The following is a 144,179-nucleotide window of genomic DNA, read 5'->3' on the forward strand; positions in this document are numbered from 1 at the left end:
ATTGTAGCTATTAAATAGAAATTCATAACAAAAAGATTTTCAAAGCTTTGTAAGTTGACACTATTTCTGCGATTTTTCAGATATGTGGTGTACTCTTTTGAACTTTCGCCCAACAATATGTACATACATACTCAATCAATTAAACACGGCCAACTGAATTATGAGAATTTTAATGAATTTTTAATAAAGTATTGATTGAACTTACATATTTGTTGGCGAGATGATTATGGATATTGGGATTTAATAGCTTTCACTGTGCAACAAATAATAAATTGATGACAATATGTGCTATGAGTGATTACACAAAGATTTTTTTTATCGCAACATGGGACGCAGTTAATTTATCAAAAATTCGGAAAAAATTGGCTTGAAAAAATTGTGAACATTGTGATGGTGCAACAAAAGTAAGAAGGGGCTTGTATTTACCTTACCAGGATCTCATAACCTTACGAGAAAATAGTGATGTTTTTGAAATTTGGTGTGATATCATAGCATGTCATGTGATGTGATATTATGTGGTAAATCTATACAGAACACAAAGTGGCACTGATAGGGTTTGAAACCTGGTCTTATCACATAGCATGTCATTTTATGTGATATTTTGTGGTAAATTGTGATACTATTCGATAAAATGCAATATGATATGATGTTAAATGATGTGAAGTAGAGTATTGTGATGTGATTGGACATAACTGTGCAGACCTTACTCGAGATTTTTTGGCTGCTCAGGCCAATTATAAAAATGGCACCACTGCGCGGTATTTTCATTGTAGCACATGATTATTTACATAATTTTGTGGGGATCTTTTTGATGGCTAGACGTATAAGAAAAACAACATGAAAAGCCGTGTATTTTTAGTGTAACACAGAAATTTTTCAAAATTTTCCTGATGTTTTGTCGTGTTTGAAATGTGGTGTGACACGTTGTGATATCATACCATATCATACGACATGATGCCTAGTATCATGTAATATGATTATTACTGTGATTGATTATTAATGCAAAGCCTTTATTCAAGGTTTGATTGCATCTAGACCAATAATAGAAATACCATCAATGTAGGTTTAGTATAACACAGTAATATTTTTAAATTTGGCTCATGTATTGTCCGGTTTGAAATTTGGCGTGATACGGTGTCACATCATAGCATCTCATGTGATGTGATGTTATGTGGTGATATTTAATACTATTGGAAATGATGTAAGTGATGTGATGTGATTGAATATAAATATGCCGCGATTACTCGAAATTTTATATCTAGACAAATAAGAACAATAGCATCAATGGTCGGATGTTTTCAGTGTAGCACAAGATTGTTTTGAAATTTGGCTTGTTGTTGTTGGTATTGTTGTTGTTGTAGCGTATGTATTGTGGTGTTTGAAATTTGGTGTGACGCGTTCTTATATTATATCATATCATATGATGTGATATATATATCATTTAATATGATACGACGTAGAGCGAACTGATGCAGAGTGTTGTGATTGGGCATAACTGTAAAGCCCTAACTGGAGTTTGTTTGATATCTAGATCAATAAGAAGTGTAGCATAAGAATTTCCAAATGATGATCTTTGGGTTAGCTATAAAGACCTTTCTCGAGTTTTCTCTTATATTTCGATCAAAAAGAAAAACAGCATAAATGCACGGGTATTTTTAAGTGCATAATTTGGCTTATATATTGTGTTTGAAATTTGGGGTGATGCGGTGTGAAATCCTACAGTGTCATATGATGTGATGTAAAACTGCACGGGTGACGTGATATATAGTAATTTCATATGATGTTATATGATTGTATATAACTGTAGGCAAGTTCATTTGATATCAGTCTAATTTACTATTGAAAATTTTTTGAACAGATTATCTATATGAAGGTTCGATACCATCCAGCTACCAGTATCACCTTTCTTGCGGATGTACAGAGAATATATTTTAGTAATTTCTGATTTCAATTATTCATAGACTCTTTCGGACCAACAAGAAAAATTGTTACAATGACCCGATATTCTTTAGTGTCCTGCAGTATCTACTATTCACAAATTTGTGTGTTGTATCTTAATGTTAGGTGTGATACGATGTGTATCATATGATATTATTCTATGTGGAGTTATTTTCCAGCAGTATAAAGAGCTTAATATAAGTTTACTATGATTTAGTAACAAGTAAGGCAAATAAAATATTGTGCATTAGTAGTTAATTAATTTTTATTATTTGTTTAAAAATTTTATGGTGATGGCCAAAGAGGTCATAGATATTTTTGCATGCATGACATTACAACCAAAATATATGAGCGTTTCTATGACAACTTTGTTTTTATTTGCTTAGTTCGGGATCGCCGGAAATCCTTGTAGCTACCCTATTTTTGACAAACGATAGCTTTCTAGATATTGTTTATATTATGTGAAATGATGTGATGTACTGTAATATGAATATATCGTATGTTATCATACCCAGTCTTATATGTCCAAAGGTTGCAGTTTTTTTATAACATAAGTCCTAGTTTTTGACAGAATTTTGCAGCTTGAACATTAAGCAAAATTATATTAATACTCTGGTCTCATTCCGCCTATGTGAGATTTGACGGCCAGCTCAACCTAACCCAACCTAACCTTCAAACGCAATGATGCGATGTGATATTACACAGTTTGATATGCTGAATCGGATATAACAATTGATGCAGTGAGTTTTCTTGATTTGATTCAAAGATATCAGTTAAATTTATTAAAATTCTAAGCCTCAGTAATATCAACTATAGAGTTAAAGTTTTCAAATTCCAAATATTTTTTTTTTTTTATTATACAATAAATTCGAGAACCTGAAAACAAACTCCATAAGCGCAAAGTTATTTTTCGCCTTTTAAGTACTTTTCTTTACAAAATACAATATTTTCGTCTACCTCCTACATTGGTTTTTTTTGCTTGTTTACCACTTTTATTAAATTTAATTCAATACGTTTGTTCTCCTGCCAAAAGTGAAAATGTAATGTTTCCCCAAAGCAAACAATTTGAGTAAATAGAAATTAAGTTCACATAAAAAAAGACAAAAAATTACTTAAATAAAACTTGTAAAATTAAATTTGTTTTTGAACGGAAGTGGCAAAGCAACCGGAAGTAACCACCAGCATACAATTTTAGCAGCCACAAAGACTTTACAATGTTTGCAAGAGAAAATCAAATAGATAACAAAGTGTAGTGAGAGTAAAAATCATGGAGGTGATGCTCTCAACCTTCTAAATATACTCGTATTTAACTACAAGTGAGGGTCATAAATGCTTATGCCTTTCATGAACATGAGCATGAAGAACAGATGGCCACATCAATGAGTGCAGATGAGTTGCGTCGACTTGTCTGTTTAAAGGTGAATAAGTGTTTTAGTTTTTGAGATATCTTTCTAAAATCTGGAGCAAGTTATGTAACAAATATATTTATATAACTTATAGTTCATGTCACCAAAAAATTAGTTAATCATGATAAAATTACAGTTCTTTACTTCTTTGCGATAAAAGCAAGCTTTTACATTGATTCTCCTCGGAGATAAGCCGATATAAAATATTTTTATTATGATAACAACATCAACTATCAATACTTTTAAATTAGTTAACAGATGATCAGAAACTTGGTACTAAAATCTTCCGTTGAAAAAATTAAGGAAATGATTTAAAATATTTTATGTACAACTTTCCTAAATCATTTAAAGCATGGCATACACCCTGCAGCATAAAAAATAATAACTTTGCACTACTTTCTTTTTACGAACAACTTGTATTTTTTTTATAAAATTTTACTCACTATCCAAATTAGTTTTAATTTTTATTTCTATTCTATTTTTTTTCCGTTTTGAACATAAGAGGACGTGGGAAGTTATAAAGGAAATAAAATGGGCAGATTAAAGGTGAATGCACAGCAACAAACAAGAGGTGCAACTCAAAATTGTACAAAAAAATTCTTTTACATTCAAAATACAAAAGATGATGTGTCTGGAAAAAGGAATAATATGTAAGGTTTATTAAATTTTAATTAAATAGGAATAGCTAATTTAAAGTAAATAGGATTAATACATAATTTATGCTATTCTAATAATGAAAAACACATAATCCGAAAGGCTTCACTTGCCTTCTACTACCACCGAAGGACATTAGGCAAACGCTGTGGTCTTTCACCAACTTAGTCCAAAGTACCACTTATTGGCAAGATTCTTCGCTGGATTTCAAGGCTGATGTTGTTGTATGTGTTGATGCTGGTTTCCAAATAAACGAAGTCTTTTACTATTTCGAAATTATGGCTGCCAACAATGTTCTGCCTGCTAAGGTGCAAATGCGCTGACTCCTTTCTTGATGACAGCAAGTAGTTCGTTTTGTCCTCATTCACTATCAAATCCCTCTTTTCCACTTCTTTTTCTAGTTCCATAGCGGTTAAGGTCTGCAGCTATTATAATTTTTTACAGCATCAAATTGTAGAAATCGCACGATAGAGGGTCACTATGTCTGAAACGTCGTTTAGTTTCGAACGGCTCAGAGTGGTTCTTCCCAATTCATCGTCATTTAGCTGCACAATCGCGGGGAAACCTAATTCTCATTTTTGTGCTGCCGAACGCGGCTTTAAAATTGGCGAAGAGCTGATGTGTGTCAATTCTTTTTACGAGGGCTTTTAAAAGATTTGGCTCATAATGAAAATCTGGTCGACGGTACGTTTTCCAAGTCTGAAGGCGCACTCATTAGGTCAAGTGAGCTGACTCATGGTGGGCTTCAATTTTTCACACAATACGCTTGACAGGCTCTTATACATATGTGATACTTCAGCGTTCTGGTTCCTCGTTAGTTGGTGCAGTTTGCAGGATCTCTTGTTTTATGAAGTGGATAAAGAGCATTTGTATTCCCACGGTCAGGCCTACTCTCATCCGACCACATTTTGCAAAGAAGCTGATGCATACGCCTTAGGTTACCGACGAGTTTTCGGTACTTACCTACATTATCAAAACTGAGACAGTTGTTTGAGTAAAAAAATCAGACATCACACGGCGGAAATTGCCTAAGCTGTGCAAAAAGTTTTATTTATTAAATTATTTAATAATTGCTTTAAACATGTTTCCATTCATTAAGCATTTTACTTAAATTCAAAAAATGGAAAGCGTAAATTAAAGCAACCTTGTAGCAACAACGCTAATTTCAATGATTTTTAAATTTTGTACAATTTGTAAACACTCATCATTTATTTATTTATACTAAGTTGAAAAATTTGTTGTATTATTATCATTTATTGTTGTTGTTGTTTTTATCAACATGCAATCAATAAATGACAAATTACCAGTTGGAGACACGCCTCCAATTCACTATTATAACAACAAAAAGTGCAAACTGTCAGAGTATGCTTCACTTGTTTTCGTATGACTCTTCTGGTACAGTTGTGTTATATAAACCTTTGCTTGTAATTGTACTCATTATTTATATCAATGACAATTTATTACATAATGACATATTATTGCTTTGTCAGCGATATTATAGCATAATAGGCAGCCACAAACACAACTATAGAAGGCACTTATGACCCTGTGAGAAAAACTTAGAGGGTTAAAAAGTTACCCATATAGAGTTGAAAGTAGCTACACACACTCGGGTAGCTTAAAGAGCACTTTTCGTGCGTTAAATTAAGTACTCTGCAGGGAAAGAAACTAAAACAATGAGTTTTTTCTGAGAAATTAATATTTTTATAAGTTTTGCGTTGTTTAATTTGAAAACGTGTTATGAAATCATACAACCTTCCGTTGTCTACTATACTTTATCTGTTTATTAATAATGGGCAAAATTTGTACTAGTGTTAGGTATTTTCTTTTTCCGGATGGAAACAACAATTACATTTATATCTGTAGGAACCTCTTTCTATTTCATTATTTAAGGCTTATTAGAATGAAATGATCGGCGATGATTTTCTGCACCCAATTCTGCACTCACTATGACTTCTTTAACTTATAACAATGAAAGTTCTATATGACAAAGATATATATGGATAATATAAGCTATTTCGACAACTCACTATGATGCTCGTAAATAAATGCTTCACAACAACAACAATGTTAGCAGATGAAAGAGCAAACAGCTACACACACATGTACACAGTAAGAAAGAAGCCTGCAAAAAATCTTCTAATATATTCCTAAAGAGAGCGGTCTGCGATTGATCTCTTTTGTACACAATGGGGTATAATTGATCCCCTATAGTCCCTTTTGGGTATATTTGGCATCAGTCAGCTTAAAATTTATGTGGCCAATTGAAAAAGAAAACCATAAAAAAGAAACAGTAACGAAATTAATAAAATAAAAAGATTAAATGTTATTGAATAACATTATTTAAAAAAAAATGCGGAGCTCTATACCGAACCTAAAATACTAGGACGATATGTTCCATTATCGTAATATTTGTTTTGTTTTTATTATTCTACAACACCAATACGAAAAACAATTACGAATAATGTATTATATTGTGAGTTTAAAAAATTTTAAATCCGTAAGAAATTCCGTACGAGTAGAAAGAGGACTTGTCCGACAATACCCATAGGCGAACAAAATAGACTTGTGTGACTCTGGGTGTAGGGGCACGAAGAAAATTTGTCCGACACTGCTCATATAACTACAAAAAGGACTTGTCTGACATTTCCCATAGGGATTCAACACTTCCGAACAGTAAAGATCTGTCCGACAGTATCCGTAGGGTTAAAAAGAAGTCGTGTCGAACATTACCCAAAGGGCTAAAAAGAGCAACTGTCGAAAATTACAAAAAGGATCTGTCCGACAATACTCGTAGGGGTATTAAGAGTACCAGTCCGATACTACCCATTCAGGCATAAACGGATACAATTGGTTTCTCCATAGGACATGCTCAAACAAAAGGGGCCACCCCGAACCTTATAAAGAGAACAGAACTGGCTATAATAACATACTCCTTTGCGACTCATCCTGGATTCATCCTCGAATAGTCGCATTTTTTGCAGGGGATATTACGCTCACATGTATGATGAGCACACATATACATTTACAAAATGCGAATGTGATGAAAGCTTTGTTAAACCCGAAAAACTTTAAAATACTTAATACCAAAAAGTTTTGGTTTTTGACATAAAGACTTTAGCTATAGACGAACACCATAGCATTCAAAAAAGTATCTTGTTATACATTTGTGATAAGTATTACTGTTTTGCATTTAAATAAAATAATGCATCTTAAAATTTTAGACTAAATACGTAAGTTGGTGACAAAAACACCGCTACGCTCACAGATACACAACTACTTAACGATTTAACCAGCAGCAACCATCCTTCTGGCACACTGAACGTCGAGTAAAATATTTTTCGAGGAAGCAAAATTTACTTTGGTGAAAACGAGCTTTTATAATGTCTGTGTGAGGCTGAAAGTGAAATAGCTCAATAGAGTTTTAACACGCGTGTAATGGTTTGCTTATATCCGCATTTGGTAAACTATACACGTAAGGCCTAATTACATTCACAATGGCAGCAAAAAAAACTTTTTTTAATGATGTTCTTGTGAAGGCGACATAGCAGCACGCAATCAATCACCAAAGCCGCTGTCACCACATTTAACCTAATTTTATCTTTGGCAAGCCAATTACGTCCTTTTGATTTTGTCAAAGTTAACTAAAATACAAGTAAAGAACAGTTAATAACAGCTGATTTATTTTGTATTTTTTTAAATAATTAATATTCCTTTAAAATTTGTTTCGCTACTGTTTGATATAACTTATATTTGTGGCTGCCGCGTTCAAGGTTACTAAGTAGCTTCAGTAAGTAGTTCTTGGCTACGATTGTCGTCAGTCTATGATTTTTTTTTATGATTCTGGTATGTAGCGATCTTGTTCAATAAAAAACGTGCCTATATGCATAAAATACAGCATAGAGTGTGGGATATAAAGAGATGGAAGAAGTAAGTAAACAACTAATCGAGAAGGCCGTTAACGAAATGTTTATACCATGTGAAAAATAGGCGTTATAAATTAAGTACGCGAATTCATTTAATTCTGAACTTTTACCAACATAGTAGTGCTGTAAATAAGGAACATTTTTCATACGTAAGATTGAGTTTATTTATTCGACAGTTGATTGACTTGAGAGATAACAAAAGGCAAATATATATATTGAGAATCTTTAAAATTCGTTGCAATATTTTTGTTCATCTTCATTCATTTCCTCTCATTGAGTTCAAGACATTTTATCGCAGCCTACGAAAAATTCATTTCAATATCCTTAGCATAGCCATTTAAATTTCCGGCGTGGCTCTTAATGCAAGCATCATTTGCCATTTTGTGTGTCTGTGTGTTTGTTTGTTGACGTAAATTCGCCAATGTCTGTGGGTGCATTAGCATAAAATTGTAATAACTCATGTATCAATTTTACACACAAATACGTGTATGTATTAGGGTAAAGTGGCCGCATTTGATGGATTTAAAAAAATGTCAAAACGTATGGGGAATTTTAACAAGTAAGACCACTAATTCTGATAATTTTCGTTTCACTGAAGGTATTGAAAATGAGCATATAATTGTGCCAAAACCCGAGAAAAACTGAGCGTGCATGATAAAGTTGTAAATCCTTTATTCGTTACTAGTTTTTTCAATTCCTTTAGTTAAATAAAAAATTTCCTTTATCCTACCAAAATTAATTTTCTTAGTGAAGATGAAAGTCACCAAAGTTTAATTGAAACCTTCAAATATCACCCAAAATTAATCACAAAGTTGCTTGAAATTTAAAGCCACAAAATACCTCAATTTTCTGTAGAAAGGGGAAAATTGCAAACGCTTTCAAAACCCCTTTATGTTTCCATAAATTGTATTACTTCTCCTGGATTGATATACAAAAGTCAAACGTAGAACGTGCCTCAGAAATTAAATGTACCCCAGTTCACCCTAAACACATATATGAATGTAATATATGTATTCCCATAAAATCATACAGACTACATATACATGCTATATCTGTGAATAGTATTTGTGTGAGTGCACATAAAGGCAAAAGTGAAGTAGATCAGATTAAGTTGACATAGCTGGTGACAAATTATATGCCCCAACTCAATGATAGCTCCGTTCCACAGGACAGTGACTTAAAAGGAAAAGCGATATTTTTTTCTATTATATATTATTTATTTATTTTATTGTTGGCTAATGGAATAGAGGTGGTAAAGATTTGGCTTGCTTAAATATTTCTCGCGTGAGTAAGTTGTCAAGAAGAACAGCATTGAAGCAGTTGTTGAAAATGGCCAAAAATTCTCGTGCGATAAAACCGGCTGCAGCGCGCTCGTTTGCAAAACCAAGGGTCTTAGGTTCAACCAAGTAGTTTTGAAAAGCTTTTCCCTCAGTTTTTTTTTTTTATTTCGACGTACCATGCGAATACTAGCACTATGCAAATCACCTCTGGCTGACGAAAACTGGAAAATTCACTCGTTTTCCTACTGTCAAAATCTAGCAGTTTATTTATTTATTTTTTTCATGGTTGTTAACAGAAGAATTGTTAAAGAACTTTGGGTAATTGTAAAGAATTTTGATCTTACGTCACGCTAGTTGTTTTGTTTCGCAATAACTGACACCAATTAGTATCACCGAAGGAAATCAAATCTTACTCCACCTATCGCTACCACCCCATTGGGATGGGCAATCGGTTTTAACCATTCACAAACCATGACTTAGCTAACGAAGCATTTGGACTTTTATTAATTGTACTATCACATCTGCTTAAATCCTAGTATTAAACCTACTTATTTAAACGCAATTTAACGATTCCAGATTAATTACCGACTCAAATTTTGGCCGATACCATCGAAATTAGTTGTAGATATAGACACATCTATAATCTTTATCCTCATAAGCAGCTGCCGTTTAATGCTCATATTTTCAAGAAGCAGCCAACTACATTTTGACTAATATCATCCAAACAGGGTAGCTATCGTGGTAAAATCTTCTCTACATTAAAACTCTCTTTAACACCTTTTGTTGGTTTTCCTTACCGGAAAAACACATCACAGGGCCATCCCTACAGCCGTAAAACTTTTGAAATTAGTCTTATAACGTTCTTGTATTTTGTTGTCCCACGGCCATTTAAAGTAGAAACACTAAGGACTCGAGATTTTTCGAAGAGCATTACACCTAGTTGAACTCATTCCTGCCCTATCAATGCACAAGAACATCAAACCCGGATGGTTAGATTTGAATACGTTATTTTCGGAACGCTTTATTACGAACGCAAGGCTTATTTTAACTCACATGATGAATATCCTCGGAAAATGCGAAATTTATTTACAATAATATATAGGATCTATATCATTATCGAATCCCCTGTAAATAACAAGAAAATCAGTTTGAGTGTTAGTTTTCGTCACCCATAGGACAAAAGTGTTAACTTTCTTCAGATACAAAGGGAAATTGCTAGCTTTTGCCAGGCACTAAATTTCCAGTGCTAGCTTTCGTATGAAAAGTCAATTTATGTTTCATTAAAAAAAAAGTTCTTAAAAAGCGTTTAAAAAATACAAATATCTAACACTTGCTCATAGATAACACCCCTCCTATGACCTCCTTGCAAAAAAATCGTGCGATTAATCCCTAAACGGAGTGGTCTGCGATTGATCTCTTTTGTCTACATTGGGGTAGTCCCTTTTGAGTACAGTTGAGATAAGACAGTTTGAAATTTACGCAGCCAATTTTAACAAAAATTAAAAAAAAAAAACGCTAATGAAATATGTACGATGAAACAATTTTATTAAAGGAATTATTTAAGAAAAATGCGGAGTCCTAAACCTAAAATAATAGGACTATATTTACCTATGGCGGCCACCGTGTTGTGATGGTAGCGTGCTCCGCCCACCACACCGAATTTTCTGGGTTCGCACCCTGGGCAAAGCAACATCAATATTTTAGAAATAAGGTTTTTCAATTAGAAGTGAAATCAGTGAAAACTCATCTGCCTCGTAGAGGCCGTTCGGAGGCGGCGTAAATCAAGTAGGTACCATCAGGCCAATTTGTAGGAAAAATTTAAAAGGAGCACGACGATAATTGGAAGAGAAGCTCGCCTAAAATCTCTTCGGAGGTTATCGCGCCTTACATTTATTTTTTTTTTTTATTTATATTTACCATTACAAAAAAAAGTTCAGTCTTGTAATCGAGTTAAAAAATAAGCTTGTCTCACGGTACTCATGAGCGAACAAAGAAGACTTGTCCGATAGTGCGAAGTTCAGTGTTCGACATTATCCGTAGCGATACAGAGAGGACCTGCTCGACACTTCCCGTTAAGGTTCAAACAGGTAAAATTGGTCCCCTCATATGACATCATTCCAACCCACATAAAGGTGTTAAAACAAGAAATAGTGCATATTACTTTGCGACACATCCCGGATTCCACTTAGACTAAGCAGATTTTTTAGGGTTGTTATATTTATAGCACGAACCTACAATGCATAAGAGCATGTACATACACATACATACGTATGCACTCATCACAGTCAACGTCAATTCTCTTTACGATGCCTGTAAATCCATTCTCATGCTCCGTTAATTTATTTGATGGAGTACAGCGTAACCGTTTCTGATTTTATTAGCGCGCTCAAATGCCTGTTTTTTACGGGAATTCACTCTTCGGTTAAAAATTTAAAAAAGACTAACACACATTTGAGCGTGGCGATAAAAGAGTGCATAATATTTACTAGAATACTTGTTTATTCGGCCGCCGTGGTGTGATGGTAGTGTGCTCTGCCATCCACACCGCAGATCCTGGGTTCACGCCGCGGGAACATCAAAATTTTAGAAACAAGTTTTTTTAATTAGAAGAAAATTTTTCTAAGCGGGGTCGCCCCTCGGCAGTGTTTGGCAGGCACTCCGAGTGTATTTCTGCCATGAAAAGCTCCCAGTGAAAACTCATCTGCCTTGCAGGTGCCGTTCGGAGTCGGCATAAAACTATTAGGTCCTGTCCCGCCAATTTGTAGGAAAAATTAAAAAGGAGCACGACGCAAATTGGAAGAGAAGCTCGGCCTAAAATCTCTTCAGAGGTTATCGCGCCTTACATTTATTATTTTTACTTGTTTATTAGATCCACGAAATGTTACACAGGTTTACTGCCAAAATGACTCAGAGACGTCATTATGAAATTCCTTTGTAGAATCACCCCCTGATTCCGAAAATCAAGGTTATTTTTAATTCTATGATAACGTTTTTGAGATATTTACGAATAACCGTTTTTCAAAAAAAAAAAAAAAAAAATTGGGTCCACTTATACATATATATATCAAGAACGAATTGAGCAACTCCAAACCGGTTTAAAGCTTTTGAAAGGTAATAAAATTTTTTATAAACTGTGCATACAACACTTTTTCCTAGGCGCAGCAGATTCAGAGATAACGAACAATCGTTACGGATTTTTACAATTTTTTTTTGTAAAAATATAAAAAAAATTGTACTTTGCGAGGAAAGATCTCGAAAACTTTTTATTTTTTTTGCAGATTTTTTTTCTCTGTAAGTTCTGTTTTATTACAAAAAAAAGAAGCTTTCATTTAACAAAATCGATGAACTAATACAAAAGTTATAAGCATTCAAATAAATATATCCATATAGTAAAACTTAAGTACCCTACTCTACGATCTTATTTTATAATTGAAAAAGTTATGTGTCTTGTTTTGACGCTTATTTAGATTAGGATCGGTTTCTCTTATGAGAAACCAACAGTAGTGACCCATTATAGCGACTTCCCAGAATCCTTGATACCGACTTTCAATCATTTTCATTTGCTGGTGAAACCTTTCGCCATGCTCGTCATTTTCGTCGCAAAGATTTTGCGGGATAAAATTTAAACGGGAGTGAAGAAAATGAATTTTTAAAGACATATGTATTTACTCCTGAAAGAAAATAAAAAAGGATATTAGATAAATAATTTTCTTAGGCTGGATTTATCTTTCAATTCAGAACAAATTTTTTTTTTACGTTTTTCTCGTTCTTGTTTGTTCGAAACTGGACGATGAATTCAGATTTAGGGCTAATATTCTCGTGTAAATTTAAAAATTTTCAAACACATTTTTTGTTTATCGGGCAGATAAAACTAATCGAGATAGATATAGACTTCTATATATCAAAATGATCTGGGCGAAAAAATAAATTTATTTAGCTATGTCCGTCCGCCCGTAAACACGATAACTTGAGTAAATTTTGAGGTATATTCATGAAATTTGGTGTTTATGTTTCTGAGCACTCATCTCAGATCGCTATTTAAAATGAACGAAATCGGACTATACCACGCCTACTTTTTCGATATCGAAAATTTCGAAAAACAGAAATAGTGCGATAATTCATTACCAAAGACGGATAAAGCGATGTAACTTGGTAGGTGGGTTGCCCTTATGACGTAGAACAGAAAATTGGTAAAATTTTGGGCAATAGTCGTGGCACCACCAACTTTTGAAAGAAGGTAATTTGACAGTTTTGCAAACATTAATTTGGCAGTCGTTGAAGATATTATGATGAAATTTGGCAATAGCGTTACTCCTATTCCTATATGTGTGGTAAATAAAAATTAGCAAAATCGGATGACGAACACACCCACCTTTAAAAATTTTTTTTTTAAGTCAAAATATAAAAAAAAATAGAATATATCTACAGTATATAAGTAAGTTATGTCAACATTCAACTTCAACAAAATACGCAGCAAAATACAAAAAAAAAAAGAAAACTTCAAAATGGGCGTGGCTCCGCACTTTTTCATATAATTTGCCTAGAATACTTTTAATGCCATAAATCGAACAGAAATTAACCAATCGGTAGGAGTATAGATTCTGTGACGATAACCGTTTTCTGTGAAAATGGACGAAATCGGTTGAAGCCACGCCCAGTTTTATACACAGTCGACCGTCTGTCCTTCCGCTCGGCCATTAACACGATAACTTGAGAAAAAATCGATATATCTTTACTAAACTTAGTTCACGCACTTACCTGAACTCACTTTATATTGGTTTAAAAATGGCCGAAATCCGACAATGACCACACCCAGTTTTTCGATATTGAAAATTACGAAAAATGGAAGAAGGGTTGAAACATTTTAATTGGGTTGGTTTATTGACGCAAGATATAACTTTAGAAAAAACTTTGTAAAATGGATGTGGCACCTACCATATTAAGTAGAAGAAAATGAAAAAGTTCTGCAGGACGAAATCAAAAGCCCTTGGAATTTTATCAGGAATACTGTACGTTGTATAACATATATAAATAAATTAGCGGTACCGGACAAATAATGTTCTGGGCACCCTATTTCACATTTTGATCATTTTGACCATCATTTGATACCCATATCGTACAAACACATTCTAGAGTCACCCCTGGTCCACCTTTATGGCGATATCCCGAAAAGGCATCCACCTATAGAACTATGGCCCACTCCGTTTTAAAATACTCCTTTCTACCATCCATTTGATACCCATGTCATACAAACACATTCCAGGGTTACCCTAGATTCATTTTCCTACATGGTGATTTTCCTTTATTTTGTCTCCAAAGCTCTCAGTTGAGTATGTAATGTTTGGTTACACCCGAACTTAGCCTTCCTTACTTTTTGTTATTGATATTAGACTAAAATTATAAGATTTTCAGACTTCTAGTAAGCAGTCTGTAGCTACTACTTAAGATATTCAAGGTAATTTGTTAGTTGTAATATTGAACACGGAGGGTGCTAATTTACTCTGTCATATGGAAGTGGTGACATAAGGTCAACGCTCATAACACCAATTGACCTTATAACCACTTCAAATGGCCACAAAGTTAATTGCAGTTAAACCTACAACGTAAAAGTGTTGACACAATGGCAAATTTCAAATGGTAACAACTTCAACCAAATTATTTATCCTGCTTTTCCGAAACGATCATGGAATCAACTTTTTTTTTCTCAAGTGGCCATAAGGTCAATTAGTGAGTTTCGCACCTCCATTCCTTAGAACGTTAGCAGCTGCTGAATAAAAGTTACGTTTTGTTACTTTCGTCATATTTGTGTTCAAACGAATGAAAAGAGAAATTTCGTTACTAAAATTTTTTCGGCTATGGCGCTCCTTCTCCTAACTCTGGATTATTACAGTGCAAAAGTAGATGACAAGCTGGACTGGTAAGAATTCTATTCATTTAAACGCTCAAGCTACAATGCGGAAGTATGGTTGCTTTTTTGCTGTCCCTAAATTGCTGTATATGATAAAAGTATTTTTCCCGAAAAGGTCATACAATCAAGCGGAAATTTTTTTAATGGCCTTAAAGTCAAATTATAAACTTGATTTTCCTTATGACCATTTGAAGTGGTCAAAATGTGAACTGATGGCCATAATGGCCATTTGAAGTGGTCAAAACATAGAATGATCTTTTGGCCGTTGACTTTATGTTGCCCCAACATCAACATTGCGCTTTTGTATTTCATTCACCGTTCGTCTTGCAGGAGCAATTCAGAAAATGCTTATTTAAGAGCACACATTTTTTTGTGGTCAATGAAATAAATAAGCAAATGGAAAGCATGACAACCTCCAAAGAGATTTAAGCAGAGTTTCTCTTCCAATTTGCGTCGTGCTACTTTTAATTTTTCCTACTAATTGGCCTATCGTACATATGTAGGTCTTATGTTTTTGTTTCTAATTGAGAAAACTTCTTTTTTAATTTTTGATGTTGCTTTGTCCGGGGCTTGAACCCACGATCTTCCGTGTGGTAGGCGGAGCACGGTATCACCACACCACGGTTTATATTTTCCTTCGTTTCTTTGCGTTTATTTACTTGTGTGTGTCGAGCAATTAAGGAAATAACCAAAACCCTACCCTACCTAAAACCTTTTTTGTAACTCGACGAAGCTCCTCATGTAATTGAAGGCTGAATTACGAGTAGATCACATGTGAGGGGTTCCATGTAGATATCATGCATACAATCATTTGAGTATAAATAGCGTAATGTGAGAATTTACTCAGACCCTTTTACCGTCTCCAATCGAGACCAAAATGTTTATGATATTTCTTTGACCGGTATTCCCTTTTAAAAACCTGCGACAGATAAATTTCGTTTATTTTATTTTAGGTATCATCCTAATGTACATATTTACTTATTTATATATCTCATCTGCAATCATATGCCATACCCGCCTAAGTAGCTTGTTAAAGTATATGACTTAGGTTGTTATTGCTTGTGCGCGTGTTGGTATAAGAGCCATACTAACTCTTATTCAGGAGTTGAATAGCCTAACTGATTGCATCTAACAACCTTTCGGTGTTGAATATTCATAATATATATATTGGCACTTTTATTACAAGATCTATTTAGTGTTTATCGCGTTCATACAACGATTGACTTTTAATATGTTAACATTTTTACGACTGCGACGTAAGCATTTATACAAATATGAATGTAGGCACACACATACCTCAGAGGGCCTAGCATATTTAAGCGATAGAATACTTAACATATGAAAAGTTTAGTGCTAAAGATCACTTTTATAATGCACTCACAACTTTAGCCGTAATACTAGATGGGCGTTGAATCAATAACAACACATCCAAGGCCCAGGCAGATTAAATAATAAAATTTTTTTTAATTCATATGATATATACATGTAACTATATTTTTAACAGTTTCAACTTAAATCTCAATTTTGAATATCATATACATACATATGTTATGTGTGCAGATTTAATTCAAAATAAGCTGCAATTTTATAGGACACAGCTCCAGTCCACAATGAATCTTAGTTATTGTGAGTCAGGCGAAATTTCAGAGCAACGAATAATAAATTACTCTAGACAAAAACCTGCTATTCAGATTGAGTGAACAATTGAAACTAAAGTCATCTCTCGACGAATAAAAAATCACGCTCTATAAATCTTTTATTAAACCTGTCCTAATGTAATCATGACCTTTGGCGTGAGAGAATAGGATGGCCAGGGGGTAAATTTCTCCGGATGATATGTGGGACTGTCAGTAATGCCTCCCCTGTGGATTTGGGGTTAGAATATGCCAGTAGGTTATAGCGGTTGTAAAAGTGCCTATAATGTTATCGCTCATCCAATCCACCAGTGATGTGCTATAGGAAAGAAAGTAATGTGGACGCGGCGTTTCATACGTGTGACCCTATCACGGTCTTTATTAAAAACTGAATTCGCGGGGAACATGAAAAGCAGTTATGACCTGGATACACTGAATCATATACGTATGTATGTAGGTCTCACCTTCTGGCCTTGGGCTCGGTTCCCATGTGGATGTGCGAGACTTTGATTTAACATTACATGCGAAGGAGTTGGCAATAAAATATACTCAATGAAGCTATGTAGCCTCTTCTCTGCTGAAGTTGAAAGTAAAGCATTCTCTTCGAAGTATTTGGCGGCCACTGTGGTGTGATGGTAGCGTGCTCCGCCCACTACACCTAAGATCCTCTGTTCACGCCTCGGGCAAAGCAACATTAATTAGAAGAACATTTTTCCAAGCGTAGTCGACCCTCGGCGGTGTTTAGCAAGCACTCCGAATGTATTTCAGCAATGAAAAACTCTCAGCGAAATCTCATCTGCCATGCAGAAAGTTGGCAATAAAATTTGTTCTTTGAGGCTCTGTCGCCAAAGTTCTGAACGGACTTTTAACTTATCCCAAACTTAACAAAACATTTTCCATTGGTTCTTTTGCGGAAGGTTAAAGAAAACGCTGAACAATTTCTTACGGCAGATGCCTATCGCTAAAACGATAAAGAATACTGTTGCGAATGTTGGTATCACTATACTGTTAGTAAATAATCACAAAAACAAAAACAGCAAGCAGCCATGTGCAGGGCAAAAGAGAATATTCCACACAAATAAACAGCAGCTCGAAGAGATATCTCACATACACACATGTAGTCATCAGCTAAGAGCAGAAGTTGATACACACTCATGTAGCTTAATAACCAAGTATGCCAGATAACTGTTCCATGTTCGAAAAAAGGTCTAGACCTTAGGAGAAATACGCGAACAAAAAAAAAAGACAGTAAAAAGCAGCGTAAGCTGAGGAATAACGAATCAGTTTGATTTCAACACGCTATTAGTGAAGTATAATTGCGAAGTACTACACCCAAAGTAGTCTAATAAAGACCGTTTTGTAATACTAAATATTGTAGTTATATATACGACAGTTCAGCAATTTGAACGTTAGCAGAAGGTATATAATTATCAGGAATTTCCCAGAATTTGTTACAATACCTTTGCTGGACGAAATCGTTTGGAGGCGAATCGTTCGTCTGAGCTATCATTCGTAATACAGAATAAAGCCCTAAATGTTCATTAGTTTTGAAAACTTTTCGTCAACTAACATCGATACATTTCCTCCGCACAAAAAAAAAAACGTATAACTTTTCACAAAAATTCCCTTATCTACAATTGTCAACCAGAAATTCAGAGCAAATTGTATTCAAATTTGGGCTATAGATTATGTCTTTTGTTTTTATATATATTTGTATGTAAATAATATAAAAAGCCGCATAAAAATACTGTTTTCGAATTAAAACATTTTCGTAAATATGTATAGTATAAATAGACAATTTTATTTGATCGCTTTCCATATTTGAATACAATTTGTTCTTAGCAAATATATAAATACGTACGTATGTTTATGGGGTATTCCATCCCATTTCGACCAATTTTGAACCCAACCCCTTTAGAATTGGCTGAAAGTTTTTTCTTTTTCTAGCTTACGAAAGATGTTTTTCATAAGTTTTTAAAATTTTTTCATCCAACTCAAAAAAAGTTATGAATTTTTAAAAAAACACCGTTTTTGTTTTCAAAATGCAATAACTTTTTCAAAAATTAACCGTTTGAGATCTTTTTTTTTTTAAATTTGTTTTTAAATGTACTTTTCGGAAAAAATTCAAAAAAATTTTTAAAGTTTTTTTTTGTAATTTTACAGTTTTTCGAGTTATTTCGAATTTCGCCCTTTTTTTTCATCCCCACTAATCCCGGAGTGGGGCGAGAATTTTTTTGTTTTGTATTTAATTGAAAAAAAAACTTTCAAATTTTTTTTGTATTTTTTCCGAAAAGTACATTTAAAAATATATTAAAAAAAAAATTATCCGAAACGGTCAATTTTTGAAAAAGTTATAGAATTTTGAAAACAAAAACGGTGTTTTTTTAAAAATTCATAACTTTTTTTGAGTTGGATGAAAAAATTTGAAAAAACTTCTGAAAAACATCTTGGTAAGCTAGAAAAAGAAGAAAAACTTTCAGCCAATTCTAAAGGGATCGGGTTCAAAATTGGTCGAAATGGCGTAAGCTAGAAAAAGAAGAAAAACTTTCAGCCAAATCTAAAGGGATCGGGTTCAAAATTGGTCGAAATGGGATGGAATACCCCATATAGAGTGAGATTTTTTGAAGTGAAATAACAAATATCTATATATGATAGTAAATTTAAATACAAACAAACTAATAAATAATGGTGTTATGGGTGGTTGTTATCTATAATATTTGTTATTTATACAAAAGCTGTGTCTTGGCGTATTTCAATATATGTACAATTTACGAACTTAATACTTATAAGTATCTGAATTTAAATACATACTTGAACTTTTAAGCTTTTCACTTAATATCAGCATAGCAATATATATTTATGATTAGTAAACATATTTGCTTTGGCGGCCGCCGTGGTGTCGTGATGGCTTGCCCCACCTACCACATCAAGATCCTGAATTTACTCGCTGGGCAAAGCAACATCAAAAACTTAGAAACAAATTTTTTCAGTAAGAAAAAAGTTTTTCTAAGCGGGGTCGCCCCTCGGCAGTGATTTGGCAAGCACTCCGGGTATTTATCTGTCATGAAAATCTTCTCAATAAAAAGTCATCTGCCTTGCAGACGCCGTTCGAAGTCGGCATACAATATGTAGGTCCCGTCATGCCAATTTTTGGGAAAAATTGAAAAGAGCACGATACCTATTGGAAGAGAAGCTCGGCCATAAACGTCTTCGGAGGCTTTCGCGCCTGCCATTTGTTTTTGTTTTGAAATCGATATTCACAATTGTAATGTTCATTGGTGTGATGTGAGTTTATCGTCGAAATAAAATTGGAAAATAAACGTGTTGCCGCTGGCGCGCTGTAAAAAACTAAAATCAGGTAAGCTTATGTAAATGTACACAATTGATAATGAGACTCAAAAACCATTTCTGAAAAAGAGTTTATAAATTTTTCTGGGAGGAGTGACATAAGGTCAACGGTCATAACCTCAATTGTGCTTATGAACACTTCAAATGTGCGCTAATATAAAAGGGTCATAACGTCAAATTTCAAATAGTTACATTATAAATTATGACTCTAATCTCTTTTCTTCTTAAGTGGCCATAAGGTCAGTTATTTTGTTTCGTACCTCCTCGTATTAAAATGTTAACAAATGGTGCTGCCCTTTTTTGCTACGTAAAAAAATAAATGGGAAATATTTCTATTGCGAAGTGTAAATTATTTAGTTTCACTTAACCTTGTGAAGTTGGATAGTTATTCCTAAGGTTTCGGTTAACCTCTACGTGTTTTCCCCATTCTACCATTTCTAATGTAGTTAAGGGGAGCTGATATTTAAAAGGAGATTTAATAGCAATTTGAATGAAATTAAATTCCATTATTTCTAAACATTTTGGAAGTTTGTAAAGATTTCAGTTTATGAAAACTTCTTTAAAGTTAGATAAGAAAAAAATTTGAAAAAAATGAAAAGTTTCTGTGAGGTACATGTGACATTTTTGAAATAGGAAGATTTGACTTCAATAAGAAATGCTACTTAAGATTTAGTAAACAATTGAGAAGCAAAGTCATCGCACTAGATCGAGATCTTATATATACCTCATCGCTGGAGCTGTGATCGAAATCAATTTGTAAATCTCAATAGCTATTAAAGGGCGAAGTATATAAAGCAAATATGTGAAATAGTGGCTTTGAGTTCTCATTAGTTCCATTGAAAACTATGCAAAACTTATAAAATTAAGAAAACGTGTGACAAGTGCTCCTTCAAAAGCTTAGAATGCTCCTTCGAGGCGTACTTGTAACAAAATGGGGTTTCCACAATAATGTCCTGCGAACTCGTGTGAACAAATTTTCGGAGAAATTTTAATCGCCTAGAGCAAAACAAAATTGCTTTTTTAGATACTTCAGTTAGGTTTCGAGAAATATTTCCTCAAAATAAAAAAGGGTATCAAATGTACCCCACTTTTCGCTCCGTTTTATTTTATTTTATTTTTCTCTAAATTTTTATTCAAACGAATAAAAACAGAAACTATTAAATTAAAAAGTTTCGGATAGGCGCTTTTTTTTGTATATTGAAATTTAAAAAAAAATTTCTCTCAAATATAATTATTGAAAATGTTTACACAATACTCAGATTGAAACTATCCATAATTGCTTCAAATAAATATTTTCATACATTTAAAGCAATACGGACAATCCCCGCTTAACTCATACAAATAGACAACATTGGTCAATTCGTTGCAGTTCTATGAATAGAACAAAAACAGCAACAATACCAAGTTTCTTTGAAATCCGCCTTACCAACAAGCATAACTTTAACATATAATTACATACGATGCATGTAGTGTGTAGAAGAATAAAATATGCAAAAGAAGGCAATTGGGAAAAATTTTACAACAACTAAGGCATCAAGGCGGAATGCGTTTGTAACACTTCAACCATCGTAGGAGCGCGGGTTCAAATCTCACTCCCGGAGAAAAGGCTTTGAAGAGATTTACATATATAATCGAAACAGGCGGCCACCGTGGTGTGACGGTAGCGTGCTCCGCCTACCACACCGAATACCCTGGATTCACACCCCGGGCAAAGCACATCAAAATTGTAGAAATAAGTTTTTCAATTAGAGGAAAATTTTTCAAAGCGGGGTCGCCCCTCGAGTGTATTTCTGCCATGAAAAGTTCTCAATGAAAACGCATCTGCCTTGCAGATGCCGTTCGGAGTCGGTAATAAAACATGTAGGTCCCGTCCGGCCAATTTGTAGGAAACATCAAGGAGCACGACGCAAATTGGAAGAAAAGCTCGTCCTAAAATCTCTTCGGAGGTTATCGAGCCTTACATTTATTTATTTATTTAATCGAAACAGCTTTCGCCTTGTCCGTCCTGATGTCACGTTGTTTAAAAATTTTTCCCAAATTAATAAATAAATAGTTTTTTTTTTTTGTTTTCCTCATATTAGGCTATTATTTATTTTTTTTTTTTTCTTCTGAGTATATAATATATGCCATATTATGGTACAGTTTTAAAAAACAAAAGTTATTACTATTATTATTATTAGGTCTCGATGAAATGCTACCTTTATTTAGATCTATTATGTTTAACCTTTCATCCTATTACTGTATGTAGTGCCTTTTTATGTATTTATATATCTCTTCAGGCTTTTTACTCCATATCACGAGGGGATTGAGCTCCACGCTACATAAATGGAATTGTCTTTCCCTGCCAGAGCGGCACATTAGCAAAGAATGTGAACCTGTATTTTATCCTCTTTCCCACAAAAGCGACAGATTTGTGTATCTGCCATATTGAACTCACTCAGGTGATGTCGTAGACTACAGTGTCCATATGGCACCCAGCGACTGTTTGTAGGCACTGCTACAACAACAACAACAACTTTTTGTAGGTCTTCTCAGCTTATATTTATAGTTTGGCTGATACTGTCGTTGCTGGGTGTATAAAAAACTTGGCGTGTCAGTAACTATTACTTTCTCTAATTTGTGCGTTTGTGAGTTCATAGATGGGCTATGAACAATAGAATGCTGCTCTGGCACCTTGCTGGGCTAGGTAATGTGCCTGTTCATTACATTCATGTCCCTTATGACCAGGAAATAATCCTAAAAAACTTTGTTTTTAGCTCGCAACCTATTTAGGAGTGCTTAGTCGTACATAAGCCTATCCGTATGCATTATCTACCGCGAGCTTCTATTACATGAATTTCGGCCAGTTCCCATTTTTCCGTCATTAAATTTTGATCCTGTTTCACAAAGAGATCTGTTCACAATGGACACTTAAAAATTCAAATGCCTTAGCATGTCTCCGCTCTTTTGCTCAGCGATATTTTGATGTCGTGGTGCAGCATTTTTATACTCAGTTTAGCTGACAGAGTATATTAACTTTGATTGGATAACGGTTGGCTGTACAGGTATAAAGGAATCGAGATAGATATAGACTATATCAAAATCATCAGTACCGAAAAAAAATTTGGTTGAGTCATGTCCGTCCGTCCGTCCGTCCGTCCGTTAACACGATAAATTGAGTAAATTTCGAGGTATCTTGATGAAATTTGGTATGTAGGTTCCTGGGTACTCATCTCAGATCGCTAATTAAAATTAACGATATCGGACTATAACCACGCCCACTTTTTCGACATCGAAAATTACGAAAAACACAAAAAGTGCGATAATTCATTACCAAAGCCGGATAAAGTGATGAAACATGGTAGGTGAGTTGAACTTATGACGCAGAATAGAAAATTAGTAAAATTTCGGACAATGGGCGTGGCACCGCCCGCTTTTAAAAGAAGGTAATTTAAAAGTTTTGCAAGCTGTAATTTGGCAGTCGTTGAAGATATCATGATGAAATTTGGCAGGAACGTTACTCCTATTACTATATGTATGCTTAATAAAAATTTGCAAAATCGGAGAACGATCACGCCCACTTTAAAAAAAAAAAATTTTTTAAGTCATATTTTAATCCTTACAGTATATAAGTAAATTATGTCAACATTCAACTCAAGTAATAAATGGTGCAACAAAATGCAAAAATAAAAGAAAATTTCAAAATGGGCGTGGCTCCGCCCTTTTTCAATTAATTTGTCTAGGATACTTTTAATGCCATAAGTCGAAATTTGGTAGGGGCTTTGATTCTAGGATGCTAACTGTTTTCTGTGAAAAAGGGCGAAATCGGTTGAAGCCACGTCCAGTTTTTATACACAGTCGTCCGTCTGTCCTTCCGCTCGGCCGACGATAACTTGAGCAAAAATCGATATGTCTTTACTAAACTCAGTTCACGTACTTATCTGAACTCACTTTGTATTGGTGTAAAAAATGTCCGAAATCTGACTATGACCACGGTCAATTTTTCGATTTCGAAAATTACGAAAAATTAAAAAAATGCCATAATTCTATACCAAATACGAAAAAAGGGATGAAACATGGTAATTGGATTGGTTTATTGACGCAAAATATAACTTTAGCAAAAAACTTTGTAAAATGGGTGTGACACCTACCATATTAAGAAGAAGAAAATGAAAAAGTTCTGCAGGGCGAAATCAAAAGCCCTTGGAATCATGGCAGGAATACTGTTCGTGGTATTACATATATAAAAAATTTAGCGGTACCCGAAAGATGATGTGCTGGGTCACCCTGGTCCACATTTTGGTTGATATCTCGAAAACGCCTTCTCATATACACCTACCACCACTCCCTTTTAAAACCCTCATTAATACCTTTAATTTGATACCCACATCGTAAAAACACATTTTAGAGTCACCCCTGGTCCACCTTTATGACGATGTCTGGAAAAGGCGTCCACCTATAAAACTAAGGCCCACTCCCTTTTAAAATACTCATTAACACCTTTCATTTGATACCCAATTGTACAAACGCATTCTAGAGTCAACCCTGGTCCACCTTTATAACGACATCTCGAAAAGGCGTCTACCTATAGAACTAAGGCCCACTCCCTTTTAAAATACTCATTAACACCTTTCATTTGATACCCAATTGTACAAGTGCATTCTAAAGTCAACCCTGGTCCACCTTTATAACGATATCTGGAAAAGGCGTCCACCTATAGAAATAAGGCCCACTCCCTTTTCAAATACTCATTAACACCTTTCGTTTGATACCCATATCGTACAAACAAATTCTAGCGTCACCCCTGGTCCACCTTTATGGCGATATCTCGAAAAGGCGTCCACCTATAGAACTAGAGCCCACTCCCTTTTAAAACACTCATTAACACCTTTCATGTGATACCCATATCGTACAAACAAATTCTAGAGTCAGCCCTGGTGCAAGTTTATGGCGATATCCCTAAATGGCGTCCACCTATAGAACTATGGCCCACTCAATCTTAAAATACTCTTTAATACCTTTCATTTGATACACATATCATACAAACACATTCCAGGGTTACCCTAGGTTCATTTTGCTACATGGTGATTTTCCCTTATTTTGTCTCCATAGCTCTCAGCTGAGTATGTAATGTTCGGTTACACCTGAACTTAGCCGTCCATACTTGCTTTTTTCTCTTTCTCTATTGGAATAAGGAAGTTAGGTATTCAAACTAAGTGAATCAGCAGGTTCCATTCTCGTCGCACTCGTTATGTTATTACAAACTAGTCGACGCAGTTTGCATAAAATTGTTATTGTTGTTCATTGCGCTAATTTTTCCACCAACCTGTGAAAGCACAGGTGACAATTGGCTTCGCAAGAGTATTAAATGTCCAGTATACCATTCTGGGAGATAGTACCCATATTTTGCGATAAAGTCGAGTGCAGGCGCAGTAAGATTTTGTTGCTTTGTTTAAGGTAGCATCCAGACGAGCATTCCACGTGAAAGTTGCGTCCATTGTAAGCCCTAGGTATTTTGTTTCCATTGAAAATCTGGTTTGGTGTCACCTAGGGATGGTTCTCGCATATATACATAAGTTTATAAGTATCACTAGGTGCCACGTATGTATTACAATTATATGTTGTGAGCTATAAATATGAGTATGATAATTTCTTTCCCTCAAACGCTCCCTCCCAAATCCAAAAAGCCATCCAGTAAATTCAGCTATTAACTACTTTATGGCAATTTTCACTACCACAGCAATATCATTTCCAAAATCTGAGTAACGACTTTATTACCATTCTGCTTCAGATGTTGTTCGCAAATAGAAGAATACTGGTGCCCATAATTGCAAACATACATATTAAGGTACAAAATATTGACTAAAAGTGTTCGTATCTAAGCTTTAAGACTCTTGTAAATAACGTAAGATGATTATCAAAACAAACAATCTCGGTCACTCGTCATTTGATTTGGCTATAATCGCTTTACTAAAATCTACCCACACATCGGTCAATTTTGCGCATTTGGCTTATAATGGCATACTGTGTGTATGTGTGTGTGGTATGATACACAATGAAATAACACGATCATAAATCCGCCTACGACTCCATTTCCGATTTGATTTGACCAACTCAGCTAAAGTCAATTCAAAATCCTAACATTCTTTTGTAGCATTTCTTTTGAACAATTTGTCTCCTACTTTTTTGTGTTTACGTTTTGAAAGCGTATGTGATAGGAACATGGATATATCTTCTCTTACAGGCCAGTTGAGTTAAATCAATATAGGTTGTTGTTTGCTTGAGTGCTGCACTCTTTAACTGGATTTGTTGCAGGTTGTTGAAATGTTAGCTTTCTTACTGGCTTAGTTGCATCTTGCTGATTTGTCGTTTTGTTTGACATGAAAATTATCTGCCAAATATGAGCACACGTTTGCATACTCATCCAATTGAATTCCTGGTATATATACGAAAGAAGGAATTGATAAAAGTTCGCGTTAAAGACCAATTTAAGTAAAAAAACTAACTTTTTTTCTTCTTTAGAAAATCAATTTTCATGTGCTTTCCCCAATCTTTACAACAACAGCAAAGCAAGCAAATGAAATAAAGACAGCCACAAATGTATGTAAACATCAGACTAGAGTAACATAGTGTATCGATTTCTGGGTAATTCCGCTTATTTGAAACCTTCTGCTAACGTTCGTATCGCTGAACTGTTGAATAAACAACTCCAATATTCAGTATTGCAATAAGGTCTTTATTTAGTCTACTTTGGGAGTAGTACAATTATACTTCAATAGCACGTAATTCACAAAATCGTGTTTAAATCAAACTGGTTAATTATTACTCAGCTTGCGCTTTTTCTATACTATCTGTCCGCATATTTCTCCAAAGGTCTAGACGTTTCACCTCCTAGAAATGTTGTATATCCTGCTTTGTTAATTTAGTTATATGCGTGTGTATGTGTGAGTAAGAACTTCGGCTGATGACTACATGTGTGTGTGTGAGATATCTCTTCACTTCGAGCTGCTGGTTATGTGTGTGCATGACCTTCTCGTCGCCTTCCATGTATGTGTGTAAATGATGATTGATGTGTTCATGTACACAAGTGTGGCTTCCATTGATGTTTTTGTGTTGTGATTATTTACTAACAGCATTAATGCACAATAGTAAAAAAGAGCGCGGATAACATTTCACATACATGTACACATCAATAAAGGGCGCATATCACCTTACGTGAACTAAAGATATACATGTATTTATCCAAAGCCAATATGAGATACAGAAAAGAAAAATAAATAAGCAGCTATGAGATTCACAAACGTTAAATTAATAAGAAAGTATTCTAGAAGGCTGTTCGCGAAATGTGTACACGCTGAGATAATTTGGCGAACGAAACAAACTGAGAGTATAAAAGCGGCGAAGTCCAAGTGATAGAATCAGTTTGATTTTACCACGCTTTAAGGGAAGTACGCGAATACGTTAAATTATGGAGATCTACTACTATGGTAGTGCTCTTAATAAAGAGCGTTTTATTTACAGCACATTTACGCTTATTTATTTTAGAGTGCAGTGACTACTTTCCTTGAATTCGCTACACTATGTATATATTTACACAAAGCTTATGTAGTAATTTTATTTAATCAGTTTTGTTGAGCTGAGCTGGCAACTTGCATATGTCGCTAAAATCGTAGCGAAATGAAATTAAAATGCCTATAGACTTACATAAAAGCATTAATGTATGCTAGCGAATTCTGGCCATTTGATCTAATTAAAATTTAATATAATGTGATGGAGGGGTCTGGTATGATATGTTGAAAATTAAAATGGCGAAACTAAAAATTGCGAAAACAAAAATTTCGAAAACCAAAAATGTTGAAAATTAAAATATCGAAAAATAAAATGCCGAAAAAAATGTCGAAACAATGTAATGAATGATGTGTAAAATTCATTGTTTCGACATGTTTTCTATATATGTACTGTTTCATAGGAAGTATTTTTCTATTTGCTTTGCACAAGGTTATTCATGTAAGTGCTCCAACTAAATTTATGCGGGCTAACGGTAAACCTAAATATGCACAACAAATCATCAGCTTTTCTCAATAAAATCAGCTTAATTAGTACTGAGGATGCAATAAACCTTAAAAAAGTATATCAAAAGAGAAATGAACGCATTCGATATATTCTTTTTAAAAAGACAGAGTATACCAAAATTGAAGTTTTGAGAAATTTGGCATATTCCACTTCGCTATGATAACGCATCCGTAATATATTTGTAACTTTAGATACTTCCATATATTTATGGTTGTTTAAAATGTAACTTTGAAATAAATTTAGTTTGTTTAGTATATCCGAAATTATGTTACGTAATCTGTGTTTTTAATTTGAAAATAATGAAAGCAATTTTCTGTTATAACCACAAAATTCAACGTGCATGTATGTATGAATATACCGTGTAAAGTGAACCAAATATTTATAATAAGCTATAACTTTTGGCAAACAATTTCCGAAGTTTGATAAATTTTTGTGAGTTAAATATAACTCTTTAATCTTTCCTTTGTATTTTTTATTATCTATGTATATACCAGGCATGCTTAACCAACGAAACGATATCATTTCGTTACGATAATCAACGTTAATAAACGAAACGAAGTCATTTCGTTTCGTTTATTAACGTTAAGATCGTCAAATTAACGAAATGATTTCGTTTCGTTTTCTGCCATATCAAAACGAAATCAAATCGTTTATGTTGATTATTAATTTCAAACTATGCTGGCAAAGCTGATTGATGGCGGAGTCATTGAAGGTGAAAGCATTAGCCAAGCTGATTGCAACTTTTCTCATGAATTTTGACAGTACGAACATTTCTCAAAGTATTTTTGACATTACCACCAACGAATTACACAAACAAATTACATAGAGTTTGTGTGTGTATGTGCGCTCGTTGTTGCCACCTTACGGCTTCACCATTGCTATAGCATTGCCAGCACAATTCAAACATAAAGTATCACGTTTTTGTTAACGTTTTTAACGTTAACGAAAGCTTTTCGTTTCGGTTAAAATCGAGATACAATTTATCTTGATAATTTCTTTATCGATAATATTTCGAAGTGTTTCAACGGAAACGGTGGAAATTTTTTGATAAACGATTAGCTTAACGTTAAGGTGCATCCCTGGTATATACTATATATGAATACTATATATTTCCAAAAATTACGTTACTGTGATTAGGAAAAATTTTTTTGTATTGGTGCCGTCTTAACACACACCACTCATTGTACAAGTATAGTTTTTTTCATGCTATCATAATTTACAACCATAGTAATAAAACACTGCCTTAAAATTTTATTTTTGGAGATTTGCTCTGAATATATCAGTTTCGACTTTTTCGGCCATTTTCGGTTATTTTTCTTTTTTCGAAATTTTTTAATTCGATAAAAAAAATTTTCTGTATAAAGAGGTTTTTAACGATTCGGCACTTTGTGTTTCGACAATTTCTTTTTCGAAATATCGTACGGATCCCTAATGGCCAACAAACGCACGAATTGAATTTTTCAATATTTTTTAATGAAATATTCTCGTCATGCTAAAAAGAAATCTACATTTTCAATTTTTTTTTTTTTTTGATGCTGCACAAATTAAAAAAAATTCAGCTGCAAATAAGAAATATTTGAATCGATTGATTCGTTTTTGAGTTATTACCACTTAAACAACTTTTCATGACTTTTTCAAAAAAGTCCATCTCAAATAGGAGTTTCCTGTGCGGAGTAATTACTTTAAAAACGTATTAGCGACTTTGTTTTGTGGGATGCATAGAATTTTCAGATTCCATATCTTTTTTAGTCTAGTATTCGTCCCACGTATTTTATCGGTTACGGTGATACTCCTATATTCTTACAAACAGGTGACTTCCGGCAATGGATATCATCGAGTACAGTTAAATGTTGATGTGACGGAGCCATTAGCCTAAGGAATCAGTTGCAGGAAGTCAACGACCAAATCTACAATTAACGTTATGACGTACTTCAAATGACCAAATGATCCATTGGCCTTACAAGGTCACAAGATCATAAGCCGCAGGATATCTCACAATTTTTTATTTCAAATATTCTCATAACTTTAAGTTGAATAAGCTCTTATCTCAGAGAGGAACCCGGTCAGCCAATTTATATACGGTTTGTCATTAGAATGGGACCAAATTATGGTAAAAGGAATGACGTATCCAAAAACTTGAAAAAAAAAACAATTATTTTTATTCCACTGAACAAAAATATAGGGAAACCAATAAAAGGTAAGTGGTTAATAAAATTGACCTTGTGGGCACTTGAGAAAAAATAGTTGACTTTATGGTCATTGCCATTGTTGTTGATGTAGCGACAAGGACACTACGCGAAGGTTTTGGGGAGTGTTATCGATGTTGATGGTCCTTTGCCGGATATAGATCCGGTACGATCCCGTAACAACCCCCATTAATGTGCAAGCCCGACCATCTTGGGAACGATTTAATATGACCACATTGAACCTTCTAGGCCATTACGCCCAACATCCCCTAGCTCCATGAAGGACTTGGGGCCGCCAGAGCCTCGAATATCAAAGAAACAGGATTCGCCACGGTTTTGCTGACCAAAGCTTAAAATAATCGGCCAGAAGAATTTTTAAGTCAAACAGAAAGCTAGTTTGAAACACGCCAGGCATTGTCCGGTAAGCTCTGTTATTAAAGGTAAATAATCTTAACTCGCTGTTAAGGAAAGCAACCTTCCCAGAGAGACGCGGGTCACTCTGGCTCAACTTCGTTCTGTATACTGCAATAGGTCAAACTCTTACTTATCCGGAATCAACCCCGACATATCCAATGTATGTCGGGCTTTTATTATTTCCCCATATGGAGCCAACCTTTTTTTCAATTGTAATGTGGAACCAACGCCTCTAACACCCTTCTCTCTCTGTTGCAACCCTGTTGAAACTGCAAGTTACTTCGGACTTCCGTTAGAAGACATTGATGACAATTAATGAGTGGTCGCACCTATTGGATAGGGCAAAAAACTGCTACAGCAACAAAAATACCAACAACGGATTTTAATTAGAATTAAAAAAAATTACATTTTTCAAATCTTTATATTTAGAAAAAAGGCTTAATCAGCAATTGTTTGTAAATTTGTGCATGTATGAGCATTTCAAACGTGACAGTTGCAAACATAATATCAAGCAAACAATCGAAACCACAAAAAATTTTACTTATACTAGTTTAACGTTGCATGCAACTTAAACTAACTGCAAATAAGCAGCGGTCAAGAACCACGTACTCAGCAAGAAAGCGCTGGAAGCAGTCACAAGTTGGCCAATGCAAAAATGATGCATAACGATTGAGAAGACTTGCAACAACAATAAATTAGTGAACAAATAAGAAGAAGAAAAACAGTCACAAAAGCTGGTGCCAAAAATGCCAGGAATCGATCTTAAATAGAAAAGGCGAGGGAAGTATCATAGAAAAACTTTCGCCCAGACACAAAGTTAAATTCTAGTCAAAAAGGCTAGCCGACAGTTATGAGTAGAAAGATGAGAATGTGTGAGCGAGAAAGAAGAGTTTGAGCACAGATGAAATTGTGGAACTAAGGATACAAGTCATGTAAGTTGACCCAGGCAGCTTCATTTGCGTACTTATCCTTAGAATGTCAAATGCCAAATATGTTGCACAGCTTAAATGAATAGTAAGCAAAAACGAGTGTCAGATTTGCAATGAATGAGTTGTGGCATACCAGAAATCAGCTGTGCACAACGCCCACAGAGCTCTGATACAAACGCAAAATTTTTTCGTGGTAGTATGTGTTTACTTGGCATATGTTTGGGCACAGAATTCATGCATGAGATGTTTACTGCTTGTAGTACAAGCTTTAGGGCACATTACTGATACTTTGCATAGACTTGACTTGACACGAGAACTGTCACTTACAGTTCTGTTAAATGAACATTGCATTTTACTGATTACTCAAAATTTAGCAACACTTAACTTGACTTAGAAGCCTGTTAAATTTTGATTTTCTATGTAAGTTCTAAGTGACGTTTACATTTTGAGATGCCATTCGTTTGTTTCCATTTCATTTTGACATTTTGTCATTCAAACTGACATTTATTGATTATGATGCCAGAATGTATGCGCTATGTGGAGTATAATAATGTCTAAGTTGCCAAGTTTAGCCAAGTTAAGTCAAGTCTATGCTAAGTATCAGTAATGCGCCCTTTAGACTGATTGACTGCAAGTATTACTGCATCTCTGTCGCTGCGGTAACTCGACATGTAAGTGAATTCCGAACAATTTTTAGAAGCTCTACGATGCTCTTGACTGCACCACTGCTATAAACGTGGAACTGGCTGTGTATATGTGTGTGTGTGTTTTCTAACATTGAAGGTGAAAAGATGGCAAGCACATATCAAGCTAGCCACATCAACAAGAAGCGACATTCCTAGCCAAGGACAACAATGCCAATGTAAGCATCACTAAGCAACAGCAAATCATGCAGAAGGATGTTGCAAACTTGCTTATGACTATTGATTCAAATGATTTTGGTCAATTCATTTGCTGAACTAGCATTTGTTCGTGCATTCCATAATGTATTGTTCATTCATTTAAATTTTGGCTGTATAATATGTTTGTTAAATTCTTTGTAAGGATTCGAAAGGCAGTCCATTTTTGCGTGTGTGAGTTTGTAGGTGTATTCGATTAAATGCACTCAAGAGAATAGAATGTGAAGTACGTAGCTCAGCAAAAATGTTGTTACAACCTCCTTTCCGTTTTTCCTGTCATCTTAGATTATTTTTATAATTAGCCAAAATAAATCAATTTCACTTCTTCCAAGCTTTGTATACCTTTCATGTATGTAAAATGATGCAATAAATGTGGTTCAATTCTCGGGAATTGTAATTCCTTAAAGATTAATTTCTTAGTTTTTGAGATATCATATTGCAATTTGGTGAGCGGGTATATTTTGGCGTGCGTTTAAGCATTTCTTTGAATCGCACTACTAGAGCATACATCTCCCTTTCAGCCGATTTTGCAAATAAGAGAGGTTCCTCACTTCCTTATCATTTTAACAGCGAACATTTGAAAATTCACCAGATAGCTCCATATATGGCATATGGTGAGAATGAACTGGCCGCTCAATAAAGATCTCACATAGACTGAATTTGTCCATAGTATTGCCATAATTTGTTTGATGACTAAACGGAAAACCCCCAATTAGGTACAAGGACTTTTGTTGTAGAATAACTATGTCTTCTTGGAAAATACTTGAAGTTATCTATGACTGGCTTAATTGATGCCTCACGATCGAGTTACTCTGCAGCGCCTAGTACCTGGAGACTTGACCTCGTGTGCTGAATTGTTACCGCCTGCAGCTCACACATCCTACTGTTACTGACGAGGCATAACTTATAAGCATGTAACGCCAGAAGGCTGCGTTCAGTTGATATTACCATCGTGAGTCTTAAGTCTTGTCTCTTTAGAGATATGAACAACTGTGTCAGCCTAACGTCGCAGGATTTGCACATGATCTTAGTAATTTTGCAACCACCCACTTCAGTTCACGCTTGATGGATAATATGAAACTCAAATATCCTTTTTATTAATTGCAAATGGAGTGGTACGTCTGCCGTCGATTCATTGAGTGCCGCACCCTCCATTGTCAACTTGTCGGCCTTTTCGTCACCTTCTATCCCCTTTTGATCCGGAAACCTTTAAAGATGTATTGTCCGTCCTGAGCGAAGTCTCTCAGGACACTTTTTGGTGAAGTACACTTTGATATTATTGCCTTGATCGCCGCCTGATTATAAATATATATATTGACACGCTCGCAGCTTCAGCACGCTTTCTGCAAAGTTTTTGCTGCTTTCTTCACGGTTATATTTCCGTCTGAAAGACACTGCAGTGATCTGGCAGCTTCTAGAATATATTTATTTCTGGATCAGAAACAGTAAACAGTAGACCCGAACCATTCCGTTAATTTGAAAACATAGGTATACAGGTGTCCACAATTTCCACACCCTTGAGAAAATCTTTCGGTGCTATAGTTGCCACAAAATCTTTCGAAGCTCATGCACGGGTCCATGCAGTCCGTTCGTCCTATATTAAATGACGCTATACTGTTATGGCCATACAACCTGCACTCCAGCTTCCCCGAAAAAGAATGGGTATTCCGGTAAAGGAAGCCGGTCTTCAAAGATACAATTTTGAAGGCCACGCCTTTGTTGAGGCATAATAATTCGAAACTGGTAAGGACTTCTTTAATCTGGCAGCCGCCTCCTCTTGACATTTTGATTTATCAAGTTCGTAGTGAAGCAAGAATTCTTTACTCTTTTCTTTTCCTTTTTGCTTCCTCTTTTATTATGTCTTGAATGGTTTGGAGTTATTCTTTCCCCTTCGTATAAGCGATATGTCGCATACAGGGACACACTGCGTAATAAACATTAACATTACCAGAAGTATTTGTACCCAGTAATGCTACACATGTCTTCTAGAATGCAGGCACTCTTAAAGATATGTACGTGGCCGGGAATATTGCAATGACTCCAACTCCGCAATCCCTTTTTGGTGAAAAATAATATGTCAAGTATCTGATAGAGCTCCCCGACTTTGCAAAACTTCTCTGAAAAAATTCAGCCATGCAACATATGTAGTTCATTTATTTTGTTGATATATTAGTAATTTCCTTTAAAAAGTATATATGTATTTCCTATTTATGAAATTTCCCGGGTTTAAACTCTCGAAGCACAATGACACTTTAAGATGCTGTTTTCTCGATAACGAGTTCGATTGGCTAGACTTTGCAAATTACGTTTAAGTGCTCCGAAAGGCACGCTGTTACCACCTCTCTCATATTCTAATACAGAAATTGTTGAACATTTGGGTATTCTTGTTATTAATGTGGCTTACCTCGACCGTTTTCCATCAAACCAGTATATAAAGATATGTTTAATAACCGCCTTGTACATATCATAAAATTTGGCAACATTTTTATACCTTTCATGAAAATTAAATGGTATATTAACTTTGGAACGAATCTAAAAATTGGAATTTCTTAAAGGAAAATAGATATACCCACCATTAAGTATACCGAAATAATCAGGATGAAGAGCTGAGTTGATTTAGCCATATCCGTCCGTCCGTCTGTCTGTTTGTATGCAAACTAGTCCCTAAATTTTTGAGATATCTTGATAAAATTTGGTGAGCGGGTGTATTTAAGTGTCCGATTAGACATTTGTCGGAACCGGCCGGATCGGACCACTATAGCGTATATCCTCCATACAACCGATTTTTCAGAAAAAGAGGATTTTTGTCATATCTTCCTCAATTTATCAGATTGAAGCTTCAAACTTCACCATATGCTTTCGTATATTGCACATATTGGTGTGTGAAAAAATGGAAGAGATCGGTCGTATATATAGTATATATCCCCCACAACCGATTGTTCAGATAAGAAACTTTTCGCAATTTCAGCCCCATTTTAAAAGCTAGAAGCTTCAAATTTCACCAAATGTTTACATATATAGCATATATTATTGTCTGAAAAAATCATAGAGATCGGTGGTATATATAGTATATGCCCCATATAAACTGTCATTTTTGTCCATTTTTTAAGGCTAGAAGCTTCAAATTTCATCAAATTTTATCAAATACATACGTTTACGTAATCTATTGTTGAAATACGTGATTCGTAGTCATAGTTTTTACATGCAGACCACAAAAAACGTGAAACTTTGCATCATCACACAAAGTACCTACCTATTTTTTAAACGGTTTTATTTAGCTTGACTTGACAGGGTGGACGGCCGGCCGGCACGAATTTTGTAATTCAAATTTAAATAACTTCCCGATAAGCCACAAGCGTGAAACTTGGAATATAGTTCAGAACCACATGACAATGCAATAACAAGGAAAAAACTCCGATAGGTGGCGCATGGATCGAAATATTACAAAAAATCTTATTTGTGGTCCGATTTGGCTATTGATAGTCATAAGTAAGACCAACTGAACCTTAATAAAGTTGTGCTACGCCTCACATTTTTAGAATTGTCACGCGCTCAATGCTTTTATTTAATTGTCTGATCAACGCCCTAGATTGGTGAGGAGTGTGATGACTAGTACCTAGGACCTGACTAATTATTTTCTACCTTTAAGTATTATTATTATTTCATGTAAGTATTGTTTTCAATAAAACCGTTTAACTTAAAAAAATATTTTTTTATTATTTTAATTATTTTATATTTATCTTAAAAATTGCTTAGGTCTTTACATCTGTTCACTATATATTTCTTATCTTATACAGCCGATTATTTGGAGATTACGAATGGGATAAAAATATTGTTCAGCCCGATTCATGAAAGGTATGAAGTCTTCGGCACAGCCGAAGACAGTCCCGTCCTTACTTGTTTTTTCTTCTAATTCGTTTGCAGGCATAAATAACAGCACAAAATTATTTCCGTGTTTAGCTTCCAGTTTAGCTTTGGTGTCAAAAGCACTCTCATTTATTTGGCATTTTCGAACAAACTTAGCATTTGTTCGTGAAGGAAATTTCGGTTGAAACTTGGTATTTTTATTCACGTGTTAAAAAGAGCTAGTTCTGTCTTCGAGTTCTCTCGTTCCTCGGAGAGAAAACAGTTATTTTAAAGTATGCCGATTTAAGTTCTTTGCGTTTGTCATCCAAAATTTATTTCCATTTTTTTTAAATAAATAAATGGAAGGCGCCATAGCCTCCAGAGAAACTTTAGGCAGAGCTTCTCTTCCGATTTGCGTCGTGCTCCTTTTAATTTTTGCTAATAATGTGTTTAAAGTTACCACATTTTTAGTCGGATTCCTCAGATATATCTTTATTTAAAACTAGCATACCCGGCAGACGTGGATCTGCTCGAAAACTGGCGTTCCCACATTTTAAAAATGATCTTTCCTCCCATCACTAACACATCTTTCTCATGTTATTTTACTTTCCCCCTTTTTACTCAAGGCCTCTTTTTATTCAATTTTTTCTTGCTCCCATTCTCACTCTTATTTTAGCTCTCCATATCTTTAATCTACTCCCATTCCCGCTCCCAATCCCATTCCTACTCACTTCCAATCCCACTTTGCTTTAAAAAGCGGCGTAGCACCGCCATCTATTAACAAACTTTATATAGCTTGATATTTGGCCGAATAAAATTGGTGCTGCCTAGGGCATGGCTTCGCCCACATTTTCTAAATTTTATATTTACCGGATTCACTGAGCTTACAACTTTTTTTAAGGATATGTCGGTGTAATATCCATCACTTATTACTATATGAAAATAGTCATATTGCCACCCTAGCTCTATTTAATTATTCCAGATTACCTCTTAAAACGGTTATTCCATAAAATTATCACACACGTCTAGTAGCTGTGGAAAGCATCACTTCAGCTCTTATGGAAACATAGTAAGATATCGCAATACGTGGAATGTCATTAAGTATATATCACAAACCAGTACATAATAATCGTTTGAGTCAGAACTTGTGCTTCCTTAATTAATTAATTTGCATTTGTACCCCGGTTTTACTTCAATTGTTAGGATTTATGGAAATTTAACTGTTTTGGTTTTTACCATTTTGGTACATCAATATAACTGTGTATGTATGTTTGCAAAAATCGCATGTGTTTATTTTGTCACTCTTAATGTTGTAACACATAAGTGTGCAGCTAATAAACTTTAATACACACGTAAAATGGTTAAGGTAATTTGGTTGGCGCTTTACGATGCTCTAATTATTATTTTATTACACTGAATTAGAATTGGTAACATAGTTTGCTTTATGGCCAAATAAGCCGCAGAACTTTAAGATGTCTGGTTAGCCGTAAAATCGAAAAACTATGGTAATGCCTTGCAGAAGTTTTCAAAGCACCGAAGTACTTCATTATATGATGTCATATATGTTTAACTATGTTTTTTTGTACACATGAACATATTTCAGCCTACTATTCCAGTAAGTCATTATGAAAATACAGTATTTTGCTTTACAAACTGTACTGAACTTCCTTCTTCCTGCAATGCACAGTCTGTTATGTCCGTTAACGTAAAGAAGCAGGAACTGAAAACGCCCTATCCGTGAAAACTTTTGAACAACGCCATAATAGAGAAGTTATTTCAAAAACATCCTACCTGATCGAGAATACAATACATTTTTACATTAGCTGGGGTATTAAAAAGCAAATGTGAGACAGGCTGTTTCTTAATTGAACTCTGATGAAGGCCGTTGACTTATAGTCTTAAAATACCAAATTCAGTAAGTTTCTTTTGAAGCTTGCTATTAGCTTACTGTTTTACGGGAATATCCAAAATAATTCGATTATATTAAGTTCAACAAGTTGTCAAATCATACAACGTTGTCTCAAAAGTAACCAATGCTCACTACTTTTTGGTTGTTATGTCATGCAGGGGTAACAGGCTCCGACTTTATTTCGGCCACCACCGTAGAAAAATACCCACTTCTTTATTTGACCTGCTTAACACCAACTGATAGTCAGCACGTAGTTAATCTATTTTCCTGCAAAGTTTGTATCGCTCAGATATCCTGCTGGAAAAGCTAAGATTCCAATTCGAAAAAGTGCCGTCCGTCCGTCCGTCCGTCCGTTAATACGATAACTTGAGTAAATTTTGAGGTACCGCCCACTTTTAAAAGAAGGTAATTTAGAAGTTTTGCAAGCTGTAATTTGGCAGTCGTTGAAGATATCATGATGAAATTTGGCAGGGACGTTACTCCTATTACTATATGTACGCTTAATAAAAATTAGCAAAATCGGAGAAGGACCACGCCCACTTTTAAAAAAAAATTTTTTTTAAAGTAAAATTTTAACAAAAAATTTAATATCTTTACAGTATATAAGTAAATTATGTCACCATTCAACTCCAGTAATGATGTGGTGCAACAAAATACAAAAATTTCAAAATGGGCGTGGCTCCGCCCTTTTTCATTTAATTTGTCTAGGATACTTTTAACGCCATAAGTTGAACAAAAATTAACCAATCCTTTTGAAATTTGGTAGGGGCATATATTTTATGATGCTAACTGTTTTCTGTGAAAATGGGCGAAATCGGTTGATGCCACGCCCAGTTTTTATACACAGTCGTTCGTCTGTCCTTCCGCATGGCCGTTAACACGATAACTTGAGCAAAAATCGACATATCTTTAATAAACTTAGTTCACGTACTTACTTTAACTCACTTTATCTTGGTATGAAAAATTACCGAAATCCGACAATGACCACGCCCACTTTTTCGATATCGAAAACTAAATTAAAAATATGCCATAATTCTATACCAAATACGAAAAAAGGGATGAAACATGGTAAGGTAATTGGATTGTTTTATTGAAGCGAAATATAACTTTAGAAAAAACTTTATAAAATGGTTGTAACACCTACCATATTAAGTAGAAGAAAATGAAAAATTTCTGCAGGGCGAAATAAAAAACCATTAAAATCTTGGCAGGTATTACATATATAAATAAATTAGCGGTATCCAACAGATGATGTTCTGGGTCACCCTGGTCCACATTTTGGTCGATTTCTGGAAAACGCCTTCACACCACTCCCTTTTAAAACTCTCATTAATACCTTTAATTTGATACCCATATCGTACAAACAAAGTCTAGAGTCACCATTGGTCCACCTTTATGGCGATATCTCGAAAAGCCGAACACCTATAGAACGAAGGCCCACTCCCTTTTAAAAATACTCATTAACACCTTTCATTTCATACCCATATCGTACAAACAAAGTCTAGAGTCACCCCTGGTCCACCTTTATGGCGATATCTCGAAAAGGCGAACACCTATAGAACTAAGGTCCCCTCCCTTTTAAAATACTCATTAACACCTTTCGTTTGATACCCATATTGCACAAACGAATTCTAGAGTCACCCCTGGTCCACCTTTATGGCGGTATCATGAAACGGCGTCCACCTATGGAACTAAGGATTACTCCCTTTTAAAATACTGATTAACACATTTCTTTTGATACCCATATTGTACAAACAAATTCTTGGGTCACCCCTGCTCCACCTTTATGGCGATATCTCGAAACGGCGTCCACCTATGGAACTAAGGATTACTCCCTTTTAAACTACTCATTAACACCTTTCTTTTGGTACCCATATTGTACAAACAAATTCTAGGGTCACCCCTGGTCCACTTTTATGGCGATATCTCGAAAATGCGACCACCTATACAACAACCACCACTTCCTTTTAAAACCCTAATTAATACCTTTAATTTGATACCCATATCATACAAACACATTCTAGAGTCACCCTGGTCCACCTTTATGGCGATATTTCGAAACGGCGTCCACCTATAAAACTAAGGCCCACTCCCTTTTAAAATACTCTTTAATGTCTTTCATTTGATACACATGTCATACATACACATTCCACGGTTTCCCTCGCTTCATTTTCCTACATGGTTATTTTCCCTTATGTTGTCACCATGGCTCTCAACTGAGTATGTAATGTTCGGTTACACCCGAACTTAACCTTCCTTACTTGTTTATACTCAGTTGAGCAGAGCTCACAGAGTATATTAAGTTTGATTGGATAACGGTTGGTTGTACATATATAAAGGAATCGAGATATATATAGACTTCCATATATCAAAATAATCAGGATCGAAAAAAAATTTGATTGAGCCATGTCCGTCCGTCCGTCCGTTAACACGATAACTTGAGTAAATTTTGAGGTATCTTGATGAAATTTGGTATGTAGGTTCCTGAGCACTCATCTCAGACCGCTATTTAAAATGAACGATATCGGACCATAGCCACGCCCACTTTTTCGATATCGAAAATTTCGAAAAACCGAAAAAGTGCGATAATTCATTGCAAAAGACAGATAAAGCGACGAAGCTTGGTAGATGAGTTGAGCTTATGACGCAGAATAAAAAATTAGTAAAATTTTGGACAATGGGCGTGGCACCGCCCACTTTTAAAAGAAGGTAATTTAAAATTTTTGCAAGCTGTAATTTGGCAGTCGTTGAAGATATCATGATGAAATTTGGCAGGAACGTTACTCCTATTACTATATGTACGCTTAATAAAAATTAGCAAAATCGGAGAAGGACCACGCCCACTTTTAAAAAATTTTTTTTAAAGTAAAATTTTAACAAAAAATTTAATATCTTTACAGTATATAAGTAAATTATGTCACCATTCAACTCCAGTAATGACGTGGTGCAACAAAATACAAAAATAAAAGAAAATTTCAAAATGGGCGTGGCTCCGCCCTTTTTCATTTAATTTGTCTAGGATACTTTTAACGCCATAAGTCGAACAAAAATTAACCAATCCTTTTGAAATTTGGTAGGGGCATAGATTTTATGACGTTAACTGTTTTCTGTGAAAATGGGCGGAATCGGTTGATGCCACACCCAGTTTTTATACACAGTCTCCGTCTGTCCTTCCGCATGGCCGTTAACACGATAACTTGTGCAAAAATCGACATATCTTTAATGAATTTAGTTCACGTGCTTACTTGAACTCACTTTATCTTGCTATGAAAAATGAACGAAATCCGACTATGACCACGCCCACTTTTTCGATATCGAAAATTACGAAAAATGAAAAAAAATGCCATAATTCTATACCAAATACGAAAAAAGAGATGAAACATGGTAAGGTAATTGGATTGTTTTATTGACGCGAAATATAACTTTAGAAAAAACTTTATAAAATGGTTGTGACACCTACCATATTATGTAGAAGAAGATGAAAAAGTTCTGCAGGGCGAAATAAAAATCCCTTAAAATCTTGGCAGGTATTACATATATAAATAAATTAGCGGTATCCAACAGATGATGTTCTGGGTCACCCTGGTCCACATTTTGGTCGATATCTGGAAAACGCCTTCACATATACAACTACCAACACTCCCTTTTAAAACTCTCATTAATGCCTTTAATTTGATACCCATATTGTACAAACTCATTCTAGAGTGACCACTGGTCCACCTTTATGGCGATATCTCGAAAAGGCGAACACCTATAGAACGAAGGCCCACTCCCTTTTAAAAATACTCATTAACACCTTTCATTTGATACCCATATCGCACAAACAAAAATCTAGAGTCACCCCTGGCCCACCTTTATGACGATATCTCGAAACGGCGTCCACCTATGGAACTAAGGATTACTCCCTATTAAAAAACTCATTAACACCTTTCTTTTGATACCCATATTGTACAAACAAATTCTAGGGTCACCCCTGCTCCACCTTTATGGCGATATCTCGAAACGGCGTCCACCTATGGAACTAAGGATTACTCCCTTTTAAAATACTCATTAATACCTTTATTTTGATACCCATATTGTACAAACAAATTCTAGGGTCACCCCTGGTCCACCTTTATGGCGATATCTCGAAAATGCGACCACCTATACAACAACCACCACTCCCTTTTAAAACCCTCATTAATACCTTTAATTTGATACCCATATCGTACAAACGCATTCTAGAGTCACCCCTGGTCCACTTTTATGGCGATATTTCGAAACGGCGTCCACCTATGGAACTAAGGATTACTCCCTTTTAAAATACTCATTAACACCTTTCATTTGATACCCATATCGTACAAACGCATTCTAGAGTCAACCCTGATCCACCTTTATGGCTATATCCCTAAATGGCGTCCACCTATAGAACTATGGCCCACTCCCTCATAAAATACTCTTTAATGCCATTCATTTGATACACTGTCATACAAACACATTCCAGGGTTTCCCTCGGTTCATCCTCCTACATGGTTTTTTTCCCTTATGTTGTCACCATAGCTCTCAACTGAGTATGTAATGTTCGGTTACACCCGAACTTAACCTTCCTTACTTGTTCTATTTATAATTACTAACGTTCCAGTAGTAAATCTTAAACATTTTGTATTATAATTTGTGTAATAATTTAATTTAATAAGCAAAGTATAATAATATGGAGTTATGTCTTCGACGAGCTTTTTTCCAATTTTCGGGTGGGATATCTTGAATTTTTGTTTTTATGACTCCGAAGGAGTATTCTGAGTGACCTTTTAGACGTAAGAACTGATTTTTCTAAATATCTTTGTACATTACTTGAGAGGAAAATGCGTCGGCCGACATGGTCTGGTAGAGCGTGCTCCCCCTCCGTGTTGAGTTCAAGTCTGGGCAAGAGGAACATTATACCATGAAAAGCTTCTCAGTGAATTTATGACCGGGAACCCAGTAAAGATATGAGTCGTTTATTTTGAAAGTGGTTTAAGTCCATTTTTTTTATATTAAGATATTTAAGGGTTTTTGTTTGATTTATTTCAAAAATATTGTTAAGTAATATTAATTTGTTTTGTGTGTTCGTGACCTTAAACATGTTAGAATATATAACGTAATATATTTTGTAAACTTTACTATAAAAATAAGCTTTGTTTCAGGAACTAAAATGGACTTAAACCACTTTCAAAATTAATAAAATTACTTTTTTGTTTGTGAAAATGAATAAGTTCACTTATTTTTAAGAAATTAAATAATAGAAATTGTAAATATTTTATCTTTGATCTAGATGAATGTAATTGCTTTAAAATAAATAGGGAAGTTTTCAAGTTAGATACAAATTTTTAGTTATGTAATTAAAACACCCGCGCTGTTAGTTCTGCTTACTCCAAACTGGAAAAAGAAGCGGTAAAGATGGGTTTGATGGTGAATGAGGACAAAACGAAGTACCTGCTGTCATCGAGCAAAGAGTCAGCGCATATGCCCCTTGGCAACCACGCTACTGTCGGTAGCCATAATTTAGAAATAGTAAAAGACTTCGTTTATTTGGGAATCAGCATCAACACTAGCAACAACATCAGCACTGAAATCCAGCAAAGAATTAATCTTGCCAATAAATGCTACTTTGGACTAGGTAGGCAATTGAAAAGTAAAGTCCTCTCTCAGCGAACGAAAATCATACTCTACAAGTCACTTATCGTACCCGTCCTCTTATATGGCGCAAAAGCATGGGCCATGACAACAGCAGATGAAGCGGATTTGGGAGTGTCCGAGAGAAAAGTTCTTCCAAAGATTTATGGACCTCTACGCGTTGGCAATGGCGAGTACCCAAGAAGATTTAATGATGAGCTGTACGAGCTATATGAAGACATCCACATAGTCCAGCGAATTAAAACGCAGCGTCTGCAGTGGCTAGGTCATGTTATGCGAATGAAAGATGATGCTCCGGGCAAGAAAGTGTTTCTGTCGGAAACCGCCTATGGAAGCAGAGTTAGAGGGCGGCCCCCACTCCGTTGGAAGGACCAGGTGGAAAACGGTTTAAGCTCCCTTGGTGTGACCAATTGGCGCCGGTTGGCGGAGCGACTGGTGCGCCTCGTTGGACGGCCATAACCGTTTAGACGGTTAGCGCCAATTAAGTAAGTAAGTAAGTAATTAAAAAAATGTTTTTAAAAATAAATATTAATTCATTTATTAAAAAATTAAATTTACATTCATTTATTTATTACGGACAATATCGAAGATTTTGCCATATTATTTCTCCTCATTTAGATTATGTGTGAGGTTGTTAAAATATTCATGGTGAATAGGTTGTATATACGTTAGTAACTCCATCATATCATTATACTAACGGCCCGATTCTGAGCGTTACCGGTAAAATAGTACCCAGAATATTATGGAACCGAAAATCGTTACCAGTTCTCTTATTCGCGATTCTGGCCAAAGTGGTAACGCTGTCATCACCGAAAAACTCACCAATGTCTGCGGTGAAATTTAAAAGTTGGTTTTCTTCGCTTTACCCATGGCGGAACGATACAAAGTGGCAGCATGCGGAAGCTGAATATAAACTTTTTTATTTGATTTGATACATCAACTTCCGGCGCATTACGATTTTGACATTTGTCCATCGAGTTTACAAAAACAAAGTAAATGGAATTTGTATTTAAGTTTGTACGTATGTCACCATGCTGCCACCTTGTATGGTTCCGCCATGGCTTTACCGAAAATGTGTCACTCGTAGATAGGAGTTTATCGAATAAACGAGACGATGCGTATATATGTACATACATGCATAACTTTTTACATAGCTATATTGTAATTTATCCTTTGAAAGTAAATAATGTAAACAAATATATAATGTATAGCAAGAGGCCACACTTTTTTACTATTATCTTTACTTATTTGCGCTTACAATTCTTTATTTTTCAGTTTCGCCTTTTTCTAAGCAACAGATGTTGTGTGGTTATTTCGATGTAATCGCCTACTTTTGTGGGTAAAAAATTATACGGCTACTTTCGCGGGTAGAATACCAAAAGGGTGTAAAAGTTCCCACATGATTTCGTTACCGTGGTGAAGAATGTTGTTACCACATTAGAATCGGTGCGTTAGGAGTTGAAATGGGACGTACATTTTTGTTTAATGGTGTTAATTTGAATTTATTAGTTTGGGAAAAATTTAAACAACGTGCCATCAGGACGGACAAGGCGACAGTTGTTTCGATAGTACCTTGTAAATCTCTTCAAAGCCTTTTCTCCCGGGAGTGGGATTTGAAACCGCACTCCTGGCACGATGGTTGAGGTGTTACAAACGCATTCAGCCACGCCATGCCTAATTTTATTTTGCTGAAGTTCCTTGGTCTTCCCCAACAAGGTAATAAATCAAGTATTTGAACTCTTTATCCACTTCCATAGATTCTTTATAAAGAATTTTATAGGGTGCATTTTTTATAAATCGTATCCAGCATATCCTTATCCAATTTACAGGTTCGCCACTAAAGTTTTTTAATCTTTTATGAATTCTTCTTCCAGATATTAAATAATAAGTTTTATTTTAGTGGACTTAAACCAGTTTCAAAATAATTTTTTTTTTGTTGGATTTTGTTAGCTAAGTAATTTTCAAGTCCCCAAAATCATAGCGATTTTAATGATACTAGACCTAAATTGTTTAAAAAAAAAAAGATTATGGTGGATTTTGATTAACTTCATTTTTTAAATTGGACTTAAACCACTTTCAAAAAAAAAAAACGACTCATATATGGACCGGCCTAGGTGATGTTTTTCCAATGCTTCTTTGGATTCCAGAACAATTCTTGAGGAAGTACTGTGTGAGATTATTGCCTTAATCGCAGCCTGACTATTATATGTATACATTTACGCAACCGCTTCTGCTGCTTTCTTCACTGCTACAACTTCCGGCTGAAAAACGCTGCAGTAATCTGGCAGCCTGTAGGATCTACTTATTTTTGGGTCGACACAGTCAAGAGCAGACCCAACCCCTCCATTAATTTGGAACCATCCGTATACACGTGTATAGTATGTTCTGCCATATATGCACCCTGGCACCAACCCTCCGGCTCAATTATGGCGCCAACATCTCTTTCATAGCTCAGGAACGGGACCATATATTCTGTTTGCCCGTTATGAGATGGCACTATACTGCTGTGGTCAAATAGTCTGCAGTAGAGCTGCCCCGAGGCCTTAAGCCTTGTTGCAGTTGCTAACGCGATGTTTTTGGCGGTTAGGTCTACAGGCAGGATGTGTAGAATGGCATGCAATGTTGCTGTCGGAGTCGGCTCCCGTTATGCTAATCACACATACCCAAAGAGAGAGTTTGGGTGGTAGGCCCCACGTGCATCCTAGCATCCTCTTGCATGCATACAGTGCCGCGGAGGCTTTGTTTGGTATCTCTTCCACATGGAGCTTCCACGAAAACTTACTATCTATTATAACTCCTAGATACTTTGCGCTATATTTGCTCGCAAGGTACCCCTCCAAGATTAGGCTAAATCCAATTAGGGACTTTAAACTTCCTAGCAAATAGTACTAGATCGATTTTTTCCGCGTATGCGGTTAACTCGTCTCCAGATGCCCATACATTCATGTACATCCCAAATTGCCTGATCCATCAGAGAGCTGATTGTAGTTAGGCATCTGCCGCTTGTGATGACTGAAACGTCATCTGCATATGCCGCAAGTTTTATTGGTCCTCCGTCGAACCACCTAAGCAATTGGTTTATAACCAACGTCCACCCCATTGGTGATAAAACCTCACCCTGCGACGATTCTCTGTTTACAGATTTCCATGCCTCGCACAGACCCCCTTGCGATGTGATAATTTGCAGCGTAATATGGAGCCGATACATTTTGCTAAAGCTGGATGAACTTCAATCGAGTTAATACTGTCCATTATTAAGCTATTCGAGACATTGTTGAAAGCTCCGGCAATGTCCGGAAAAACACCTAGGGCATATTCCTGGTGTTCCAAAGCTTTCTCTATATTGCCTTTGGTGTAAGCATGTTCTGCTGAAGACATAGCTGGGTAATAATGATTAGTAATCCTAATGATTAGTAATCGGATTAGAAACTTTTATTTTGCAGAATAATTTATTAATTAGGATTAGTTGCCTATACGAATCGATTACTTATTGATTACATTAGAACTAATCAAAAATCTAATCGCGATTAATGATGATTAGCATATCTAATCAGCCTGAAGATAGTAATTCCTCGTTAATATTTGATTTTGTATACATATATATTAATCTCTCTAGGGTTTTGATCAGAAAAGATGTCAAACTAATATGCCTGTAGCCGTTCGGGTGCAGGTGACTGGCTTTTCCCGCTTTCGATACGAAGATTACTCGAGCCTTTCTCCAAGACTACGAGACGTGGTTCAGTGTTTTGCAACCCTCAAAGATTATCCTTAGCCATTCTATATTCGTTCCATCGGCCATCTGCAGCAGGGAATATCCCAATTGGACCCGGCGATTTGAACAAACATTTTTATTCCCCATTCAGTTTTGGTATTTGGTACCTCTCGCTCCGTATTGGAACTGTAGACGTGGTTACATAACTCTTCCGCATCATCTCCTGATGGGAAGTGTGTGTTAAGTAGTGCTCCAAGGGACTTTTCACTATTGTGTGACCATTCCCCCTCGTTCTTTTTTATAAGTGTCTGGTTTGCATCCCTCTCTCATTCTTTTCAGAGTTTATTTAAAAAATTTGTCAAAAGTGTATGAATTTACCCCTAGTGTCAGGCTAACCCTGAGTTAAAAAGTTAACTTGCCGTTCAGCAAGTGGGCATAGGAGTTTCTTATTTTTTATAAAATTTTCATTTTTTTGGAGGAAATAGTTCTAAAATTTTTTCATGTACGATATAGCTCAGTGGTTAGAGCAATAGATTCGAAATCCACTACGATGATAGTTTTATACTTAATTTTAGCACAGCAGAAACACATACACACAAAAACATCAATTTTGACAATACCTGAAACCGGTTTGTCTCTAAACCAAATTTGACAAGGGGTGACGGAAAATCTTTTAAATATACATCCTTAATACAAGTTTATCTATTCCTAATATAATTTTTCCTATAGCTAAAGAAAAAAAGTGTTATTTAAAAAAAGTAAGGCTCAATAAAACTCTCCTAATGCTTGTTTGGACGGAATTAAAATTATTAAAAAACTCCTCTTTTTTTCTCGGAGAGTAAAAGGGAGTTTATAACTCCATCACCTAGATACTTATTGTTTCGGGAGTGAGGTGACAAAATAGCACGCCTCAACAAAAAGGTGGCTGGAGCGAAGCAAAAATATAACTGGAATTATGAAATGAAAATTATTGATTTTTTTTCAAAATAATTTCTTCATATTACATAACTAAGTGTCTTCTATAATCCTCTATTAAATATTCTCGTAATATGTCAATAAGCCAAACTCAGTTATGGCCTAGGCACAATGAAGTTTTTCATATAGATGCGTTCAACACAATCTTATGCATTCCAGTAACATCGCCACAACCAACCAAGATGTAGCGTTTGTAAATATAAAGGAACTTCAGACTTTGCCAATTGAAGTTTATTTCGCCTTGCTTAAACATTCTCTTTATACAAGAAATTTACTTTCTCACATATTTTGTGTCCTATTCATCCGTTAAATTGCAGCTATTAACTGCGAAAAATGTTAGTAAAGTTACCAACGAGTGGAAAAAATAATTTCACTTGCAACGTGTGAAAGCAGCCTTTGCCAAAGCAAATGTCAAATTCTTCTTCTTATGCTTTGCTTGCAACAAAAGTTTGAAGTTGACTACTTTTTCATGTCAGATGGCGCCAGTGTCGTTCAATCTGCCGTTCTTCATAAAAATACATCTACTCATAATGCCTAAGATTGAGTTAAACGCATCTATATCAACAAAAACTGCTTACGTGATGGGACTTTTGCTACAAGTTTAAATTCAAACTTTAAGAACTGAGATACATGAAAGCATCATCAAAAATTCATAAGTAGATTAACATAAAAATTGGATAAGTGATAGCATTTTGCGGCGTTGCTTTGCCAATAATACCAACAATTCATATTATGACTCTAACGATGTATAACACCACAGCAATAACCAATTGGGCAATCATACTGCCTACGGTGAAGATAAGATCGAAATCGTAAAAGCTAAATAGCTGAGTTAATGGTGTTGGTGCGTTTCAAATAAAAATCACATTAAAGCAACAACAATGTTGTCTAAGTGGTCCAATTGATTTTGAATTTGATAAAACGAATTCTTAGCGAGAAAAGCAACAACAACACGCATACATACATATGTGTAGGAATACAACATTGTAAAATATTTATGCTCAGAAACGCTTCGATTACTAATGAATTGATGAAAGCTTTTTATACACTAGATATATATGTATATGTCTGTATGTTAGTATGTACAACTGTAAAAGGTACATATGTAACATACATATATTTTTCGTTTGTACGGCTACGTGTTTGTGCCGGCAGGAATTAAGACATTTAAGGCGTCATTTTTAGCGTCATGCGTTTTTTACGACATCGCAATTTCCATAGAACTCGCACAGCTAAAATTCGCAATAAAACGTGGAGGTTTGAAAATATTGTTAAAAGTGGATAAAAAGCTCGTGAACGTGTAAATAAATATACATATGTCCACTAGGGTGGCCCTTCGTTGTATGGAGGGAAAAAAAGTGTTTGGATTCTTGATCTCACCCCCTAAAAATATGCGAATAGCTCAAAAACGAATATATACAAAGTTTTAAGCCAATCAAAAAGATTTAGAGGTCGCGCAAAGAGCTTGAAGTCCTGAAAAATGATGAATTTTTTAAATTTCGTGATTCAGGTTTCCATATTTCTAAACCCTACCAAAATTTACTGCTTTTCCATACCGTAATAAGATCTGTATTTTCTTACTTTTCTAAAATGGCCACAGCCTTCAAAATCGGTCGATCAATAACAGGGTTACAGGGCAAAATATATATTGCTTTCGACAAACAAATATGAAAAGTAAATTAAGTCTGTGCAAATGTGTTTATCAGTGAATCGTGGTATTCGGGTAAAAAACGCTCAAATAAACTGTTTTATACACAAATTCATATATCCCTTGAATCCAAACATGAAGTTTATTTATTTAAAAAAGTATACAAATACATTTTTTTTTTAAATTTCTTAAGAAATGCGTGATGCCACAACAAATTAAGCCTGCATTGCAACTTGTTCTTGCAACAAGCATGTCGAAAGAAATTAACAAAAAAAAAGTATAAAGAAATGAAAATATATATTTTAAAATTGCAAAAAACTACAAATATTTCCTTGACGTTTTCTTATTAAAGCTATACTGCTCTTGAATGTACAAATTTTGAATAGTAGGTTTTTTTTAAATAGATAAATTGGGGCACTTTGCATTGGGATAGAAAACCAGTTCCAGAAATAACAGGTCGTGAAAAGGGTGAAACGACTTCCAGTTGTTGTTACTTAAAGGAATGGCGAACAGTTAATAGGAGCTGCAAAATTATATGCTACAACAGGCTCGGAAATAGCTGATATGTTGTATGAACTGTTATTTGAATGGGAGCTGAAGGATGATATTGTGGCCTGTTGTTGATACGACATCGGTTAACACAGGCTTTATAAAAGGAGCTGGAACGTTATTAGAAAAAAAAAACTTGAGCGAAAACTTTTGTATCTACCAACTTTGTCGTCATCATATTTATGAAGTTCTGCTGAGAGTTATTTTCCAGTAAATAACAGTAAGGACGTTCAGTTATTTCGGCAATCTCAAGAAAATTGCAAAAAAATCGACAAAAATAGTTTTAGAGATTTGCTACAAAATAACGAATTGAAATTACTTTTAAGCGATAGCAAAGATACTATTTTAAAAAACCCTCTAAGGAATAGTTGAAAAAGAAAATAGTAAGAGATTACTATATGGAATTATTGGAATTAAAATTTATATGTCTAAGAGCAAGTGATGGCATAAAGTTTCGCGTACCAAAGCCCATTCATCATGCTCGGTGGATGTCTAAGGCATTGTATTGCTCCAAAATCTATTTATTTCGTGAACAGTTTAAACTAACGGAGTATGAAGAGAATTCGATAGCAATTATATGAGCGTTTATTATACAATTCTATGTTAAGCTTTGGTTTTACTGTACCAATCCTCATAGAGCATCTCTTCAAGATTTATCTTTTATTAAAGAAATTTATAAATACAAAATTGTTAATAAAAAAATATCTGACATTGCAATAAAAAAGTTTTGTAACCACCTATGGTACCTCTCTGAAGAATGTATTGCATTGGCATTGTTCGATGATGATGTACCATGAAGAAAAAGATTGTGGAAAAAATCAAAAGCATAGACAACTGCGACAAAGAAACAACAGGAACAGGAAATATAATAAATTTTTTTGGTCGGTTTGGGAAATCATCTGAATTACTGGAGGTAGATACTAGGGGGGATACAGGAACTTATAACAAATCTAAGGAAACTGTTATAAATATAAAAGTAGTTAACGACACAGCAGAACGGGGAGTAAAGCTTATGCAAGAATATAATAGAATACTTACAAGTGACGAACAAGGAAACAATATTTTTTACAAGTTGTAACTGATTACAAAGAACAATTTGAATCACATACTAAATCATCCTTAATTATATCCTAGGAAATAATATCATATTATGTACGTGTCAGCTAAAGTTTCAGAAGATATATGTATATGTTTTAAAATGTATTTTCAAAAAAATGTATAATAAAAAAATTTGAAACAAACTCATTTACGTATACTCATTATATACACATTCTTGAAGTAATGATATAGTATTTAAGGCATAACTTATTTTATAACTTTATTATTATTTCACCAATTTTTGTTGTTTTAGATTTATTTGAAAGTCAAATATCTCTAGAACTAACTAATAACACGATAAATTACGTTTCGCCCATAACAAATGAAGAAGGGTTGACCATATTTAAGAAACTGTAAAAATTCCAAATTTTTCAGGAATTCAAGCTCTTTTCGCCACCTCTAACCCTTTTTCGATTGACCTAAAACTTTGTATATGCTAGTTTTTAGGCTATTCGCATATTTCTAGGGGGTGGGGTTGAGAATCGGCACACTTTGGAAAATAAAGGCCACCCTAATGTCCACGTGTGTAATATTAGATACCAGATCGAAAAGACGAATATGCCAGGCAATGCATAAGATTTGAGAGTGGGTTTGATCATAACATGCAACACCATTAAAAGGTAACAACTGATAAATATGCAAACAGCTGCTGATAATAGAAAACGATATAATTGATTTTCATACGTACAAGTTTGTCTAGCAGAATTCTTAGTAGTAAGCATTGGATGCAAAGGCAACTGTACATACCTATTTCGAAAAAGAACAAATGTTTTCCAAAAAAATAAAAACAAAACACCAACGTGAATATTATAAAAGTGTATATTTATTTCAGAAAACCATTCCACAGTCAAAATCTATCTCAAAAACAAAACTTTTTTCATATAAGAGGTTAACTAAGTATATTAAACAAACTAATAATGAACAGTTTTATGTCTCCTCCGTAGGAGTCCTTGCATTAAAATTTAAGCCCGAAGAATTTTATTTCTTTTTTTGGAAATTTAAAAAAATGAAGTACATATATATAATAAAATTAACTTTTTAAATACAACAAAAACTGATAACGTATGAAAATCCATACTATGATCGCGGAATGAATTACCGCCTGCATCGAACTCATCAAAAAGTGCCGACAACCTACGGTAAGTCACCGGAGCTTTACTTTTCAGGGCTTTAGCGCTATTGAGTGGATGCTTTTTCTGCTGCTTTTGCTCTCTGACAAGTGCGCTAATATTCTGTTACAGTTTTCCAATAATTGGTGGTAGGATCAATAGTCAGCGCTCCATTATTAGATTCTGATACTAGACCGACTACGGCTGACACAATTTTTTTGACTCCTGGAATTTTTGGGTCGGTGGCGAAAAATCTTCAAATGTGCTGTTTTTTTAGGGAGGCCAATAAAATTTTCAAACAAATGTCCCTTTACTATTTGAAAACATATACCATATTTCTCTTCTACACCGAATTGGGAAAAGTTACTTCTGTTCCTGGTTGAGCTTTATAAGCTAGCACTGCTGTGATAGGAAATAATATTTTTTGGCGTGCACTTACTTACACTTGTATAGATATGTTTGAATTTTTAAATGTTGATTAAATCGTTGAAACTTACACATGCATATGTACGTACATATATTAAATAATCTGAATTCCCGTTAGCGTTATGAAATGCACACGAGCTATTTCATATTTACAATGGGTCAACAATTTGATGACTGCTGTACAATCGTCTCTGCTTCTGCTTCTGTGTTCAGTTCGCTGATGTCTGCTGTTGACAGCATCGACTGCATAAACATCACAATATGTCACTTGATAATCTTTATTATCTTCCGAACAATTACAGTGATTGCGAAAGTCATCATAGACCAGCCGCTACGCCCCATGCCAATGACCGTTAAGTCACCGCCGCCAATGCTCAATTGCCTTTGTAACCGACTTTTTATATGTATATGCACATACAATGTTGCTACATATGCATATGCCCTGCATCACAGCCAATTTTACCACTTATCCTCCCCCGCCATTATCTGTTGGCCTAGTCTTTGTCACAGCACATCGGTCGATCAGTTGTCTGACCATATTGTACTATCTTTGATTATCTCTCAAATCCATTTGGTACTGTTTGCATTTACAATGCCTGTCAATGCAGTACAAACATACCCGGTAGGGAAAATCTTTATTTTAAAACTGGTTTAAAACTAGTTCAATAGTTCACCATCTATCTCTTTTCCATGCTTTAAGCTGGCGAATTTAACATGGTGATGTCCTAGGTGGTGGAAATGGTCCCGCTGGTTTATCTTGTCTCAAGTTATGCACTAGATAAATATTTCCATATTAGAACTAGTTGTTTATTGGCACTTTTTCGATAATTTCGAGGTAATGTAAAAATTTACAACTAAGATCTAATTATTTTCTAGGTAATATTTCTTTGCCTCCAATTTGGACCGAAAATTCCACATGTTGCTTCTAGTACGATATTATCCCCTTTTTCGAGAGTTCCGAGCCGGTGGGAAAGTGTGGGAGAAAAGGCATACTCCTTAAAGCTGGTGGCAGTTTCTTTGTTGGTGACCTTTTTATCAAATATATCGCGCAGTAACTACAAAAGAGTCACAACTTAAAATTTTTCAAAATCCATAAATCAATTCACAGTGCACATCTCTAGCTGCCCCTTAAATTTCGTTGTCATTATTTTCTTCTTTAACTGGAAAATTACCGTTATGCCAGTTTTGGTGTTGATTGCATCGTTTGCGCTCTATCAACTAAAGATTACTATTTTTAGTTGTGTCAATGTGCTTAAGAACAAGTGAACAGTTTTTTACGCATAAAGTGTATTATTTTAAATTCAGACTATCTTGTTGGAAAAAACTTTTAACTTTGTTGTGTATTAATTAAAATTGTGTCTTTTTATACGTAAAGAGTGAGTAAAGTTGCTTGTATTATTGTGAAATGTGCCTTTTTTGATGAAATAATTGTGAATGTACGAGTAGTAAGTTTTCTTAGAAATAGTCATAATTCAAAATTGCTATATATTTTGTCCGTAAACTAATAATTAAATAAAATTTCGTAAATTCATTTTATAGTGAAAGTATCCTTCTTTTCAAAACTGGATTTCAGTATAACATTACAGACCTTTTCACATAAACCGTTTTTCTTCTCTCCTGAACATTTACATTTTTTCAAGTTGTGACTCTTTTTGTAGTGTGCGATATGTTAAATATGAAATTTAACAAGTAAGGAAGTCTAATTCGGGTGAAAACGAATATTACATACCCAGATATACATACCCAGATGTAGTGTGGTTGTTTGTTTTATGTGTTTCATAGTGTTACAAGGCTGTGCAATAATACATATGGGGAAATCCGCCAAACTTTGGTTTTTTTGGAGAAAAAAATTTTTTTTTAAACATAGTATCACGCAAATATCTTTTTGTTACGAACATTGAGGGGTAAATGGGAGCTATTGTGCACCGCCGCTACTCGTCTTGCATAATGCCTCAAAAAGATATAGTCAAAAGATCGAGCAAAATATATATAAATTGAGGTCGCAATGTTAAATATACATTTATTTCAACACTTCTGTACCGATTATATCGAAATTTTTATCAAAATATGGAGATATATGCAGCTGTTATGTAAAATTTTTTTGATACACGAGACCCGGTTTTGTAGATATCGGTAAAAATATAAAACCGAATAACCGCCAAGTATTTCTTACTGCAAAGTTTGTAATACATTTAACACCTTTCTAGCGATTCTTTTGAAACTTTAAAAAATATAGATATATGAACGAAGTATTTTAGGTAAGATATTGTTGGATATGTTGGAGATATTGATAAAAATATAAACCCGGAAAACCTTAATTTTTTTTACTTATTTAAACACTTCTTAACCGATTGTGTAGAAATTTTATCAGGATGTACATATCTATGTGGGGTATATCTAGGTAAAATTTGGTTGATACCCGAAACCCGGTTTTAGAGATATCGGCAAAAATATGAAACCGGGTAACCGTCAAATATTTCATACCCGTTTGTTAATTTTTTCTCTACACCACAGTAGTATACCATCAATTGCCTCATTTTGGACTATTCACGCAAGGAAAGTTATTGATGTTTGCACATGGGGCAAATATACGAAATTTCCGGCAAAATTGGCAATCGTCAACAAGTGTAGAAAAAATTGTTTTTCTTTTTTAAATTTTTGTACCAAATTTGTATTTCGTTTCATTCACTTTTGAATAAAACTGGCTTAAAAATAAACAATTTTTGTCGGAAATTTCGTATTTTTGCCATGTACAAACATCAATAACTTCCCTTGCGTGAATATTCCAAGATGAGGCAATTGATGGTATACCACTGTGGTGTAGAGAAAAAATTAACAAACGGGTATGAAGTGATAAAAGTAAAATTGTAGCTGTGACCACGAAAAAACATGCTCCTGAAAAAAATTTACGCAACCAAATGCTTCCACTTTTCTGCCTCTGACTTCAAAACTGAAAGGGGCACATCGAACTTGAAGCACCAGGTTTTTTAGTCCCTGATAGGCTATAATCGTACATAATCCAAATTTCAATACTCAGTTGCCTCAAAAAGCTATAGGCAAAAAACTGTCAATATTGAAAACGACAAAAAAAAAGTATCGCTAATTTGATTGATGATAGTTTTGAGTATTGGAGGGGCACATTCATTTTGCTCATACTTTTAGAATCTCCGTCTCAAAAACAACATTCAGTTTAAATTCCATAGCGTTTCAGCAATGCCTCAAAATTTTATCAAAAAATTCAAAAAAAAAATCAAAGGTATCGCTTGAAAAAGTGTAAAAATCCACGTTTTTTACGTTTCGAAGTTCTGGAAAAACTTACTATCAACTTTCTTGATTTTTAAAATCATCAGATCGGATAGTCAAAAGGTCAAGCTTAATGTCCTTGTACTTTTTTCTGGCCTTAAGTTTTTGCCCGTGTGTAAAACTCGAGTATCCAAAAAAGTAAAAGTTTTGGGGATTTGCCCATTTACATATGGTTCTATTCTAAACTAATTTTTCTTCGATTATGGCTCCCGAAACACAGAAAATTGGTTAGTTATAAAACGGGCGGCGTGCTATGAACATTTTTCTCTATGTTATGAACATTTTTCTATACTTATATAAAAATACTCATAACATGCGAAATGTAGTATGGGAAGCGGCTGCGTTATTATAGGGAAACTATTGCTGGGTCCCCTTTTTTTTTGTCAGAAATAAAAATATAATTGAATACCACATAATTTACAGTTATTTAATTTTTTTCAGAGGCGCAGAAGTTAGTTATATAATAATTACTTTATAATGATTAATGTTATTTAGCAAACAAAATTTTAATTTGTGTATAAAAAAATTCTAAATTATAGTGCATTGTTTTATAAATGTCAAAAAAAATTATTAAAATCGGTTCAGTAGTTTCTGAGAAAAAAATTTTTGACCTATTTGATGCGACAAAATTCAATTGGTTATAAAAATTTAACGGTAAAAAATTTCGAGAAAAAAATTAAGAGGATTTAATGTGAAAAATTTTTTTTTGGTTATTCGAACACTTGGTAAATGCGATGCTCATTTGAGATGGCCTCACCCTGTTATAAATCCACTTGGGAAATGAAAAAAATTGACATGAAGTTCTCTTTGCAAAGATATAGCTTATTTTATTCGTCCACGACCCTTTTAAAAATCTTTTATATAAAAGTGGGAGTGTTCCCTAACTGATTTCGTTAATTTTTCTTCAAAACATTCCTTATAGTAAAGTCAACCTCTGCCGAATTTTGTTACCATAGGTTTAAAGATTTTTGATTTATGATTAATAATATTTGTAAAATTGATTTTGTCAAAAGTGGGCGGCGCCAGGCCCATTTAGAAAAAATTTGTTCATTGTCCACACGTCAAATTTAACATTCTAGGTGTGTTATTCACTAAATAATCAGGTTTTTTGTGTTTACCAAAATTTTATATATATAAAAAGTGGGCGTGGTTATCATCCAATTTCGCTCATTTTCAATAACAATCTATTCTGGGCCCAGATAAGCTCATATACCAAATTTGGTGAAGATATCTCAATATTTGCTCAAGTTATCGTGTTAACGTACAGACGGATGGACGGGCATGGCTCAATCAAATTTTTTTTCGTCACTAATGATTTTGATATATGGAAGTCTATATCTATCTCGATTCCTTTATACCTGTACAACCAACCGTTATCCAATAAAAGTTATAACACCCTGTGTTCAAGTACAGCTGGGTATAAAAATGAAAACTCTCGATTTTATAACCGGACCAAATCTAGTTTCTAACGAACTAGTACTTTATAGCACCACTTTAAGTCTAGTTCCGAAAATTTGTATAACTAGTTACTGACTTTCCTTCAGGGTATATACCCATATCGCATGTGTGTGGAATTGTTTCTTGTTGTTGGTTTACATATGACCGAACGTTGCATTCGGCAGTATTGTCATTGTTAATTTATGCGACTTCAACAACAATGCAAAATTTGTCCAGATTATTGCATGTCATTGCTAAAGAAAATATTTACACATATACAAGACGTAAGGAAATCTAAGTTCGGCTGAAAAGCCAAAAATTCATTTTATTAGGAGCTTTCAACAAACATAACTTTTATTAGTCAATAGTTGAGTATTTTTAATCCACTTAACGGATTTGATTGATTTTCCGTCAAGTTACTGGACATATGTGTCTATCGCTGTATTCACTCAAAATGTTAATGCGATTGTTTTAAAGTTCTTTGACATTTTTAAGTGTTTGATAATAAATAATATTTTTCCTCTTTATATTATAGTGAACCTCTAATTGAAATATTTGCGAACATGGCTAAAGAAGTTTTGGCCTTTGTAAAATGTGGTCCAAAGAATTCAATGATCCGATTTTTACACGTTAGTATGACCAATCTCGGAATATGGCTCAGTGCCATGGAACCCGCGCTATCAAGTTCTTTGTAATAAATTAGATGAAAATCCATTTTTACTTTTCACGTTGAGAGACTTAACATGAAATTCGGAACGAAATCTCTACCCCCAAAGCATCTGTCTAAAATTTATACAGTTTCCAACATTACAGAGTCGTAGAGAGATTCTTGATGCCTTGAAATAGTAAAACAGATGATTAACAGCTAAGTTTTTTAGCGATATTGTGTTCAATGTCGCTTTTAGGTCTTGGAGATATTTTTAAAGCTTTCCATTGTCTGTGTCAGGACTTCAGTAAGAATTACAATAATTTTGATATCTCCGACTCGCTCTTCCTAGTTGAAAAGCATACACTTAATATCTTTAATAAATAAAAACAATAATATTTAGCCGGTGGCTTGGAACTACGTCCGTTCCAACCTCCCAGGCATCCAAACCTTATTTGCAGTTCCATAGCTGTGTTCTGCTGCTTACGCTCATTCTGACAGCACCATAAACAATTCTAAAAAGGGAAAACTATAAAACCCTTTTAAGTAATTAATGCGATTCATAATGTATGAAGTACATTTGAAATGGAATTACAAAGACGGTGAATATGAAATGCGTTCACAAATATTTTCTATTCATCACTCAGGTATGATGGAGTATTACTCTGGATCGCGCCCATCCCAAAATCAATACTCATTTATTCATAACATATATTCACTGCACTTTATTAAAAAGTCAACACTATAGTGCTCGGAATCACGTCCCTTACGACATCACCAACAACGTAGCGCTAACTTGAATTCAGCTAAATAGTATGTTAAATAAATGTTTATAAATATCATACAAGTATTTTTATACCCAGCGTGCTTTACACACAGAGTATATTAACTTTGATTGGATAACGCTTGGTTGTACACGTATAAAAGAATCGAGATAGATATAGACTTCCATATATCAAAATCATCAGGATCGAAAAAAAATTTGATTGAGCCATGTCCGTCCGTCCGTCCGTCCGTCCATGTTGAAATTTGGCAGGAACGTTACTCATATTACTATATATGCGCTAAATAAAAATTAGCAAAATCGGATTACGAACACGCCCACTTTTAAAAAAAATTTTTTTAAAAGTCAAATTTTAACAGCAGAAAGCTGGTCTATATCTTGAAAATGCCTTCACATATAAATCTAAGGACCACTCCCTTTTAAAACCCTCCTTAATACCTTTAATTTGATACCCATATCGTACAAACACATTATGGAGTCACCCCACGTCCACCTTTATTGCGATATTTCGAAAACGCGTCCACCTATAGAACTAAGGCCCAATCCCTTTTAAATAATCACCAACACCTTTTGTTTGATACCCATAACGTTCAAACGCATTCTAGAGTCTCCCCTGGTCCACCTTTATAGCGATATCTCGAAAAGGCTTCCACCTATAGAACTAAGGCCCACTCCCTTTTAAAATACTCATTAGCACATTTCGTTTAATACCCATATCGTACAAACGAATTCTAGAGTCACCACAGGTCCACCTTTATATAACTAAGGCCCACTCCTTTTTAAAATACTCATTGACACCTTTCGTTTGTTTCCCATATCGTACAAACACATTCTAGAGTCAGCCCTGGTCCACCTTTACGGCGGTATCTCTAAAAAGCGTCCACCTATAGAACGAAGGCCCACTCCCTTTTAAAATACTCATTAGCACATTTCGTTTAATACCCATATCGTACAAACGAATTCTAGAGTCACCACTGGTCCACCTTTATAGAACTAAGGCCCACTCCTTTTTAAAATACTCATTGACACCTTTCGTTTGTTTCCCATATCGTACAAACACATTCTAGAGTCAGCCCTGGTCCACCTTTACGGCGGTATCTCTAAAAAGCGTCCACCTATAGAACGAAGGCCCACTCCCTTTTAAAATTCTCATTAACACCTTTCATTTGATTCCCATAACGTACAAACGCATTCTAGAGTCACCCCTGGTCCACCTTTATGGCAATATCTCGCAAAGGCTTCCACCTATAGAACTAAGGCAAACTCCCTTTTAAAATACTCATTAGCACCTTTCGTTTGATACCCATATCGTACAAACGAATTCTAGAGTCACCACTGGTCTACCTTTATAGAACTAAGGCCCACTCCTTTTTAAAATACTCATTGACACCTTTCATTTGATACCCATAACGTACAAACACATTCTAGAGTCATCCCTTGTCCGCCTTTATGGCGATTCCTCGAAAAGGCGTCCACCTATGGAACTAAGGCCCTTTTAAAATACTCAATAACACCTTTAATTTGATACCCATATCGTACAAACTCATTCTATAGTCACCCGTGGTCGCCTTTATGGCGATATCCCGAAATGGCGTCCACCTATAGAACTATGGCCCACTACCTTTTAAAATAATCTTTAATACCTTCCACTTGATACCCATGTTATACAAACACATTCCAGGGTTACCCTAGGTTCATTTGCCTACATAGTGATTTTCCCTTATTTTGTCTCCAAAGCTCTCAGCTGAGTATGTAATGATCGGTTACACCCGAACTTAGCCTTACTTACATGTTTAACATAATTGCATACGTTTATAGTCAGTAAGATTAACCAATGTTGAAGTCGAGTTCAAAACTCGCCACCCTAAAAGCTAGCTGATGAAGAAGTGAAATTGAGAAATATGCCTTAGTAACAATCACTCAACTGACGGAAATATGTTCGCAAAGTATCAATAAAAGTTGTGTTCTCTGAAAGCGCCCACTGTTATAAGATGAAAGGGAGGATTAAATTGAGACCTACCTGTGTGGAACATGACCTTATATAGGTTTAAAGCAATATTAATGCGTACTTAATACACCGCTGTTTATTATTGGTCAAATGAAAATGGTTTTAATTTGAAGAAATCATTTTTAATTGAATTAAAAGCAACGGCAATAAACTACATTATGTTAATCAGCTTACATTATTACTTTTTTTAAGTGCAACAATAAAAACTTATTTTAATTGATTTATCAACTGTAAGTGTGGTATTCAAATTATTCAGAATTAATCTTCACACCTATTTTATAGCGTACCAAAGATCAATGATGGAAAAATTTGCTTGAAGTGGCGCTGATGTAGATCTTTCACTTTCACTTGTAGTCGCTTCTTGTTGACCGACCACCTTGAAAAGCCGACAAAGTCTTGGCGCACCATTACTTGCATTTTGTTTGTTGTTCTTTGATGCATCAGTGCTTTGTAGTTGTTGCAGATTTAGTGTTAACGATTTCATTTGCTTTTTTTATTGTATTCTACTATCAGTCAGACATCAAAGTCGGTTTTTAGTGCGCACTTCAGAGAATTATTTGTTTAAATCATTTGTAAATATTGTGCAGACTCTATGCAAAAGCAGCCGATTTTTTGATATACATACATACTTGCACTTGAAATTTGTAAGCCGTAAGTGTTTATTCTTTCAAGTTGTATGAGAATGCTAGGCACCTGAGTCATAATGATATTGTAAAAATTTAGTCCCTTAAAAATTGAAAAAAGAAGACATACCAGAACAATCAATTAAAGGTGGACACATCCTAGTATTCAGTTGAGGGTGGGATGGATGCGCATATATTTCAACTCATATGGGTATAAGTGTCACCTTGGCCATCCGCAACGGAAAACATGAACTTCGAAAGGGATTGAATTGTATCGTATATTATTTAAACATTTCGGTATGACTTCAGCAAAACTTTTGTATTATTTTAGGGATTATTTCGAAACTATTTCAATACAATTTCAGGATCACTTCGAAATTATTATAAGATAATTTCAAAACAATTTATCCTCCGATTAGCGGTGAATAAATTCAACACATCTTATCGTTGTCGTCTGGCCGGACGAAATTTGACACTTTGAACTTTATCCACAAATATTTGAATTTTTATTTAAATTTTGGAGAAATCTCGCCGTACACTGTGATTACCCAGATATAAGTTAGAATTTTTATTGATAAATTTTGAAATAAATACGAACTGTGAGGTCTTATACTATGTTCAAACAGAAAAATAAATTGAGGAAATTTTGATTTGAATTGAGTGCTGTTCATACAACTCGATTTAGCTTACACAATAGTAATTTGATAGCTGGTTGGCTCATCTCTACAGCAAGAACATACCTTTGTTCAGACTGTCAAAATGTGCGTGTTGATATTAGGCGAATGAAATGGAATGAAAACATAAAACTTTGAAATTTTTGTGTGTTGTAAGAAAATGTGTTCAATGTTTTGGTTTCATTTTGAGTTTGCCATCTTCTTTTGACAATACCTACTCCAGTGAAATGAAAGACATAAAATCAGCTGATGAGATGAGCCAACCATATAGTTCAGCCATGCGTAACTGACGTTTAAATATACTCAATAAACACACTTTACAATGTTGCATTTGCAGTTTGAAACAATTTATTACGCATTTTTTTTTTAATTGGCAATTTATTATTACAATTTATTATATGACAAATTGCGTAATAAATTGCCCAAATAGTATAAATTGCCAATTTGGTGTGTGTTTGAACCTAGTATTATAGGCTTAAAAATATGTTGGTCCGGCCGCACGAAAACGCTAAAATATGACATAATCAACTTTGGTACAAAAAAAGATAAAATAAAAAGAAAAAAGTTATTTACGAAAATAAGGCCTTCTCGTTTGGCCAGACGCCACAATCTATCGGAGGGTTAAGGTCTTTTATATGACCAAGCCAGAATTATTTTTGAAATCATTTTGCTATTAATCTGGAACAAGTTTTGGGCCAATTCAAGATTATCTTGTGTACAACTTGAGGACAAAATCTGGATTTTTTACAAATATTAGCAAAACTAAGGAGTGCTGCCATCTCTAAGCCGATGCTAAGCAGTGATGTGAATTCAAATCCATAGATCAATCATTATGTATCTACATAAACGAAACAATAATTGCGTCTACACTTATGTACCATGTACGTATACGAGCAGCGGAGAGTCAATGCACAAACACATGCATATATCTGAGATACTCCTATAAGTATGCAATGAGAAAAACTATAAAATTGTGCAATTATAGTTACAGCTGAGAAGTTTGAGAGCTGCTGGACTAGTAGATTCTGGAAGCGCCTAGAAGATGCCAAGATTGAAATCAAAGATTATAAAAGGCGGCAATTGTAGAGGTGCTGGAATTCAGTTTGATTTGAGTTGTCAAGCAGTTTCGACTAAGACGCTATCTAGCAAGCAAGAGCAGTATTCATTTGAATAGTAGAGTTCCATTTGAGCTATCAATCAGTTTGGTTATTAAGCAAGCTATTCGTTGCACAGTTTGAGTGTTATTGTGAAGTACTTTAATAAAGGCCATTTTGCATTATTACAAATTGGAGTTATTTATTCAACAGTTTAGTGATTCGAACTTAGCAAAGGATTGCAAATAAGAGGATTTGCAAGTAAATTCTTTACAATATCAACTAATATGGGTATAAGTGACACCTTGGCCATGCGCAACGGAAAATATGAACTTCGAAGAGGATTGAATTGTATCGTATATTCTTTAAACATTTCGGCATGACTTCAGCAAATCTTTTGTATTATTTTAGGGATTATTTCGAAACTATTTCAATACAATTTTAGGATCACTTCGAGATTATTATAGGATAATTTCAAAACCATTTACCCTCCGATTAGCGGTGAATAAATTCAACACATCTTATCGTTGTCGTCTGGCCGGACGAAATTTGACACTTTGAAATTTATCCACAAATATTTGAATTTTTATTTAAATTTTGGAGAAATCTCGCCGTACACTGTGATTACCCAGATATAAGTAAGAATTTTTATTGATAAATTTTGAAATAAATACGAACTGTGAGGTCTTATAGGCTTAAAAATATGTTGGTCCGGCCGCACGAAAACGCTAAAATATGACATAATCAACTTTGGTAAAAAAAAGATAAAATAAAAAGAAAAAAGTTATTTACGAAAATAAGGCCATCTCGTTTGGCCAGACGCCACAATCTATCGGAGGGTTAAGGTCTGTTATATGACCAAGCCAGAATTATTTTTGAAATCATTTTGCTATTAATCTGGAACAAGTTTTGGGCCAATTCAAAATTATCTTGTGTACAACTTGAGGGCAATATCTGGATCATTTTGACGCTACCTCGAACTCATTTTGGGATGGCTAGAGAACCATTTCAGGATCGCCGGGGAGCTATTTTCGAAATTATTTCGAAACTATTTTGAAACAAATTTGGAACAGTTTGCGATCACACCGGGTATACCCTAAGATCGTTTGAGACTATTTCGATACCATTTTAGCACTGTTATAGATAAACTTCGGGACTATTTTCCGAATCATTTTGATGCTATTTCGTGATCAATGTGCAACAATTTCAGGACCACATCATAATTATTTGTATCATTTCGATACAACTTCTGAAACATTTCGAGACTATAAAAAACTATCTGAGAGGAAAGATATGAAGTGTAGTCAAATGCACTCCACGCTTTTTATTGTGAATTAAATTAATCTGTTAGTAACTTAAATTTTATTATAATTTTATTTTGAGGTGATTAATTATAAACGATTGTTTGACCTTCTACTACTGTTATATAAACTCTTTTTAATTGAAAATTATTTTCTATTTTTTAGTTCGGTTTGCTATAAAAGCGTGTTTTTTTTAGTTTTTTTTAACTATTATTTATTTTTATTTTTTCAATTCAAGTAATTTGAAAAGTTTTAGTCGAAAGTGATGAGACCTCGAAACGCCAGCAGTCCATGGATGAATCCAACCTCACGGCACCGAAAAGGGCCAAGACGCAAGGTGGCTGGACGCGGTCTTTCGCCGAAATTGCCAAGCGCGTGATATCCCCTCACGACCAAGGGCTAGAGCCTGGGTTCCAGTGACGCCAACGGACCCAGCTGACATCCTGGGGCTGCTCCAGGAGTACAACCCGCCACACGTTTTGAAGTCAACCGCCAAGTATTGGGGGTACGTTTTTAGCGTTTAGCGATCAAGTCGAGTATTTGGGAGTCAATCTGGATAGGAAGCTTTTTTAGAGTGACCATATAGTGGAGCGATCCAAGAAAGCAGCAGCAGAGCTGCTCACCTGCAAGAGGGAAATTGGCACCTCCTGGGGATGCTCCCCTAAGGTGATCTACTGTATTTACACAGCCATTGTGCGCCCGATTCTTCTTTATGGTGCCTTGGTCTGGTGGCCTGTACTAGCTAAAAGTACCTACCTTATAATGCTTCAAAAGGTGCAACGGAGTTCGGAGCTATGCATTACCGGGGCTCTCGGCTCCACTCCATATTCCGTTACATACATACATGGATACATAGATAGATATTGGCCAAGCTAATAAAAGCGTGTTAAAAAGGGCTCCAGTATGCTCTTTCGTAGATGTGCCATGCATCCACTTCTATCATTAATAAAGGAATGCGTTTTTCGCATTATGTGCAACATTTCAAATCTACGGCCATTTGGGGTGGTCCCAAGTTCAATTGACCTTATGTCCGTTAACCATATATGTTCCCACCATCACATTATTGCATTGTCATCGAGCCCTGATACGTTTTCAAAGTTTTAATCAAACTTATGGACATTCAAAGTGGTAACAAGGCCAATTGACCTTATGGCCGTTGACCTTATGTCACCACACTATCACATTAATGCATTGTCATCGAGCCTTGATACGTGTGCAAAGTTTTAACTAAACTTATGGCCATTCAAAGTGGTAATTAGGCCTATTGATCTTATGGCCGTTGACCTTATGTCACCACACCATCACATTAATGCATTGTAATCGAGCCTTGATACGTGTGCAAAGTTTCAATCAAACTTATGGCCATTCAAATTGGTAATAAGGCCAATATACCTTATGGCCGTTGACCTTATGTCACCACACCATCACAATAATGCATTTTCATCGAGCCGTGATACGTGTGCAAAGTTTCAATCAAACTTTTGGCCATTCAAAGTGGTAATAAGGCCAATTGACCTTATAGTCGTTGACCTTATGTCACCACACCATCACATTAATGCATTGTCATCGGTATTTGATACGTGTGCAAAGTTTCAAATTAATCAGACTTCTAGAAACCGGTGAAAATTAAGCTCAAAGATTCCGTTACATACAGGTCAAGCTAATAAAAGCGTGTTAAAAAGGAAATGATCACGAAAACTTTATCTGAATAATTCCAAAAAAAAAAAAAAAATACAGAAACTATCCCTTAATACTGCTAAAACGATTCCGAAAACAATACTGGGTTAATCCAAAAACTTCTTCAAAATTACACCGAAAATATGTAGTTTGGAAATTTACCTGGAATAGCCCCGAATCTATCCCTAACCTCTAATGAAATCATTTCAAGAATGAATAGATTCCGAAATGATAACGGAAGTGTCACTTTAAACCAGTCTTGACTTGATTGCAGTCAAAACTGATAAAACAGATATTTTACCGAAATAGTCTAGATATAATTGAATTTATCACTTAAATTGTAGTAACAGTTCCTCATAAACTTTAACTTTCCTTCTTATTTTAAATAACATTTTGCTTTTTCCCAAAAAAATCAAATCTTTTTTTTTATCTCAAAAAGTATGTGTGAATGAAAATTCATTCTTGAGAATCCGAACGTTAAAAAATTAAATTAAAAGCTTTGTGACCGTTTTCACAAAAAAAAAAAAAACATACATATAATTTTGTAAATATATACTACAAAAAATAGATGTGTGTTTGGGCAGCAATATTAATTATTTTTTAAATAAATATTAACTTATGTATTGCAAGTAATCTTAAGCTATTTACCAACGATTGTTAGGTACAGATAAGCTCGTGTACCAAATTTGGTGAAGATATCTCAATATTTACTCAAGTTATCGTGTTAACGGACAGACGGACGGACTGACATGGCTCAATCAAATTTTTTTTCGATACTAATGATTTTGATGTATTCGATTCCTTTATACCTGGACAACCGACCGTTACCCAATCAAAGTTAATATACTCTGCGTGCAAAGCACTCTGAGTAGAAAAAAAAAACAAACAGCAACGAAATGAATAAAATAAAAAATGAAATGTGATTGAATAGCATTATTTAAGAAAAGTGCGGAGCTCTCTACCGATCCTAAAATACTAGGACAATATGTTCCATTATCGTAATATTTGTTTTGTTTTTATTATTCTACGATACCAATACAAAAAAATTAAGAATATTGTATTAGAGTTTAAAAAATTATTAAATCCTTAAGAAACTCCGTACGGGTAGAAAAAGTACTGTCGGACAACCCATAGGCGAATAAAAGAGACTTGTGTGACTCTGGTAGTAGAGTTAAGAAGAGAATATGTGCGAAACTACCCGTATGGATACAAAAAGGGCCAGTTGGACACTTCCCATAGGGGCACAAGAAGGAATTGTGGAACATTGCAAAAAGGATATGTCCGACAGTACCCGTACGAGTATAAAGAGAACCAGTGCGACTCTACCCGTTCACGCATAAACAGGTACAATTGGTCTCTTCATAGGATATGCTCAAACAAAAGGTACCACTCCAACCCATATAAAGAGATCAGAACGGGCTATAGTCGCATACTCCTTTGCGACTCATCCCGGATTCATCCTAGGCTAGTGGCATTGTTTGCAGGGTACTAAGGAAAATGCGACGAATACTGCTTGCTTTTTTTAACCGCTTCATTCCTCTGATAAATGTTTGAGGGCCTCATGTGAATTTTAAAATTTATCTGCCATTTGTGTTTTCATTGGACAGTCAAATCTTAAAGTTTATTTGAGTAAACGGCCCTACAAAAAACGAAACGAAAAACTAGATTTCTCATTCAAAGGAAAATCATGGTAATACCTTTTCTTTAAGAGCGTATCATAAAAAAGAGTTTGTTGCCCTCAACATCTACAATAAATCCACAATATTTAATCTAAGCGCTCACATATATCCCATCCCTTGGAACTAAATTATTAGTTGTCAAGTTTTGACCTTTATCTTTTATTTCGTGCTGTTAGAGATTACACCGTAGATGAAAAAATTGGCACCTCTTTAACTTGATCAGTGAATTACAGAACAAATTTAAATCACGTTCCGTTAAAACGTACATTAACACATTTGCTGTAATCGAATAAAAAATTTGCAAACTATTTATGTGCTCGCGCAACTACGGTGTGTAGTTTTTGTGAAGAAAGAAAATAAAAGGAAGGGTTTGGAAGGATAAGGAAGTTTTCAACGAGTTATTGGATTGTCATCGACGGTTTATGAGCTTGTTATACATTTCTTGATAACCGCGAATTATAGACGAGCTAGCTATTTGCTATCAGAAAATTAGAAATTGGCTATCGACGGTTAACGTTATCGATGACTTACTTACCGGTTTGTTGTCGACTTTTTATAAAAGACATCGATTTTTTTGCAAAATGTTATCGAAGTGTAATCGAAAAGGTATAGATTTTCAAACAAAATTTATCGATTCATTATCAAAAAAATTTCCATTTTTTATCGAAATCTTATCAATATGCCAATACCAATCCCTTAGTAATAACAGTCCGTTAATTTTTCGTATATTTAAATGAAATTTTCGGAAACTTGCTAAATGATTCCAAAACAGCACCAAAATGATATCGAAATTGCCGCTTACTTTTTTTTGTCGAAATGCCTCTGGCATTCGATTCCAAAGCAATCAAAAGATCGTCCCGAAATAATCCAGCATTGTTGCCTAACTCATTCACAAATGTATATCGAAATAATACCTAAAACAAACCCGAATTGATCTCAAAATAGACCCGCAATGATAAATTGGTAGTCATGTTAGTCTCTTAATGATCCCAAAAACTATTCCTTAACAATCCAGAAATTTGGTGGTATAGCTTTTGGGGAATAACAATCATTCTTGGACCCTTATAATAATTAACTGTTAAGTCTACGTTATGATAATTCAAACAGAGCAGAAACTTATTTCGGTCGCAAAATGACAATAAAAAAAAAAAACAAGTAAGGAAAGCTAAGTTCGGGTGTAACCGAACATTACTTACTCAGCTGAAAGCTTTGGAGACAAAATAAGGGAAAATCACCATTTAGCAAAATGAACCTAGGGTAGGTAACCCTGGAATGTGTTTGTATGACATGTGTATCAAATGAAAGTTGTTAATGATTATTTAAAAGGTAATGGGCCTTAGTTCTATACGTGGACGTCTTTTCGAGATATCGAAATAAGGGTGGACCAGGGGTGACTCTAGAATGTGTTTGTACGATATGAGTATCAAATTAAAGGTATTAATGGGGCTTTTAAAAGGGAGTGGTGGTAGTTGTATATGTGAAGGCGTTTTCCAGATATTGACCAAAATGTGGACTAGGGTGGCCCAGAACATCATCTGTTGGATTTTTTTCATTTTTCGTAATTTTCGATATCAGAAAAGTGGGCGTGGTCATAGTCGGATTTCGGCCATATTTTATACCAAGATAAAGTGACTTCAGATAAGTACGTGAACTAAGTTTAGGTAAGATATATCGTTTTTTGCGCAAGTTATCATGTTAATGGCCGAGCGGAAGGACAGACGGTAGACTGTGTATAAAAACTGGGCGTGGCTTCAACCGACTTCGCCCATTTTCACAGAAAACAGTTATTGTCATAGAATCTATGTCTTTACCAAATTTCACAAGGATTGGTAAGTTTTTGTTCGACTTATGACATTAAAAGTATTCTACACGAATTAAATGAAAAAGGGCGGAGTTAAGCCCATCTTGAAATTTTCTTTTATCTTGTTGCACCATATCATTACTGGACCCGAATGTCGACATAATTTACTTTTATACTGTAAAGATATTAAATTTTTTGTTAAAATTTGACTTAAAAAAAATTTTTTTTTAAAGTGGGCGTGTTCGTCATCCGACTTCGCAAATTTTTATTTAGCACACATATAGTAATAGGAGTAACGTGCGTACCAAATTTCATCATGATATCTTCAACGACTGCCAAATTACAGCCTGCAAAACTTTTAAATTACCTTCTTTTAAAAGTGGGCGGTGCCACGTTCATTGTCCAAAATTTTTCTAATTTTCTATTTTGCGCCATAAGTTCAACGCACCTACCAAGTTTCATCGCTTTATCCGTCTTTGGTAATGAATTATCGCACTTTTTCCGTTTTTCGAAATTTTCGATATCGAAAGAGTGGGCGTGGTTATAGTCCGATTTCGTTCATTTTAAATAGCTGTTTGAGATGAGCGCCCAGGAACCTACATACCAAATTTCATCAAGATACCTCAAAATTTATTCAAGTTATTGTGTTTACAGACGGACGGACATGGCTAAATGAATTTCTTTTTTCACCCAGATCATTTTGATATATAGACGTCTATATCTATCTCGATTAGTTTATGCCGTTACGAATTACCGTTATGAGAACAAAGTTAATATACCCTGTGAGCTCTGCTCAGCTAAGTATAAAAATATAAAACTCACAATAAACGATCTTAGTGATAGGGAAAAAATATTTAGAATTAAAAATTTATCCCTCAGATTATTTATTTATTTATTTTTCTTCTAAATTAAAGATATCTCATTGTTATTCTTGATAAACAAAACTACTTTTTGTGGTAACGCGTTCAATGCAATTTTTGATCAAAACTGTTATGAGCTTTATTATAAAAATCGCTTTTTATAATTTTATAAATTTTTTATTTGCATCTATTTGTTTCTTTGGATTCATAGCACTATAACTTCATCTAATACGAAGAAGCATTTGAGAGGAAAAAAGGTAGCGAAAAGGCTGATGTGTTGGCAAAAGAGGGTGCAGCATTCGAAAAACCTACGGCAGATGTCTCATTGAGAGAAATTAGAAAAAGACAGAAGTTGCATATGATCCATCAAACAGGTTGCACAATTTTTAAGATCATGTACCAGTCCTACGACATTAGACTCAAGAGTTGCTTATATCTCTAAAGATAAACATTTTTGGTTCTAGTTGGGCATACTAACTGGACACTGCCTTCTGGCGTCGCATGCTTTTAGGTTAGGCCTCGCCAGTAACAGTTGTTGTTGTAACAGTGCTTCGCCCCATCCAATAGTTGCGACCGATTACAAATTGTCATCAATATCCTCTAACGGGAGTCCAAGGAAACTTGCTGTTTCAACAGGAGTGGACCATATGAGAGGGGTGTTAGAGGCGTTGGTTCCACAATACAGTTAAAGAGATAGTTGGTGTCATGTGGGGACACGTTACAAGCAGGACATATTTTTTTTGTATGTCGGGGTTGATTTTGTATAGGTTACAGTATCCAGATCAAAGTTGAGCTAGAGTGACTCGCGTATCCCTAGGGAGTGTGCGTTCCTCTTTTTTGAAATTTTGTCATTGTGCTTAGACGGATTCAATAGGGCTTTACGGTGGACCAAAGCTTACCAACACCGGTAGAGAGGTTACAAACACTTAAATGTGTTCATCCACAAGCAAGCTGATGCTTTGGTTTATATCCCTTATTTGGTGGTCGCCGGGATCGAGCTGTCTTATTAGGTCACATTCTCACGCTAAATTTGCAGCATTCGGCGGAAAATGGGGCCGAATTTCGGGAACTGTTCAGGCGGGTATAAAACGAGCCGAGGCGGATTCAATGACCTTGCAGAAAGCACGGTCCCCTTGGCGAGAATGAGCCTGAATAGGGAGGGCAGCAAAGCGACTGTCTGTAAAGGATTTGTACTCATCCCACTTTCCCTTTTTAAAAATTATGAAAGTGCGTTTTTCGGTGACGACGAAGCCAGCGGTTCGCTCAAGCGAAATAAGTATAGGCAGGTGGTCAGATGCCAATGTTACCATCGGCTGTCAGTTGACGCAGTTTACGAGTCCTGCGCTAACGATAGCTTCCTACCCTACGAGTGGAGGCGTCTCCGTTTATTGTGCTTGTAACGTGGCGCTGAGGCGTAGACTACGGGATGCCCTTGGGCGTGAACAGCAAGGATCCAAAAAGATTTATAAAAGTTACGAGGACGTCGAGTTTTGTGATCTAGCCCAGAGCAACCTGTCCGATGCAACCATCCCTTGCACGTGACACACTGACAAGAGTATGACCGTCTTAAAAATATTCTTTTCCGGCAAATGCAGAAAAACCAATTCTCAGGCCGAGGTCAGGAGAAAGAACCGAAGTGGCTTCTATACCTTTCCGGAGCAGGACGGTATGGCCCAGTTCCGATGCAAGGAGCTGCTGGGAGGATGACAATTTGTGGGAGGGACGCCACAAATTAAATGGGGTTACACTGAAATGACAGCCCTTGGTCGGGAAAAATCCCGAGTCGCTCCGGTACAGAGAACCGGCTGCCTTGGGAAGCGGTCAGTAACAGTAGATGCACGAAGTGCGAACTACATGAAAAAACGATTGAGTATGTTCTGTGTTCGGGTTCAGCGGTCGCGAGGCCAAGGCTCCAACTATTAAGCTAGATCCTATAAAACTTTTAGTGTTTGGCAAAAGGATGGAGTTATTTTATAATGTATGTAAGTCCTGGTACCTAATTGAGGTCAAACGCATTCGGGTTGCATTATACACAGGTCTTTTTTGACCGATTAGGTTAGGTTAGATTTTGATAATATGTCGTTTAAACTAAGAACAAGCATTGATTTTTACAGCACAGTTGATAAAAATATTTTTCGTTAAGACGATTCATCTTAAAACTTTGTCTTCAGTTTGACATATTTAGCTCGGCTCGTAAAAGCATGACCACAAACTTCAAAGTCTAGTCGAAAAAATAATAATTATTGTAAAAAATCATATATGTAATACTCCTATATTGCTAATACAAGATGCTCGCAATGTGTTTTGAATTCGAAATCAAAACAAGACAGCCTATAAAATTTTTGTGATTGTAGCAGCATTAGTGTGACAAGAAAAAGTTTAAATTTAGGTACATTCGATTATTGAATACAAAAACAAAAACGTTTAAACGGCAATATATCGGCACCCTGATGTTTGGGAATGTACCTAGCCTTTTGTAGCAATATAGGAGTATTACATATATGTAAAAAATCAAAAATATTTATAATACAATACAAACAATTCATTTTTAGACTTCATATATTATGCAGTGAAAACACTTAAGCCGAAAAACTATACCAACAAATCAAAAAGATTTTAAAATATTCCTCTTCATAATCCATATCGTAAACAAAGCAAGTGAGATACTTATACAACTATACAAACAACAAAGTTGCATAAAGGTAACTCAAATGAAAACAAAAGCAAAAGCGTCATATCAAGATGTAATATGCCTAAATATGTACACATGTATATGTATGTTTATGTTTGTATGTAAATACAAAAGTCAATGTCGTATAAAAGTAAATCATAAATAAATCATTACAACAAGTAAGGAAGGCTAAGTTCGGGTTTAACCGAACATTACATACTCAGCTGAGAGCTTTGGAGACAAAATAAGGGAAAATCACCATGTAGAAAAATGAACGTAGGGTAACCCTGGGATGTGTTTGTATGACATGGGTATCAAATGGAAGGTATTAAAGAGTATTTTAAAAGGGAGTGGGCCATAGTTCTATAGGTGGACTCGATTTCGGGATTTCGCCATAAAGGTGGAACAGGGGTGACTCTAGAATTTGTTTGTACGATATGGGTATCAAATTAAAGTTATTAAGTAGGGTTTTAAAAGGGAGTGATGCTTAGTTGTACATGTGAAGGCGTTTTAGAGATATAGACCAAACTGTGGACCAGGGTGACCCAGAACATCATCTGACGGGTACCGCTAATTTATTTACATATGTAATACTACGAACAGTATTCCTGCCAAGATTCCAAGGGCTTTTGATTTCGCCCTGCAAAACTTTTTCATTTTATTCTACTTAATATGGTAGGTGTCACACCCATTTTACAAAGTTTTTTCTAAAGTTATATTTTGCGTCAATAAAGCAATCGAATTACAATGTTTCATCCCTTTTTTTTTTTCATATTTGGTATAGAATTATGGATTTTTTTCATTTTTCGTAATTTTCGATATCGAAAAAGTGGGCGTGGTCATAGTCAGATTTTGGCCATTTTTGTGCGAAGACAAAGTAAGTTCAGATAAGTACGTGAACTAAGTTTGGTAAAGATATATCGATTTTTGCTCAAGTTATTGTGTTAACGGCCGAGCGGAAGGACAGACGGTCGACTGTGTATAAAAACTGGGCGTGTCTTCAACCGATTTCGCCCATTTTCACAGAAAACAATTATCGTCATAAAATCTATGCTCTTACCAAATTTCACAAGGATTCATTAATTTTAATCATCATGTCATCTTCATGTTATCTTCAACGACTGTCAAATTACGGCTTGCAAAACTTTTAAATTACCTTCTTTCAAAATCGGGCGGTGCCACACCCATTGTCCAAAACTTTACTAATTTTCTATTCTACGTCATAAGGTCAACTCACCTACCAAGTTTCATAGCTTTATCCGTCTTTGGTTATGAATTATCGCACTTTTTAGATTTTTCGAAATATTCGATATGGAAAAAGTGGGCGTGGTTATAGTCCGATTTCGTTCATTTTAAACAGCGATCTGGGACGAGTGCCAAGGAAACTACGAACCAAATTTCATCAAGATACCTCAAAATTTACTAAAGTTATCGTGTTTACGGCCGGACGGACGGACGGACATGGCTAAATACATTTCTTTTTTCGCCCATATCAATTTGATATATAGAAGTCTATATCTATCTCGATTAGTTTATGCCGTTACGGATTTCCGTTATGCGAACAAAGTTAATATACTCTGTGAGCTCTGCTCAGCTGAGTATAATAATATACTCTATGAGCTCTGCTCAGCTGAGTATAATAATATACTCTGTGAGCTCTGCTCAGCTGAGTATAATAATATACTCTATGAGCTCTGCTCAGCTGAGTATAATAATATACTCTGTGAGCTCTGCTCAGCTGAGTATAAAAATGCATACCACAATTGAATTGGTGAAGTATACCACTGGAAATGAAACATCTATGTATATACATATGTATGTGTGTTTGTAGAAAATATGCAACAAACGACTAAGCTCTGACATCTAAAGGGCTTGAGTATACTCTCGTATGCCAAGCAAATACTTTGGGAATGTCAAGTGACAACAAAGTGATAGGAAAAGAGCAGCAATTTAACTGACAAATGATATGAGTTGGTGTTGTTGTGTAATTGAATGTATTGAAAATGCAAGTAATATTTGAAAAAAAGGAATGATAAATTGTTGTGTTGAAAGCAAAAGTGTATCGAAACGTTACGTTGTATGCAAGTTTGACTTGGATTACTATAAGTTTGTCCAACAACTTATTAATTATTTTTGAAAAATAATTGAGCTTCTGGACAAAAGGTAACTGTTAAGTGTGGTTTACTGGCAATCAAATATCTCTAGTGCGTATGTAACTTGAACTTGATTCTTTTTCAAAGAAAATTGACATCATTCAATTTTTATGAACACAATGTCCGGCAATTTTAACTCGGAACGACATCTGCAAGGCAGATGGGTTTTCACTGAGAGCTTTTCATGGCAGAAATATACTCGGAGTGTTTGCCAAACACTGCACAGGGGCAAGCCCGCTTAGAAAAATTTCCTTCTATCTGAAAAAGACTTGTTTCTAAAATTTTGATCTTGCTTTTCACAGGGCGTGAACCTAGGATCTTCGGTGTGGATGGCGGAGCACGTTACAATCTCACCACGGCGGTCGCAATGAGAAAGGCATTCTACAGGCTAAAAAATCACAAGGCCGTGTGAAATGACGGACTAACCACCCAGCTAGCAGGGAGGCCAAGCGTTGGTAAAAAGCATGCATTAAAATAAGCGCACGCCTACAGATTAGAATTTAAGTGTGCTCTGCTCAGTTCCCAAGAAAGGTGATACCGCAAACCGCGCCAATTGCTATTAGCCTGCTTTATATCGCATATAAACCTCTATTTAGCTACTGTGCAAAAAACTTAAGCCCATAGTTAACGAAGTGACTGGACCTTATATATGAGTATGAGATAAATCTTCAATAGACCAGATCTTCATGATGTGCCAGATTCTGGAGAAGGCTCCCCATAAGGGAATCGAAAATCACCATCTTTTTTTTGACTTCAAAATAATCTTTGATACCACGAAAGATGGCCAGAATAGGTCACGAAATGAACATTACAGAGGAGGAGAGCTCCGTGCGTTCTCCGCTGGGTTATCTTCTAACAAAAATTGTTGCGATGCATATAGGTTCCCCTGGCCATTATTGGATATAAGAGGAACTAGCTTTTTTCTCAAGCTATGGGCAAAATGTCTCCGAGTATAAGTGTGAGAAATACCTATGCAGCCGCTCGTAACCTTACCTAGCCGAATTATTTTGTTAAAATTTTGATAGCAAGGAGAATTCAATAGTAAAATTTTGTTGATCTGACTTATGCTACTTTCGTACCAAAGAAGTTGGCTGATCTCCATTAAAACTTGATGTAAGTGTTTTATCATCTCTTCAAGCTTCGCTGGACACTTCAGCTCCATTTCAGTTCACGACGAATTCTGTTGACCGTAAACATTGGCAGTAACTTATTGGATCTACGAAAACATGGTCTGCAATTAATTTCAGTTGTTTTATTTCCATGTTATTTTGGTTTTAGGTATTCAATTCTATATAACTTGAGATCTTTCGGATGTATTATGCAGCGGATTTTAAATTTGGATCTGTTGCAACAGGCACCAAATGTTTCAGCAGACGTTGCTAGTAGGAAAATTATTTTCTAGAACACCAAAAAATGTTCGTCGGGAAAACTTTCATGAATGCAGGGTTTGACGTTGTTTGGCAGATCAGCATTAACGACGTTATCATTTCTCCTATATATTTTAAAGGTCTCTGGTAGGCAAATTATGATCCTCGACAAAAACCCTTTAATATGTAAATTACTTTTCAGAATTACAGACTTCTACGTAACGGAGATGGTGCAAAATTAATTATTAGCTTTATGTTATTTACGCAGCCAACGACAACGTTAACTGGGCTATGCTATGCGACCGAATAATATATTATTAATAATAATAAATAATACTTCGCGAACTGAAATAGAACTGAAGTGTCTAGCAAACTTTGAAGAGATAATAACACACTTATTTTAGCATCAAATTTTAATGGTACGAAAATGGGATAGGTCAGAACAATAATGTCTTACTATAGAAAGTCTCCTTTCTATCTCGAGGGACTGCATAGCAATTTCCCACACTTCTACTCGGAAACATTTTTGCCCACTGTGAGTGCCCTCTAGCGTTGCCAAATGTCCCGTATTTTCCGGGACATCCCGTACTTTTCACAAATTTTAAAGTATCCCGCCGGGAAAGGTAATGTACCGGCATTTTCACAACAGCTGTGGTTTTTTTTTACATCTGTAGACGTTTACGCTTAAACTTTATATGGACTGCTAAGCGTCAAACTTTAAATACACCATTGAAATTGCTGCGCATAAAATTTCTAGTACTAAATTCCAATACGCATTATACGCAGACGTAACTGAAATATGTGTCTATGTTTCACCCTCTACACTAATTCTATGTATTCTATGCGTGTCCACTATTCATCGCAACTGATTCAGCTATATTTTATACATTATGGCCACCAGAGGTTTGTGTCTCCGATTTTAGGTACACCCTGCTCTGTAGCTAGTTATTTAACCACTGCCGCTATATGGGTCTCCTAAGCATTACCTAAGCAAGGATAAGCGTTACGCGCAAACGTAAACGTTCACGCTTGTAAAAAAAACACGGCTAATATCAAAATTAATAAACTATAATCTGCCACGAAACATGGCCATATTTGCGGCTTCGATTGTATTCAGGTCATTAGCATATTGAATGCAACTCTGTAAAGAACAAAGATTCATCCCTACTGTGGTTCTTAATATTGTCCATGTTTGACATTTCGCAACCTAAATATTCATTTTACAAGGCAAGTGTTGTGTTTCAAAATAACATTTGCAAAATGAATCCATAGAATATTGAATTCGCATTAAACACAGTAAACATGTTAATTGTTAGCCTGTTTCATAAAAATATTTGTTATAAAGAAATGAGTTTAAAAAGTTTAATTCTATCTAAAAATTATTTCGCCGAAATGAGCAACCTACACAAATATATAGGTATTTCTTATTTTTCAAAAGTCCCGGGAAATTTTTAAAAATCCCGGGAATTTGGCTCAAATTTTAGGTTTGTCACGGGAACTCGAAATAAAAATCTAACACCCCTAGTGTCCTCAGTGGTTACCGAGCAGCAGCAACCAACCAGATTACTTTCTAGTAGTCTTCAACGAACTACTTGCTTTCTTTGATGAATTTAAATAAGAGTACCTTTCCAACCTCTGCCAGACTGTTGAAAACCCGTGCGCCCATAAATCTGTATCTGTATTAAACATTTATTTTTATCGAAATGCATTACTTCTTCAAGTAAGGTTCCAGCAAAAGCTATAATTGGCCTCGTTTGCTATAATGTAGAGGATAAACTTAGGTAATCTAAGCAAATGATTAATAAATGTTTTATGAGTATTTGTTTAAGCTAAATTTATTTTGTTTTCTAAGCAGGCTAAGTGGACAATGTGTATTTGTAGATTTTGATTTATTAACAAATAAACAGCCTATACACATCCTATGAGTGAACATAAAAAAACCTTTTACGAGTGGCTTCACAAAAGTTCTCCTGAAGGACGATTAAAATACCTCCTTTTTTGTCCTAGTCCTTTTTTCTTATCTTCAATGATATTGAAAGTCTTGTTAGTATCATGGAGTATGTAAACATATTACGCCTTTTTTACGTATTTTTTTATTTTAAAATATCTGCGCTTGGTAAGGTAAAAAGTGACTCTAAAGGAAATACGCCAACTCATTGCTATAAGGAACCCTTTAAGACCGCCAAGTAAGCACGTATGCCGCACAACGTTTCCACTTACATACTACATATCATAACTCTTTATGTAGAATTAAATATGGAAATGAGTAAACAATAAATTTTGTTTTGCAAGGTAAAGAGAAAATTATGAAAAAAAAAAAAATAAATTTTTCGCAAAGGGGTGAAAATCTAATAAAAACGCACACTCATTTTCTAACAAACGAATAAGTAAGTACCGCTATGATTTAAGGATCATACCTAGAATGGGCTAAACAAATAAGCTTCGCGTTAAGAGAAAAGTAAAGTGGTAAACAAATAAATGTTGGAAAATTGTGAAAAATTTAGTTGAAAGCAGTGGGATATTATAAGTAAATTTGTCGTAAAATCAAATAACCCGAATTTAAGAATTTATGAGCTTAAAAGCGGCTTATAATATCTGAATATTCAGTTATTATTTTTGTTTAAGATAAACTGAAAAGAAAGAAACGTTTACTGCGTAAACGTATATTGCGATGGTACCATTTCGAAAACCGCTACGTAATTACCATCAGGCAATTTCGTAATGTTATCAAAGGTTTCACCGAGATTCGAACCGTGAATCGGTCATCCTGCGAATTAGGTTATTAGAAAAGTTCTCAAAAATCATAAAAATTATTGACGATTTTTATCATATTACTTAGTTGTTAAACAAAAAATAAATAAGTAAAATAAATAAATGCATGTCGCTATGTATCTCCTACGAAATTTAGGATGATCTTCTCTTCTAATTTGCGTCGTGCTCCTTATTTTACCACAATTTGACGGACATGTTTTACGCCGACTCCAAACAGCTTCTTATGAGTTTTCACTGAGAAGCTTTTCAAGGCAGAAATACACTGGGAGTGGTTGCAATATCACTGTCGGGGGGCGACCCCGCTTAAAGCAACTGTTTTCTAATTCGCCCGAGAATTGAATTCAGGATATTCGGTGTGGTAGGCGCAGCACGCTACCACCATATGGACGCGCCATACGCCGAACATTATATACCCACCGTGTGGTCTCATATATATATTAAGGATACATTTAAACAGAAAATTCAAGACCATTAAATGATATGAAAGATGAAACATAATATTTATACATATGCAAATATCGTCTTCTGTAAGCAGTTATGAAATAGTCAATACCAAGAATCATTATTGTGCAAAATTGCAAAATGATAATAAGGGCTTCTGATTTACGGTTTGTGAAATTTGTAACTTTTCTTCTTCTAAATGTTGCGTTGTCACGCCCCCTTCTACAATTTTTTTCAAATTTCTATTATTCGTCCTGCCACATCAAGTTTCATCACTTTATCCGTCTTTGGTATTGAATTATAGCATCTTTTCTATTTTTTGAAATTTCGATATCTATTCTGTTAAAATTGGGCATGGGCACCAAACCAATTTTGTAAGCTTTCAATAAGTACATACTAGCCGGACCCGTGCGCATCTTGCGCAACAAATATAAAAGTCTCATATCAAATCTCAACAGAAATCAGCTGTTCTATCAATCAATCATCTATCAAAAAAATTTACATGCGCTTGCGCTGCCATCTGTCGATTGTTAGCAATTGCCGGTAATGCAGTGTTAGTTCTAGTCAAATATTGACAATAGTGCCATAGTATAAATAGATTTCTTTGTGCGCTCACAATCGCTTATTTTGAACAAATTATTTTAATAAAATATAGCGAAACAAAAGCACTACGACCAATAATGCCCCAAGCTCGCTAATAGCACCCCACATTTACAAACAAAACTTTATTTATAGATTTGTATTCCAAATAAGAGCGAAAAAGGGACCTGCACATTTCAATTTCAACGTGATATCTTCAATAGCATTTCATTTAGGGCTTGAAAAATTTTCTTAATATTGGCATTGTTTTCCAAAACTTGGCCTTATTTCTAGTTTTCATCACAAAGTCAACCAAGGTATCAAATTTTTTGCTTTATTGATATATAGTAATGAAATGTTTCATTTAAACAATTTTCGGAATTTCGGTATCGATTTTTATTAAAGAGGGTGTAGTGGCCAACCGAATCCGCTTATTTCCACCAAGTTTGTATATAAAAGCAAGGACAATCTACGTGCCAAGTTTCGATATGATATCTTTAACTTCTTTTGGTATACGGCTTAAAAGCTTTACAATTTTCTTCTTCCAAATGTGGCAGATGCCACACCTATTTTCCAAAACTTTATCAAATATCTATTTTTTTTTTTTTTCATAAAGTCAAAATAAATACAAAATTTCGCTCCTTTTTTGGTTCTTGGTAATGCATTCCATTTTTTTTTTTTAATTTTTTAATTTAAATATTGATATTTTTTGAAAGTGGGCGTCATTGCTAGACGATGTTTAAAGTTTTTGTAATGTTATGTATAGTGGCAAGGGCATAGTTCACGCCAAAACTTTAATATGATATCTTAAGCGGCTTTTGATTTACGGCTTCAAATATATTCAAATTTTCTTCTTCTAACTGTGGGCAGTATCACGGCCATTTTCAAAGTTTTTTTTAAATGTCTGTTTCTCGTCATAAACTCAACTGATGCATCAAGTTTCGTTACTTTATTGGCCTTTGCTAAAGAACTATCGCATTCTTTCCATTTTTCGAAACTGTCGATGTCTAATAGTGGGCACGATTATAGCACACTTTCGTCCATTTTCAATACCAATTTTCTCTGGGTCCTGAAAAGCTAAAGCACCAAATTTCGAAACAGTATCTCAATTTTTATTCAAGTTATCCTGTTAAATTTCCACCGTGGTGTGATGGTAGCGTGCTCCGCCTACCACACCGTATGCCCTGGGTTCACACCCCGGGCAAAGCAACATCAAAATTTTAGAAATAAGGTTTTTCAATTAGAAGAAAATTTTTCTAAGCGCGGTCGCCCCTCGGCAGTGTTTGGCAAGCGCTCCGGGTGTATTTCTGCCATGAAAAGCTCTCAGTGAAAACTCATCTGCCTTGCAGATGCCTTTCGGAGTCGGCGTAAAACATGCAGTTCCCGCCCGGCCAATTTGTAGGGAAAAGCAAGAGGAGCACGGCGCAAATTGGAAGAGAAGCTCGGCCTTAGATCTCTCGGAGGTTATCGCACCTTACCTTTATTTATTTTTATCCTGTTAAATGACGACCGGACATGGCTCAATCGATGCTAATTATTTTTATATAAAAATCTCCACATCTTTCTCGATTCCTTTATGCCATTAGGTCCTATCGTAATTCAATTAAGGTTATTTATTATACCATTGCTAACAAATATCCTGCGTATATTAAAAATAAATATTTGACTTAACAACTACAAAACGTGAAAAATCGCCCATAAAATAAACTTAATCCCTATTTTTAATTTTTTTGTTTTACATAAATTTGTTTTTCTAATTTACTCCAATTAACCATGACTTTCACAAACAGCCAGTTGGCATTCCAAGACGAATTATAAAATTTGCCACTTTTTGATTTATATGCCCCACTGTGCGTCTCATTTATCATGAACATAAATAGTTCATGTCATATTTTTTATATTCTTTAATTCGCAGGTGCGTCATCATGTGTAGCAATAACAATAATTTTATTGTTTTGAATAAAGGTAAACAACAAAGTGAATGATGATGATCGTGGTAAAATGAAAATAATTTAATGGGAAATAGAAAAAATTGCTTATTTATTGCAAAGTCACTTATTTTTCTACAAAACAATGCAGAAGGGTGCAAATTATATAGTCTTGCTAGCCACCTTCGTTATGTGTACTGGATATCTAGAAAAACAAAATGCGCAGATTTTTACATTAGGTTAGGTAAAGATGAATAAGTCAGTCCATAAGGATCTAATAGGCTGATTACGTATATGGTTTTATCAGAGGATTTCTCAACTACCAAACTGAAAAACTCTGTCAAAAATGATTGCGTATGTTATAAAATAACTCCGTCCTCTTCTAAAATACTAAAAGTTTTCTAAGACCTATGCTACTTGCTGCTTCTAGATCTTACAGCTCTATCACTCCTAATAGCTGGAGTCGTAGCCTGGCACAAGCGCAAGGCACCAGCACAAAAAAGTTTATGACGGCATTATGATTAATAATACTCAAAGCGTCTATTGACTTCATGGCTTTGAAGCGTTTTAAATAAATAAAAATTTGAAAATAATGGGTCCGAAAAAATTGTTTACTTAGGGTTAAAGAAAACCCCGAATGGCTCAAAATTCATCCTAAAATTTTCTTATAATTTTGGAACAATAAATTTTCGCGCCTTACATTTATTTCTTAATTTCTTAATTTTCCATTGCAAGACCCAATACAAAGTAAATAAAAATGCTGTTTTATTGAAAACAAATTAATTACACGCAAATACATATATACGTACCTGACGAAAAGACTGGTACCGGTGCAAAGACGTAAAACTGTTTATCCTTTTGTATAATAGAGATTAACATACACAAGTAAAGCTGTTAAAAGAACCGAGGGAAGTTCTAATTTTCACTCACTTTGTGACTGCACAATATTATTGCTGATTTTTTTTTTTTTTTTTTTTTAAGCGGAATTTCACCAAATTCCTTTTGCAATTTGCTCATAAGCTCATAAACTTACCGTAACATATGTACAGGATATAAAATTGTCTACCTATTTATATATGAACGTATCCTTATAAACATGTATAGGATCATATGTTGTTTTTATAAAGACATAATAAGCGAAGAAATCAGGGATCGGCAATTTTGATGCGTTTTTATATATATTTTCTATGTAATTGCGTAAAAGCTTATGGAGATAGCAGAAATGAAGCTTAAAGCCCCGTCACGTAAGCAGTTTTTTATGTTTTTTCTTTTGTATGACAACTGTCAATATTCTTATTCACTGAAAGCTGGTTAGGGGGATAGAATATATCCGCGGTAGTTATGCCTGTCGTAAGAGGCGACTAAAATACCAAATAGATTCAAGGCGTTGTGTAGCGCAACCCTTTCAAGGGGTTTCCAGCGCAATATATAGCTCCTCCAACTCAATTGTCAACCTCACATATCCGTGGCGAATCCTGTTTCACTAACAGACGAGGCTCTGGCGACCCCGAACTCCTCATGTATCTAGTTGGCTTGAGGGCGGTATGACCTAGAAGGTCGCATGTGGTCATAACAAATCGTTCACGAACTGGCCGGGCTTGGCACCGGAAAGTACCGGATATGCATTTGGCGAAGGACCATCAACATCGATAACACTATCCAATGCCTTCCGGGAGTGTCTTTCTCGCTACAACAACAACAACATAAGCAGTTTTTCATATAGATGCGTTTAACTCAATCTTATGCTTTATGAGTAAATTCCACGTATTTTTATGGACAACGGTAGATTGAGCGACACTGGCGCCATATCTCGTGAAAAAGTAGCCAACTCCCAACTTTTGTTGCAAGCAAAGCATAAGAAGAAGAATTTGACATTTGCTTTGGCTAAATGTGCTGGCAAACTTTGCAAGTGAAATTTTTTTTCCCACTCGTTGGTAACTTTTCTTACATTTTTCGTAATTAAAAACTGCAATACTTTATAATTTTTTTTCTCATGAGTATTTTCACAAATTGCTATGTTAAAATTTTAAGATCAAATTTCAGCAAAATTATGTCTTTGTATAAGGACACAGTTTTCGCTGATTTTTGTCCATTTACGTAAAGGAAATGCTTAAACTTTTTTATTTTCTTTATCTTCTAATGTGATAAATTTTACTGAATAACTGCTAATTCCAAAATAACATACCTGATTTTTTGATTTTACTAGATTTATGTTTTTGTTGAAAACAATAACCAAAATGAAAAATGTTATTTGGTATTCAGATTTGGCAGATCAAAGATTTTCGAAAGAAAAGAAAACGCATTTCTTGGTCTTGACCTTTTTTCAAATTTTTCCAATCCACCCACTTTTTGTCATCAATGCCTTATAACAGGTATGCGTCAGAGAGGTAAGGGTATTGGAGTCATTAGTTCGACTTTGCAATAAAAAAGAAGGTTGGTACCATGTGGGGTCACATTTTAAGTGGGATATATCTAAATAGGGTATGATTCTGTTTAAGTAAGAGTTTAGCCTATTGCAGATAGAATTTGTGCCAGAGTGACGTGCGTCTCCCTCGGAAGTTGCTTTTGTCAACTGCGAGTTTGGAGCATTTGTGTTTACCGACCAATCTCCGGAATATTAATCCGGCGCCTTTTTATGGCTATTTATGAGGGCCGTGTAATGCTTCTACTTTTCCTATGGCTGAAATATTGAGGACGCGTAGCATACATGTGACCAGCCAATTGCGTTATAGCTGCTTATGAGCGTTCCTTCATCTTTGTGTCAAGTGCAGCCGGAAAGTAATCGGTCTGCGTAATAGATAAAAAAATTTGTGCTCACATTGTAGTGTAAACAGCCAACAATTGCAATGCCAAAACGTGAAAACCACTTAATGTGCCACCCTGTGACAAAGCGCGTCTAAACTTTAATTCACACAAAACAGCGCATTTTTTAAACGGTTTTATTTAGGTTGACTTGACAGGCTGCACGGCCGGCCATTGTGAACGAATTTTGTAATTAAAATTTAAGTAGCTTCCCGATAAGCTACAAGCTTGAAACTTGGAATATAGTTCACAACCCGATGACAATGCAATAATAAGAAAAAAATCGCCGCTAGGTGGCGCAAGGATCGATATATTCACAAAAATCGTATTTGTTGTCCGATTTGACTCATATTTGGAACACGTAATACATACAAGAATAGAAAGCGACCTATGAAAAAAAATCGCCACTAGGTAGCGCAAGGATCGAGATATTCACAAAAATCGTATTTTTAGTACGATTTGGCTCATATTTGGAACACATAATACACACAAGAATAGAAAGCGACCTATAAAAAATCGCCGCTAGGTGGCGCAAAGATCGAGATATTCAAAAAAATCGGATTTGTGGTCCAATTTGGTCCACATAATACATACATGAATAGAAAGCGACCTATGATGTCCGATTTGGCTCATATTTGGAAGAAATATTTCATACAGTCCGGTAGAAGTGAAATCAAAATATTTTGGAGTTGGGGGAGGGACAAGCATACGTGGCGCAGAGTCGAGTAAAGTCTTTGGAAGGATTATGTATTGAGGACGTAGATTGTACCAAATTGTCAGGAAAGAGTCCTTGTAATAATGAGTTACTAAATGAACTAAATGAAACGAGATATAATAGGCAATTAAATAAAGACTTAAAACTTGAAAACAAAATAATTAAAAATAAATTTTTAAGTTAAACGGTTTTATTGAAAACAATACTTAAATTAAGTAATAATAATGAATACTGAAAGATAAAAAAAAATAAAAAAAAAATTTTAAGTTAAACGGTTTTATTGAAAACAATACTTACATTAAGTAATAATAAAACTAAAAGCTAGAAAATAATTAGGTAGGTCCTAGGTAATAGTTATCACACTCCTCATCAATCTAGGGCGTTGTTCAGACAATTAAATAAAAGCGTTGGACGCGTGTATACGATAAGCGATAGCACAATGGCTACTTCGTGAAAATCAACGACAGCTCTTTTAGTTTGATTTCGATGGTCGTACGGTGAGGAAGTGTCGCACGCGCATTTTAAACAGAGTACCAAAGAGTGCTTGTGATACGTATTCACCGTTCAAGCATTGAAATCAAACTAAATAAATAATTGATTTTCCTTTCGTGCTCTCTACGCGTTCGTGTTTACTAACACATTATCAATATGGTAACCGTGTAAATGTAGTGGTGCCCACCGCTGTTTATGATAGAGATCCAATTTTATGTATTTGGCCTGTTGCTAACACCGAACCTTTACGAACCTTTTCGAATCTTTTCGAACCTTTTCGAGCCTTTTCGGATCTTTTTTGACAAATATCCGTTACGGCTTTTTTTGATTTAGTCGCCAAGCCCGCGATAAAATCTATGCAGTAGCTTAAAAAACCAGCCAATTACACTATTACCAACAGTAATGAAGAAACTAAGAGTCACAAACAGAACCTTATTTTAAATAAAGCGCTTAATAAATAAATAAATTTGCAATTAGACATGTCGTGCCCGTTTTCATCCAAAAGGATAGAAAATTTGTAGCATAATAAATAAAAGCAACCGGATTGTTGAGGAAGTTATTAACTTAGGATAATATTCGACCAGGCTAAAAAATGCCGGCAATCAAGGACTTGTAAAATAAAAACTCAGTTGTCCTTAGGGACAAATTGTTTGTTAATGAATAGTAATACTCGAGTAAGCAAATTTAAATAATATAAATATGTACCAAAGTTCTCAAAAATCTAACCCCAGAAGTTATGCATGTGACAAATGTCGACAAAATTAAAGAAATTCTTCTAAATATCATGACGATCCTGTTTTTGGTGGTCCAGACAGAAATCGCATGATATACCGTATACAATGCTGAATATAACCATTATCCTATTCTATGCATTTTAATTTTAATTTGAAATGGACTACCAATACAAAAGCTTTGTTTAACCATTTTCATCTAGGAAAACCTCGCCTTTTAGATGAATCAAAAATTTTACTTACGATACAGAAAGATTTTGGTGTTTTATATTATGATACAGCATTTTTCTTCCAAAGTTGGAATAATTTCACCCACTGAAAAGGACGCCGAAAGTGGTAAATATGTAAAAACATTACAATAAAACTTATAATCATTGCCGTCTCTGGGAGACCCCACAATTTACGCAGTCATAATTTGTCATTAAAATCTCACATAATACATTATTACGAGCAAACGAAATGTAGGAAATGCCTCAGTATCCTAACGCATAGGGTGCCGACATTTTTGCATATTTCATATTCATATTAAATGCATATAAAAATATGCTAACTTTTATACACATGCATACATATACATATATGCATAAAAACAAATATGTATCGGTGCAAATAAAGAGTGGTAGCAAGAAAGGAAATAACGAATTGAAACATATGCTTTGCCACGTACCATTGCGAATATCTGCAAAGTTGTCTTGTTCATGTTGCGCCATCTTCACTTATATATGTATGTATGTACCATAAAACGGTTTGACTACAAATATGGTCATAAAACGTTGCCATCAAGGACGTAAATCAGTTGAAGCGCCTCAGCTGCGTAGAATTGAAAAAAAAATTATTTTTTTTAGTTGAAATGAAGAAAGAATTTTGCGAAACGTGCGATGCAATGACCAAAAGTAGCCGTAAAATCGTAGTAGCCTTATGCCTTCTTAAACCACTTTTCGTTTAAAATTGCAGACGCAGAGGATTAAGTGAAATGCAATTTAAAGAGAGCATAAAAGTAAAGGAAGTGGCCAAGTATTAAGTTTATGAACAATAATGTGCCGTTTAAAAGTATGTATTTGTATGATAAACGGTTTTTAGAAAATATTTGCATACTTTGAATTTATTATGTACACATACATATGTATATACATATCTATATATGTAAAAATCCTTTCAAATGTTATTTTTATCATAAATGAAACTGATCGCTTTTTATGATGGGTTTGCATTAATTTGCAATAAAAATCTGGATCTTCGTTATAAAAATCTCATATTTATTATATATGTCATAAAAGTCACATTTCTTATTACAACTTTTCCGTAAATACTTAAGGTCTTCCGCCTAAGTGGTAAAGTTTACCAAGTGTATTTTAAATCCGATGCTTTCAAAGCAATATGTAACCCAATGGAAAGTTATAAAAATAAGCTTTTTTAACTTATAAAAAAACAAAATTATTTGTTTCCAATCATCTTTAATGTTCCCTGCAAAGAATATGGAAGGAATAATTAAATAAATACAAGACGCGATATTCTCCGAAAAGATTTTAGGCAGAGTTTCTTTTGCAATTTGCGCCATGCTCCTTCTTAATATCTTCTACAAATTGGTGGGACGAGACCAACTGAGGATGGCATCTGCAAGCCAAATGAATTTTCACTGAGCAGCCTTTAATGGCAGAAATAAACTGGGAGTGTTTGCCAAATCAATGCTGGGTGAGCGACCGCGCTTAGAAAAACTTTTTTCTAATTGTAGAAACTTTTTCTAAGTTTTCGATGCTGCTTTACCCTTGCCCTGAACCCAGGATATTTGGTGTGGTAGACGGAGCATGCTACCACCATACCACGACGGCCGTGAGAAGAAAAATATTAGCTCAATTTTGGGTACAAAATTTATCGGTTTGTGTTTTTGTTTTATCTGTCTATTGATAAAAGATTCAAGGTTCGATGCGAGCTCAAGGCCAGAACAATAATTTTTGTTTTTTTTTTTGTAATGACAATTTAATGATAATCACGCACGTGCTAAGGTATATGCACCCATTTCCTTTTTACCATAGCAAAGATATTCAATAAAGGAATCAAAATCGAAATAAAGTTTAAATATTTGAGTTTATGCCTAAACACTCTCAATTTGTTGCACAGTGTACTTAACACCTGTTGAAACCACAAAAGAAGTCAATTTCACATTCACCATATTTTTCGTACCTAGTCTGGCATTTCACCTTCCTCTGCTTCCAACTTCGGTTGTTGCTGAGAGTAGTCCTTTAAAACGATGATGACGATGACATCTGTTAGCTCAACGTCACCCTGTTGATTTGATTGTTAAAATAAACATAATCTCACCTTCTATATTTATTTTACTCATTAGCTAAATAAACAATATAAAACATTTCCAAACATATTTTCAGGCGCTAAGACTTAAGGATTTGTTTATATTAACACCGACTATGGTGAAATTTTGCATTTTAATTCAATGCCAAATTTGAATCATGCATATTCACACAAGTCTTTAACATAGGTAAACGCTGTTTATTTTAAGATTACCGTCAGCTAAAAATCATCAGTCAAGCGCAATACATACACACATACATATCTACATACATAACCACCCTGCAAAAAATGCGATTAGATGTATCCCGGATGAATCGCAAAGGAGTATGCGACCAATGCCAGTTTTGATCTCTTTCTATAAGTTGAACAGTTTCCCTTTGTTTGAGCATGTCCTATAAAGATACTAATTGTACCCATTTATACCCGAAATTGTTCGATAGGATCAATCGCCTTTGTACTTATATGGAAACATATGAACACTAGTCTCTTTCGCTTCAATAATGACTCAAATAGGGAATAGTCGCATTTTTCACCCCACTGGTAGTAGAATGATACTCACCGATGTAATCCATTTTAAAATAAAACAATAATTAAAATTGTTTTAGTTATATTTCCGTTTTATATTGAAATAAGCAATTGCTAAGGCTGATGGCTTTTTTGCTACGAAGCTTTCATGGCAGGAACAAAATCGAAGGGTTTGCCAAGCCGTATAAACAATTTGATGTAAGCTGTTCACCCGCTTTTCAAAAAGGAATAAAAAATGTTCTAAGAAAAATTAACCCTAACTCCGGCGTAGTCGTTAAGTCCTAGTAATTTAGGTTCGTTATAGGGCTCCGCATTTTTCTTAAATAATTCATTCAAGCACATGTAATCTTTTTTATTTTACTCACTTCATTGCAGTTTATTTTTAATATTTTTTTAAAATGAGTTACATAGATTTCAAACTGACTAACCCAACTGTATCCGAAAGGGACTAAAGGGAAACAATTATGCCCAAATGTAGACAAAAGAGATCAATCGGAGACCAATCTCTTTAGGGTTTAATCGCATGATTTTTCGCAGGCCAACAAAAACTGGCATAACCGGTTGTAAGCAATAAGGAATACTGGCTTCATTCCTGACAGACAAGATATAGTATTTGTAGCGTAAATAGTCCCTATCCCTAAGGCAAAACTAAAACCAAAAAATAAATGTTGCCTTAACTTAAAGGATACATGGTAAATAGAACCCAACTCTAGTCGATGAATTTTTGTAATATTTTTAAGAAACCTGGATGTTCTTTTCATTTTTCCCATGGCATACTCCTTATGCTATCTGGTTCGTTAACCTTAAAATCAGGTTATTGTATTCGATGTATTACCTTTTTATAATGAATTATGTAAGACTGATTTTTTGGCCGACTTGCTGAACGACAAGTTAAGTTTTAACTCAGAGTTAACCTTAGTTTAAACTAACTCTGAGCTAAAAAACAAAAAAAAAAATAACTTGCCGTTCTGCGTGGGTTAAAAGCCTTATACAAAAGGTCCTAATACAGCAAGAAGTAACTTTTAATAAGGCCTAACGTATGCCTTATTTGATTTGGTTCATAAAATTTATAACAGGTTTAATAATGGCTTATAATAGTTCCTTATGTAAGCCTTATTTTATATCTATATATATGCAAATCAAATTCTGCGAATGTGTTATCATATTTCAGAACTAAGAATTTTAAATAAAAATTTTTTTTTCAATTTCACGTGCGCCACTGGGTGGTGCGGCAAATTTTGTATGTCAGCAAAAGTTACTCATACGCCATGTACGTTCTTAAGTGAAGAATTTTGTTTGTTCATAGCATTGAATTCACAAAAAGTTTAAGCGATTGCATTGAGTGATTTAAGCATTCCATTGTAAAAATAGCTTTCTATATGAGATGATAAACACAAATTGTGCAACTAAAATATTTTGATTAAGTTATGAGATTTTGAGTATGAATTGTATGTGACAAAATAAAATTTGAAAAATAAAGCAAAGAATGATAAATTACAGGAATGAGGGATCTAAGAAAAAAGAAGGAGAGAGGTGGATAGACGGTGTAAAAAAGAAGAGGGAGAGATAAGGAAATTATAAAGGGTAAGAATGAGAAAAGTCGGGAGATACATTTTGAAGAAGATCAATAAAATCTTATATACTGTTAGCTTGACTTTGAGTAAGGGGAAGGAATGCGTTAAAATACACCTTGTTATTAAGATTAGTATCTACCCAACCCGAGCAACTCCGGGTACCCTGCTAGTGCCTTTTAAGCCTTATATATAACGTTATCTTTCAGATAAACCTTATGCCCGATGACATAAGTACAGAAAGATATGGAGTATTATAAGTAATACGACATACAACTAATATTTCTTATAGAATTAAGGCTGGGTATGAACCATACCCCAAATTAATACAAATACAACTCGCACAATTGAAGTACAAATTTACATAAGCAAATAAATATATATGTCCAATAAATGTTAGAGTTAAAATTTCTCTGGCAACTTTAAAATTCTTTCATATACACACGCACATACACACACATGTATATAAACACTTGTAGTACAAAATGCAAAAGGCTATATACGTAAATATTTGCGAGCAAATACTTTTCTACTTTTGTGCTCCGGTAGGCAGACAAACAAACAAATAGACGGACACTTAGTAAATGGCTTAAAACATTAGTCAAAGTGTTGTTGACTTATTGCACTAAACTTAAGTATGTAAGTAAGCATACATACTTATTTAGTACTTAGATACTAGCAAATAATATGTCACTTCTGGGATATAATTTAAACGCAAATAAGTACATGTGCATGCATTTCTTTTGGACATACATACATAAACCCATATGCAAAAGAGTTGATCATTGAATCTTGTCATGCAACAAGTGAAGTGAAATGAATTATGAAAATCAGCTATTAATTGAAAAGTGTATTGAATGAATAATTGAAATGATTAAACATTTGCATATTCACTTTCAAACATTTCATCTAACAAATCAAACGATGTGTTTGATATTTCTATTTACTCTACACATTCCATGAATTTATTTAAGTCAGAAATTGTAAAATTGCCTGTCAAGTGCTGCTTTAAGAGGGCGAACGGCATTACAGACATGAAAGTTACACGCTCATGAGCACTACCAAAATATATAAATTTATGCACTTGCGAACATAAAATAAGCAGTATCAGCTTTTAGAAAATATCGAGCGTTCCATGGAAGAGCTTAATTTTTTGCCGATTTTCGAGTTTCTCGCTTTATTAATTTTAAATTCCAATATTTTTTAAATATGTCAGACGTATCAAAGAAGTGAAGTTTTAAAATAGCATAAGCTTATGAAAAAAAGGCGTTAGTACCAAATAATTATGTAGTTTGATGTGTTAACGTATATATTGTGACGAATATTAGTGACACTAAGTGATAGTCACATCACTAGTTTGATGCTAAGTAAATGAAGCCACAACAACAATAAAGCAAGCAGTCACTTGTATCTACATAAACGAACCAATCATTAGATCTACACATAATGTATGTACGTACATGCAGCGGAGAGAGGCGCACAAACACATGCATATATGTGAGATACTCCCGAAAGTATAAAATCATTTGTGCAAGTATCACTCACATATATACGCGCATGGGCTTTGCGAGAAGCTATAAAATCGTGCATCTGTAGTTATAGCTGGTGAAAGAATAAATTCTAGAATAAGAAGTGCCTAGAGGTATGGAACGAGGAAATCGAAGAGTATAAAAGAGCGCAATCTGAGCAATCAGCAATGAGTTTGATTTAAGCACGCTATCTGTCGAGAAGTAGTAGTATTTTGAAATAGTTGAAAAAAGGCCATTTTGTATTATTGAATAGTGGATTTATTTATTCGACAATTTAGTGATTCGAACGTTAGTAGAAGGTTGCAAATAAGCAGAATTTCCCAAAATTCGTTACAGTATGTACATACGTGTGGTATTTAAGGTTTTTAAGTTAACTGGAGCTCTATGACTGTGAGCTATGTTAAGAGCTATGGGTTCAAGTTAAACCACAAAAAGAGCTTTGTCGGCTTCTGCCAACAAGATTCGAAATTTCGATTTGTTGTCGGCATGTTATCGATTGTTGCGACATAAAATCGACACATTCTTTATAAAAAATCCATAATTTTTCTATAAAATGCCGAAAACAAATTACTAACACTCCAATAACAAATCTTGAAGTTTCCGAAAACAAGTTAATACCGTTTGATGGTATTTTGATTTAATTTAATTTAATTTTATTTAACCAAATTTTGTTTTTTAATTAAGCTTAATTTAATTTAGCTAAATAAGCAACTATTTGAGAAGGCTGTTTACGAATATGAGAAAGTAAAATGAGGCAAACTGAGGGTATAAAAGTCAATCAGTTTGATTTTAACACGCTATAAATGAATTACCCGAGTAATTTAATTGTGTGGTGCTACTATCAAAACAAGCGTCTTTAATAAACGACATTTTTCTATACTGAGTGTTTGAGTTATTTATTCGAAAGCTTAGCGATTTGAACGATAACAGAAGGTGCAACATAAACAAGAATTTCTTTAAATTCGTTAGATCACTTATAGTCGAGAACCTTCATATGCATATATTTTATTTGCACTTAGAAATAAATTTTTTGGTTTGTACAACTTTGACAGATTTAAGGCCGAGCTTCTTTACCAATTAGCGTCAAGTTCCTTTAAACTTTTCCTACAAATTGGCGGGAAGGTACCTACATTATTTACGCCAACTCCGTACGGCACCTGCAAGGCAGATGAATTTTCACTGAAAAGCTTCTCATGGCGGAAATACACTTGGAGTGTTTGCCAAATTAATGCCGAGGGGCGACTTCTCTCGAAAAACTTTTTTCTCTAATTGAAAAAAACTCGTTTCTAAATTTTGTCCGTGGCTCGAACCGAGGATCTTCGGTGTGGTAGGCGAAGCACGCTACCACCACACCACGGTGGCTGCTTCATATGAGCTCTAATAATCAAATATCAATGCTTGACCTGAATACTTCACATATCTACATAAAAACATAAGAAATTGATTTAATTTTGAAACTCCCCTCAAAGCATTGTCTCAAGTCACAGCTTTTCGCCATCACTAATTAATGTTATCGGTAGGTAATTAAGATATGGTGTTCCAGTAGCCTGTTAATTACCTATGCACATGTTCATAAATTTCATCGAAATTCATCTCTTTCGCTCTTGCTATTCATAAACTCTTCACTAGATATTTATTTTAGTCATTACAAGTCGAATAATAGGGATGTGAATATTGTAGGGTAAACCCGCTTTATTTATAAGCAGAAACTGCTGCTTTTTTTTAATTCATACTATATATTTTGAAGTATTTATATTGCAAAAAACAAAGACACAAAAATATTGTGCAATATGAGGCCGGCATCACACACATTTAGAAGAAGAAAATTGGAATTTTAACGAGCCGTTAAATATATCACATTAAAATTGGGCAGACAAAATATACTTACCAAATTGTATAGACCGAGTGAAGATAATCAAAATCGGCTAAATACCACGCCCACTTCTCCTAGAGGTCTAACCTTAACAAAGTTTGTAATAACTCTATGGTATTTAACGACATTTGACTGATATTCCATCTCAGTAGTGGTATGGTTGAGGTAAGATCAAAACTTAAAAAATTTTTTGAAATGGGTGTGACCCGCCCCTTTTTTGTTACTCTTTCCAAAAAACTTTTAATACCATAGGTGAAACAAAAATCTCCTAATCCGAACGAAATTTGGCATAGAATTTTTTATAGTTACAGCTGATAAACTGCATTTTTGACCGCTCAAGCTCATTAGTAATAGCCTCTGTATCCTTTTTACTTCTTTTGAACGAAAACCAATTCATAATAGAACCATATTATAGCGCAAGCTCAAAACACTAATAAACACACAAAGCAAACAACAACAACGTTTCAAGTCCACAGTTGGGTATGTAATATTCGGTTTCACCCTACTTTCTTACTTGTTTTTATATGCTTGAAACTGACTAAGTTATTAGAATTTTAATGAAGGCGAAAGCCAAATGTTCTAAAGAATTCAATTATCCTTATATTTTTAAAACTGTTTATATATTTGGTGAGGCCGATATTGGAATATCCTGCAATAACCTGGAATCCACGTTATCAGGTCCACAGTTCAGAATCAATTTCTACTTTTCGCACAAAGTGACTGACCGTGGGATCTCTCCAAGATTCTTTCTCCCCACTGCAGCACCTTGAAACTTATACAGCCTCCCGCGTTACAAAGTAGCAGGAGAGAGAAGTTAGGTGCGCTATTTTTAGTAAAAACAAGTAAGGTCGGTTTTACATACGGTTACATACCAAATTTCATTAAGATACCTCAAAATTTGCTCAAGTTATCGTGTTTACGGACAGACGGACGGACGGACATGGCTAAATTAATTTATTTTTTCGCCCAGATCATTTTGATATATATCTATCTCGATTAGTTTATGTCGTTACGGGGTACCGTTATGCGAACAAAATTAATATACTCTGTGAGCTCCGCTCAGCTGAGTACAATTATTAGAGGGATGGCATATAGCTCGTTTGTGCTTGATAAAAATATATTTAATGTTCGCGTAAGACCGAGCCTCTCCGTTGTCTGTGTACTGATCTCAATAAATACAGTAGAAATATTGATATCTGCGACTCGCTGTAAAGAAGAAAATTATAACTGACTTCCTTAAGTACGCAATGAATTGGGTGGTGTCTTTGAATCCCGTCCTTTCCAACCTCCCATATTAATTGTCAGCTCTAATAATTTGGCAGGGTACCTTAGAATCATGTCCTTTGCAACCTCCAGACATTGTAGTTTTAATCACTGTGTGATATATAAACATCAACTAGCTGCTCGAAAACTCATCCATTCCGACAGCATTAAAAGTAATCAGTTCCAGTTGTTCGGCATCGCATTCCATTCCGACAATTTATTTTATTATTTATATTTTTTAGTTTAAAATTTTTAATTGTTAGTCATGTTCTTTAGTTTAAATTTCATTCACTTTTTACATTCTATTTTTAATCATATTTAATCTGATTAATTGCTAAATTTGTAGACTTAATAAATAAATAAACAAACATATGCAAAATTAGCAACAAAAAATTCGAGATCTACTAGAATAATATAAATATAGTTTAAAAAAACTAAAAAACACGCAAATATGGTGCCGTTTTAGTATTTATAATCCACTTAGTTATTTGATGTTGTTAGCACCGAAGGTCAGAGGTTTGTGTCTCTGCTATTAAGCACATCTCGTCTTGTAGCGAGTTATTTAACCACTGCTGCGAGTCTTCAATAATTGCCACTAGATGACTTTCCAGATATTTTTTGGCGTCACAAAGTGTTATTTGATGTTTTGTATGAAAAAGGTTTGATGTTTTTAATTTATGTGCTGATGTACAATTTTGAAAGCTAAAATTTTTCTGTTATCACTTTTTTAAACCACTTTTAAAATTGTATATATAACAAAAGATTGTAAACTGGATTTGAACAAGAAAAAAATTGAAGCCCGTTCGCTCATTTCACCGTACAGTCGTACAACCAACCGGGTATGCTTGCTTATTGACCTATTTGACTCTGTGAAAACCAGTACCGAAGTTTTCGGTATTTATCAACAACTGTAACCATACCGAATTATGCGTATCATCATATCGTTCCAATTAGTATATACACAATAAAGAAAGTGGTTCAGTCATTCGTTAATGCCACTATGCCATAACCATTTCATAAGTGTTCACTACAGCGACTATAATATCCAGTGATTTCAATCAATTAACTAAAAGGCTGATATCATTTCTGTTTAAGATTATGTGAAAAAGCTACTGTATTCAAATTAGCTCAATGACTATGAAAGATTGAGGTGATAAAATTCTTGGAAAAAATTAGGCGAAGTCAGCTAACATTTTGTAATTGGAAAGCGAACCAATTTTTCGTATGTGCTGATTCATTATGAAATTTAGTAGCAAGCCAAGCTAAGCTTTTATGTCAGAGGTTGTTTTAGTTTTGTTTAAGTGGTATACATTTGGATATAGCGCGAAACCGGGCAAAGCAACATCAAAATTTTAGAAACAAGTTTTTTCGATTAGATGGAATTTTTTCAAAGCGGGGTCGCCCCTCGGCAGTGTTTGGCAAGCACTCCGAGTGTATTTCTGCCATGAAAAGCTTCTCAGCGAAAACTCACCGACAATACCATTGGCAATTTTTATCACATTTCGTCAATTGGATTCTTCTTTTTCCGATAATTTAAGAAAAACTGCTACGAATTTTTTAACTGAAACTATGCAAAAATCCTTTTAAAAAAATTCGAAAATGAGAAAATTTTACGAAAAAATTCGGACTTATTATTTTGAGTTTTTGAGTATGCAGTTTTGTAGCCCAACTAATTTCAGTCCAGCAAAGTACAAGTAATAGGCCTATTGTCAAAAGTCAATATGAATTTTGAGAGGCCTACAGCTGCCACCTTATAGGTCCTAAATTAATTTGGCTTCAAGCCTGCATACCCCAAAAAATTCAGAAAATTCTAAATGAAAAGGTCGAAATTTTACAAATTTTTTTTTGCATAATTTCAGTAATAAAGTTCAAATCATTTTTTTTAAGTTATCGAAAATAAAAAGAAGAATACAATTTACTTAAATTACTAAAAACTGTCATTGCCCTTTTTGTGTTAGATGCTGTACTTAGTTTTGCGAGCTTGACGTTCAAAGGTTTCAACCGATATTTGGGAAAATTTTACAGTAGTGGCAACACAGAGGCGCATTTTTAATTACATTTTAGTATATATTTGTCTTTAAATAGTTTTTTAGAAAACTGAGGGGTACAACATCCACGATGGAATGTATTTGTTTTTGATTAGTTAGTTAGGTTAGGTGGTAGCTGCCCTGATAAAGATAGCTGTGTCGCGACCGAAGTACTTTCGCCTAGTTCTGACAAAAGCTGGGCAACCAAGCATAAAGTGATTTGGTGATTCCACCTCATCGTCCTCCATACAGCTGCAGCAGGATGGAGTTCCCAGTATATTGGGACGTACCGCATGGATACCAATCGGACAGTGCCCTGTCAAAACCCCAATAACCATTGATAGGTGACCCTTAGTGAACCCAATTATTTCAGCAGACCTCCTGCCATTCACTTTCGGCCAGAAAGATCTTGCTACCCTGCAAGACGTGGTGTCCACCCAACATTTGCTGAGCTGACTCGAGGCCCAGCTATGGAGGAGCAATCCGCAGGTGGCCTGCGGAATCCCGAAATCCCTACAGCCATCTTCATCCGGTTCAGTTGTACCGATGCGGGCTAAGAGATCCGCTTGACAGTTACCCGGGATATCACTTTGGCCCGGGACCCAGATAATCTTAATTGTAAAATAATTCGATGCAATCGCAAGTGAGGTCAGGAACCCCCAGACCACCCTCGATCGCACTGTAGTTGAGCTCAAGGCCTTGATAACCGCTTGGCTATCAGAGTAGATGTTAAATTCCCTAACCGTAGTTGCACTGGATAGCATTTCATCCACCGCATCCTTAATCGCAGCAACTTCCGCTTGGAATACACTGCAGTGATCAGCCAACTTAAACTTGCGGCTTACATTTAGATTGAATAATAGCGCCGACCGTTGCACTGTCACTAACATTTTGGAGGTGCTCGCCGTGTCCAGTGCTTTCCACCAGACCAGCACCCCATACAGCAGAATCGATTGGACCACCATCTCATAAAGCCAGTGTACTACTCCTGGCGAGAGTCCCCATCTCTTTCTGATAGCGCCTCTGCAGCAGTACGAGGCAACGGCGGCCTTCCTGGCCCCAGCTTCCACATTGGGTCTCCAGGACAGTTTCTTGTCCAAACCAATCCCCAAATATTTAACCCTATCAAGAAGTACCAACGGTTCTCGCTTGGCTATCCTTATTTCATATTTATAAATCCCCAGACTCACCTTATAGAGCTCCCAGTCCGAGGGTAGTTTACTCCTCCTGGCTCTGTTGAAGAGCCGCCGATTAGACGCTCTTAGGTCGTCAAGAAAATCCGACCACCGGGGCGGCTTGCTCTTCCCCCTGTAAGTTTTCAATGGGGCCTGTTGAAAGGCGTTATTGCTTGCCGAGGTGAAGTTCTCCACCAGAGCGTCTATATCAAATTCGGACAGGTCCGAACTAACGGTAGGGGCCGCAAGCAACAGCTCTCCCAGCTTCCTATAATACAAGTCCCAGTTAGTACTTTTAGGGTTCCTAAAAATATTTTACCGGGACGTTCGAGAACTGAATATATAGGTGATCAGAGAAGGAGTGCTCGTTGAGAACCCTCCAGCCAGATATCCGACCCCCCAGCTCTCTACTAACCAGGGTGAGGTCTATGACCTCCTCACTGAGCGCAGTAATAAAAGTCAGGTTATTCCCCCTATTACATATACAAAGTCCCTCATCTACAATAAAAGTAAATAAAGACTCACCTCTAGTGTTGGTATCCGAGCTTCCCCAGATGCTATGATGGGCATTAGCATCGGCACCGATGATCACACCAACACCTCTCCGCCTTCCTTCAGCGGTGATTTCGCCCAGTATCGCAGGTGGTGGTCCCGCTACGTCCCCGTGGGGAATGTACGCTGAGACCACCCACATTTCATTACTGCCTCGCTCGAGGCAGACCGTGGTTACGTCAGCATTGCTGAAATTAGAGAGAATAAAAGCTTTAATCTCTTTTTTAAAACGCACATAGGATCTAGGCCTACCTGCCTCCCCATGCACCAAAGTGTTGAATTTTCCAGTCCAGACCTACGGCTCCTGGAAAAGGACTATATCCACTCCGCGTTTTTCAAGGCAGAGCACCAAATTCGCGGAAGCCGCATTAGAATGCTGAAGATTACTTTGACGGATTTCCATCAAAACCGCTCTTCTTCCGCTCCCTACACTTGGCGGATTCGTGTTAGTCTTGTCCATTCTTAAAAGTCCCCCCTCAAGGCCACTCTCCGGAGCTGATTGTGTAGTCGCCCTTCAACGGTCTCGTGGTTATCTATGCTAAGCAGGGAGGCCACGCGAGGGTTGACGCAGTACCTTGTGGGTAATTCGTTCAGAGCCAGACCGGACGCAAAGCGGGAAACTTTCAACCGCACCTACACCACCAACTTAACAGCGACGGAGCCGGAACTACCTTGAGGCCCGCCACGGTTTTAACGGGACGCGGCAGGTGCAGCATTGGCCTACCATCCATTTCGGTAAGGTTTCACCCCGACCTACTGAGGTGGCAGAATACCGCACCTACCAGCCCAAAGTCATCAAGTCCAAGAGAGAGTCAAAATCAAAATCCCTAACAATCCAGTTCGTCACCGTTGTGTACCGATCTTGACCCTTAACAGGGTCCTCCCTCCCCTGGGCTCGGCACAATGACTCGGGGGTTCGGGTTTTATCGTGTTGCAGGGGCACCTCGTGCAGGACGTGATAACTAATCACGTGTGACAATTCGTCACTATGGCCGGTTTAAGACTGATACCAGTACCTGATCCAGAGCCTGGAACCACGTATGATATCCAAGCCAAGTATCTTAACTTAGGGAATGCGAGGAAGAGAGAGCAACGCAGAATAAAGGTACGAGAGGGACTAGGTTAGGTTATGGATAATGAAAATGCAATAAAAAAGGAAAGAAAATATGAAGATACTTGAGTAACCGAAAGACCTGATTCTAACCGATAAAGGAGGAAAAAAAACATCAAGATAATAGAATAACCGGCAGACTTGGTTCTGCCCAAAAATTGGTTTTCTTAAATTTAAAAAGTTACCATCGCCTTCCCTCTTCACTCTCTAACCCATTCCCTTTTATTTGATTTTGCGTTTTTCTTCTTATTCCTCTTCAAAGCTTATTCCATTTACCACTTTCCCACACCCAAACCTATTCTCGAGGCAGGTTCCACTTCCAATAACGCTCCCACTCCCACTGCCACTCACACTTCCATTCCCACTTATACTCCCAATCCCAATACAACTCTCACTCCGCCTCCTACTCCCATTTCACTTCTTATTTCCACTCCTAGTCTCATTACCAATACCACTCCCTCTTCCCCCACCAGTTCCTTTCCCATTCCCATATCTCTCTACCAGTTAAATTTCACCATACATAGAATATATTTTTTAAATATGGAATAATTATTCTACCGGTTTCAATGTCTTTGTTCCGTTGCACCATATATAGACTTGTTTTGCGAATAGGTTGGTGCCTGGTTCACACCCCGTAAAGTTAAAGGAGAAAACGGACCAACTGTGCATCTAAGTCAGTCTAGTGGCTCAGTCACAAACACGTATGGAAGAAATATATATCTATGTATATAGAGATAGGGGCGTAAGGAGGTTTTCAAATATTTCAAGGCAGAGTATAATGCACTGTGTCACCTCTTAAACGAATCTGTTCAACAAATTTCCCCTAAACAAATCTCAGTAGAATTACAAGACCTGTATTCTTTTCTGGCTTGATTTCTTTTCTACACGAAAGTGTCGCCTTCACGCCAACACTTCAAAAACTTGTGTTCTATTGTAAAATAAGTGTAGCCTCATTAGACGGCATCATTATCTTTTCTCATCGACATTATTTTTTCTTTATCAACAACCTACCCCTAAAAATGGCCAAAAATGCAACATTACTTGCCCTCGCTGCCATTGACGGTGCAGAAAACAGCCCTGTCAATAAGCTGATGAATCAAATTGACAAGTAAACACAGTATACTAAAATTAATTTTATTTTAATAAATATAATTTGCGAAAGTTGTTTTTTATTTCGCGCGAAGAAACAGCTGATTACATGACTGGGTTACAATTTTTGTTCTTTTCAAGTCATGCAGGGGGGCACTGAACATTTTAAGTGGCTACAATTTCACAGGGCAAAGTGAGAATCTTAAAAATGTTTGCCCCTGAAAGTGGCGACATTTTCGTGTAGAAAAGAAATCACCAGTAGTCTCCGTTCTTGTCACTAGAGAACAAACGAGCATGTGTCCGATACAGTGTGTGATACAGGTTACTACTACTCTTTTTGTATATTACTTACTTACTTACTTAATTGGCGCTTAACCGTCTAAATGGTTATGGCCATAAAAGAAGGCTCGCCAGTCGCTCCTTCGCTCCGCCAACCGGTGCCAATTAATCACACCACGGGAGTTTAAATCGTTTTCCACCTGATCCTTCCAACGGAGTGGGGGCCCCCTCTACCTCTGCTTCCATAGGCGGGTTCCGATAGAAATACTTTCTTGGCCGGAGCATCATCTTTCAATCGCATAACATGGCCTAGCCAGCGCAGCCGCTGCGTTTTAATTCGCTGGACTATGTGGATGTCTGCGTATTGCTCGTACAGCTCATCATTAAATCTTTTTCGGTACTCGCCATCGCCAACACGTAGAGGTCCATTAATCTTTCGAAGAACTTTTCTCTCGCACACTCCCAAAGCCGCTTAATCTGCTGTTGTCATGGCCCATGCTTCAGTCCCATATAGTAGGACGGGTACGATAAGTGACGTGTAGAGTACGATTTTCGTTCGCCGAGAGAGGACTTTAGTTTTAAATTGCCTAGCTAGTCCAAAGTAGCATTTATTGGCAAGATTGATTTTTCGCTGGATTTCAGTGCTGATGTTGTTGCTGGTGTTGATGCTGGTTCCCAAATAAACGAAGTCTTTTACTATTTCGAAATTATGGCTGCCAACTGTAGCGTAGTTGCCAAGGCGAATATGCGCTAACTCTTTGCTCGATGACAGCAGGTACTTCGTTTTGTCCTCGTTCACCATCAAACCCAACCGCTTCTTTTTCCAGTTTGGATTAAGCAAACGGCGCGGGTGTTTAGGCTGATTGTATCAATGTTATCAGCATAGGCCAGTAATTGCACGCTTTCGTAGAATATTGTTCCAGTGCGATTAAGTTCTGCAGCTAGTATAATTTTCTCCAGCATCAAATTAAAGAAATCGCACGATAGCGGGTCACCCTGTCTGAAACCTCGTTTAGTTTCGAACGGCTCGGAGAGTTCCTTCCCAACTCTGATGGAGCTGATGGTGTTGCTCAAAGTCATTTTGCACAGCCGTATAAGTTTCGCTGGGAAACCAAATTCAGACATAGCGGCATATAGGCAGCTCCTTTTCGTGCTTTCGAAGGCGGCTTTAAAATCGACGAAGAGGTGATGTGTGTCGATTCGCTTTTCACGGGCTTTTTCCAAGATTTGGCGTATTGTGAAAATCTGGTCGACGGTAGATTTACCAGGTCTGAAGCCGCAATGATATGGTCCAATCAGCCGGTTCACGGTGGGCTTCAATCTTTCGCACAATACACTTGCCTTATATGCGATATTAAGAAGGCTGATTCCACGACAGTTGGTGCATTTTGCAGTATCCCCTTTCTTGTGGACTGGGCAAAGAACACTTAGATTCCATTCGGGGGCATGCACTCGTCCTCCCATATTTTGCAAAGAAGCTGCTGCATGCGCCTTACCAACTCCTCGCCGCCATACTTGAATAGCTCCGAAGGCAATTCATCAGCGCCCGCGGCCTTGTTGTTTTTCAATCTGGTTATTGCTATACTAACTTCGTCATAATCGGGCGGGGGGACATATATTCCATCATTATCGATTGCGGGATCGGGTTCATCATATCAGCTCGGTGAATCGCTACCTCCATTTAGGAGAGAAGAGAAGTGTTCCTTCCAAAATCTAAGCACTCTCTGGACATCAGTTACAAGGTCGCCGTTTTCGTTCCTACAGGAGTTTGTCCTGGTGGCTAGCAGCAGAAGCTCCTCGCACTCACGCCTTTCTGCCTTTGCTTTTTTCTTCCTGAAAAGGCGTCCCGCTTCCCTTTTCAACCCACGATAGCGTTCACACACTCCTCTTATTGCGCTCGCTTTTAACGTAGCACTGTAGGCAGCGTCTTTTCTTTCGGTTGCAACGCGGAATTCTTCATCGTACCAGTTGTTTTTTCGTGGCCGGCGGTAACCAATTTTTTCCTCGGCGGCAGTACGATGTGCTTTGGAGATATGCTCCCACTGCTTCTGCTTTCCTTCAGGCTGAGATGAGCTCTCAGAGAGCAGGTGTGAGAGTCGAATTGCGAAATCATTGGCAGTCTGTTGCGATTACAGCAACGTCTAGCTTTCCTTGCGTTTTTTGTTCCCGTGTTACATCCTTGATTTTAGCCGCGCAGAGGCGGGTGCGTATTTTAGCTGCGACGAGATAATGGTCCGAGTCGGTGTTAGGTCCTCGGATCGTGCGCACATCTATAACGCTGGAGGCATGCTGTCCGTCTATCACAACGTGATCGATCTGGTTGCTAGTATTTGGATCGGGGGACAACCGTGCAGCTTGATGTATCATTTTATGTATTGTAACGAATTTGCTGCAAATCCTCTTATTTGCAATCCTCTGCTAAGTTCGAATCACTAAACTGTTGAATAAATAACTCCAATATTGAATGATGGAAAAATGGCCTTTATTAAATACTTCACAATAACACTCAAACTGTGCAACGAATAGCTTAATAACCAAACTGATATCTTAAAGGAAACTGACTTTCAAAATAATAGTGCTATTGCTCGCTAGATATCGTCTTACTCGTAACTGCTTGACAATTCAAATCAAACTGAATTACTTCTTACTCGCCTGCACCGCTTTTATAGTTTACGCTGCATACTTCTAGGCTCTTCGATTTCCAGAAGTTACTAGTTGTTTCGGCTACAAAATCGCCAGCCACAACTACGTGCACAAATTATTGCCCTCTCTTGTGACCACTGAGATAAGATATATGCATGTGTTTGTGCATTACCGCTCCGCTGCTCGTATACGTACATATGTGTAGACGCAATTATTTATTCGTTTATGTAGATACATAAAGATTGAATTATTGATGTGAATGTTTGTAGTTTACAGTCTCTCGCGCGCACATAGCCGTATAAGTAAATGCATCTGTGTGTGACATCTCTCTGGGCTGCCTTATATATGTGTATACTTGATTTGATTATTAACGTAAATACTGCTTGGCATGGCCTTAGCATCGCCTTAGTGATGGGATAATTTAGTGATGCTAATATCCGTGACACTGCCCTCCGCCTAAGTCTGATCGTCCCGATCAGACAAATCTCTCGATCTAAACGCTGCTAGCATCGCCAAATGTACCACTCTTCTACTCCGTGGTTTCTCAATGCTTTGTATGCGGTAGATGGTATCACTGATCTTCTTCACAACCTTGTACGGGCCTTCCCAACTGCACCGAAATTTGGATGGAACACCTTTCCGCCGGTGAGGGTTGTATAACAGTACCAAATCTCCCGCCAAGAAACCTTTCGAATTATTGTTCTCATGGTACCTGTGTTTCATCGTACCACTCAATACCCTGGTTCGTTCCTTCACACTCTGTTGTTTGGCCAATGAACCACTTCGTAGAGCTTGCGCTGGACGAATTTTCTTTGCATAATCGGTATCGTTCCCACATTTTACAACAGTAGTGCGCTCCGGCTTGAAACTACCCTCGCATTCTTTCTCGGAAATTCGTTGCTTCGTTTTCCTGCGTCTTTTAGGTTTTGTCAATGCCAGTGTTTCTCTCGCAGGTACTTTTGATTTTGATTTATTTGGCCCATTCGATCTATCAACCTTTACCTTTGACTTTCGTGGCCTTTGTCGACTTTTCTCCACCAGTACTCGATTACTGCTGAAACCTTTTTCCAAACTGAAATTAATTGGCACATCCTGGTTCTTATAAAGCATCACCCTTTTCTGCATATCGATCTTGATGTCATGGTCAACCAAGAAGTCCACTCCCAATATGACTTCATCAACGATCTCCGCCACAACGAATTTGTGTAAAACCATGACCTTCCCAATCAGTACTTCACGTATCACTTCTCCCTGGACTTGGTTATACTCGCCTGTGACCGTACGCAACCTTGCTCCAGGTAACGGTTTAACTCTCCTGTTGACTAATTCAGATTGAATCAAGGAATGAGATGCGCCCGTATCTACAGTCAGTACACGCTCCTCGCCATCGACATTGCCTCTGACGGTAAGACTGCTCGATTTTCTACCAATTTGCAACACAGATATCATAGGACATTCAATAGCCGGGGCAAGTTTTCGTTCTTTACATTCGACACGCTCTTGCTCATCTCCTCCAGCTTTGCGTTTACGCCCACCCACATTGTTGGAACTATTAAGGCCAAGATCGCAATGACGTGCAATGTGACCGGACTTCCCGCATTTGAAGCATTTGATAACTTTTTCACTCCGCTTTTGCGATCCTTTCAGCGCCTCCAATATTGCGTCTACCCACTCTGGCCTTTCTACTTCCACACGGCGTGCTTTGAAAACTGGCTTACACAGAAGCGACGCTGTTTCCTGAATCAGGGCTTGTGACACCGTTTCTGCGAATGTTGGCTTTGGGTTTGCGTATGTAGCCCGCTTCGTTTCCACATCCCTTATGCCATTTATAAAGCTCTGAATCTTCACTCTTTCCGTGTATTCCACAGGTGCATCCGCATTTGAAAGATGAGCCAATCTTTCAATGTCCGAAGCAAACTTCTGCAATGTCTCATTTGCTTTTTGGTAGCGGTTTTGCAACTCAATTTGGAATATCTGTTTTCTATGCTCGCTTCCGTAACGTCTCTCTAAAGCGCTCATCAATGTTTCGTAATGGTTCCGCTCGTACTTTGGGATGGTCTGTAAGATTTCCGCGGCAGGCCCTTTCAGTGCCACGAACAGAGCTGCAACTTTATCTTCAGCATTCCATTGGTTCACTGCTGCGGTCTTCTCAAACTGTAGCTTAAAGACCTGAAAAGGAACAGAACCGTCAAAGGATGGTGTCTTTACTTTTGGATTACTCGCTGAAACAGCTGGGCGATTTAGATGTAACTGCTCGATACGTCCTCTCAAAGCATCCACCTCGGCCTCGATTTTTTCTTCAAACTGTAAAATTTTTGTATCTTGCGCCTCCAACTTCGAGGAAATACGTCCTTCTTGCTCTTCCAGTTGAGCAGAGATCTGCGATGATATCTGTGCTGAAATTTGAGCCGACATTTCGGATATCCGTGCCTCTTGTGCTTCAATCTTCGCTGTTATACGGTTTTCCTGCGATTCCAGCTGAGATGACATTTGCGACGACATTTCGGATATACGCGTTTCTTGTGCTTCCATCTGGGATACCATATACGTCTTCTGTTCTTCTAGTTGAGATGACATATACGTTTTCTGTTCTTCTAGTTGAGATGCCACTGTCGATGTTTGAGCAGATATTGCAGCCAAAATCATGTTCAAGTCTGTGTTCGCCATTGTCTGCGGTGTTTCTTCGATTTTTGTTATTTCCTCGCCATCAAGATGAAAGTCATACTCTTCCACATCAATTCCTTCTCCTTCCATTGCCTCTCGTAGCCGTGCCTGAAGTTCAAGTTTAACGCCGCTTGTATTCAATCCACGGCTCTCCAACTCCTTCTTTAGTTGCTGGATCTTCAATTCACTGAACTTTGCCATGTCCTTGTTGTCCTCTGGAATTTATTCAACAATTCCTCTTCTGACACCAATTGTAACGAATTTGCTGCAAATCCTCTTATTTGCAATCCTCTGCTAAGTTCGAATCACTAAACTGTTGAATAAATAACTCCAATATTGAATGATGGAAAAATGGCCTTTATTAAATACTTCACAATAACACTCAAACTGTGCAACGAATAGCTTAATAACCAAACTGATATCTTAAAGGAAACTGACTTTCAAAATAATAGTGCTATTGCTCGCTAGATATCGTCTTACTCGTAACTGCTTGACAATTCAAATCAAACTGAATTACTTCTTACTCGCCTGCACCGCTTTTATAGTTTACGCTGCATACTTCTAGGCTCTTCGATTTCCAGAAGTTACTAGTTGTTTCGGCTACAAAATCGCCAGCCACAACTACGTGCACAAATTATTGCCCTCTCTTGTGACCACTGAGATAAGATATATGCATGTGTTTGTGCATTACCGCTCCGCTGCTCGTATACGTACATATGTGTAGACGCAATTATTTATTCGTTTATGTAGATACATAAAGATTGAATTATTGATGTGAATGTTTGTAGTTTACAGTCTCTCGCGCGCACATAGCCGTATAAGTAAATGCATCTGTGTGTGACATCTCTCTGGGCTGCCTTATATATGTGTATACTTGATTTGATTATTAACGTAAATACTGCTTGGCATGGCCTTAGCATCGCCTTAGTGATGGGATAATTTAGTGATGCTAATATCCGTGACACTGCCCTCCGCCTAAGTCTGATCGTCCCGATCAGACAAATCTCTCGATCTAAACGCTGCTAGCATCGCCAAATGTACCACTCTTCTACTCCGTGGTTTCTCAATGCTTTGTATGCGGTAGATGGTATCACTGATCTTCTTCACAACCTTGTACGGGCCTTCCCAACTGCACCGAAATTTGGATGGAACACCTTTCCGCCGGTGAGGGTTGTATAACAGTACCAAATCTCCCGCCAAGAAACCTTTCGAATTATTGTTCTCATGGTACCTGTGTTTCATCGTACCACTCAATACCCTGGTTCGTTCCTTCACACTCTGTTGTTTGGCCAATGAACCACTTCGTAGAGCTTGCGCTGAACGAATTTTCTTTGCATAATCGGTATCGTTCCCACATTTTACAACAGTAGTGCGCTCCGGCTTGAAACTACCCTCGCATTCTTTCTCGGAAATTCGTTGCTTCGTTTTCCTGCGTCTTTTAGGTTTTGTCAATGCCAGTGTTTCTCTCGCAGGTACTTTTGATTTTGATTTATTTGGCCCATTCGATCTATCAACCTTTACCTTTGACTTTCGTGGCCTTTGTCGACTTTTCTCCACCAGTACTCGATTACTGCTGAAACCTTTTTCCAAACTGAAATTAATTGGCACATCCTGGTTCTTATAAAGCATCACCCTTTTCTGCATATCGATCTTGATGTCATGGTCAACCAAGAAGTCCACTCCCAATATGACTTCATCAACGATCTCCGCCACAACGAATTTGTGTAAAACCATGACCTTCCCAATCAGTACTTCACATATCACCTCTCCCTGGACTTGGTTATACTCGCCTGTGACCGTACGCAACCTTGCTCCAGGTAACGGTTTAACTCTCCTGTTGACTAATTCAGATTGAATCAAGGAATGAGATGCGCCCGTATCTACAGTCAGTACACGCTCCTCGCCATCGACATTGCCTCTGACGGTAAGACTGCTCGATTTTCTACCAATTTGCAACACAGATATCATAGGACATTCAATAGCCGGGGCAAGTTTTCGTTCTTTACATTCGACACGCTCTTGCTCATCTCCTCCAGCTTTGCGTTTACGCCCACCCACATTGTTGGAACTATTAAGACCAAGATCGCAATGACGTGCAATGTGACCGGACTTCCCGCATTTGAAGCATTTGATAACTTTTTCATTCCGCTTTTGCGATCCTTTCAGCGCCTCCAATATTGCGTCTACCCACTCTGGCCTTTCTACTTCCACACGGCGTGCTTTGAAAACTGGCTTACACAGAAGCGACGCTGTTTCCTGAATCAGGGCTTGTGACACCGTTTCTGCGAATGTTGGCTTTGGGTTTTCGTATGTAGCCCGCTTCGTTTCCACATCCCTTATGCCATTTATAAAGCTCTGAATCTTCACTCTTTCCGTGTATTCCACAGGTGCATCCGCATTTGAAAGATGAGCCAATCTTTCAATGTCCGAAGCAAACTCCTGCAATGTCTCATTTGCTTTTTGGTAGCGGTTTTGCAACTCAATTTGGAATATCTGTTTTCTATGCTCGCTTCCGTAACGTCTCTCTAAAGCGCTCATCAATGTTTCGTAATGGTTCCGCTCGTACTCTGGGATGGTCTGTAAGATTTCCGCGGCAGGCCCTTTCAGTGCCACGAACAGAGCTGCAACTTTATCTTCAGCATTCCATTGGTTCACTGCTGCGGTCTTCTCAAACTGTAGCTTAAAGACCTGAAAAGGAACAGAACCGTCAAAGGATGGTGTCTTTACCTTTGGATTACTCGCTGAAACAGCTGGGCGATTTAGATGTAACTGCTCGATACGTCCTCTCAAAGCATCAACCTCGGCCTCGATTTTTTCTTCAAACTGTAAAATTTTTGTATCTTGCGCCTCCAACTTCGAGGAAATACGTCCTTCTTGCTCTTCCAGTTGAGCAGAGATCTGCGATGATATCTGTGCTGAAATTTGAGCCGACATTTCGGATATCCGTGCCTCTTGTGCTTCAATCTTCGCTGTTATACGGTTTTCCTGCGATTCCAGCTGAGATGACATTTGCGACGACATTTCGGATATACGCGTTTCTTGTGCTTCCATCTGGGATACCATATACGTCTTCTGTTCTTCTAGTTGAGATGACATATACGTTTTCTGTTCTTCTAGTTGAGATGCCACTGTCGATGTTTGAGCAGATATTGCAGCCAAAATCATGTTCAAGTCTGTGTTCGCCATTGTCTGCGGTGTTTCTTCGATTTTTGTTATTTCCTCGCCATCAAGATGAAAGTCATACTCTTCCACATCAATTCCTTCTCCTTCCATTGCCTCTCGTAGCCGTGCCTGAAGTTCAAGTTTAACGCCGCTTGTATTCAATCCACGGCTCTCCAACTCCTTCTTTAGTTGCTGGATCTTCAATTCACTGAACTTTGCCATGTCCTTGTTGTCCTCTGGAATTTATTCAACAATTCCTCTTCTGACACCAATTGTAACGAATTTGCTGCAAATCCTATTATTTGCAATCCTCTGCTAAGTTCGAATCACTAAACTGTTGAATAAATAACTCCAATATTGAATGATGGAAAAATGGCCTTTATTAAATACTTCACAATAACACTCAAACTGTGCAACGAATAGCTTAATAACCAAACTGATATCTTAAAGGAAACTGACTTTCAAAATAATAGTGCTATTGCTCGCTAGATATCGTCTTACTCGTAACTGCTTGACAATTCAAATCAAACTGAATTACTTCTTACTCGCCTGCACCGCTTTTATAGTTTACGCTGCATACTTCTAGGCTCTTCGATTTCCAGAAGTTACTAGTTGTTTCGGCTACAAAATCGCCAGCCAACTACGTGCACAAATTATTGCCCTCTCTTGTGACCACTGAGATAAGATATATGCATGTGTTTGTGCATTACCGCTCCGCTGCTCGTATACGTACATATGTGTAGACGCAATTATTTATTCGTTTATGTAGATACATAAAGATTGAATTATTGATGTGAATGTTTGTAGTTTACAGTCTCTCGCGCGCACATAGCCGTATAAGTAAATGCATCTGTGTGTGACATCTCTCTGGGCTGCCTTATATATGTGTATACTTGATTTGATTATTAACGTAAATACTGCTTGGCATGGCCTTAGCATCGCCTTAGTGATGGGATAATTTAGTGATGCTAATATCCGTGACAGTATGAACCTCGTGATGAATATGACCATGTTTTGAGCACCGGTAAAGTCAATTAGCCTCAGTCCATTGGGAGAAGTTTATTGTGTAGGCTGAACTTTCCGACTGTAGGGCCAAAAACACCTTCTTTGTCCATCCTGGCGTTAAAGTCGCCAGGCACGACTTTTATATCATGACGGGAGCAACGCTCGTATGTGTGTTCTAATTGTTTATAAAAAGTGTTTTCCCTTCATCGTCTTTCTCCTCTGTCGGCGCATATGAATGTAATATTAAAAAATGTTGCTTTTATTCGGATAGCGGCGAGACGCTCGTCCACAGGCGTGAACGCCAGAACTTGGCGACAAAGTCTCTCTCCCACCACGAATCCGACGCCGAAACTGCGCTTATTCGTGTGGCCACTCCAATAGATGTCACAATTTTTGATCTTCTTTCTTCCTTGCTTCGTTCAACGCATTTCTTGGATGGCGGTGAAGTCAGATTTTGCTTTGACGAGGACATCAACCAGCCGGGCATCTGCACCAATCCCATTCAGGGAGCGGACTTTCCAGATGCATGCCCTCAATTGATTGTCCTTCAGACGTCTGCCATGGCCGTCATCAATAGAAAGTGTATTTATCCGAGGCTTGTTGGTATATTTCATTGGAGTATGGTTTTACGTGGCGAGTCCCAAGCCCAGCGCACAACCCGCTTAGCGGGGGTGACAATATTACTTACACGTTTATATAGTGAGCCGCTTGCTCCAAGAGAGACGCCCGCTTGCAGCCGCACCTAGAGGTGTACAGACGCTGCCGATGAGATCTCCCCGGCTAGCCCGATTATGTCAGAGTGGCCTAGCCAGGTTGTCGCCTTCTCACAAACGGATGTTTAGCGGCTACCCAGAGGATACTTGGCAGCAAGCGACCGGCAGTAGTGAACTGCTTGAACCGCATGCAAAATAATCGCTCTGGCAATTCCCAGGTGAATGGCGGTCAGAAGCTTTCCCCACTTTCGTGGACTTCTACACACGGCTCCACCGGTTTTTGTCTATTACACTAAACTTGTATTCATCATTTCCGCAAACTAGCCATAATGAGCCATAAAAGTCGGATTTTGTGAATGCCGACTATAATAATCTAAATTGTTACGCAAAAACGTTTACTAAATGTTTTTACCCCACCGAAAGTGTATGCAGTTTACGAATAGGCATAAAATTATTTAAATATGTTTTAATTGCTTAATAAGAGCCGTCAGCCAACACGTACATACATACATACCCATTTCTCACATGCAGCATTACACTTCACTCTGGGATTACTTACCTATAAAAGTATGTATATTTATCTTTTTTTTTTATAAAACCTGTTGAAAACGCCTCATAAATTGATATATTAAAAGCACCTTTGACGTGCGCATAATCCTTTTTTTATTATATTCTGCAAAACTTAAGTTTTCCCATTTATTTCTTTAATTTTTGGTTTTATTACTTAATTCTCTCAACGTAAGTATATAAGCATAAATGTGTCATAAACGAGAAAATTAGCAGCAAAATAAACGACATAACGGTTGCCACTGGTAGTGTATGTGTGTGATGTATCTATAAGGAATTGATGGATTCAGGTATAGACGTTTTTTTGAAATAAAAAAAAATAAATAAATAAATGTAAGGCGCGATAACCTCCGAAGAGATCTGAGGCCAAGCTTGATTGCGTCGTGCTCCTCTTGATTTTCCCTACAAATTGGCCGGAGGGGACCTACATGTTTTATGCCGAATCCGAACGGCATCTGCAAGGCAGATGGGTTTTCACTGAGAGCTTTTCATGGCAGAAATATACCCGGAGCGGTTGCCAAACACTGCCGAGGGGCGACCCCGCCTAGAAAAATTTTCTTCTAGTTGAAAAACTTTATTTCTAAAATGTTGATGTTGCTTTGCCCGGGGTGTGAACACAGGGCATTCGGTGTGGTAGGCGGAGCACGCTACCATCACATCACGGTGGCCGCTGCTGGAAATCTTTGGAATATACTCAAAAAATTTTCGCTCCTAAAGTAAACGGCAAAATCTTATTATTTTCTAGCGGATTTTTTTCCCCTTTTTTGGCATTGCTTTTGTCCTCAGAACTATGTGTGGGATTGAAAATTTCTAGGCCTACGAGAAGTTTTTAAAAACTTGATAGCGAAATTCCACATTTGGTAAGAAATTCCTGCAAACCTTGTCCGGGGCACCAACTATCGGAAGTGTATCTCTTATATAATTCTCTGTCATGGGGTTTTCAATTATATGTCAGCTCAATGGGAAGTGTCCAAAAAATATATTGCAAGATTCCACCCGAACTGTAAAATTTTCCGGAAAACTTAGATCAGTAAGACACATAGCGAATTTTTTTTTTGTCTCATGTGTTAAACTGTCTTTGAAGTGTAGAACTACTCTCTAGATCTTCGGGAACTTAATTAAAGAACGATCGCAAATCTCTAAATCTCGCTAGATTTTTTTTTAATTATCTCGACCAGTGCGCTATCTATCAAAAATTTATTTTCCTTTCAGGTCTCTAGGCTATCGGCAAGTTATTTAAAACCCCAAACCCGGAGATTTCAAATCTTTTTTGCCTTTTTGGTTATACCGACCTATCAGCCACCTAGTGGAAATATTTTCTCCTTTGTTTATATTTTCGCGGTGACCTGAACTAAGTTTACAGTTTCAAATTTCTTGCGACCACATGATGCTACATGCTCTCAATGGATTTTATAAATATCTAGATCCCTGCCTCATCTAGTGTATATTTATGCCTTTCATAAAAATTTATTTATTTATTTTGTCTATGAACATAACAAATATTCTTAACAAATTATGGGCAAATAAACGTTCACTATGAATCTCAAAATTCAGTGAGACCCACCAATAAGAAATCCGAATTGATCAGGATGACGATCGTACTTGATTAGTATGGTCAGCGAATATATTTTGTTATCTGATAAGATATTTCTCGGAATCGATCGAGTCGGACCACGATAGCATATGTCTCCCATACAACCGATTTTTATACTCAGCTGAGCAGAGCTCACAGAGTATATTAACTTTGTTCGCATAACGTTAATCCGTAACGACATAAACTAATCTATATATCAAAATGATCTGGGCGAAAAAAGAAATTTATTTAGTCATGCCCGTCCATCCGCCCGTCCGTAAACACGATAAATTGATTAAAAAAAATGTTAAGTCAAATTATAAAAAAAAATTTAATATCTTTACAGTATATAAGTAAATTATGTCAACTTTCAACTCCACTAATAATATGGTGCAACAAAATACAAAAATAAAAGACAATTTCAAAATTGGAGTTGCTCTGCCCTCTTTCATTTAATTTGTCTAGAATACTTTTAATGCCATAAGTCAAACAAAAATTAACCAATCCTTGTGTGGTAGGGCATAGATTCTATGACGATAACTGTTTTCTGTGAAAATGGGCGAAATCGGTTGAAACCACGCCCAGTTTTTATACACAGTCGACCGTCTGTCCTTCCGCTCGGCCCTTAACACGATAACTCGACCAAAAATCGAAATATCTTTACTAAGATTAGTTCACGTACTTATCTGAACTCACTTTATCTTCGTATAAAAAATGGCCGAAATCCGACTATGACCACGCCCATTTTTTCGATATCGAATATTACGGAAAATGAAAAAAAAATGCCATAATTCTATACGAACTACGAAAAAAGGGATGAAACATGGTAATTGGATTGCTTTATTGACGCAAAATATAACTTTAGAAAAAACTTTGTAAAATGAGTGTGACACCTTCCATATTAAGTAGAATAAAATGAAAAAGTTCTGCAGGGGGAAATCAAAAGCCTTTGAAATTTTGGCAGGAATACTGTTCATGGTATTACATATTTAAATAAATTAGCGGTACCGGACAGATTAAGTTCTGGGTCACACTGGTCCACATTTTGTTCGATATATCGAAAACGCCTTCACATATAAAAACAAGGGCCACTCCCTTTTAAAACCCTCATTAATACTGTAACGAATTTAGTGTGAATCCTCTTATTTGCAACCTTCTGCTAACGTTCGAATCTCTAAACTATTGAATAAATAACTCCAATATTCGATAATGCAAAATGGTCTTTATTATACTACTTTCAAAATAACACTTCTATTGGTCGACAGATAGCGTGCTTAAATCAAACTGGTTTTCGTACCTCAACTGTTGCTGCTTTTATACTCTGTGCTGTGTCGCTCGCATACTTCTAGGCGTTTCTATTTCTAGAATCTACCACTTATTTGTAAGCTTTAAACTTCTCAGCTATAGCTGCAGATGTACGATTTTATAGCTTCTCTGATAGCCCATGCGCGTGTATAAGTGAGCGATACTTGCACAATTATTGCATACTTTCAGAAGTATCTCAGATATATGCATGTGGTTGTGCGTTGATTGTCCGCTGCTTGCACGTACATATGTGTTGACATAATGATTAATTCGTTTATGTAGATACAAGTGACTGCCTGCTTTATTGTTGCTGTGTCTTCATTTACTTAGCATCAGACTAGTGATGTGAGTATCACTTATTGTCACTCATATTCGTCACGATACTTATAATTTGATACCCATATCGTACAAACACATTCTAGTGTCACCCCTGGTCCACCTTTATGGCGATATCTCAAAAAGGCGTCCACCTATAGAACTAAGGCCCACTGCCTTTTAAACTACTCTTAGCACCTTTCATTTGGTTCCATATCGTACAAACACATTCTAGAGTCATCCCTGGTCCACCTTATAGCGATATCTCGAATAGGCGTCGACCTATAGAACTAAGGCCCACTACCTTTTAAAATACTCATTAACGCCTTTCATTTGATTCCCATATCGTACAAGCACATTCTAGAGTCACCCCTGGTCCACCTTTATGGTGATATCCCGAAATGGTGTCCAACTGTAGAACTACCACCACTACCTTTTAAAATACTCTTTAATACTTTCCATTTGATACCCATGTCATACAAACACATTCCAGGTTTACCCTAGGTTCATTTTCCTACATGGTGATCTTCCCTTATTTTGTCTCCAAAGTTCTCAGCTGAGTATGTAATGTTCGATTACACCCGAACTTAGCCTTCCTTAGTTGTTCAGATTAAAAGCTTTTCACCATTGTTTCCTTATTTTAAAAGTTTGAGGCTTTGAAATTCGCCAGATGCCTAGGTATTTGGCATAAATTATTGTCTGAAAGTATCAGCATTATCAGTCACACATACATATATTATATATCCCATAAAAACGATTGTTCAGATATGAGGCAATTTCTCCCCTGTTTCGACAGGTAGAATCTTGAGTTTTTACCAGATGCTTACAAATATAAAATACGTTTTGTCTGAAAAAATTTTCAAGATCCCTCAAATATATAATATGCGTCCCACTCAGTTTATTGGTTAGGTTTTATAAATTTTTCAAATTTCATCAGATTATTGTACAGCTCCATTCATGAAAGACATGGAGTCTACGCTACATTATTACTTATTTTCCTTAGTGTTGTAATTTGGTATTACCCCAAGCTATGTGCAAGGTCTTTTATGAAAAAGTTAAATACTTAAAACTGGAAACCAAAATTTCCCAATTCGGATAATTTTAGTTTAATTTCACGATACTGCGCCATCTAGTTACCGTTTTTACGCTCCTGTGTCATTGTCACCCGACTCCACGAGAAGTAAATCAAAAATCGATTTCAAGCTTCCGCAATTTAGTAGTGAAATGTGTGCTAATTTTAAAACATTTTTTTGAAGCTTCTATACTTAACTTCCACATTTATCGGTCCCTTGCTTTACACCATTTCTCAATCACTTAAACTGCATTAAGTGTTTCTCTAACCTTCACCTCTCACTTCATCTCTTTCCTTTTCCTTAATTCGTCCTCGTACTATCTACTCTTTCCTTCTTTACCTTTCCATCTCCACGCATATTCCTCCCACTTCATACTGACAATTTTTCTAGAATAGTCTCTGGTTCACTTTGCAGCAATAAAAGTATTTATCTCAAATACTAAAATCTTTAAAATGAGCCGACTTTATATAATAAATACTCGCATGCCTTACTCATAAAAAACTCGGTTGCTTGTTTTAATTGCCGTAGTAAGAATATAATATAAATTTAATTCAAGTAGCCTACCTGTACCGTATTATTATGTTTGCATAATTATTATATTTTAATTATGTACATATCTATCAATAATAATATCTTTGTAACACCTAAACTGAACAGAGTCATGAAAATTATTTATCGTTAAGCTCATAATTATCTCGATATAGGGATGTGTTGAAGCAATAATACTGTACCGAATATTAGCATTTCTGACATCACTTTGATTTTAGTAAATAAACACAACGACAGCCATTTACATATATTCATAGAAAGCAACGAAGGATATTTCACACCAGCAGCTTGAAGCAAAGCGATTATTTCACATACACATATGCAGTCAGCAGTTAAGATCCAATAAGAAAGATAAACAACCACACAGCACGTTATCATCAGCTAAGAACAGAAGTTGTTACTCACACGTACACACGCATATAGCTAGAAGACAAACTTAAACTACAGATACATAACCAAATATAAGATACAACTCTTCCAGAATGCATGTTCGTGAAAAGTCTAGACCTCAGGAGAAATAGGTTAACGAGGCTAACTGAAAATATAAAAGCAGCGCGGTGCAAGCGAGAATCAGTCAGTTTGATTTTAACACGCTATTAGTGAAGTACGCGGGTATTGTAATTGTGAAGTACTACTAAAAGTTGTAAATAAATATGCAGCGATTCGAACGATAGCAGAAGTGGCCAAATAATCAGAATTTCCCAAAATTCGTTACAATACTAATTAAAAACGAACAAATGCACAGAGAACTTCCAGCACCCCTGAACATGCACATTTATAAAGATATGTATAAGGCTCTTTTCTTTTAACTTAAAGCATTAAGTGAAAAACCATTGCGAAAAAAAATTAAATAAACTTGATATTTGTAGTAAAAAAATGAAAAATTTATATAATAATGTTTCAATCGTCCCATAATTCTGTACGCCTTGATTACTGACCGCAATAAATTAGTATCAAATAAAACCTCTTATTGAACTTGATCTTATTGAGCCATACTGGTAATATCATTATTTTTTTGTTATATCTCTGTATGTATGTTTATATGTAGCAGCTATAAATTTTTATACTCAGTTGAGCAGAGCTCACAGAGTATATTAAGTTTGATTGGATAACGGTTGGTTGTACATATATAAAGGAATCGAGATAGATATAGACTTCCATATATCAAAATAATCAGGATCGAAAAAATATTGATTGAGCCATGTCCGTCCGTCCGTCCGTCCGTCCGTCCGTCCGTTAACACGATAACTTGAGTAAATTTAGAGGTATCTTGATGAAATTTGGTATGTAGGTTCCTGAGCACTCATCTCAGATCGCTATTTAAAATGAACGATATCGGACTATAACCACGCCAACTTTTTCGATATCGAAAATTTCGAAAAACCGAAAAAGTGCGATAACTCATTACAAAAGACAGATAAAGCGACGAAACTTGGTAGATTGGTTGACGTTGTGACGCAGAATAGAAAATTAGTAAGATTTTGGACAATGGGCGTGGCACCGCCCACTTTTAAAAGAAGGTAATTTAAAAGTTTTGCAAGCTGTAATTTGGCAGTCGTTGAAGATATCATGATGAAATTTGGCAGGAACGTTACTACTATTACTCTATATGTGCTAAATAAAAATTTGCAAAATTGGATGAAGAACACGCCCACTTTTTAAAAAAAAAAATTTTTTAAATTCAAATTTTAACAAAAAATTTAATATCTTTACTGTATATAAGTAAATTAAGTCAAAATTCAACTCCAGTAATGATATGATGCAACAAAATACAAAAATAAAAGAAAATTTCAAAATGGGCGTGGCTCCGCCCATTTTCATTTAGTTTGTCTAGAATACTTTTATTGCCATAAGTCGAACAAAAATTTACCAATCCTTCTCAAATTTGGTAGGAGCATAGACTCTATGACGGTAACTGTTCTCTGTGAAAATGGGCGAAATCGGTGGATGCCACGCCCAGTTTTTATACACAGTCCACCGTCTGTCCTTCCGCTCGGCCACTAACACAATAACTTGAGCAAAATCCGATATATCTTTACTAAACTTAGCCCACGTACTTACCTGAGCTCACTTTTTCTTGGTATAAAAAATGGGCGAAATCTGACCATAACCACGCCCACTTTATCGATATCGAAAATTACGAAAAATGAAAAAAATGCCATAATTCTATGCCAAATAAGAAAAAAGTGATGAAACATGGTAACTGGATTGGTTTATTGACGCAAAATATAACTTTGGAAAGAACTTTGTAAAATGGGTGTGACACCTACCATATTAAGTAGAAGAAAATGAAAAAGTTCTACAAGGCGAAATCAACAGCCCTTGGAATCTTGGCAGGAATACTGTTAGTGGTATTGCATATATAAATAAATTAGCAGTACCCGACAGATGATTTTCTGGATCACCTGGTCCACATTTTGGTCGATATCGCGAGAACGCCTTCACATATACATCTAAGGGCCACTCGCTTTTAAAACCCTCATTAATACCTTTAATTTGATATCCATATCGTACAAAAACATACCAGAGTCACCCCTGTCCCACCCTAATGGCGATATCTCGAAAAGGCGTCCACCTATAGACCTAATGCCCCCTCCCTCTTAAAATGCTCAGTAACACCTTTCGTTTGATACCCATATCGTACAAACATTCTAGAGTCACCCCTGGCCCACCCTAATGGCGATATCTCGAAAAGGCGTCCACCTATAGACCTAGTGTCCACTCCCTCTTAAAATGCTCAGTAACACCTTTCGTTTGATACCCATATCGTACAAACATTCTAGAGTCACCCCTGGCCCACCCTAATGGCGATATCTCGAAAAGGCGTCCACCTATAGACCTAATGTCCACTCCCTCTTAAAATGGTCAGTAACACCTTTCGTTTGATACCCATATCGTACAAACATTCTAGAGTCACCCCTGTCCCACCCTAATGGCGATATCTCGAAAAGGCGTCCACCTATAGACCTAATGCCCACTCCCTCTTAAAATGCTCGTTAACACCTTTCGTTTGAAACCCATACCGTACAAACATTCTAGAGTCACCCTTGGTCCAGCTTTATGGCGATATCTCGAAAAGGCGTCCACCTATAGAACTAAGGATTACTCCCTTTTAAAATACTTTTAAGAACTTTGTAAAATGGGTGTGACACCTACCATATTAAGTAGAAGAAAATGAAAAAGTTCTACAAGGCGAAATCAACAGCCCTTGGAATCTTGGCAGGAATACTGTTAGTGGTATTGCATATATAAATAAATTAGCAGTACCCGACAGATGATTTTCTGGATCACCTGGTCCACATTTTGGTCGATATCGCGAGAACGCCTTCACATATACATCTAAGGGCCACTCGCTTTTAAAACCCTCATTAATACCTTTAATTTGATATCCATATCGTACAAAAACATACCAGAGTCACCCCTGTCCCACCCTAATGGCGATATCTCGAAAAGGCGTCCACCTATAGACCTAATGCCCCCTCCCTCTTAAAATGCTCAGTAACACCTTTCGTTTGATACCCATATCGTACAAACATTCTAGAGTCACCCCTGGCCCACCCTAATGGCGATATCTCGAAAAGGCGTCCACCTATAGACCTAGTGTCCACTCCCTCTTAAAATGCTCAGTAACACCTTTCGTTTGATACCCATATCGTACAAACATTCTAGAGTCACCCCTGGCCCACCCTAATGGCGATATCTCGAAAAGGCGTCCACCTATAAACCTAATGCCCACTCCCTCTTAAAATGCTCAGTAACAGCTTTCGTTTGATACCCATATCGTACAAACATTCTAGAGTCACACCTGGCCCACCCTAATGGCGATATTTCAAAAAGGCGTCCACCTATAGAACTAAGGATTACTCCCTTTTAAAATACTCATTACCACCTTTCATTTGATACCCATATCGTACAAACACATTCTAGAGTCACCCTGGCCCACCCTAATGGCGATATCTCGAAAAGGCGTCCACCTATAGACCTAATGTCCACTCCCTCTTAAAATGCTCAGTAACACCTTTCGTTTTATACCCATATCGTACAAACATTCTAGAGTCACCCCTGGCCCACCCTAATGGCGATATCTCGAAAAGGCGTCCACCTATAGACCTAATGTCCACTCCCTCTTAAAATGGTCAGTAACACCTTTCGTTTGATACCCATATCGTACAAACATTCTAGAGTCACCCCTGTCCCACCCTAATGGCGATATCTCGAAAAGGCGTCCACCTATAGACCTAATGCCCACTCCCTCTTAAAATGCTCGTTAACACCTTTCGTTTGAAACCCATACCGTACAAACATTCTAGAGTCACCCTTGGTCCAGCTTTATGGCGATATCTCGAAAAGGCGTCCACCTATAGAACTAAGGATTACTCCCTTTTAAAATACTCATTACCACCTTTCATTTGATACCCATATCGTACAAACACATTCTAGAGTCACCCTGGCCCACCCTAATGGCGATATCTCGAAAAGGCGTCCACCTATAGACCTAATGCCCACTCCCTCTTAAAATGCTCAGTAACACCTTTCGTTTGATACCCATACCGTACAAACATTCTAGAGTCACCCTTGGTCCAGCTTTATGGCGATATCTCGAAAAGGCGTCCACCTATAGAACTAAGGATTACTCCCTTTTAAAATACTTATTACCACCTTTCATTTGATACCCATATCGTACAAACATTCTAGAGTCAACCCTGGCCCACCCTAATGGCGATATCTCGAAAGGGCGTCCACCTATAGACCTAATGCCCACTCCCTCTTAAAATGCTCAGTAACACCTTTCGTTTGATGCACATATCGTACAAACACATTCTAGAGTCACCCCTGGCCCACCCTAATGACGATATCTCGAAAAGGCGTCCACCTATTGACCTCATGCCCACTCCCTCTTAAAATGCTCAGTAACACCTTTCGTTTGATACCCATACCGTACAAACATTCTAGAGTCACCCCTGGCCCACCCTAATGGCGATATCTCGAAAAGGCGTCCACCTATAGACCTAATGCCCACTCCCTCTTAAAATGCTCAGTAACACCTTTCATTTGATTCCCATATCGTACAAACACATTCTAGAGACACCCCTGGTCCACCTTTATGGCGATATCTCGAAACGGCGTCCACCTATGGAACTAAGGATCACTCCTTTTCAAAATACTCATTAACAGCTTTCATTTGATACCCATATCGTACAAACACATTATAGAATCACCCCTGGTCCACCTTAATGGGGACATCTCGAAAAGGCGTCCACCGATAGACCTAAGGCCCACTCCCTCTTAAAATGCTCAGTAACACCTTTCATTTGATACCCATATCGTACAAACAAATTCTAGAGTCAGCCCTGGTCTACCTTTATGGCGATATCCCTAAATGGCGTTCATTCATAGAACTATGGCCTACTCTCTCTTAAAATACTCTTTAATACCTTTCATTTGATACACATGTTATACAACCACATTCCAGGGTTACCCCAGATTGATTTTCCTTATTTTGTCTCCATAGCTCTCAACTGAGTATGTTATGTTCGGTTACACCCGAACTTAGCCTTCCTTACTTGTTATTCTTTCTCCTTCCAGCAGCACAATCTGGAGTCTTCGATTGACGCCTCTTTTGAGAAACAATTGCAGCTTGCGTACACATGTATGTATTTATATTAGGGTTGGGCGATTTGTAGCCTTTTTTGGCTTGACTTTTTCAAATTACCAATTACCGTGGCTCACATGGCAACGTTGCATGGCTTTCCAACCAGTTAAAAGCTATTTTTTTATACTCAGCGTGCTTTACACACAGAGTATATTAACTTTGATTAGATAAAGGTTGTTTGTACAGCTATAAAGGAATCGAGATAGATATAGACTTCCATATATCAAAATCATCAGTATCGAAAAAAATTTGATTGAGACATGTCCGTCCGTCCAACCGTCCGTGCGTCCGTTAACACGATAACTTGAGTAAATATTGAGATATCTTCACCAAATTTGGTACAAGAGCTTATCTGGACCCACAATAGATTGGTATTGAAAATGAGAAAAATCGGATGATAACCACGCCCACACATATATAACATTTTTTGCATATATAACATTTTAGAAAACACAAAAAATCTGATTATTTAGTAAATAATGCACCTAGAATGTGGAAATTTGACATGTGGACTCATATTGCGACTCTTGATAAAAATTTGAAAAAAAAATTTTAAAATGGGTGTGGCACTGATTATTTAGTAAAATTGATTTTATCACAAGTGGGCGGTGCAACGCCCATTTTTTACAATTTGAAGTTTTCTTATTTATTGTTATAAATCGACTTGGGGAATGAAATACCATGGATATAAAGCCCGTTTTCGCTAAGATATAGCTTATTATTTTCATCTACAACCCTTTTAAAAATCTTTTATATAAAAGTGGGCGTGGTCCTTAACTGATTTTTTAGTAAATAATACACCTAGAATGTTGAAATTTGGCATGTGGACTAATTTTGAGACTCTTGATAAAAATTTGAAAAAAAATTTTTTTTTAAATGGGCGTGGCACCGCCCACTTGGGATAAAATCAATTTTACAAATATTATGAATCATAAGTCAAAAATCGTTAAACCCAAACTTCGGCAGAGGGTTTCCTTTACCATAAGGAATGCTTTGAAGAAAAATTAACGAAATCGGTTAAGGACCACGCCCACTTTTATATAAAAGATTTTTAAAAGGGTCGTAGACGAAAATAATAATCTATATCTTAGCGAAAAAGAGCTCTATCCATGGTATTTCATTTCCCAAGTCGATTTATAACAATAAATAGAAAAACTTCAAATTTAAAAAAATGGGCGTGGCACCACCCACTTGTGTTAAAATCAATTTTACAAATATTACTAATCATAAATCAAAAATCGTTAAACCTATCGTAACAAAATTAGGCAGAGGGCTTGCCTCTACTGTAAGGAATACTTTGAAGAAAAATTAAAGAAATCGGGTAAGGACCACGCCCACTTTTATATAAAAGATTTTTAAAAGGTTCGTAGACGAAAATAATAAGCTATATCTTAGCGAAAACGGGCTTTATATCAATGGTATTTCATCTCCCAATTGGATTTATAACAATAAATAGGAAAAACTTCAAATTTCAAAAAATGGGCGTGGCACCGCCCCTTTTATGACTAAGCAATTTCCTATGTTTCGGGAGCCATAACTCGAAGAAAAATTAACGGATCGTAATAAAATTGGATACACAAATTTTTCCTATAGTAGAAAATATGTCAAAATGAGCGGGATCGGTTAAAGACCACGGCAACTTAGATAGAAAACTAGTTTAAAAGGGTCGTAGACTAGAATAATAAGCTATAACTTAGCAAAAATAGTTTTGAATCAATGATATTTCACTTATAAAGTTTTATTTGAGAGGAAATGGGGAGACATTTGTTTTTTTTTTTTAAACGGGCGGTGCCACGTGTTATGTAGAAAATTTATTTATCTGAAATGAAATGTGCAACTGAAGCTCAAGTTGAGTATATAATGTTCGGTTACACCCGAAGTTAAACACCTTTACTTGTTTGTAGTTTGCTAGAAATGGGTTACCTTTCGTGATAACTAAGAAATTCAAGTATTTGTTAGCCTTTTTAAGCAATTGATAATTGCTTTCAGTGTAATTTACACTTACAGATGCAATCAATGCGGCGTAAACATAGTAAATTAAATCTCACACAGGTTAACAAATTTCTATGAATATATGTGCTCAATCTTTCTTCTACTGCAGCAAACGAGACTACAAAAGCGAGCACGAAAATTTTACTGCGATTTTTCATCAAATTCCGTCAGTTAAATTCTTCTTTTCTTATTTTCGATAACTTCAAAAAATACGAATTTGGAGCTGAAACTATATAAACCAAGCCGAGAAAATTTTGCGAGAACTTTGAACTTTGTATTATGAGTTGAATTTTTTAAGGATGTAGTTAGTAGCCCAACCGATTTTTCTTTAACTAAGATTGTAGTTAAAATTTCCACTGATTTTCAGCAGTTTGTTTTCCAAGGATTGTTTCGGATTTTCTTCAACATAAAAAATTAAGCTTTGCGCCTTTTGTATGAATGAAAACATAACGCAATCTTTGAAAAAAAAAATATATTAAATTAATAAAAAATTTGAGAGATCTACAACTTGTTCTTTGGAACTAAATTTCATTTGTCTACAGAACTCCATACTAAAAAAGTTCACAAAACTCTAAATAAAAGTTCGGAATTCAATAAAATATTTCCGAAAAACGTTTTATAGAGCAAGAGCCCGTGACTGCCAGACCTTCGTCCTTTTATTAAAGTTGCATACTTTCAACTTTATCAGAATTGTTGGTCTATTATAAAACTTGAGTCGTAGTAGCTTTACAGATATCGTCCAAAAATGTTGCAGAAAAATATACCTTTCTTTCGTCATTAACAATTGTTTTCGTTTTTATCGGCCTATTGATAAATGATTCAAGGTTCGAATCGAGATCAAGGCCAGAACAATAATTTTTTTCTAATGATAATTATTGTTATTTTTTAATTTTTCTAAATTTGAAAAATTGGATTTTGTTTTTGGAATAGTAAGTAGAAAATTTTTCAGACAACCTGCCATAGCTGCGCAGATAGATCCATTTCGAAGGGTGCTAAGCCTTCATCATCAGTACGCTTTAGGCATGCTGCGCTAACCATTTAGCTATACAGCGGTGGTTTGTTTGACTGGCAAATTTGCTACTTCTATTCCTTTTTACCAACTAGTCATTTTATTAAGACTGATTTTCATATAAGGTCTTCGTCACGATATAAGGAGCCACTAGCCTCATTGCCAGACACTTTCTATAGTGGCTTAGATTAGCCAAAGTTTCAGTTATAAAAATCACTGAAATTTTTTTTAATCTATTGGTAATAAAAAAGATAGTAGTTTAATCTACTAAGTTTTTTAAAAACTGCCACTAATAATTTCGTGCTCGCTGTTGTGTGCAGACCAGTATCTTCTTAAGTGCCATGAAAGAGGCCTGCCGACTTGTGCCCCTTAGTTTTACTTTGCACATATCGGCCAATCAGAAACTCCACTTAGGAACGGTGACTTACTAATTGCCTTGAATCTTACGTCTTTGGTGCGAAAGTATTTTTGTCCATATTTCATGACCTTGGACATATCCTATCATTTAGCAACACTTTTTGAAACTGCTGCTTCATTCATAATTATTTTAGTAGATTCGTCCTAGTTCAATTCACTAAGAGAAGCATTTTCCAATTTGTCTCAGCATTTTATCCAAGAAAAATTGTTATTAATTGTGGAATAAAAAGTTTAAGATAAATTATTCAATAAAAGCAATAGATTTGATGAGCTGTGTATGAGCTTTTTTTTGCATCTGAGGCAAAGATCAGTAATTATGTTGCACCTATTATAGAAACTTAGTGCGAATTCGTGGAAGTTAAGAGGCTGCTATTAAAGAAAAACGCACACAACTACAAAGAATCTGGTTGCCTAGAATAATAAGAAAAACAAAAAAACAGAGCTTGCAAACCTCTAGACATCTGCAAAGATTTTTATCTATTAAATTATAGCAGTGCAAACATGACATAAATTCTCTCAGCTTATATTTAATGTGGTAATGTTTGTTCTTGTAGTAGTAAAATGCAGCAGAAGCTATCAGTGTCACCGTCCCCATCAAATCCACCAGCAGATGATGAATTGTATTTGTGCTAAAGCAACAATAGCGCATCGATTGCATTAACGTGTGTTGGTTTTGTTGTTGAACAGTGGCTCTCATAATTGTTTTTTCTTCTGATAAGAGAGCATATGCAGTGGCCATACAAATTCTTGAGCAATATTTTGCAAGCTTTATAGAATAAATATGGTAGTTTTCAGTAGCAGGTTCCAGCATAAGTATATACCAAGCGACTTGGTTGTCTCCTTGTAGAAGAACAAAAAGCCAAATTGATCATATCGTGAACGATGGCAGGCATAGTTCCGGTGTCCTGAATGTGGGCCCTTTACGAAGTTGAAACATAGAATCGCACCACTATCTTTTGGCAGCTAAAGTACGCACACGCCTCAGTGCAGCAACGAAAGTGCGCGTAGTGTAACACAAGAAAAGTTTGCTGTCGAAATGCTGCTCAAGAAAAAGACAGCTGATGATTACGTCACTCGGCTCTGACGCTTGCTCATTCAGAGCAAACTTCGACGATAAGGCTGAGCGATGGGAGCGCATTTCTCTGTCAATGCGTACCGCCCCTGCGAAGACCACAGGTTTCCGGCGAGCCTGCGAAACTTGAGGAACGCGGCGCTGCTCAGGAAAAAAAGAAGCTGTCAATAGGGTCACACTGCGCACGAGCGCGGCAATTCGCGGTATTTTGAAGATTTATCGTGACGCATAGAAGTAAGAGACGCCTTTTTTGAAAGACGACGCGTGAGGCAGAACGATGTAAGTGCCACGACCCTCAGATGCTGACTGAATGGAATACTGCCCGACAATTGTAGTACAAAGAAATTGTTCAGATGACGGACGGCTTTAAGACTGGGGCAGATTACTGCAGGAATGATAATGACGACTTCATAACTGAAGTACAGAGTGTATTTAAGTTGTAGAGAAGCTAGCTAGCGAAGGACAAGACGAACCCGATACCCCGATCGCCGAGGAGGGAAAATACGTTCCGACATGCGACAATGACAAAGTTAAACTGGCGACATCCCTGTTAAAGGAAACCAAGGCGCTGTGTATTGACGGGCTTATTGGCAAAAACGAAAGTGAAAAGTTGGAAAATAGCACGCATCAACTCCTTTTCAAAATATGGTCGGATGGCGCATGCCTCCAGAAAGTGTGTCCTGCCCAATCTACAAGAAAGGAATTCCACAAACCGCTCCAATTACTGCGTAATCATCCTGCTTAATATCACGTTTAAGGTTCTATCTAGCTTAGAGTGTGAAAGGCTGAAGCCCGAAATTACCGAACTGATTATAACTTCTTCACGATGCGCCTGATGCTGCCGAAGACTCGACATAAAAGAATCGACACTCACCATCTTTCATCAGCGAATTCAAAGCAGAGCTTGACAGCCAACAGAGTTGCTTGTATGCTGCTCTATGTGAATTTAGCAGAAATAAACCCTTATCGTATAAGCTATTATAAGGGTATACAATTACCGGTGTATTCTGATGATATTGATTTTATTGGCGCCATGACTTCTGCCTTCTCGGAATAGGATAAAAAGGCGAAAACGTGGGTCGGCAAATGAAGGCAAGACGGAACGCCTTGAAAGCCACTTCACTGTTGACGGGTATACATTCGAGACTTTGGGGGACTTCGTCTAAAACAAAAACACGTCAGTTACAAATCAAACGCAGATGTGATTGTTCTTGGAGCTATTCAGAGAAAAGTTCTTCGAAGGTTTTATGGTCCTGTCAGTATTGCCGACGGCGAGTAGAAATGAAGCAGAAATACGTTCAATCGACACAGCTGTTTGGAAGCAAAGACCTCCACTGAGTTGGGGGAGGTAAATGAAAAAATGCTTGACCTCCACTTACTCCCAATTGGCATCAGTTTTCTCAAAATTAAGATAGCTGGCGTGAAACAGCCAAAATAACTATCTATATTATTTAAAGAAATCTCACAAAAACAACAACTTAACTTTATTTCTAGAAGATTTTAAAAGTTTTGGGAGTATATTATTCTTGAAACTTATCCATAAGTGGCAAATGGCGAAATATTGACCATCATATACTATCGCTAATGGTTGATGTGGCCGGTATGTTAAAGCTATTTGCAGCATAGCAGCGGCACACGTTACGTGGCAATCTTCAAAACTACCACCCTCAGGCTATGTGACAGGACTAACATATTGTGTGTGAAGTAGTGATTGAATGCATTCGCTTCGAATAATTTTCACAAAAGCCCGGTTGACATGAAGTTGGCTGTGAAGCGAAACAAAAGCTCGGCTGCGTTGCTGATAAGCAGCTGGTGAGCTGGTGCTTTGAGTGTTGGAAAGCTGTCATCAGACACTATTTGGTGTTACTAAACATCAAACACGAGACACTAGAGGCGTTAGAACACAGCATATAAGCGAAAGATGCTGGTATGCTGGCATCCCACTAGGAAAATTTTAAGGGGATAAAGGCAATGCTTGACATTTATGGATCTAATATAGAAATATTAGTTTTGCATGAAGAAGGCAATGAAAAGTTATAGTATTATACAATTGCGAAAAAGCTAATATCACAGCAAATATTTGGAGTCAAAAATGAGTCATGAGAAGTCGAATTGAATGTCTTTCATAAAGGAGTCAAAATTCGGATCGAATGTATTTCCCTTCTTGCGATTAATTTCATGCATCAAAGGAGCCTAAACAAGAGTTCCACATTCCTCCAAAAATGTTAATAAAAAGTGCGTACAGAACCCTTTCTGGCATCACTAATGGCTATACTGATCTTATATGTTATGCCACTTATTTGGACGATTTATAGGGATTTTAAAATGAATGTATATAGATATATACATAAAAAGATGTCAAAATGTCCGTACCATATGAACTTCAATTATCCAGTGCCTGTTGCGCACATTAATTTTTTGAATATGCCTTCAATTTATTTCAAAAACTACTAAAGGCCACTTTTGAAACTTGGAAGGACAGGGAACACTTCTACTTCGTTGTGACAGTGCTCGGATATGCGAATCTTCATGAGTCCAATGGGTGCCAGGACCTCCTTTGCTTCTTCGTAATTGAGTGTCATCTAATGACATTGGCAGTTCCGAAGCCCCTGCACGCTGATCGAGGACACTCATAGGTATGGACGTAGGTAGTGTGAAAAATACTTCTGTTACCACCCCACAAGCAATCAAGATGCGTCCGTGGAAACTAAAGTGTCGAATCTTTGACAGAGCACTTCATTTTCCCAATTCTTTCCTGAAAGGGACTGTAGCACATAGTTTACGTTGAGGATTCTCATGTGACATATTTATTCTAGGGGAATATGGCCGTGCCCATATACACGCTTTTCAAGATCTTAAACTCGCAAACCTAAGATTACCTTGTTAAGGGGATTGGTTCTGGTGATATTGAATATCATATTTTAAAACTCCATGGAACATGATGTTCTCGCCCCTATAATAGACACAAAGGCAGTTAGTTAAACATTTCCCAGCAAGTATTTATGCATTTCACTTCGGCGGGCTTCCCCGAAATCAATGCTTCGTATGTTAGGTTTGGACGAGAGACCATCTTGTATCGTTTAACCCTTGAACTTGTTTCAACCCTTGTTCCGTATTCAGTCTCCAGCGTATGTGTAAGAAGTGTGAAAGATTAAGGTAAGGAGGTTTAAACTTGGGATTTTTTTCTTATTAGTGAATAGACCTACACCAAATCCTTGCATTTTGCTGTAAATCACATAGCAGCATAGAATTAATACCAATACCACTTTGTCGTCCGCGTTTGCCACCAATTTATGTTGAGTTCGATATGCTTATAATGGCAATGAGGAGAGGCGATAGAATACTGTGCTTGTAGAGGTTTTCGCTTTGAGTGCTACTTTGGGCTGAGTGGGCAATTGTAACATAGTGTCCTTTTTCGACGAACGGAAATCACGATGAAAGTTGCTCATCATACCTGCGCCGAAGGATGATAACTGAAAATGATGGACGGTGACTAGGTCAATGTATCCGAATGGATGAAGCCGACTCGTCCAAGATAAAATTTCAGTTGACACCGTAGTTTGGAAGTAAAGGAAAGAGTAGACCTTCACTGAGTTAGGCCCGGTAGGTTGAGAAAGGATTGACCTCCCTTGGTGCTCTCAATAATGGAGAGGTTTCAGCTAGGGCTTGGGTTTGCTTAGAACTTCTTCTTGCACTTCTTGCTATTTATTTTACTGATTTCTAATTACTTACTTACGCTTGGCGCTTAACCGTTTAAGCGGTTATGTACATCCAACAAGGTGCGCCAGTCGCTTCTCTCTTAAGCAAACTGGCGCCGTATGGTCACAACAAGGGAATTTAATTTTCAATCTGGTCCTTCCACCGGAGTGGTTTCGATAAAAATACTTTTTTAGCCGGAGTAGCTATCTCCATTCGCATAACATGGGCTAGCCAGCGCAGTGGTTGTATATTTTAATTGGCTGGAATATGTCGATGTCTGCGTAAAGCTCGTCAGCTCATCACTAAATCTTCTTCGGTACTCGACGTCGTCAACGCGTAGAGTTTGGCAAATCTTTCGAAACATTTTTTTTTCTAGAACTTTTCTGGAGCCGCCTCATCTGATGTTGTCATAGTCCATGCTTCTGCCTGAAATTTAATTTAGTTTCGCAAAAACCTTTACACTCTATAGCACAATTATGTTCTCATAGCGTTTACCAAAGCCCTTTTATTCATTTATATTTTTTTGCTTCCAAGATCAATGCAAATATATTTGATTTTCAATAGCGTCTATTCTTGGTTACAGCTGCTAAAGAAATTCCTCAAGGGAATGATCAAAACTCTAATCGCTTACGCTGTTTACAATATATGAGCTCATACCTACATATTTTTGTCTGGGTCGGCTTACTTTTGCGTGTGCGTGACTGCGTAAAAGACTGGCTGATAGGTGCTGCCCACATTGGCGAGTCAATCCACTTTTTGCGCCAGTTTATCACAGTCTTAAGAGCCCACATATGGCAATACATCTATGATCGGTCCATTTAACCGATATGCTTGCAACCATCCAATATTCAACAAGTCTGTGCACTTGAAGCTAACATATATACCTACAAACATACTCAACGATACCTATTGGCATACATGGACACATGTAAGACCAAAACTGACTATACTCGTAGATCACAATCGTTATTATCTTCAGTTGTTTGAGACATAAAATATGCGCAGTTCAATTAATTTCCATGCGTTTGACGGCGGTATAAGCATTTAATATGTATGTATGTATGTAGTTTCCGTATATGCTTATATGCACAAATCTTCACACACAAAAGGTATATTAAAATTTCATACAGATATATGTATACACGTAATATGTAGATATGTATGTATGTACGAAAATGCTTAGAAACATGTTGGTATTTCGTTAACGATACTTTACTCGCGAGCGTTTTGGGTAGTCATTATAAACATTGAATGAGTTGCTTGGCATCTGCTGGACCATCTCAACTCTCGGCCTAGTTAATTGACTTGAGGCTGGAGTAAGTTGGTTGGTTAGTTAAAAGCGTTCGTATATAACATGTTTTCATACTTACGTAATATGTATTTGTATGGTACTCATATAGTTGGTTGTCTGCTGTAGGTTAGTCTTAGGTTGTTGTTGGCACGTTCACAGCTAATTTTACACTTTAGTTGCTTCCTTTGGTCTCAAAGTCGATGAGTAGCAAGCTGAGCACAACGGGACATTATGAACGTTCATTTGGGTGTGTATGTTTGTACTTTTTTACCGCAGAGTCATTAAATTTTCTAATTGTTGATTAATTGTGACCAAGTAGTTAGCTGGATTGCTTTTCTTATGCTAACAGTTGTTTTTGCGATCAAAGATACCTACACGAATGTATGCACATATGTATGTATGTATACTACGACACAACAAGTTTACTCCTATGAATCTTTTATAAATGTTCCCATTAACATTTCAAGTCACATTTTCAAATTTTTACCGAGTTTAGCTCACCTTTTGATAGTTATTGATCTTCTTTAATTCATAAGTTAATAAATTGTATATGTTTGTATGTTTAATGGTGGTTTTAATTTTGCTTAATTTTTGAGGATTCTTGGTTCGAAGGATTCTAGCTCGAGGCCTATAAAAAAATATTTTGTTATCATTTTTTATTATTATTATTTTATATATACATATATTATTATATAAATTTTTATACTCAGTTGAGCAGAGCTCACAGAGTATATTAACTTTGATTGGATAACGGTTGGTTGTACAGGTATAAAGGAATCGAGATAGATATAGACTTCCATATATCAAAATCATCAGTATAGAAAAAAAATTCGATAGAGCCATGTCCGTCCGTCCGTCCGTCTGCCCCTTAACACGATAACTTGAGTAAATTTTGAGGTATCTTGATGAAATTTGGTGTGTTGGTTCCTGGACACTCATCTCAGATCGCTGTGTAAAATGAACGATATCGGACAAACGCCCACTTTTTCGATATCGAAAATTTCGAAAAATCGAAAAAGTGCGATAATTCATTACCAAATACGGATTAAGCAATGAAACTAGGTAGGTGAGTTGAACTTATGACGCAGAATAGAAAACTAGTAAAATTTTGGACAATGGGCGTGGCACCGCCCACTTTTAAAAGAAGGTAATTTAGAAGTTTTGCAAGCTGTAATTTGGCAGTCGTTGAAGATATCATGATGAAATTTGGCAGGAACGTTACTACTATTACTATATGTCTGCTTAATAAAAATTAGCAAAATCGAAGAACGACCACGCCCACTTTCTAAAAAAAATTTTTTTAAATTCAAATTTTAAAAGAAAATTTAATATCTTTACAGTATATAAGTAAATTATGTATATATTCAACTCCAGTAATGGTTGCAACAAAATACAAAAATAAAAGAAAATTTCAAAATGGGCGTGGCTCCGCCCTTTTCCATTTAAATTTTCTAGGATAATTTTAATGCCATAGGTCGAACAAAAATTTACCGCCCACTTTTTCGATATCGAAAATTTCGAAAAATCGAAAAAGTGCGATAATTCATTACCAAATACGGATTAAGCAATGAAACTAGGTAGGTGAGTTGAACTTATGACGCAGAATAGAAAACTAGTAAAATTTTGGACAATGGGCGTGGCACCGCCCACTTTTAAAAGAAGGTAATTTAGAAGTTTTGCAAGCTGTAATTTGGCAGTCGTTGAAGATATCATGATGAAATTTGGCAGGAACGTTACTACTATTACTATATGTCTGCTTAATAAAAATTAGCAAAATCGAAGAACGACCACGCCCACTTTCTAAAAAAAATTTTTTTAAATTCAAATTTTAAAAGAAAATTTAATATCTTTACAGTATATAAGTAAATTATGTATATATTCAACTCCAGTAATGGTTGCAACAAAATACAAAAATAAAAGAAAATTTCAAAATGGGCGTGGCTCCGCCCTTTTCCATTTAAATTTTCTAGGATACTTTTAATGCCATAGGTCGAACAAAAATTTACCAATCCTTGTGAAATTTGGTAGAGGCTTAGATTCTAGGACGATAACTGTTTTCTGTGAAAAAAGGCGAAATCGGTTGAAGCCACGCCCAGTTTTTATACACAGTCGACCGTCTGTCCATCCGCTCGGCCGTTAACACGATAACTTGAGCAAAAATCGATAAATCTTTACTAAACTCAGTTCACGTACTTATCTGAACTAACTTTGTATTGGTGTAAAAAATGGTGAAATCCGACTATGACCACGCCCACTTTTTCGATATCGAAAATTACGAAAAATGAAAAAAATGCCATAATTATATACCAAATACGAAAAAAGGGATGAAACATGGTAATTGTATTGGTCTATTGGCGCCAAATATAACTTTAGAAAAAAACTTGGTAAAATGGGTGTGACACATACCATATTAAGTAGAAGAAAATGAAAAAGTTTTGCAGGGCGAAATCAAAAGCCCTTGGAATCTTCGAAGGAATACTGCTCGTGGTATTACATATATAAATAAATTAGCGGTACCCGACAGATGGTGTTCTGGATCACCCTGGTCCACATTTTGGTCGATATCTCGAAAATGCCTTCACATATACAACTAAGGGCCATTCCCTTTTAAAACCCTCATTAATACCTTTCATTTGATACCCATATTGTACAAACGTATTCTAGAGTCACCCCTGGTCCACGTTTATGGCGATATCCCGAAAAGCCGTCCACCCATAGAACTAAGGCCCACTCTTTTTAAAACACTTATTAACACCTTTCGTTTGATAGCCATATTGTACAAACGCATTCAAGAGTCAACCCTCGTCCACTTTTATAACGATATTCCGAAAAGGCGTCCACCTATAGAACTAAGGCCCACTCCCTTTTAAAATACTCATTAACAGCTTTCATTTGATACCCATATAGTACAAACAAATTCTAGAGTCACCCCTGGTCCACCTTTATGGCGATATCTCGAAAAGGCGTCCACATATAGAACTAAGGCCCACGCCCTCTTAAAATACTCATTAACACCTTTCATTTGATACTCATATCGTACAAACAAATTCTAGAGTCACGCCCCGGTCCATCTTTATGGCGATATCTCGAAAAGGCGTCCATCTATAGAACTTAGGCCCACGCCCTTTTAAAATACTCATTAATACCTTCCATTTGATACCCATATCGTACAAAATAAATTCTAGAGTCACCCCTGGTCTACCTTTATGGCGATATCTCGAAAAGACGTCCACCTATAGAACTTAAGCCCACTCCCTTTTAAAATTATCATTAACACATTTCATTTGATACTCATATCGGACAAACAATTCTAGAGTCACCCCTGGTCCACCGTTATGGCGACATATCGAAAAGGCGTCCACATTTAGAACTAAGGCCCACGCCCTCTTAAAATACTCATTAACACCTTTCATTTGATAATCATATCGTACAAACAAATTCTAGAGTCACCCCTGGTCCATCTTTATAGCGATATCTCGAAAAGGCGTCCATCTATAGAACGTATGCCCACGCTCTTTTAAACTAATCATTAATACCTTTCATTTGATGCCCATTTCGTACAAAATAAATTCTAGAGTCACCCCTGGTCCACCTTTATGGCGATATCTCGAAAAGGCGTCCATCTATAGAACTTAGGCCGACGCCCTTTTAAAATACTCATTAATACCTTTCATTTGATACCCATATAGTACAAAATGAATTCTATAGTCACCCCTGGTCCATCTTTATGGCGATATCTCGAAAAGGAGTCCATCTATAGAACTTAGGCTCACGCCCTTTTAAAATACTCATTAATACCTTTCATTTGATACCCATATAGTACAAAATGAATTCTATAGTCACCCCTGGTCCACCTTTATGGCGATATCTCGAAAAGGCATCCATCTATAGAACTTAGGCCCACGCCCTTTTAAAATACTCATTAATACGTTTCATTTGATACCCATTTTTAAAATTATCATTAACACATTTTATTTGATACTCATATCGTACAAACGTACAAAATGAATTCTATAGTCACCCCTGGTCCATCTTTATGGCGATATCTCGAAAAGGCGTCCATCTATAGAACTTATGCCCACGCCCTTTTAAACTACTCATTAATACCTTTCATTTGATGCCCATATCGTACAAATAAATTCTAGAGTCACCCCTGGTCCACCTTTATGGCGATATCTCGAAAAGGCGTCCATATATAGAACTTATGCCCACGCCCTTTTAAACTACTCATTAATACCTTTCATTTGATGCCCATATCGTACAAATAAATTCTATAGTCACCCCTGGTCCATCTTTATGGCGATATCTCGAAAAGGCGTCCATCTATAGAACTTATGCCCACGCCCTTTTAAACTACTCATTAATACCTTTCATTTGATGCCCATATCGTACAAATAAATTCTAGAGTCACCCCTGGTCCACCTTTATGGCGATATCTCGAAAAGGCGTCCATCTATATAACTTATGCCCACGCCCTTTTAAACTACTCATTAATACCTTTCATTTGATGCCCATATCGTACAAATAAATTCTAGAGTCACCTCTGGTCCACCTTTATGGCGATATCTCGAAAAGGCGTCCATCTATAGAACTTATGCCCACGCCCTTTTAAACTACTCATTAATACCTTTCATTTGATACCCATATAGTACAAAATGAATTCTATATCACCCCTGGTCCACCTTTATGGCGATATCTCGAAAAGGCGTCCATCTATAGAACTTAGGCCCACGCCCTTTTAAAATACTCATTAATACGTTTCATTTGATACCCATATAGTACAAAATGAATTCTATAGTCACCCCTGGTCCATCTTTATGGCGATATCTCGAAAAGGCGTCCATCTATAGAACTTAGGCCCACGCCCTTTTAAAATACTCATTAATACCTTTCATTTGATACCCATATAGTACAAAATGAATTCTATAGTCACCCCTGGTCCATCTTTATGGCGATATCTCGAAAAGACGTCCACCTATAGAACTTAGGCCCACTCCCTTTTAAAATTAGCATTAACACATTTCATTTGATACTCATATCGGACAAACAAATTCTAGAGTCACCCCTGGTCCACCTTTATGGCGATATCTCGAAAAGGGTCCACATTTAGAACTAAGGCCCACGCCCTCTTAAAATACTCATTAACACCTTTCATTTGATAATCATATCATACAAACAAATTCTAGAGTCACCCCTGGTCCACCTTTATGGCGATATCTCGAAAAGGCGTCCACCTGTAGAACTTAGGCCCACTCCCTTTTAAAATTATCATTAACACATTTTATTTGATACTCATATCGTACAAACAAATTCTAGAGTCACCCCTGGTCCACCTTTATGGCGATATCTCGAAAAGACGTCCACCTATAGAACTTAGGCCCACTCCCTTTTAAAATTATCATTAACACGTTTCATTTGATACTCATATCGGACAAACAAATTCTAGAGTCACCCCTGGTCCACCTTTATGGCGACATCTCGAAAAGGCGTCCACATTTAGAACTAAGGCCCACGCCCTCTTAAAATACTCATTAACACCTTTCATTTGATAATCATATCGTACAAACAAATTCTAGAGTCACCCCTGGTCCACCTTTATGGCGATATCTCGAAAAGGCGTCCACCTGTAGAACTTAGGCCCACTCCCTTTTAAAATTATCATTAACACATTTTATTTGATACTCATATCGTACAAACGAATTCAAGAGTCACCCCTGGTCCACATTTATGGCGATATCTCGAAAAGGGGTCCACATATAGAACTAAGGCCCACTCCCTTTTAAAATACTCATTAACACCTTCCGTTTGATACTCATATCGTACAAACAAATTCTAGAGTCAGGCCTGGCCCACCTTTATGGCGATATCCATAAATGGCGTCCATCTATAGAACTTTGGCCCACTTCCTCTTAAAATACTCTTTAATACCTTCCATTTGATACACATGTCATACAAACACATTCCAGGGTTACCCTAGGTTCTTTTTACAACATGGTGATTTTCCCTTTCTTTGTCTCCACAGCTCTCAACTGAGTATGTAATGTTCGGTTACACCCGAACTTAGCCTTCCTTACATGTTTTTTGCAATAATTGAAGACTTAGCATTCTTCGAAATGTATCTATATATCTACGAAGCGATTGCAGGTTGTCTGGAAATTACTGTCTTTTATTTCAAATTAAAAAAAATTTCAATAATAGGCATTAAGCTCGAATTCAAACCAAGAATTTTAAATGAATACTTATTTACTCAACGGGCGCTCAACGATTATGGGAGTCGAACAAGGCGCGTGCTGTATTAATTGGCGCCAATTGGTCACACCAAAGTAATTTAAATCGTTTTCCTCCTGGTGTTAACAGAAGTTTGGGTTACGAACAAATTGAAACCCTTATCAAAAATCGGGTCCAATTTTATAAAATAGCTCTCTCCTATTGGCAAATAGTAGAAGTTTTCTAGGACCTATTCCAGTTACTGCTTCTAGAGCTGATAGCTGTATAACTTCGAATATATGGAGTCGTTTCCGGCCGTTTTGTCTTTCAACTCGCACTTACTCCATGTGTTATCACTGACTAGGCCTAATTTAAAAGCATATGACACCAGAACTCAGTGTACAGTGATATTACCATGACAATTACAGTTACAAGCCGATTCTCTTTTATGGCGTTTTTGGTTCGTTAAGAACACTAGACAATTCTTCCACGGTCAAGCAGCGGTTGAGAGCAGTGCAGCGATTGCCAATGTTTGGAATAAGCGAACCCGATTAAAGTTGTAGGCGTAAGGGTAGCAGTACGGCCAGCAATACGGCTTTGCGATGCGGAATATAAAAAAATAAATGTAAGGCGCTATAACCGCCGCAGAGATTTTTGGCCGAACTTCTCTTGAATTATGCGTCATTTTAGTTCTTCCTACAAATTGGCAGGATGGGGCCTACTTGTTTAATTCCGACTCCGAACTACATCTGCAATGCAGATGAGAATTCAATGAGAAGCTTTCTTTTGCAGAAATACACTCGTAGTGCTTGCCAAACACTGCCGAGGAGCGACCCCGCTTACAATATTTTTCTTCTAATTGAAAACACTTGTTTCTAAAATTCTGATATTGCTCCACCTGGGGTGTGAACTGGAGATATACGTCGCAGCCGATTTTAGTCGTTGGACTTGGCATCACCCAATTCACCAAGTTATTAAAACCAAACACTAAAAGAAAAGTTATATAATAAATTTATATTCTCATTTTACATATTTTTTTCAAAAAATTAATAATGAACAATGAATTCAAATAAAATGACCCAAGGCGAACATGTCTTCAAATTGTCCTCAAGTTGTTAAAAAAAGCAAATTACCCAAAAAAAGGTGCCGAATTTTAAAAATTTTATATTGCGATTGGCTGAAAGAATAAGCGAAATCAGTGATGCAGAATCCTTTAGTAGGTTCTAGGGGCATAAACACTCCTTTGAAATGATTCCTACCTCATACTTAATTTGAGGATATATGTACTTATGAGTAGGGTTTGAAAAATCACTTGGGCTTACATTCAAACATCTGTTGTTTATTTGCGAAACTATATAATAGCGTCTAAAATGTTTCATTTTGATTTTCACACTTCATTCTTCAACACCCAATTCTCCCGGTTTGACATTTCCTAAAGTTGGCGGCCCTATCCAAAACTAGTGCCTTGGAGTGAATCACATTGATTATAGCCTATCAATCAAGTTTAAATATCACCTACACGTTACGGCTCCTTTTACAAATGTGAATACGTAGGCACATATATTTACCAGGTGAGGCTTTGTCCTTTGCAAGAACACTCAAAGTGGTGAAGCAAAAGCTTTCCCAAGACAGTCGAACTATTTACCGTTTATCTTGTTTGGTTGATTTTCCGACAGGGTGGATAAATGATGTATATTGGAACGATTTTCCGTCATCCCTTGTCAAATTTGGTTTTGAGACAAACCGGTTTCGGCGTTGTGCCATCATCAGTGTCGATTTTCGTTCTGATCTGTTGTTGTCATTTGTCCTGTATTTATAGTTCTAGGTATATGAGCAGGTATTGTCAAATTGATGCTTGTGTATATTTAGTTATGTGTATGTGCTGTGTGTTCGTTCAGAACCGAGGGTGGTTTACTAATCGATTTGTGTGGCTGACTGGGGTAGGTAGAAATCTGTGATTTTAGTCGTTTGACCTTCTTTGTCGGTTTTTTGTTTTGGTGTGTTAATTGTTTTGTATTTATTTGTTGTTGTGCGTTTGTCTGTTGTACCTGTGTGATTAAGTTGTTTCCTGTAAACAAGTTTTAAAGGCTCGAATATTGTGTCAGAAATGGTGTTTATCTGTTCGTTTATTGTTCTACCGTCGAATGTTTTCTGTTTGTAGATTTCCATGTTTTCGAGTACGTTGAGACGTCGGCCCTTTTCTTGTATGCGAAGAACCCTAACTGTTTTATTGATGTTTGCTGGGGAACATTCATTCTCGACCATGTGATTCGCGAAGTTAGACTCGGGTATAATGTTTGGATTCCGTATTTTTTTGTTGTAATCTCTAATATGTTCTCTGAACCTCGTTCTTATTTGCCGTCCTGTTTGTCCTATGTAACTATGCTGGCATCCGCAGGTAAGCTTGTATACGCCGTGGCTGCTAAACGGATCCTCTGAGTTAATGTTAGTTCTTAGTTTTCGCCCTAGATTGTTCGATGTTTTGAATGCTGTGTTAATGTTGTATTTTTTAAAGAAATTTGCCAATTTATATGTTGCTTTTCCAGTATATGTCATAGTCGTCCAGCTATTATTTTCTTTTTCATTATTTCTTTTTGGTTCTCCATTTGTCCTTCTGAGCTTATCTACTAGTGCTTTTTTATATCCGTTGTTTGCAGCGATATTATATATGACCTCAAGTTCTCTCTTATATGCCTCTTGTGTAAGAGGTGTTCTTTCAAGTCTATGTACCAAGTGCCTTAATGCTGCATTTTTATGATGTTGAGGATGATTTGAGGTATTGTGTATTATTGTGTCGGTGGCCGTTGACTTTCTATATATGTCATAGTTAAATCTTTTGGCTTCTTTATCAATATTTATCGTGAGGTCTAGATAGTTGATTCCTCCGTCTTTTTCGGTTTCCATTGTAAATTTTATATTGCCGTGCTGTTTGTTGAGGTACTCCAGTACGAGCTCTTCGTTATTAGTAGTTAAAACGCATATTATGTCATCCACGTATCTAGCATAAAATGACACGCCTAATTTGGACTTCAGCTCCTGTATGTACTTTTCTTCCAGATTTTGCATGAACACTTCCATAAGAATTGCTGATGTGGGGCTTCCCATTCCAAGACCATTTGTTTGTCTATATATTTTATTGTTGAATTTAAAATAGTTTTGACGTAAAGTGGTTCTTAGCGTATTTGTGATTTGCATACTTTTTACTTTGTTTTTTGTGTTATGAACTATTGTTGAGCTAACTATGTCCAAAGTCTCCGATAGTGGTATAGATGGGTATAGATCTTTTATGTCAAAAGATACCAATTTGCTGTTTCTTGTTAGCTCTACGGTCTCGAGTCTCTCTATTAGTTCTGTTGTGTTAGCCATTGCATATTCGTTCCTTAGCTCCAGAGTGTCTATCAATATCGTTTTTAAATATTTGGACAGTTTGTAACATGGTGCCGATTTAAAATTAATGATGGGCCTCATTGGCGTGTCCGGCTTGTGGATTTTTGGTAGCGCAACCAGTGGAGGAGCCGAAGGGTTCATTTGGACCAATCTATGTGCCATGGTAGAATCTACTATATTTGTTGCATTTTTTATAGCAACTTTGATTTGTTTTTGGTATTCATCTGTGGGATCCTCTCTCATTCTACGACATTTCATTTCCTCTATGAGATCCTCGGTTTTGGATATATATTTCTCTTTTTCGATTAGCACAGTGGTGTTTCCTTTGTCCGCTTTCGTTGTGACAATATTGTTTTTCCTTAGTTTATGCCGTAGATTCTTTATTGTTTTCTCCTCTGTATTCGGTTTTTGTCCTTCCTGTGCTTTCACCTCCTTTCTTATGATTTCTCTGCACATGTGTCTTGCGTGCTCCTGTTCTTCCTGTGGTATCAATGATATTGCGATCTCCGCATCTACAATCGCTTGCTCTGAACGAACACACAGCAC

This window comes from Eurosta solidaginis, chromosome 1 (genome assembly GCF_040869045.1).
Source record: "Eurosta solidaginis isolate ZX-2024a chromosome 1, ASM4086904v1, whole genome shotgun sequence".
NCBI lineage: Eukaryota > Metazoa > Arthropoda > Insecta > Diptera > Tephritidae > Eurosta > Eurosta solidaginis.